We start from the raw sequence: 144,179 nt of genomic DNA, 5'->3' as shown, positions 1-144,179 counted from the left end.
TTAACTTGTTAGGAAAAATGTTAAGACTGAAAGATCTTTTTCTTTGGTCTACTTGAATGTTGATCACAGCTGTTTGCTGCAATTATGGAAAACAAAGTAATATTTAAATTTCAAAATTTCTTTTTAAAGGCTGCATAGGAATGTTGGACGTAATTTCCCCATAGTCACAGGAACCTCTGGGAGACATTTTGTCTGGCGAGTGGTCACAGAACACCCATTTTATATTTCACAGCCTGCAAAGCCTCTCCCTATATTCTCTATACTTATTTAAAGGCAACATCCACAAAATTGTAATGTGTCACAAAGGGAGATCAGGAGAGGAGAGGGATATCACCAGTACACCAGCCAGCTGTGAGTGCATTTCTTAAAATACACAGTTCTGGAAAAAGCTGTATCTTACTACCCGGAAAGCAAAATTCCTCCCAATTCTGCAACAATCTTACATAGGGAAAAAAATACTTCCTGTCTGAAGACCAAATTCAAATCCCAAGTTATGTAAAGAGTAAATTATGTAAATACAGGTTTCTATTTCCTTTGTCTTCTTGGTGTTACTGTCCTTCACCTTTGTTTTAACAAGAAGCAGAAAGGATTTGAAGCACACGGTATTTCAAAATGCTTCATTCCAGTACTGTCTGGATTGAGAACGGTGCTACCTGACCCTTGAATTTCATCAATAGCAAAGAGTAAAGTTTTGCTGTTAAGCATTCATCCTGAGGATGCCCTAAACTCTCAGGAGCTCAGAGGAGAATAAACAGAATATGAGAACAATCTGACCACAGCCCCCTCTGGATCTGGGGCTCTACAGGAATAGTGCATAAAAGGGAAAAAATCTGACAGCTCAATAGGGCCAAATAATTTGCCCTTTATTTTTAGTGGCAAAATTTATTTATTGGCTATGGCTCACTGGCTCTATAGTCCAGGATTAGAGGTTTATCTTCTGAAAGTGGAATGTTTAATTCTAGTTTTGATTTTACCCCAAAACAAAGTCTCTGTAATTCTGGTTTTATGATTTATTGGCTGCAGTTTTCCTGAGATGAAAGTAGGAGTTCAGCAATCTGTTCCTGGAAATCCAGCATTTTGCAAGGATTCTCTGTCAGCAAACATGTGATAAGCAAAGACATTTTCTTGAGTTTCAGGCCAGTGGCTTATTCACAAGATATTTTCCTCTTTGAAAACAGGTCTTCGCTCTTACTGTGTTGCTCTATTGATCAATCTGTTTTGAGAGAGAGTGAGAGCTCAGAGAAGGAAGTTTCTTTTTTACCACGTTAAATCCAGTGAATTTGCCTGAGCCAGACATGATTATGCTGCAAATGGAAAGGGTTTTACCCTAAGTATCTTGTAAGCTTTTCTGGATGCTCCTGCAACACACAGGGAAAGGAATCAGCTAAGCTACCAGAGACTAACAACTTTTCAGAACAACTCCCTGTGGCAGAGGGAATGAACACATTGCCTCCTGACACATCTTTACCCACATCAATGAATATTTTGTGTCTGTACTGGAAAGGGAAGTAGGGAAAATGATTGTATCTTGCCAAGCCTGAAGTGCAGAGTGTATGTGAAATAATGCAACCTTCAGAGCAATCCCAGTGCTATTGCAGCCTGTGCTGAGTATATACACAGGCACATTTATTCCCACAGCACTCAAGAGTAAGTGTTTACCCTTCAGTGGGGTAAGAAGGAGCCTGGATAGTTTTGTCTTTCTCTATTTTTTCAAAGGAAATGACTTTGTAAAGGATTTTCAAGTCCTTGAGGCCATCCATGGAAAATTGATCCAAATACAGAATTTTTCTTTAGAAATATGGTATATAGCAATGGTGAAAGAACATGGGTCTGTCCTCAGCTTCTTCTGGACTTCCACAAAGTGTCTTGCTTGCCCACACAGAATTAAAGCCACTAATTCATTTCTCATCCTGCTTGTGCTCATTGGCCTCTCTGAAACTGAGAACTTTCAATAAATCTTTTCTTTGTTCTAATCCTGTGAGTGAAAGCATAAGAGCTGTGGTTGGTGGCCTCTGACAGAGGTGCATGAGATTCTGGTTAAAAAAACCCGAAACATTCACAGTGACATTGCAAACTAAATCTGGTTTCCCACTGTACTGTTTAGTAACTCTGATGTTTAGTACTAGCAAAAATCTAGCTAGCCATAGAGAAAAGTCAGAAGATTTTGATGCTTACAGAAGCCAGAGGCGCATTATCAAAACCTACTTGGTCTTCAAAATGGTAACAGAAGTTTATCAAGAATGGGATGCTTTTATGAGATGGACAGTTCTTTTTGCCCTCTGGTCTGGAAACACTAAACCGACTTTCCACACTGGACAGCAATAGAAATTCCAGAGAATTGCTCAAAGAAAGCGGTGGAGGGATAATCTTTTCTTCCAATCACCCTTCACAACCCCTGGAATAACTAAAGCTAAAACTAGTTTTTCTCCATTGAAAATTAGGTGTTCCATTTTCCCACACCATATTTTATCAATGAAGGATTTTTAGAAAAGAATTGTTTCTCCAAATGCCCAGGATGGAAGAAGTAGGACACAATTAAATGCACTCCACTATGTGTTCTTCTGCTTCAGTTTGCAATCCTGAACAGAGTATTCCATTTGCTGTACTTCAACTTTCACTCTTGTGAAAATTGGAAAGAAGAGGTGTTTACAGCACTCATTTCCTTACCTTCCATTCATGTCTAAAACAGTGACAAAAACATAATGGATCACTTTGTTCATTGAATAAACAACCCACAAATGCAACTTTATAAGGTACATTCCCAGGAAACAGATCTATAAACCTGGTAAATGCACCAAGACCTCATCAGGGATGTTTGAACTAAATCTTAATTTGTCATTCATGAACACTTCACATGCCCCTCTAAATGAGTTATGCACTGCATCATCGATGGGAAATATAACAGACTGCACATTGGAGATACCAAAAAGGGCTTGTGGGAGTGTTTTATTGAGCATTGCACAGGTGTTAACAATAGAATGGGTAACACAGATCAAAGGATTGTGCACAACCCACTTGATAAGTTATAAACTTCTCTTCATCTGTCTTGTCTGGTAATAAATTTCATGTCCACTCTGGCTCCTCTGTCCACCCTGTGATGACACCTCATAGAATAGAGGTGAGTACTAGTGAAATCACTGCTAACTTGATGCTACATCTTCAGTCCCAGATGGTTTTTATGACAATTTAGAGCCAGTTTGAGTCTGACCTAAGTTACAATGGTGGCAGGTCTGGCAAAAGAACCTTGGAGCCTTCTCCAAACCAAATTCAATTTCTCACTTTTATCTGGCCTTCTGCATGGTGGAGGTGGCAGTGACAGAAGACAGCCCAAATGGACAACATCTCAATGTGATGATGAGACTGTCAAGTGTCTGAAGGACTTCTCAGCAATGCAAACCAGCTCAGATACAGGTGTAAGGAGGAAGTCCTTCAGTTCAACAGGATTGCTTCTAAGTCTCCAGAGAACATCCTGCAAAATAGCTGGACAGCAGTACATTTGTTTTCAGATATGGAATTTTCTTTGTAACAGGCACTGATCTATGCAGAGTTGGAGATTTGAGGTTATGAGGTGATTGATATGACACCATGGTGCCCTAACAGCTGTACATCCACCTTCTCAATGTTCCTCTTTTTTTTGTCCACACTGGAGCTCTATTATCTATCCTGGTCATCAAATGAGCATGTGAAAGACCAAAAGACTGGGGTTATAGTTTTCTGTATACTTGAGAGCATTGCTTCAGATCAATAGTCATGGTGGCAAGTGCTGGGCAGTGGGCTGAAACAATTTTATCTTGGTGTGTTAAATTAAAAGTGTACTACAAATGGCAGTGACAAGGTTTCAGTATTGGCAGTCTTTCTGAAAAAAAGGATGTGAAAAATGTCTGCCCACTGGGCCCAGAAGTTGTCACTGTACTGACTGTGCTACAGAGGCACTTGTGCTTTTCGAGACCCAGGAAACAGATGGAGGCAGAAACACTGATTTTCATGTCTACATTCTGTTAACATCTTCTCAGCTTAAAGTTCGCTTCACGTCCTTGAGCCTTCCAAATAGCACAGTAATGAATATGGAAGAAAAGTGCATGTTTTTGACTCAGCATCAACAGAGTACAACTCAGTACTCTGTGAAAAGAAAAGTACAGTGAGACAGCCCTCCTCCTGAAGGCTATTATTTCTGTCTGCAGAGCAGAGTCACATAGCAGGCACGTCATCTAGCAGGCTAGGCCTCGTGCTGACAAATATTAGGGGCAATTCTTACTCTGAAGACCTTAAAACCATTTGGATTTTTTTTTTTTTGTTTAATAAATGAGCAACAGAGGCAAGCAATGTTTGGGGGACTGCATCCCTTTCCAGTGCCCAACCATAGGAATTGTCTCATAGGTCCCCGTGGTAGGAAATAGTGTTTGATTGTTGACTTAAAGTATCTGAACAGGCAAGCAAGGTGCTTCAACCAGAAAAGTGCAACCTACTAACATACAGGGCAAGAAAATGAACACACTGCATCCAGGCACTTGCATTTTGAAGTTTTGAAGGTGGATTTTTTTTTTTCTAGTCTATTAATTTGTTCTTCCAATCAGCCAGCTCCACAAAGGCGCAGCTCCCCAGGCACACACCCTGCTAGCAAACCTGCATCTGCAGAAGGTCCCTCCGTATGCTGTATGCAAATCCTTCTGGAAGCTGGGAATCATTTGACTTATGAGGTTCCTGTCTCCTATACCCAAGCCATTCATCTAATTTACATGTATTCAGCTGCTTGTTTGTTTGCTTAGCATGCTAAATATCAGTTTTTAGAGAGATTCACCATCTATATATGCTCTTTACAGGATGTGCTCATGTGTTACACAAAGGCTGTTTTTCTCTTTACCTCCTGCTGAGTCCCTGGAGAGGAATGTGATGAGGTCTCCTATGCATCATGTGAAGACTTATTTCCATGCTGTACAGCATGTATGATATAATGTGCTTCTTTTCCACCCTTGCTGTTGGACTGACCTTCTTCTTGTATGGTTTTCTCTTCTCTTCCTGGCAAATGAGATGCTGACATTGTTTTGCATTCTTTATGTTCACCAAAAAATACACATTATGAGCAGTACACACACCATAAGGTGAGTGGGTCAGAGAATTGTGTTTCACATTGCTAGGAGTCACTGAAAGAACAGCTTCACAAATCCTTCCAGGGAAAACTGGTCTCCAGCCACAGCTGTGGAATAATATTTGATGACATATCAGTTTAAAACTCAGGTTTCAGTCAATCAGAATGATTAAAAACTTAAAAAAAAGTACCCACCAACTAGGAGGGAATTAAAGAAAAGATGGTTTCCTCTTTTTTTTTCCCCCTAAAGAATATATTTTAAATTTTCAAACATGGTGCTTGAAGAACACATATTTGTATTTTGTACCTTGAAAAAGGCGACAAGGTTTTCAGAGATGATGACTCAACTTTCCACTGATGATAACGGGGTTTGGATCAGGCCCTCTGTTTGTACATGCCTTGTAGGTAAACAGAAACTTTAACATCTATTGCTTGTAATCCTCTCATACACACAGAGAACAAAATTCGCCATGTGAAGTAAAGAAGGAATAAAATAAACATACAGGTCATGCTTGCCAACAAAAGCAAACAGCAGGCCCTCCAAAGCAGCCTAAAAACCTGCCTGTGAACAATTCCGGAGTCTCAGAGCTGTTTTAACATAACAAACCCCTTCTGGGACTACCATGGTAATTGCTGCAAGAAAAATAATTTTCATCTGGTAGCTAACTATGCTGTATTTCAAACCAGTGCCTAGATTATCCTTAAATACCTTTGACCCCAGGGAAATTTAAATTTAACCTTTCATAACATTGCATTTGCCTGTTCCAAATTACCACTGCCATTATTTTAAGTTATATGTTTGATAGACTATGTGACCTAGTGTAGATAAGATATAATTGAGACTGGTCAAAAGTAAACTATTGTTTCACAAGTGATTCTGGAAGCTGATCGGGGTGTCAATGTCATATTTTGCAGAGATGATTGACCAAATGAAACAAAAAGAAGAAGAACAAGGAAGGTTTTCATCTGTCTGCTTTAGTAGGACACCATTCCAGCCTGTACTCCGCACTTCTCCCTGTTTACAGCTGCAGATAACACCTGGCTGACTAGAGAGGTACAAAAGTCCTCCTGTAGAAAACTTACTCCACATATTGGACCATAGCACTTTCTTTCAGAAAGAAACTATCCATTCACACTCCCTTGAGATCCAGAGGACAGAAATGAATGGTTCATATGGGATCTCTCTAGCTACTGAGTAGCATCTCTGCTGTAATGTTTTCCACAGAGTAAATTCTATTTTTCATGATAATTGTAAAGTGTAAACACCAGGGTAAGTTCAGTAGCACTCATATTGAGGGCAGTGAGAACTAGGAGGAAAAAGGCCTACAGCTTATGAAAGCTTGCAGGAAAAGGCAAGAGTTGTGTAAAAACATTAGTATTAGAATTAGTAAGAATCTCCATTTGCCCTTCAATTGTCCTCCCTTTTCTATTAAAGCTTTGGGGAAAAAATGACAATAGTTCATCTATTTTATTAACATCTTTTCTTCCCAGGAGAATTAGATGGGTGCAGACAGCATGGATAGAGAGGATTATTTTAGGCTAGTACCTAGGGTATTAATTATGTACCTAGGGTATAATTAGGGTATAGTTTAGAATCGTGGGATAATTACAGGAAATGGAAAATCAAGGCTGAATATTTGAAAAAGTTCTTTCTGTCTGTACTAATCTCTAGAACTGTTGCCCAAGAGAAATGTTTATTGTTTTGCATATATAAAAAAGTGATGGACTATAAATTGGGAAATATACCTTATAAATTTCTTAGCCTCCAAAACATGCTTCTCATTTTAAATTCCAGATCAACTACATCTGTTGGTATCCTCTGGTTTTCACTTGTGTCTTGCTTAAATCAGAAATATGAGATAATGGGATTGAGGTTTAAGAGTTGTTCAGGTGCCTTAAATCCAGAATAATTTGCTTTTCCATGCATCCTTTCTGCAGTCATCCCTTAAAAGTATTCAGGAGCTTGTGGGCTCTGATCTGCCCCTGAGTGTGAACAGGTGAAGCACGGGCAAAGCCATTATGTGAAATGTCCTTTTAACCACCATGGGGCTTTGCTCTGTGTCACTACTATTGACTAAGACTGGATAATCTGTGTACCTTTTCCTCTGGTGGTGCCTGGTAGTGCACATTACTTCCTTTGAGTTTCTTGAGGACAGAGAAAAAGGAAGATTGAAAATCACAGCTAGTATTTTGAACTGCAGGAGAGTCCCTCTTTTTCTCTCCTTCTTTGCAGGAAGATAATTGCTGTCATCTTTCTAGGAGAAAGTGCCCTTACAATTGAATCTCAGGAGTTTTATAACATGTCTTAAAAATGGTGTGTTTATTATTTTGGGTTTTCCTGTTGTTCCTCTCCTCTCTCCACTGATTTGTTTTAGAGAAACTAAGTGTATTATACATAAACAGCTAGAGCAAAAACTATTTGCTTTTTTTATTCCATATTTTTACATACGTTTTTAATGACTTTCAATCAGACACAATCTGTAGTTATAATAAAACAGTGGATGTTTATTATTATTGCTATTACATTATTATTATTATACTCTACACTATTATTATTGAATTGTAAACTTGAACTCTGTGGTGCATTTTTACAATTTTCTGTGATTTGCAAGTGTTTAGGGGGTTCATTTACATAAAACAAAGAACTGATGGAGTTTTCATGCGTCCTACAGTGAATTTTACTTTGTAGATTTCTTTTACAAGAGTAATGTCACTCATTTTTGATTACCTTAGTAATTTGCTTTGCCTCTAGTTGGTCACAATTTTAATTTAAGGAAAGGATTCAGTGTCTCAGAGACACTGGCAGATCCTGCTAGTGAATCCCACTGCCTGTGGGAAGTGCTGATTGATATTCAGAGCTTTAACACTTCCCATTTTGCTGAAGGAGGAGCTTCATCACAGACATTCTAGCTCTTTGGGCCCTATTTTTCACTTTTTTACATCCCAACCACGTGTCTCGTGCGGTGCCACAGCTACAGCACTGAATTCCTCATCAGAGAGCTCTCTGAAAGCAAGATAATACTTCCGCAGTCTCAGCAGTTACTGTGTCCTCCAGGAGGTAAAAAAAAAATCAGTTAAGGGGATGGGCAGGACCTACATCCTCCTTGTTTTGTGCTGTTTAGTTTGGAGCAACAAAATCCCCCAACTTTTCTTGAAGAGAGGGCAGTTGTTTAAGGTTCTACATCTGGCCATGCTCTGAGACAAAAAGTAGTAAGTGAATAGACAGTTTTCAAAACTGTCTGGGCATCTGTGCAGGTTAATGTGTGAAGGACAGCAATCATTTCTGCTGTGGTCCCAGGTCAGGGAAGGCTTTGAAGGGCTTCCAGGCACACCCACATGTCTGAATAAGACAGCGAGTCACAAGGCACATAGGTATAACCCGTAGCTGAGCAAAGGCAAAATTCTTCTAGGTGTGAAGTAGATGGGTCTGTTCTTTTACTTCTGGGTGATAACCCAGTTTAGAGGTAGGCATTAGGTTAAGGGGATGTTTGAATGCCTGAGATGGTTTGACCTATGATTTTGCCCCCCACTTGATAAAGGTTGTCATTTCTAATTTGTCTCCCCTTCCTTTAACTACCAGCTCTTTCTCTCCATGTCCTTTCTAGATGGGTGAAGTTTATATGCTTCAATCACAAACAATCAACCAATCCTTGCTTCACCTAAAGCCTTGATGCTGATCTGAGAATAAAGCCCAGAAAGCATTTCTGCTTTTCCCTCCAGCACTACAGAGAGAGACATTAGAAATGTCTCCTTCATGCTCAGGTTTTCAGCAACATCTTCCAGCCAGCTAAAGACTTAACCTCATGTCTCCTTCTGAATATGGCTGACATGAGCCATGGTGAATTTCTGATAATCTCCTTGCTTTTTTCACCTCAAGAAAGAAATTGATGTGTGTTTTATTTGCTTTTGACAAAAGCAAACAAGCAAACAGCTACAGTGGAAAGGTGGGGCCCGAGGCCACAGCACAGCAGCAGTTCCTGGCGAAGAGCTTCAGAAAAAGCCACAAGGCCCCAGGGGTGGGAGAGGTCTTTCACTCTTTCTTGGAGACTTGAAAAGGAAAGGAAAATGGGTTTCATCTCCAGCAGGTTATTTCTATTAAAGCTCACAGTAGAGGCAAGGTGGGTTGGGGGGTGTCTCTGAAGAGTTTGGACACCTGCACTCCCCCTGAGACTTCTAGAGGAGTCTCATCACCACAGCCTGATTCCACATGTTGGAAGCCTCAGGGAGCAGGGAAGCAAAGGAAGCCCTCAAGTCTGGCTAGAGGGAGTTAAAGCAGCTTTGTGAAGAATCATTTCAGCAGGATGAAGGCCTGGTGGAAGACATGCTGGCAGCGCAGGGCTCCCAGAGAGTTGTGTAGCAGACCTGGCAGTAACAGGTAGCAAGGAAGGTGAGCAGCAGTAGTGGAGGGGAGCACTGGGATTGGGAGTGGTGGTGCTAGACAGACCTTGGCTAAGGTGGTGCAGCCTGATGCCCAGAGAGGCAATAGCTGTGAAAATGCTGCACCTCCATGAGGGTAGTGGCTGGAAGAGGAAAGCAGCAATTGTCAGCAATGCTGTCACTCATCCTCACCGAGGGAAGGCTTGGACTCTGTCCAGCATGCTCTGGAGGCTGGTAGCTAGCCATCACTAATATGTTTATATTTTTCTTCTTTTTCTTTTCTTTTTTTTTTTTTGTTCCTTTCTCCCTTTTCCAGTGGATACTCTTCCATTTAAATCCATGCACTTAGCTCATGTCATGTGAGGGGGGATATAAAGAGTGCTTCATGTGCACCCAAAGCCATGGGTTTTCTGAGATTTCTGAGCTTGGAGTTTATGCCAGGGTTTAAACATTTCAGGAAGAAATCCCTAGAGGCCCCTCACGGCTGCCAAAAAGCATCCTGGCAGATGGGTTGCTACTCCGCGACTTGATGCAAGGAGTGGGAGGAGAAGGCTGCACGGTGTGTCACGGCCCCAGCACTCACACTGCCCTTCAGCAGCAGCCACTGTGCTGCTGGCTCACCCTGCCCGGCAAGGGAAGCACTCCCAGAGAAACTCTCCTGGTGTGTGGCTATTGATCTCACCAAGTGTTGCTGTAAACGATCACTTAGAACGTGGTCTGTAATCAGGAGGAAGCTGAGATTTATTGAAGTTCCCCTCCTCAAGAGCCAAGGGTATTTATCTGAATTCAGTGGGTCCCCATTTGCCTGGTGACAGGACTGTGCAGATACTCAATCACTGCCTTTCTTATTTTTGCAGCAGCAGACACTTTTCTTCTTGAAGAGTAGAAGGGTAAAGCCCTCTGAAACAGAAACCTATGTCAGAGGTTAAAAAAGCCCAAAACACTAATTAAAATAAATAACTAGTGGCACAGTGAGACTGTCTTCCCACAAGGCAGGTTCTTGCAAGCTGTATTTTTCAACATTCCAGAAAATAACCACCGAAAATTTTGCCTTTTTTTTTTTTTTGCAAGCATCTACTTGCAAAGTCCTTCCAGCAGCATGATAGTTTCTCTTAAACATTTAACACGTCACTGTTTGCAAAAAGGCAATGTGAATATTTTCTTAGCATGTTCTAAATTATTTGAAGCTTTTTGCTAAAATAACAAATTAGTGCTCACCTTAGCCAAACCCACAAATATTTGTACAATTAAACAGCAGGCTTTGTAGTCAGAGTAGGAAAAGCATTCCCTTGTGTTTTGTGGCGCCAGGAAGGTATTTTTTGTCCCACTAGATTAAGTTAGATTAACCAATCAGATAAAATGAGCAACACCAAAATGTATAAAACAATAAATTAAAGCCCACTTTTTTAAGAATGCCTAATTCATTAGCTTTGACATTTGGAAAGACTGAAATGCTATGATGGAGATAAGGTCTTATCTGGGAATTATACCTATGGTATGGAGGATTATTTATTTAGAGGATTAGAGGGCAACTCTAGTATGCAGGTGGGTGAAAACCAAGTGAACAGAAAGCAAACAAGGTGGAATGCTACTTTCAACTATTTCTGGGGGAAATGTCTCTTTTTTAGGCATTATGTAAGTTATTGTTATATAAGTGACCTGCAGTCAGTCTTCCTGCCTCCTGTCCATTGCAGGCAGCTGGGAAGAAGGTAGAGGTGAGAATAAAACAGTGTGAAAAAGGAAAGAGGTGAGATGAACTATTTCCTTGGCCCAGAGCAGACTCAAGAAGAGCTCCAAAGTTGAGAGCACTGTATCAGCAGAAAGATTTCAGGAGAAAATTGACGTGCCAAGAAGTGCCTGGCTGGGAGACGGTTTTCTGTGTGAGGAAGTGTCGTATGTGAGGAGCCTCTGCTGCAGGTACAGGGCAGGGTGTGTGTCGATGCTGCCTACCCAGGCCTGCAGGACACACCTTCGGCAAAGCCCCTGCTGTCTGGAGCAGGACAGTGGTGGGATTTAGGTTGTGTGTCAGTGCCCACCTCATTTACTATTTCCTGTGGTGACTGAGAGGTAGTAAAGGGGGTCACTGACCATCAAAAATGAATGTGCTATTTTATGTAGGTTACGTCATCTTTTCATTCATAGGTATAACTCGTTCAGTATCTCTGTAATTCACTAGGGACAAGTGAAGGCTAAATATTTCAAAAGTAGTTTTAAAGTGATGCACATAGCTGATAGGAAGGGCATAACCCCTCCCCTCCAATGCTATTCCCCCCTTAAAAGAAAGTGCTATTTTGTGGAGACTGTTGACATACTAGAAACTGTTCCATTGCTTTAATATAGAATTTCAGCCTTTCTGTTTCCAGGGATATTTTCATAAAGACATGGTCTTTATTGCTTGAGAGATCATCTGCTCCTGCTGCTTATTCATCACTTGCAGCCATATAACACACAGTCCTCTGTGACATCATAATCATCTCCAGAGCAACTAATTATGATGCCACAATCACAGGAGTGACTTCAAGTGAGGAATAAGCAGCAGGAGCAAATGAACTTGCTAAGTAACAAATAGTCTGTTTTCAGGCAAATGTCCCTAGTAATAAAATAGGAGGAGGGGGGAAACCTACAGAAAACATGACACATGGCCAGAAATGTTCATAAATAGACCATTTAACAAAGTTTTTCACAAACGCCTCTTTGATGTCACATGCTGTAACTAGCTTCTCTGGGCCAAAATCTGAAAAGCTGGAACATCTCCAAGGATTTGAGTCACTTGTACTGGTAAAGAAACAAAATGCACTGGATTACTCCAGATTTGCCCCAGTGCAACTGAACCAACTATGGAAATAGAATTAAAGTGACATGGCAAAAGGCTTTTACATTCAGATCAGACAAAAGGAATTGATAATTCTCAAATAACAGTGGAATTAAACTGATTTAGTTGGAATTTGGCTTTGTAGAGTCAATGGTTATGCATACACAAGCATGAAAAGGAAATCATCTTTTTACTTGTGCTACAAAGCTACCATAGTCTTAAATGATGGCCCTGCAACTCTAGGAGAAAAATAACATGGCAAACCTCAGTTTTTCTAGTGAAACTGCATGGTTTCAAATAAAGCAGAAAAAAGAGATACTTTGGAAACTGAAGAGTGGGTGAAGAAGTAGTGCAGTTGTTGCTGTTTGTTGTTTGTTTTTTGTTTTTTTTTTTTAATTTACAGAAAGTATACTCTATATTGAACAACAACAGATGTCCTAGGAGTGAATGCAGGGTCGTAATTCATTCTCAAGGCTCTGCGGCTGTTCATAAACTGCTCAGGCGCTGTCTGACATCAGCAGAGTCCTGCAAGTGAATTACGGTCCCCTATCCACACTGGGGCCATACATTACTGCATGCAACGGGCAGCCAAGACACAGTTGGCTTATGTCACCAACTGGTTTGCAGGCTGACGGGTCGTGAAGGAAAGTATTTTATCTATCAGAAGTATTTTTCCTAAAAACCTTTTGTTGGGACATGTTCTGAAACAAAGGCTGGTATTGCAGCGTTGGCTGCATTAACTTGACGATTTGCTGCTAGAGTAGAAGGAACTTTGAGGACCATGTGAACCTCCAGGAGAACATGATATCTGAATTTCATTCATTTCTGCCCGTGCAACACCATGAGAATAGGAAAAGACATTAGTGCCCACAAAATGGTCTGGGGAACAGGTGTTACAGCCGATGGCAGGTTAAAACAGACCTGGAGGCTCCAAGAAATAGCCATTTCCCAACTACTAGAGAATAGCCCAGATGGTAGATATTCTGATATCAGTGAATCTTTAATACTATCTCATAAAGATTTAAAATGCAGTTCAATTTCAGCACAGTTATAAACCCTCATCTTACAGTCCTACCAAAAGCTCCCTTAACACAATATGGCTGCTTGCACTAAAAGCAACTTAAACTAAGGATCACTAGTAAATAATTTGTTTTATGTTCAGTTCCTCTGAAAAAGTCTTTCCCAGATGTAGACACTTCATTCCCAGCATTTTTCTTTTGGGATTTAAGTAACCCACAATCCCTTCTCATCTTAGTATATACCTAAAATGCTACATAGTGCAAGAAAATTTGACCAGAATTCTTTGCTTAAAAGAAATATTCTAGTTATTTTAGAATCCTTAATAACTAGAGTAAACCTCCCCCACCACTCAAAAAAAGCCTTTACTACCTATCCTGTCCTTAAGTCCCATTGCCAGTCTCCCATAATTACCAACCCCCAGAGGCTGATTTTTAAGCCATCTATCTGTAACAGACACAGCTGAAAGGAGTGGGAGGAGAGCAGTGACTCAGCACTATAGACTTTACTTCAATTTGCTTTCTTTTTATTTCTACTTCACCATTAAGAATTTAGCCAGAAAGGTGAAAATGAGGAACATGGCATGAATCAGGGCAAAGTGAATACTATAAAGATATGTAATGATTTTTTGTTGTTGTTGTTTTACTCATTTTGCTGGAGTTCTTAGTCTTATAACCATTGAGGAACGACTGGGTTAGAAAAGCCTTCCTTTTAGGTGAATCTATTAAGATAGACCAGGTAGTTGCTGGGAATAAATTAGGGAAATCCTGTGACAGCTTTTATCAACACATTGGAGAGTTATATTTTAACTACTTCTTTGTTTTCAACACAAAGGAGCTGGTTGTTAGGCATCAAATTTGGAAGAGGAAAGAAATAGTTATGCTAATGTAATTCATGGTCAGATGATACAAAGTCAAAAGAAGTTGCAAATCTGAGTGAAGATAGAAAAATTACAATAGGCTATAGAGAAGCTAGAATCATCGGCAAAAACAGCATAAAGGGATTCAGTGTGGGGAAAAACAGTAGCTCAGATAGAACAATAGAGGCAAGTGATCCAGAACACTGAAATTCAATGGAAAGCCAAAATATGGAAAGCAATTGCTCTGTAAAAAAGGAAATGTTGTTACTGGGCAGTAATTAGATATGGGTTTGAATTGCAAATAAATCAGCCAAACAAATAAACAAATGAAAAAAGGACAAGGGCAAGATCAGGCTGTATATGTCAAAGTACAGCATGAGCAGAGACAGTGGTTCTTAAAACACTGTGTTGACTCTTCCTCTCTGAATGTCACACTAGCAAAGTAAAAAAAAACAAAAACAAAACAAACATAGAAAGTAATTAACTTCTTTCATTCTTTAGTGGGGAACTTCAGATTTGTTTTATCTGTTGTCTTCCAATGCCTCATAATCAATGAGAGGCAATTCACTCTGATTTGAAAAGTGGTCTTGCCCAAATTAAGTCAAATAGAGCCAAATTCATTGGACCAACACAAGGCCTGGCTGACCCCATTCTTGTGCAAGAGTTGAGTATACTTCCAGGTATCTGTTAAATATGTTATTAAATAGTCTCTTTGCTGATATCCCCATATCCAGCCATTACTGTGGGTTTTTTTCTGACTTGAAGAAATACACTAGTCTCAAACCAGTCATCTGCATGTTAAGCTGTATTTAGAACAAATCATTTTAAAGCAAAACAACAACAGAAACAACAAAAGAGCAGTGCTGGTTTTTTTCTAGATTTTTAACAAAATGTTTGATGTTGTAGAGATTTCCAAACAATTAATGTGAAATTGGGGATTGTTGTTCCCATGATTTATTTACCATGTATAGAGAACTCAGCTGTGGTGCTGCTGCTATTGCTACTTTTCCCTCTGCATTTAGAGTTGAAAACTGGTAAGCTCTTTGTTGGGGCACATTTCCATGAATTAAAGTGCGCTGGAGCTGCAAGGTTCAAGCTGCAGCAGTGTGAAACAGTTGTTTGAACAAACACATGCAGCAGAGGTTGGCTTGGGGGCTTTTTGATTCTTCCTCTCCTTAATACATTGTAAAGCCTTGGGAAGGCATGAGAGTCATGTTTTTAGCTGTGACTTGCTTTTGTGGTAAGGAAGGTACTGCTTTATCACGTCAGGAGCAGGCAGATCACCTGTATCGAAGGGCTGGTGCTTGTGGCCACTGCTCTCCCTGCCTGCTCAACACTTTCCCACTTTCATTTGAACAGCTCATCCTCAAAGCTTGTTTCCTCTTGCAAGGCTTCAAGCTCTGCTCTAGAAAACTGAAGCAGTGAACTTGTGACGTGTTCCATTTGTGTCTAAAAAGTGTAAAGCAAACAAAGCCAGGCAAGTAGCCAATTTTATTGGAGCACTATGGGCTTGCTGTCAAAAAAGGTGATTTTCCACGGAAGCAAAAAATGGCCAGGTTGAAACAGATGAAGGAATAACTTGCAGGATGCCCTGAATTCTGTGTAGCTTAATAGAAAGAGAGTTATGCCAGGAATGATACATTTAAGAGGAGCTTTAGTAAGTGGGGAATATTTTCACGTCACATCTTTGCTGAACTACCATAATTTTGCACCAGTGCACCTGTTTCAGTGATGGAGGGAGGAAGGAAGGAAGGCAGAGAGGGAGGGTGGTTATAGGTCCATGGCAGACCATTGCTGACTCTTCAACCTCACCTGCAGCAGATCCTCTTGGGCCACTTAGGGCAGTAAATCTTTGTCCTGGCTTAAGAGACCTCTTTGGTTACTGGTTTCCTTGCAACACGATTCGTATGGAGCTGCAAATGTTGAGCTGTTTTCACTGGGTTTTCCTTTGGAAAAGGCAAATCTCAGAGGGCAGGGGTAGCCACTGGGCACCAGCTGCTTTGTGCTTGCTCCAGCCAGAGTCAGGTCTTCCCTGGCCACGTGCTTGATAAGCACCTAAATTACCAGATTTAGCCCACCACACACTTTCCTGGTCCCCCAAGGGGAACCAGTTGATTGGCTGGTTTCTGTCTAAATAATAGAGGGAAGCAATGCAGAGATTTGTGGCAGAACTCAGGGAGAAGGAGGATATTTTGTTTGTCTCTGCTTTCCTCAGCTAGAAAACCATTTTATTTTTTTTTTCTACCACTGCTTCTAAGAATCCTATTTCCCTTGTCTCTTGTTTTAATACCGTAGGGCTGCTTTTAATGGTGACAATGTAGCCAGAATTAGATCTAATAACAGTGTTCGTATAGAGACTCCAAGATGCAGCATCACATAAATAAACTAGACTGGGTATTCTACAAAATTGTAAAAATGAAATAAGGAAGGTGTGAAGTTAGGGGGGTGATTTATATGTGGAAAACTAGTGCCAAGAATATTGTTATGGGCCTGGCTCCTAGAGGCAAGATTTGTTAGCAGAATCTGTCTCTAAATATTTATGTTCAGCTAAATAATTGCTAAATAATTCCAGTTCTCAGCTGGAAATTCAGGATCAGGCCTAGCTCAAACGGGTGGCTGAGTAGGATGGTATATTGGTGTTTTATACAGCAGTCCTCTTACTCTGTGACACTTGGAACTTTCAGGATATAATTAATCTTTTATAAAGTGCTCTTCATGGCCTGTCATTGGAACACTTCTTTTAGAAGTATTTCTTTAAAATAAATGAAGCACTTAAAAGCAACGTATTTGGTATTATTTATTTGGGAATTAGTGAAGAAAGTTGTGTTTTTCCGCTCTGCTTGTGTACTCTGCTTTGCATGAACTCTATTTTTGTCAGTTAACAACTTTCTGTGTGAGAGTGAGATTATGCTATTACTGTCATTATTTAGGCTTCCACAGCTTAGGGACAAGATTTTTTTTTAATGTTCTTTTTACCATGTTGGCTAATACTTACTGTGCTCAAGATTAATGGTGGGCTCCCTGTAAGGAGTTTTTTATGGAGAGACTCTAGAAGAAATTACCTCTTATGAACATACAGGGAAGAGAGAGCCTCATCACTCAATGCAGCTGGGAGACAGACATCTACAGTACAATATTCTTCTATTTTTCTCATCTCAGAGCAGTGTTATAGTGATGTGGCAAAGGGGACTATTTTGAGTTTATGATCATGAAACAAAGAAACATTTTAAAGGGACCTTGTCAAGATTGGGAATTTTGATATTGGTGCAGGCCCTCCGGTGGACTGGCTTTTGGTTACCTCTCTCCTCCCTCCTAGACCATCCCTTCAGGCCCACAAGACCAATTTGATAAACCTGTTGAAGCAATTCAGTGTTGGGATTTATAAAAAAACCTGATCTTAGCAAAAGGAAGAAGAATTGCTTCTGGGCCATTAGCAGAGGACTGCCAGGACCTGGGCAGGAGCAGTGGACATTGCAGGCTCTACTGAACTTGTGTGATCTGAGAGCTGGGGACACCAGATTGGGTGCTCTTGATATCCATGGGTCGATGGTTTAGTGCTTTCAAAAACTGAGCCCTTATCTTCAGAGGTGAAATGGTGTTGATCTTGGAAATCAGATGCTAGGGAGTAGATACAGTTTTCCAAATAGCAACTGGGGGTTTGTCCAGGCTTTCACATGCTTTGGTCTGTAACTCACTGACACCACCAGACTTCTGGACAACCTAGCATGGGTTGTCACAGTAGAACTAAAATCTTTCCTTCTCTTCCTGTCTCTAAAATCCCTTTTCTAAAGTTCTGGAACTCCCTCCCCACCAAGAGGGAGAAAGAGTTCTGAGATATGAACAAATGACTGGGGGGAAAATGCACCCTAAATATGTAAGACTCTTAATCTTCTGGACTCTAAGACATTATTGGATTTATGGAAGATAGATATCTTGTATCGCTTGCTTGTATAAAGCATCACCTATCTTCTGAACCAGATATATTTTGAATATTTATGCAGAAACAGCTCCTTTATGCATTTTCAAATGCTCCTGATTTAGTTTAATCAATTAAAACAACATTAAATGCATTTGAATATCTCAGCTCTTTCTCTTATCAATATAATTCTCAAATGTTTTCTTTTCAGAGCCCAAGGTGATGAAAAATAGATTCATTTACTCTATTACTTCTTATAATTGTGGCTCCAATAATTTTTTTCCCTAATTTTGAAGCCACAAGAAGACTTTATGTGGCTCTAAAACTGCTGTTGGTTTTCATACCACAATACTCAAGGGCATATCTCTCCTTCAGGCTGCTATTGTTTGCAATCTGGAGATAAAGGCACACTTGATAAAACTCTTTCAATGATGTTAATATTAATACTTCGGTGGAATACTTTATCCTCTAGTAATAGCTTTAAAGAGTTTGTTGAGATTTTGTCATCTCATACATTTTAATAGAAAATTAGGTTTGTGATTAACGAGAAAAATATATGTACCTGTTACTTTATTTTACTTACAGTGTCATATAACTGCTGCCAGTGGAATAATGTATACCTTGTACCATATGTAGCTTGGCACTCACGGTGAATACCTGATGCTTCCGAAAGAAAGCAAGGTGCAAACTAGATACAAGCATTACCATAGGCCATGCTGCTCGGTGTCTGCCCCCTGGGGATCTCTGGATGGACTTAAGGACAGGCTGTGAATCTCCTTTTTCTGAAGGAGGGAAAGTTCCCAGTCTCATAGGGAACACAGCTGCCCCCGTTCTCCCTTTGCAGAGGGAAGGTCATTCTGTGATCTCTGAGCCAGCAGCTCTACTAGGCTCTGGAGCTAAGCCAGGGACTTGTAGTTTGTTCCTCTCTGTTCCTTTGGGAGGTTTTTATGCTTGAGGATGTAGGAACAGTGGCTTGAGAGCACTTAATTGCAAGGCCATGGTGAGGAGGAAAGAGGAGTCTCCATCTGTAGAGGGCTTTGTCAGCTGGAAACACTACCAGGAACTGTGCGTGATTGCTGCTGCTAAAGTTGTGACGTCTCCTTGGAAGGAAAGTCAGATTAGTCCCAGGGTAGGGAAATCTTGCACCGGCTTCATCTCCTGAAGACCTTAGACTGCAGTGCAGAGCACAGAGCAGCATCTGGATCATTGCAGTGGGTCCTCTCTCATAAAAGCCAGGATAAAGAAACAATTTGGAGCTGCTCAGTACTTAGGGACAGGCCTTTACTGCTTCATATTCTTTACTAAGAGCCACAAGGTGCACTTTGCTGGCTCCTTTGGCTTCCATTTCTAACCTATTTCAGTGGTGTTTGTCATGTATCTCCTGAGCCTAAGCCAAATGAGCCATCCTCTGGGCTTAAGGTTCAGGTAGTCATGGTCACATTTCACCACACTGCTGGCTTTAGAGGTAGGAATCCCTTTAGTTATTGAATCTCCATCCAGCTCTCCAGCAAGTATATAGGCAGACCAAAGTGAAGGCTTCATTGAAGGTACCTAGGTCCCTACTTGAGAAGTTCTCCTACGGGTTATAGCATTGCTCACTAATGGGGTTCTTAAAAAAGATGGAAGCAGTCCTGCTTAAGTCCTGCCTATCTTTTCTTGTCAGTGTTATCCAGTGCTACTGCTACCTAACAGGAAGGAGGCAGCATTGGCTGAATGGGCCAGATTTACTTGCATGCAAGAGAGCAGGGGCTCCACCCCTGGCTCCCTTGCAGAGGACAGTGCTGCTCTGCCCAGCATGGGGCTGCAGCAAAGCCATGTGAGAGAGATCCCTATCCTTGCACAGGTCAATTGCTTCACATGCTATTGCATTCCCAGCTGCATAATTTATTGTGGCTGCCACGTGAGGGATAGTGAAGACAGCCAGAATGAAGTGCTGTGCCAGTAACAGCCTTGGTAAATTAAGTAGTGATGGGCCTGAGCAGCAAGATTTTGATATGGATCTGAATTTTGAACAGCTCGAGTTCAAGGGAGCTGGGATCCTGGTTTTGGGCTCTGTCCCATTTAGAATTACAGCAAATGAACCCATCACCATTTTGAACCCAATGTTTCACACTGTGATAGTGGCTGTGGGAACACTTGATCAGCTGCTGTCAGTCAGAGCAATAAATTGGCCAGCTTTGTGTCAGCTGATGAAAACGCTACAGAAAAAAAGTGTAGGCTTTAAATGTCCTTTGGTCTATTTTATTTTTTTTTTCAGGCCAAAAAAGCAAAAGATATTTGCAATAATATAAATAAGAATGAATTCCCCAGATTCCATTCTCTTTCAAACTGGTAAAACAATCCTCTTCTTGCAATGCTCATCAGAGCTCAATTCTCTCTGTCAAGGCCAAGTATGGCAAAGCCACTGCAAAAGAGGGAAAATAAACATTCTCTTCTTGCTTGTCATTTGAGGTTATCTTAATCTGATTTCAGCTGAATGACACTTTGCAGGGCCTCCTTACATGGCTCAACAATTTCTTCACCTGAAGGAACTTGCTTACTCCAGAAAAAACTTCTCAGAAAGGAGGACATTTTCATCCTTCACGTATGGAAGGATTTAATCTTCATACTAGACAGCATGCAGGATTCATGTTTCATAATGAGCTTCCACTGTGAATCAGGATGAGACTTTACTAACTAAACCTGTTAGGGGCGGTGTAATATAGTGATGGAAGATAATCTTGCTTGGAATTCCCTAGAAAGACTTAATCACTGCTGGGCAAACCAGCAGGATTGACTGTGCTGACTGTTCAGCCAGCTCAGCCTGCACCAGTCTGTGTTTGGGCTGTTTTGAATGTATCTGTTTATCTTCCAGGTACACTGTCCAGTGCCCAGTGTTTTTGGGGAATGCTAAAGTAGTGAGTTTAGCCTGTGAATAAATCTTCAATGCAAAATTCCATTTATATTAGTTACCTTGAAGGAGCTGCAGAGAAACTCTGTCAGGGAATGTAGCATGACAGGAACTCTTCAACTTGCATTAAGAAAATTCAATATAGGCCACATGGTAACCTTCTTCTATTTACTGAGAAGCTGCACTATTATTTGCACTGAGCTTGACAATCTCAAATATTATCAATGTCCTTGACCTGTGTTAGAAGTCCTACAGTTATGTACATGAGTAGTACTAATACAGAGCTAGAAAAAAAGAGTGATTTATTGCTGAAAGCCCAGCTTTCATGACAGTTACTGTTTCCTTTCTCCTTCTGCTGCCACAGGACTAATTAACAGTATTTTCTAGACAACTAAGGAAACTATAGATCAATTCATTTATTGTTTGATTTTGCTATTTTAAATGTAATTGTTATTCCCAGGGTTTCACCCTTCTTTTCAAATTTTTTTTCTTTCTTTTCAATTTTCTTCCATCATAATTTCTCTTCCAGAGAGTTCACATTGCCCAGCGTAACCTTGCTATCAAAGATAATGGACTTTCTGAAAGACTCCTTAAGTCCCTTCTTCTATGAGTAATCCTAATTGCCTAAACAGCCCATATGGCTTCAATGAGATTACTTGTTTAACTAATAGTTTCTCTCTCTTGCCTTACTGTCTCTTTCAATCCATCTGGTAATCCAAGGTTATAACTTGTCACAAATACTAGGTTAATTTGCTTTTTCAATTCAAAAAGAAAAAACAAACATTGCATAAATGCTTCTTCCTTGTGTGCTTTGTAAGGCTGTCACTCTTTGACTTCAAAGTCTGATGAAAATTCTAATTGAAAGCTCTAGCAAAATTTTGAAATATTTTCATCTTCTTGGCTCTTCTGACTAGTATCTTTAAATTCCAGTTTTCCCATTACAAATCTACCGGACTTACCTCATGCATATGCATGACAGTAAGTCTGACAGTATCAGGCCACAAATATGATTTAGTAAACATTGTTATTCTGAGGAAAGCATTTCTGTTTTGACAATCATGTATTGTGGTCCTTCACTGTCCTACAGTGCCTTTTAAGCAGTCCCCTTTTTCTAGTCTCAGGAGAAGTTTTCAAGTGTGACGAGGTGATAATCTGTAATAGGATTTCTGCCTACAGAGTACCACAGGGTTTTGAAGCTAAGAACTTTAACTAAAGGTATTAAGCATTCTTGAAGGAAGCATGCCCAAAGAAAGAGTAATCTCTGTTCCAATGTACAACAATAGATGACCAACTTAAAGGCTAACTGATGAGTGCAGATGTTCAGAGATCATGGCTAATTACATCACAAGCTGGCAACCACTGGATTCTGAGTACCATATGTTGTTTCTCAAAATAAGTGATGCTTCTCCTATCCAAGAGACTGCCACGACTGTCAAGAAGCTAATAAAAGAGTTTGGGGTCTCATTGGAACTGCATTGGAGCCAATGAAGTAACTTTGAAGATGTCACTTTGCAGATGCAGTCCAGTATTTGTGTGTGTGAGACCTAGACAATGCTCCAGGCACAAGTGTGAGAGTTGCTGTCTGCTCCTCTTGAGAACAATCTTGCTTGCTAGTATTAGATGGGAAATTTGGTGCCTATGGTGATGGTAAAATGCTGAAACTTTATTACAGGCATTCTGCAAATACTTTACCAGTCTGCTGTTTGTTCTGTGAACCATATCAAACCTTGGAAGAGTTTTATCTCTTTGTTCCCTTATACACAAATGTTCATATATGTCTTCCTCCTGCAGTAGCATGGATTGGATCAGTTCTGCTGAGCTCTGTACTGTTATCTGTGCCTGTCTGCATGCAGGAGTTGCTTCTGTGTGGTCTAAAAGAGCTGTACCTGTCCCACTGCATGACCATGGCTCGTGTTGCAGCTAAGGCCAGTATTTTGTCCTCTCCAGGGGTGGGGTTTTCCCAGGTACAAGCGTGGATTATCTCGGCCACAGATTTAAGCAGGCTGGGCCGGTGCAGAATCTGAGCTGGAGCACTGAGCTGGCAGGACAGCCTAGGTATGTCCATGTTTACTGAGTTTTCCTTTAGGGAATCTTGGAATGAACTCCTAGAGACCTATGCAAACAGAGGCTTGTGGGTATTAACTGTGAAGGAAAGAAAACATTCCACAGTAGTTTTACATTAAACTTCTCAAGTAGCCCAGCTGTAATGATCTGTATTCTGAGAGGATATTTGTGCAAGAAAAACTGCATATTTAGTGTAAAACAGTGATAATTTTTACTGTTGTCTGGAGGTTCTGCTTATCCACACTCACCTATTTTGCCTCATATAAAGAGCTGATCCCAGAAATTTAACACCTAGGAACTGAAGTGAAAAACAGGGAAAAAAAAAAGAGTGAATGCTCGGGGCTCTGGAATTTCAGTTCCTAAATACAAGAGCTCATCTTCTGTTTCATTACAGTAAATGGCAACTTGACCAGCAACTTAGGGAATACAGTCATTATGAAAGGCAATGTCGAGCATCCATTTCCAAAATGTCCATTCTGTGTAGGTTTTATGATACATTATTTTCTCTGGATTTCAAACGTATCATCTGTCCTATAAAGGAAACACTTCCTTTGAAATATATCTACATGGAGAATAAAAAAATGGGGGTTTGGCCAAGACCAGATATTGCAGAAATAATTATAATTAAGGTAGGAGAAGCTCTAAAAGGGTAACACAGAAGATTGCCATGATAAATACATTAATGAAGCAACATGGAATTTAGTACTTAAAAAGGCAACCCTTTAGCTGTTATAACTTAGGATAGTGGTTTCTAGCACATAGCACCTCACACAGTGATTGATATCAAAGAAATCTTCATTTGGAGTGAGAGATGACTTGTCAGGTGTGCTTGAGCACTTGCTACACTTGCACCTTTCTGAAATTGCCAATAACCATGACACTTACTATCCTGCTGTTTACTCACATTTAAGATTAAGAAATTATTCATTGTTTAATACAGCATGTAATGCCTCCCCTAGAAAACACCTCCTCTGTGCAAACATACCATGTATTTATTATGAATGAAACTCATTAATAAGTAGTGCAATCAATATTTGAGCTCCTGCAAGTATCAAATGCTGGGGTTGCCTTTTGGCTGCTATTCGTCTTAATGTCAGGATTTGGAGAACAGGTTGTACTTCAGCAGAGGTATCAATTTCCATAAGTCAGAATCAGAAGTCATGTCACCTGTTTTGCCATTTATCTACTAAATCATTCATCTGTCTCTAACACATGTGAGCACCCACTGCAGTCGCTACTTATGGCTGCAATACTCACTTTTGCAGTTTTCCCCACCATGCCAAAGGGATGCTTATGCCAGAGTCAGGAAGATCTTTTTCATCTTAGCTCCCATTCAACCACTTTCTAGTCAAATTGTTTACCTCATTCTTAACCAGGCTCTCCTTACCTTCCATACTTTATCACATGGGAGGCACTTCAGTCTAGTCCAACTCTGAAAACCTTAGAAAAAGTTGAAAATATAAGTAGAACTGATTGAAATTTTCAACATAAACCTTTGTGTATTCTTCTGTTGACTGTTCTTCTTGCTTTACTTTTCTATTATGAACTCAGCGTATGGGAAAGGGTTTGTACATCCAGACAAATTCAGACCTGGTGAAAAGCAGGGCTGTAATGTGAGAGGTGGGTGAAATAAATATGACTACATGTGTAGGAACTGAGAAATTATCCTGGCTCAGCTATCTGGAAGGTGTGAGATTTAGCAGAGCCAGAGAAGGACTGCCTTTAGACCAGCTCAAGCCCATCTGAGTGTGGTTGGAGGTCTCATAGAGAAGCAGCTCTGGGGTACCTGGTCTTTGAAGGTCACTGCAGGGATTTTGTTGCTGGACAGATGCCCTGGACTGGAGGACAAGCAGCTCCTCTGTGGGTCGCCTCCTACCTTCCCCATCCTCTGTTGCTGCCTCACCCCAGCAGAGAGGCTCATTGCCCTGCTCTGCCACTGCCCCCTGCATGAGCCCACTCCAATGGAATCATCACAAAGACCTCAAGTGCCCCCTCCAAAGGCTTTTGCTGCACTCTTTTTTTCCTAGTGTAGCCTTTCATGAAGAAACACTTGTCGAAATAAATAAGCTGTACACTTTGCAGAATGTTTCCCAAGTATAGTTCTCTTTATTATGGTCAGGATAAAAATGACTGAATTCATTGCAAAATTAATTCAGCTGTTCTTCTTGCATTTCTCCTGACAGGCCTTTGGATTTTGAGTGATGTCCTTTTGGGACACTAGAAGATTTCTTTTTGTAACACCTTCTTAATTTTTTTTAACTCAGCTTTCTTTTCTTGAGCATGAAATTACACATAGTCATTCCTTTTTTGTTCTTTACCCTTACACAGATCCTTTTAAAATGCCTATTCTACATGTCTTATCTTTGTCTTTTTTTCCTGAGACAAGAAAACCCACTGCAGCAACCTTATTCTGCATAAAGCTGGGCTGAAGTCATCCTACTATTTATTAGGGCTGATCTGTTCAGTATATTTATTTTATTCAGTACATGAGCAATATAATACCTGACCTATTCACATACAGACATCCAAGCTCAGGCTTCACAGGCTCACTACAAGTAAACATTTAATACAGTAAAAACTGAGAATGTAGCAAAATCAAGGGTGTAAGCTGAGATCATAATGTCCAACTGAACTCACTGGTTCCACAAAGACAGATATGCCAAACTGTCACAGCAATATACATTCATGCAATTTAATTCTGTTACACAAATATTTTAAATTGTCATTGTGATATCTTCTAAATTGAAACTTTTATTATGGGGCTGTTAAACAGTAAAATACCTGTGTGCATATAGCAAACATTGGTACAGATTTCCTGGCTCATTTTCTGCTGTAGATTTAAAAACCTTCCCCCCCTCCTTGTTTTTCAAAATTTTTTTCTTCCTTTAGGTATGTAAGAAGCAGCCCAATACAGCCAGTGTAAATCAGTGTCATTCCCTCCAAACAAGAAGAGCTACACTGATTTACACCAGCTGAGGCACCAGCTGAAGACGATCATAAATTTTATGGTGGATTTTGACTTCGGACTTCCTCCTTTTTCAAGGATATGTGTGATGAGTGCTACTCCTTTTCATAAGCTGTGTGAGTTTGTGCTATGCATTACTCCTAAAGGTGTTTTTAAATGTCCTTGATTGTTCTTCTACTAAGTCAGCAGTTAAGCATAGCTCTGAAGAGACAGTTTTCTTACTCTGACTAGTTTTCTATGCTTCCCTTTTTCTGACTATTGACATCCTTAATGCATGACATGTTAATCGAATAAGTACTACTTCAAGCAGTACACAGCTGAACTTAATTTTTAAGGAAAAATATTTTCCTCTCTTAAACATCACTGAAAGCTTATACACAGGAAAAAAAAAAAGAGCAGTTATCTGCTGAACTGTATCAGCGTCCTCTGATATAGCCATCTTTAAAGCACTCCTTTGGGTAATAGTACTAATTAAATCCTGCAATGCTTATTCAGTCTTCTGTCCATAAAAACTCCCACTGATGGGATCTGAGAGTCCTCTGAAAAGCAGGCCTAACTTTATTTACGTGTATAGATATGGATTCAAATGCCTAACATTACACAGTCTGTTGGAAAATGTGGTCCTTGAGCCTTCATGCTCAAGGACCACAGAAGAAGAGACTTTAGAGATGGAATGACAACTAAATAGAGTTTTTCTTAGCCTCCCACCAATATAAAGATGCACAGTAAGCTACAGTAAATTTCTTTCCTTCAAGGGAAAAAGGAACCATTGAAAAGGAAATCAATACACTGGTTGCACTGAGTTTGTGTGACATGAGTTCAAGGTAATGCACAGTTACAAGAATTTGAGTTACAACTATTTGAACTATTCATACATACTCATTTGCTACAGAACATTTGTAACTGTTCTAAGAAAAAAAAAAGCTCTACACAAAGCCATCAATACCAGAGTGGTTTTTTGAGAAATTGTTTTAATGAAAAAAAAACTACATAAAATATTAACTGCACAGTAATGTGAACTGGTCTTATATTTCCTTAAAACTTTGTTGTGGCTGAATGGCACATGACACAATGATGACTCTTCTGTTAGCTGAGTTTGACATCTGATGCTCTGGGTAGATTTCTGTGGTATAAGCTGTAGAGATCTTTTCCTTACTGAATTAGATCTTATTAGGAAGGGTTTTGTGATCTACCTGAATCTTAGCAGGTTTTGGGGGTGAGTCCTATATTCTACATTGCTGTCCACATGCCAGGCCGTAGTGAATGTAAACATCCTCAAAACGTCTTGGCAATTACCCTTACCCTTGCCAGACCTCAGCACATCTGTTTTTGAAAGTCTAATGGAAAATCAGTGGTTCTGTCATCTAAGACAGGTTTACAAAGCTGCATGTTTACATTTTGATGGTTTGGGTTTCTAAGTCCTGAATGTTAAGCATCTAAGTCCCTTTGGCTTTGCAAAGTCAAGAAGACTGAAGAGAAATAGGGATGGTGTCTGTATAGCACTTGGAAGAATATCAGGTAGTTTATTTTTGCCTGCTCATCCAGCTGCTCAGCCACTTCCCATCCTAATAAGTCTAAGTAGGGAACCTTCTGTTCCCCCAAGGAGTCTAGATTGCCTGTAGCATGTGGATTGGTCTCTAAAAGACAAAATATCTTATATGCACAGGAAGTTGTGCTGGTTCATTGACATTTCCTCGGGAAGGGGAATTTGCCATTGCTGTCCATCTCCTCAGCTGTTTTACAAATAATTGCTTTCCCTTCTGCAAAGGCTGTGGATCCTGTGTGTCAGACCCCCACCATTCACAGTGGTAATGTGAATTACCTCTCTGTGGGTGTGTGGACACTGTCCTGCTCTGAGATGCAGGAACTCTGCACCCAGGCATAGGACTGGGGTCATGCAGCTCAGGTGTTGCCCTGGAAAGCTGCTTGGCATGCAGTGTGCCTGCTGTGCTTGGCAGCCTGGTGTTTCATGGCTAATCAGCATGTGCTGGAGCACAGACAGCACAGTTTAGAGAGGAATTGACCCCCAAATGTCCCTTTCTGGAAAAAAGCAAGGGTCAGATTTAAGTAAATCTCACAACTAAAGCAGGTCTCTTTAGTCTTCCTCCTGGCTCCAGGTGGCCCCTAGCATGGCAAAGGCCAGCTGCAAGATCAGGTGGGGATGTCCCTGTCATCCAGTCCCTATGGCCGTGTCACCCTTGTGCACAGCTCCTCTGGAACGGCCAGTGGGCTGGCAAGCCCACAGGATCAACCTTGCTCACCCCTTGGCTTGCCATATCATCTGTGGGGACAGACAATGATCATCTGATGTCAGCTATATCAGTTTGATGTTAATATTTCCAGCAATTGATGCTTTTACAAATCAGTCATGAAGTACAATTTTAAACTGATTTTAACAACCAGAGCACACTGCCACTAGGAAATGACAGCAAATTTTTTGACAGCAATATTTAAATGAACAGGGAAGAGAAAGAGACCTGCTGCTGACTATTGTGTTTTAAAGAAATTGAGAGGGGGTTTGCACTTTCTTTTTTCTTTTTTCTTTTTGTTTTCCTTAGAAGTTGAAGATTAATTTTTCTGGCTGGACACAATGCAGGCAAGAAACTCTTGTGATTCCCTTGAACAGGCAGTGAGCTTGCAAAGCAATTATGGGCTTCTGTGGATTAGGATAAATAACCTCTCTGAACTACAGGGTTGTTATATACCTAATCAAAGTACATCCTACAGCAATATCTGCTGTGCTTTGGTCCAGCTTGAACCTGCCAAAGTCTAACACAGTATATGACTTCCTCATCAGCTTAGCGACAAGTAGATATATTTACAAAATTTCCAAACAACCAAAGCACTTCTTGCTCTTCCTCACTCCTAAGGCACAAGGAAGCTCAGTGGTGATGTTTTTTCCTGGGGTGGTCCACAGAGATGCTGTTTTAATATGATATTATGTTCTGCTAAGCACACAGAAGGAGCTGGTCTTGTGTGTCTGGGAATGGTGGGAGACCAGCCATAGCAAAGCAAGGCTGTATAAAAGAATTCCTTCTCCCAGTGTGATTTTGAAGGAAGTTTAGGATAAGAAAAACCTGTCTCAGTATTCCTGGGAAGATGCCATGATTGTAGGTGATTGATTAAAGGTCTGCTTGGATCTCGGTGACGGGTGGGTCTCCAGATGCCATATCCTTTACCTGTGCATCTATCATGACATTGTTTTTATTCCCTGGCACAGAAATAGACCTGTTATTATCCTCTTTCAGGCTTTTGGAGGATCTCAGCGGTAGAAGTAAGAGAAAGGATGAGTTCCTGTGTTTCAGTAGTCTTCAAGGGCTCCTGGCCTCCAAAGAGTAAGAAAAAGGAAACAGAAGTGTTAAAGAAAGTAGAAATAGGGAACAACAGAGTTCTCCTTTATGAGCAGCTTTTTTCCCAGGCTAAGTTTCCAGCTGGGGCTGCTGGGGTATGTGGGAATCCTGCTGCCACACCAGGGTACTTCATCTGAGCCCTTATCCACTTACCATCATTAAAGAAACCACAATCTTTTAAATGAGACATGACTTTGCCATTACTTTCTGGTTATGTTCCAAATTAGCAATCATATTTCACACAGGTTGCACACTCTTCAGGGAGAGTTTCTGATCTATACTTAGGATAGTCACTATTAATAATGGGGACCTTTGCTGAGATAGGTGGCAGCTCATTAACATTCTTCCCAGGACCTTCTATGCTTAGATGTTATGTTGATAATGCTGTCTTCTGGTACAAGTGCTCAGAAATAAAACTCTAACATAATCGGCAAATTAGCTGCAGAATAATAAGCTTCATTACAGCTAGCCAGCTACTCCAGCCTTCTGCTTTTATCAATGAATTAAAAGCTCTTCATCTGCAGTTATTACTGTAACATGACACGGCAGCAATGCTGAACACCGAGAAGGCGATTTTGCTGCGATAAGCATGGTCCCCCACAGACTTTGGTTCTGTAGCTTGCTTCCCTAGCCATGGGTTTTTTCTCCATAATCAAAGATTTCATTTAAAAATAAGCTTGCATTACATCCAGCATGCCTGTAAAGGCAGCTTTTAAAATAGTCCTCCAGTGTAGGACAGCGTCAGGATGTCAGCCTGAGTCTGCAGGCAGACAGGAAATTATTAAGTCTAATTCAGTCGCTGCAATTCTCCATGTATTTTGTGCATGGAACGATGAGAAAGTGCACAGGACCCTGCACAAAGAGTAACCATAGTGGTTAATGTTTAGAAAATCCCTAATTTACCTCTGAACTTCTGGATTTCCCAGTTGCTCTTCATGGAATGTGGGGTCTTCATTGTTGCTGGTGTTCTTTTCTGAGTTATTTGTACCTGCTCTAGGTAAGGATTTTAAGTTTCAGTCCTGCTCCTTTCTGAGATTTAGAGATCTGTGTGTCAAAACTTTCTGGGATATGTTTGCCATGGTGTTGGCTAGAATCATACACCTTGAAAAAATTTATTTTAAAAATAATTTAAAAATAGTTGTCAGCTCAAATTTTGATTAGAAATCCCTTCTGATTTCAGTATAAGCTACCCCAGATTTATATCTGCCAACTGCCTAACTACAGCTTTGCTAATTTTGAAAGGAATGTTCTTACTCCCTGGCTTTTTTAATAGCCAAAACCTGTCTTTTGCAGGTGGGAAGTCCTTTGAATGGTGGTCACCAAAAACGAAGACATGAGGGAGTACTGGCAGAGTCTTGGCTGCTTGGTGTCAAGCCTGAGAAACCCTGTGAGAAATAAGAAGTCTGCAAAAACTTCTACTCCATTTCTCCTATATGTTGTCTTCCTGCATTTCTCCTGAGAATGCAATGGAAGGAATGATACGACATTGTGCTGGCTCTTAAGGCTGGAAACTGCTGTGAGAAGTGGGAAGAGAAAGTAAGCCCAGAAGAAGACAAGAGATTTAATGTAAAGGCTGGACTACAGTCACCCTCTACCCACTGAAATATTTCTCAGGTGTAAAGAAAAATTGCTAAGCAGTGTATTAGCACATTAAGGAAGTAAGCATACAACATATTTTTCTGAGGAGGAATTTAACTTAAAAATCTCCATCTCCCATACTATCTCCAATAAATCTAATAACAATTTTCTATTCTATTTTCCCTTCTCCCTTAAACTCTTCTGAAAGTGTTCTTGCATGTAGTACTGTAGCTGGGACACTGGAAGCAGACTGTATTAGTCAAGCACAATTTAATACTCCCTGCTGGCACAAATGAAGGGTTAACACAAGGTGCAAATGAATGCAGACGTTCTTTAGGCTGTGTTGCAGTTCCAGTTCCAGAAGAGTTATATGTACTCGTACATCATGAATTTAAAACTGTGAAAAAGCCATCCCTCCAATATCTAGAAAGTCCTCCTTCCTTTTGGGAAGTTTCTAGCCCTTAAGCTTCTTTCTGCAAGGATAATCATATGTATTGAGTACACCCTATGCAGTCAAGAACTTGGAATATTTTTACAAAGACCCTAAATCTTTTTTAAAATGAAAAACCTAGAAAAAAATCTCAGTCCGAGTATCAGTGGCTTTTGAATGCTTTAGACACGACTACACAGCTCACTATCTGGAAAATAATAGCTGCCTTTTCATTTTTTTTAACTGAAAATTGTATTTCTTAAAGATATGCTTTTGCTGAGTTTTATTTTATGTGTATGAGTAAAGCATCATCTTCCAATGAAAATTTTCAGGTGCTGTGCAAGAATGCTCAAAGAAAATAAATTTTTTGAGTTAGTATGACTTTTTTTTGTGCACGTATTTGGAAATACTGGTACAAAAACAAATGCAATTTTTAATTTCTCCCATACTTTCCGTGAGAAAGCATATTTTTCTAATAAAACAATAATTTTTCCACTGGCTTTGTTTGTTGTTTTTTTATTCAGAAGAAAACATATGGGGGTTTTGTTGTGGTTTGTTTTGTTTTAATCAGATTTAATAATGATTAATACTTGACATTATTTTTACTGGGCCTTTATTGGCACGTGCCACAGTTATCACATATATTACACATTGGCTCCAGAAATAACCAGTCCAATCCAGGTAACATTAGCCTTTGCAGGTGCCGATGGAAGATCGAACAGGAAACGCTTTGCTCCTCAGACAGCTCAGCTGCTCATTGCCAAGGAGCTGTTGCAGAGGGGGCCTGGCATTGCCAAGTACCCAAACTTCTCCTCAGCTGAATCGGTAATGCTGCAGAAATGCCAGCATTTGTGGGCTCCCAGGTTTTTGGTGGCCTTCCTGGTCACTGATACCCATGCTGGGTGGATGCCAGCTATTTTCATCTGGGCCAGGGCAATAGTTTTCCAAGGGCTGGCCCATCCAAGAGGCAGTGGATGTCTACTGTGTTAACTCCTTCAAGGAATTTTTATTCAACTCCACATAGGAGCTGAGTGTTGGTTTGATTTCTGCTGTATGCTCGTCTCTGTGTAAAGATGAGGCAGGACTATTTCTGCGCCAAGGAGAGGCCCATCATTGCAGGAGACAAGAGAACAAACATTCTCGCAGTATAATCAATCTTATAGACCAGATGGATACAGTAATTAGAGCAAAAACAATTTTGCCAAGAATATTAACATTTCAACAGTTTATCAGAAAGGGGGTGTTGACACCGGTCAATAATTTTCTGATTATTGCAAAAACATCTTAAGTTGTTGACTATTTTGTGCAAAATAGGACAGACTAATTTTGGCCTCCTGACCTTGTTTACAGCGATGGGAGGTAGCATTGCCACCAAAATCTTTTTTTAAAACAAACAAACAAATAAACATGTGTTTTTCCATGATTTGAAGGTATTGTAGGCCATAAAGATATATGGGGTTTCCAAAGACCATATTTATTTATATTTTACTCAGTCTCATGATACTTGGGTGCCTGTTGCAAAAAATTAAACAACTGTTGTCAACAGTTAGCACAAGTCAAGCCTACCCATTCCTCCCCCTCTTCCCATACGTGGATGAGATAAACATCATGTGTATGAACCCAAAAGAAAGAATAATAATAAAAGAAGAATTTAGAAGAATCCAAGTCCATCAAAGTTTAAAACACTACCTTCACTGGGGAAGAAATAGGTTCTGTTTGTTTCTTTTTTTCTGTCTGAGTGTAAAACTGGCAAATCTATGCAAGACATGAGAGGAAATACTGGAATAACATTACTACAGATGAGAGGTAAGACATTTTACTGATATTTGTGTCTATTTCTGTTGTCAATTTATCTTTTATTCTTTTTTTCCCCTCCTCTTTTTATTGTTTCTTCCACCATTTCAGTATCAAGGAAATCCTTCCCACTCACATGTTTTCTCCCCTGTGTTTTTCCTCACTTGCCTCTGATGGAAAGGTGCTGATGCCTCTGTTCTCTTAGGGCCCTTTCAGTGGTGGGCCATTAACACACTGTTACACAGACCCAGCAGACCCATTGCCCTGTGCTGAAGGACCCTCTCATCTGCCTGCTGGAAGGGACACCTCTGTGGGGTATCAAGGTGCCTTGATGCAGCAGCTGATTACACAGCTGGATAGGACATCTGAAAAAAGTCATCACAAATCCTCTGAAACAATTTCCCGACCCTACAGCCAGCCCTGTAACTCACTTTGAGGTACTGTGAAAGGACTGGGCATGTGGACATGAATGCATTTGTGTCTTGCTTTCCCTTAATGAATCACATGAATCAGGCTTTGGAAGAACCCAGGAAGGAGAAATCAGCAGAAGGTGGGAATCTCCTTGAAGTCAGGAATGCCCTCCTGCCTACCCTGCCAGACGCCAGTGCTGAAGGAGTGGATAAAAGACCACATGTCTAGGCAGAAAACTGCAGTTATAGCTGCTTGACTTGCGTGTGGCACATAGCTTCTTACTATCAGCAGTAACACTTTGCAGCTATAGCTTTATATCCCCCAACTCTGGCAGTACAGATGGTTTGATACTGATGACCAGTGCTTACAGCAAAACCAAGGAGGTGTGGGGTAATATGGCCTTAAATTAAATATTTTTATCCCCAGTCTCAGTGCTCTGTGACTATAATGCCAGGAAAAGCTTTCCTGTTGTGTCTCGTGCCTCTCACTCTCTTGCTGGCTGGGTAAAAGGTAGAAAGAACTACCCCAGACACCCTAATCTGCATCATGACCATGCTGGGTGGGAGCTGACCATGGCATTTTAACTCCTTTGTTACAGCAGCAATGAACTAAGCTTTAATACTATGATGCCTAGAAAACAAAGTAGTTTTCCCCTTGCCCTAGCAAAGTAGCCAGAGACCATCAGGAGAGCAGCTCAGCAGCTGCAGTAGAAAAGGGGCAGCTGCTACTCAGAGCTCTTGCAGCTGCTCAGTGTTAGACCCTGTGGGTTAAAAGTCTGGACTTGAAAGTCCTTGTGAGAATAATTGTCCCATCTACTGGCTGGCTGGCAGAGGTTGTGATCAACAGCTGTCATATTGATTAAAGAGGAGAGACAAAGGGTAAGCAGATAGACTTTTATTTCCAAAAATAATAGCAAGTGAATTTGAAGCTAAATCACTGGAAATACGCCCCTTTGAATCTTTAAAGGTCAGGAGTGTGGATCAAAGATCAAGTAATCGAGGAAGTGGGAGGGTAATAAATGCCCTGAAGGGCCTGAAACAGTCTGAGTTTTGGCCTTCAAAGTTTGTGCAAAGCATCTCCCAGAAGGAGGTGGAAAGGAGGAGGGCGATCTGAAGCCAAGCCCTAGGGCAGATGGTGGCAGATGCTGCACACTGGAGCAGTGCTCCATGGGACTCGATGCCAGCCCAAGGGTCTGCCTGCACAGAAATGATACATTGGATTAGGCAATTCACTCTGGCTTCAGGAATGAGCTGCATCAAATGTGAAATGCAATCGCATTGCTTTGATCTGCTTTCCCACGGCGCTCTTTTTGTCCAACAGTGTTTGCTTGGGCCGCATGGTGCCCTGGGGAGTTGCCCCCAGCAGTGACCATCCCATCACCCAGTGAGTGTGTTCCAGAAAGCCCAGTGAGAACTGGAGGAGACCTGGAACCAAACCAGTGCATTCTTGTGATTATTCTCCTGGCCATCCTGAAAAAGCTTGGGAGTGATGGCTTATGAGGTGATGATGTAAATATATAAATTTTTCTTTTTCTTTTTTATCTTTTTTTTTTTTTTTTTATTATTCTTTAATCCTGTGTAAAACTTTCTTCAGGGATTTTGAAGAAGAGAAAGGAAGAGGTCAGCTAAACCTGAATGGAAGTGGGATGTGCAGAAGGAAGGCTGAAAGAATGGCTGTAACAAGCAACAAAAAATGGCCCAGTTTTGTAGGCAAATGGGATCAAAGAAGCCCTACTTTACTCCTGCTGCAGTTGGAGCACAGTTGTGAACAGCAACGCTACTGGTACCATGGCAATGACCAAAATGATTTGGGTATAAATTTTCATGCTGGCATGTGTAGGAGGGAATGTTTTGTAAATATGAGGTGACCTACTCCTCAATGAAATAGTTCAAATCAGCTTTTTAAAAGTCTGGTTATGTAGAATATAGTGAATAAAGTACACAAACTGCATTTAGCATACCTGACCAAGAAGACAGCAAATTTCAGTCCACCCGAATTTGTCACACTTTTGACTATGGAGGACTCAAAGCAACTGACTGGATGCTGGACAGTGTCCATATGGATGCCATCGCTGAGTTGCCAGTTGTCCAGTACAAGAGTGGAAAACAGTCCTTGGCATCTTCAAAAGAAGGTCAGATCAACCCTTTGTTTTTACCACTTATTTGAATTTTTTAAAAGCCATTTGTGCTTTTTGGTAAGAAGGGGAGTGTATAGCAGTGAGTTCAGCAATTGAATGTGCAGAAAAATGCTCCCTTTTACAAATTTTTGATCCTGCTGGTTGATAATTTCAAACATTTCCTCTAGTTGTGTTACAAGAAGTTTTGAATTTTCTTTCTGTATTCGCCTTCCATGCATCACTTACAGTTGTGCAGCAAGCTGAGCAGCCTTTTTACAGGCCTTTTCTACTTAATCTTTCCTCTGAAAGAACTCTGTGTTCACTCTTTCCCCATTTTCACAGGGTGTCCAGTATGTGAACCACAAAGTGGTCCTCGCTTAGTTTTCCTTTGTGGCTAACTTAGATTTCCTTTAATTTAAACTACTCTTGTTCTCCAGCCACCTCTAGGCATGAATGCCTCCAATAAGACTTTATCTAGATATTTCTTCTCACTCCCTTTTCCTCCCTTTATGTCTCTACTCTTCCAGCTGATATTAAATCCTTATTAGATGGGGGTATAGCATTTTTCCTACTAAGGCAAGCCAACAACAACACCTCTACTTAATTCACAGTGCAAGCTGCTATGCTGTTAATGATAAAGAATCACTTTTCCTTCCCTTGTGAAAAGACAGCCTAGTTTACCTTTCCCTGCCCTGGTTTGTTCTGAGGTAAGTTGTTTGTTAAATTGCTTTCGCCAGGTGAAAATATTGACTGCAGATGAAAGGCCGTGGTTGATGATGGGAGAGTGAAGAAGAATTAAGCTGTTTTGGGGCATGCCATGTTCAGGGGAACCCCCTGGACATGGGGCATATATGAGGGACAAATAGCTGAGGCAGTGCTGCTTGTTACCAGGACAGGGTCCTGCTTTAGTGTACATATGGAAGAGCAACAAGGTTTGTACTGCAAAGAATGTTTATTTTGTAATGCAAATAACAAAAGAGAGTGCCCTTTGTTTCAAATTCTGTTCTGGCAGAAGGTCCTCTGCAAATATAGTAGGATTGTATATGAACTTTTCTGGCCCCAACAATTTCTAATCATTGCAACTGATGATTTAAGACACCTATAGCAGTATGAAATCTCTCTCTGAAGCCTCTTGGCAGAGTTTACTTGCTCTAAAACCTCTGAACAGTGTGTGCTTTATATATCTCTGCACCCACAAAAGTCATGTTTTTTCTGTTCTCTTGCACCATGAGAAACATCTGAGCTATACAACACATTTGCTGTGGCACATCTGGTCCAATGAGAAGGAGCACTGTAGCTCCAAAAAGTAGGTTTGAGGCTGCAAGCACACTGCTTGTGTTTGGGTGTGATCCTGGAAGAAAATGAGAGGGTTTATAGCCTGGATACTGCTTTAGCACATTGTATGGGTAAGCAAGTAACCTAGAAAGAGTCCCGGCTGCATCTGCCATGGTAACATGTCAGCAGCTGGCAAAAAGAATCCTGCATGTCTGACACACAAGGATGGAACCAGAGGACAAAGTGATAGGGGACCTCTTTAGCCATGGACAACTGAAGGAAGTTTTTGTGTTAAACTAGATATTGCCTGACAGGGAAAATCCCACAACTGGAGAAAATTGTGCATTTTCCATAGAGTCCTGGCAGTACTCTCTAGTATTTTGAGTACTGCCACAGCACACTGTGCAAGAAAAGCTCGATCCCCCATGCAAGGGTAGATATTGTGACTTTTCTGATTCTTTCATCTTTTGCTGGCACCTTCCTTCTTTTTCCCCTCTGGAATGCACCCCTTGCGCCCTTGACTCCATCAGCTCAGAAGCAATCCTGGTGGGTTTGCTCCAGGCATCACACTCTTTCCAATGCAAGTGGTTTATTCAAGCAACTCTGCAGGGCTCCCAGCATGAACGGCGATGACAAAGGGTAGGTGACATCAGTCACACACAGGCCTTGCTGCCTCATATTAATCTGTGGCACCTGAGAAATGGCATATAACCAGGAGAGATGACATTTGGCCAAGGTGACCTGGAGCAGGAAGAGTGCCCAGGTCAGGCCAAAATGAAACAATACAGCGTGAGATAGTGGGAGGGCTGCCAGCAGCAGAGCCGGCGGGAAGGCTCCCGTATGAACCTGAAAGCAAACAAACTCACTGCCAAGTAGCACTACTCCTGCTCCAAGGAGGATCACTTATTGCAGTTTGAATTATTAGCTCATTTGTTGTAGTAAAAGAGTGTGTGGACGCAAGGCACTGTGAGGAGACCAACCTAAATTACCTCTGTGTGCAAAAAAAAGGCCTGGGAGTATATTTATATCCCTGCTTTGCTATGGGACTGTTATTCAAAGCACAATATAAATCATTATGTAAAAATCAAAATACCTTTGGTCTCTGCAATGTACCTGACTTCAAAGCACAAGTTCAATAAGTTAAGCAGAATTGGTAATACTTGATGTTCTAGTAGAGCCTCTATAATATCTAATTTATACTGCTCTTAGCATATGGAGCATTTGCTTTGGCAAATGAACTTAGTAATATTGGTGCTTTCCCAGCACACAATCAAAGCACTGACTTTGTAAATCATTGCAACAAAATCACTGGTTTGGAGGAACCTTCTCCTTTCTCCATTTGCTGCACCTTCCCAACTAAAAGAAAAAAGTAAGTGCAATAATTTACTTTTATACATGGGCAGTTTTTGCTGGGTCATCTTACCAATTATAAAACCCACAAATCTAAACCCCTGCATCTTAGGGCAGTGAGTCTCTATAAGTAACTTGTGGATGTGACTGGGGCTGGAGACTGTCCCGAGGCCATGGACCTCTTGGAATTTGGGGCCTATTTGGGTTTCTTTGAGGATGGAAAAACACACACAAGGGATTCTAGCATATACACATAAATCTTGTCAGTTGAATGTAGAATAATGGGAATCATCAGGGAGTAAAAATACTCCACTTTTTATGGTAAACACCATAAAACACGGTAAATACTTCAGTTTTAGAGTAAAAATTAAGCCCTGCCATCCCCTCCCAGCACTCAGTTCCCTCCTTTTTAGGCATTTGGCTTTCTTTGCAGCTTAAATTCTATTCCTAGTAATATTCCTTCCCCATTCTTCCTTAAGTATATATGAGATACTCATTTCATACACTCAGAGAAGTGCTACTCAGTGAATTTTACTAACAACTTCCAAACTAATAGTGGTTTTATGTCCCAATTTTCTTTCATTATAAAATTCCAGTCTGATTTCTTAATCCTTGCTGAAGTGGAAAGGTGTGTTTGTTCGTTTGGGTATATATATGTATTTTTTTGTATGTTTCCACCAGATGGTGAGAAAAAGGAACTTAAGGAACAGAAAAGGACATAAGGTAATTTTCTAGGTAGTCTAACTGGTCCATGAATCAAGGTGGCATATGCTTGTTGTAGATGAACTCCTAGCAGTACAAATCTCTTGCATTCACAGAAAGCTGAAATCCTTAATACCCATATCACCTTTGAAAATACTGCCAAAGATTTAACAAAAATGCTTTTGGTCACGTAGGTCAAGTTAAAAGACTGTACTTGCAGCCCACCCACTGGGACACAAAAAGGCAATGATTCGAACTCCTGTGCAGGTAATGTGTGACTACAGAGGCTGAACTATTTGGAAGATAACCTCAGCTACAGTAGGAGAAAGAACAATGAAGATAATGGAAAAGAAACAGCTATAATAACCATCTGCAAGCACACATGGCCTCTACTTCAGCACCCATAAAACTTAAAATGATAAAAGAAAAGGAAATTGCTTGCGAAATACCAAAGACTGCTTTATAAACATTTCTTCTTATGCTTTTGTAGGGTTGCCCTCTTTCTGGTATTCGGAGTGTTGTGTGTATTAATGCTTAGTGTGGAGAGAGGTATATTGCAGGAAAATCTTTCCTTCACTTCCCCTTCTGCCTTGCATATGCACACATTGTTAGTTATGGAGTGTACCCAAGGGTGCCAGCAGTGCTGTCCTGCACACCAAATCAGCTTGCATTGCCTGAGCTACACGCCCTGACCCTCGGCTGTGTACGGGGGTCAGTCCTAGCTCCATCTGCATGGCTGTATAAAGCAACAATGGCATTTGAAAGAAGGGAAGAATTCCAATCATGATCACAGTGACTTCCCTGGACTAGGCTTAATTTTGCCTTTCAGTGACCAGCATAGCTTTGGGCTATCAATAGTTTTATAGCTACTACAAGTCCCTTAAGTGAGAGCATAGTTTTACTGCCTTTTTATTGGAATGCAATGCCAAATTACATATATGTGTCCCTCCTAAGGCTTATTTCCCTCCTAGAGTGGTACTAGCTAGACTAGAGTAGTCAAGCTGGACTGGATCCCAAACCCAAACCATGGTGCAGCTCCAACACAGTCCTGGGAGAAACCAAGAGGTGCTGCAGCTGAGAGCTGCTCAATGGACCCACAAGTACATTGAGACAAAGGACAACCTGCAGCAGTTTCAAATTTCCTTGTGAACATAATGGAACTAAACCAAGAGTCATTTGTGCCTTTGAAATTCATGTTGAGTGTTGCAAACTTTTAGTCATTTTGGGAAGAACTGAGCTGAATCCCCATCCCAAGTCACACCGTGTGTGAGCTATTTCTCTCCTAGGAGAACAACAGTGTGTACTCCATAACTTTTAGCTTCAGACTGCTCTTTAACCTAGACATGAGCCTTGCATAAATTCAGAGGTCACCAATTGTTATGGCTTTATCAAGAACCTTATTAGTGATCATTAAAAATAATCTTGCTTAGAAGGAGACTGCTATGGGCAAAGCCCATCTTTCCTATTTATTTTATGACTATTAATGTTTTTTTTAATGTTTATACATTAGTGCAAGGAACAGTGTTAGCATAATTCTAGTGTAAAATAAAACCAGCTGTATCCATTATAAGTGCATTACTGCCAGGAACTGTAAATATGTTTATGCCTGATAGCCTTCTGACTCAATAATATCCTGCTATCTCTGTTGGGCAGGCAAGTTTTTAAACCAAGAAAAGACAGGTTATGATTTTCATAACCAAACTGTGTTTCTTTTTGAAGTATGTTATCTAAATTCAAATTTTAAGAAGGTCATTAAAAAAATCTGCCTGTGATTTTAAAGGAGAACAAAGTGGTGGCAAGAAGGTATGATGCGCACTAAGAACAAGTTATTCCTCACAGATGTACACATACACAGACGAACCCTGCCATATCATACCATACAAACAATTTTAATTGTGTAGTTACAGTCAATAACCACTCCTAGTCAGAACATTTCTGCATAAAGAAAATTGTGATACACTTATAAAAACAGCCAGCTGTAACAAAATAACTGGTGTTTTCATAGCAATAAACTCATAAAAAAGAAATACACCTTTATACAGAAAATTTATACAGCTGTAGCTTTAAAATTGATTGTAAACCAAAGGAAGACACATTGCAAACATCAATTATTTTCACATTAATTGCATAAGTTTCTAAGGTGATCTATTAGTTTTATTTACCTAAGCTTATTTGCATGATAGTAAAAATTGCATACAACAATAAGAGTGAAGCTTATAGTATGAATTGCTTGGATAACATAGAGCACTTTTTATAGGCAACTGTGTAAAGCACATTTTCTCTATTTAAAACTTTTAAGACACTTTGTTTTACTGCCCATCAAAATACATTTATAAATAGAAAAAAAAAATCAGTATGGTAACAAGAGAAGCAATATTACATTTAACGGAAACTTCCAAAAAAATTAATTACAACATGATGCTGCAGGATCTACAAATAAATAATGAGGACTAAATTGTGTTTCACATTTTCTTTTTCATTTTCTCTAAAACCATGTAACAATGAGAATGGAAAAAAAAAAAAATACAGTGACCTTTATTTCCAAAAGAAAACAAATCTGAATTACGGCAGTGCCATATAATACAAGGCATTTGTTGGCATATGTTATCTTTAAACTGCATTCCACAGTCTATAGTTCTTTTGTAACATACAATAGAACAAGAGTAACAAACTCTTTTTATTTTATTTTTTTAAATAAATGTGATTTTTCAAAGATCAAGTGTGGAGTGCTACAGTAATAATTAAAAAACAAGAACAAAACAGAAACGAAAAAACAGTAAATCACAAAAGTTGTAATGCTTGTCTGAAGGCTCCAGAATCAAAATCACTGGTATCATGCTTATTGGGTACACTCACAGTGTATCCAGTGAACACAAATTAATATCAAACAATCCTCAACGCTTCATCTGTTGCTGCGAAGCAGTTTGTAAAACAGAGTAAAACATCTAGTGCAGTCTGCATTATCCTTTTTTTCAACTTTTGTGCAAGTTTTGGAAGATTCATTGGCCAAACAATGAATAATAAGGGTTTTTGACAGAACGCAAGATGGAATTTTCATTTCATTAGTAAATACCAGCGGCACTGTTGAAAGAAAATAATACTTTTAGATCAGTCTTTCAATTCAGCATTAATCTCTGTGTTCCCTTCTACTGATAACTCTTCTTCTAGTTTAACTGAAAAAAGCGTATTTGCATTTTTGTCTTGGATGCTGTCTTCTAAATCCTTGAGGAGCTCTTCTTCCTTGTATTCTGCAACATCCACCTCCAAACCAGAATTGTCCTTCAGTTTCCCATGGTGCTTGAGATAATATCGCTGGTTCTGAAAGAACTTGATAATGGTGTACTTGGGCAGGTCAAGCTGAGCGGAGAGAGTCTGGATTGCTTCTTCATCTGGATACAGGCCTACATCTTGTATGAAACTCTGTAGGATCCCTAGGGCCTCAACAGAAATCTTTGTTCGTGGTCGGGGTTTCTGACGATTTTCATCCTCAGATTCAGCTGGTGATGCTACTGTCGGTTGCCTTGGGGGTAGTCTGGGACCTGGTTGTTGTTGCTGTTGCTGCTGTTGTTGTTGCTGTTGCTGCTGTTGCTGCTGCAAGACAAAGAACAGCATTTTTTTTGTACATGTATTCTTGCTCATATTTTGTTACTGAGAAAATCCTGGGGAGGGAGCAGGGGGAAGAAATTGCGGAGCTACAAACAAAGGCTTAGTAAGTTAAAAGAACAAAAAAGGAAGGAAAAAAAGAAAGAACAAAAAGAACACCGTAGGTTTGCTGGACCAAAGGCAGCGATGATACAACATCGGTGCAGTTTACCTGACAAATTTTAATGAACATGTTCAGTGAGTCAAGTGCAGACAAGACAAAATGCTAAATAGGTGACATAGTATAGGATTAACTTGACCAGATTAGCCAGAACTGTAGCAAGGGCAAAGTGAGAAAAGTGCCAGATGAGGGCAAACGTGCCGGAGCTCTGCCAGCAACGGCAGCTGCTGCCCGAAAAACAAGGGCTGCAAATCTCTAGCAATAGCTAGATGAAGGGAGTGGGGAGTCAGAGGGAAGGAGAGCATTTTATCTCTTTCAGTACAGAAATATCTCACTGCTGATCTGACCTCAGCATGCACTGAAGTCTCGTCAAACTTGCAAACATTACGACAATGTGCTGGCTGGAAGCGCCTAACGTGACGCTGTCAAACCCAGCCTCGGCAAGGACAAAGAGCTCTGGAGGTAGGAAATCTGTATTTCCCCTTCTGGATCTGACCTCTCTTACCTATGGTTTCTGCGCTGCCTGTAACCCAAGAAATAAAAAGGGAACAGACCTATTTACCTGCCTCTGTGTTTGTGCTGGAGATTATTTAGTTAATATTTATAAGGCACTAAGATGCAAAGCTCTAAATAAGTTGCACTATTATTATTAGAAGGGAACATGCTGCATTTCAAAAACTCAGGCAATAAAAATGAGCCAGTATGCACATCAGAAGAATAAGATAAAGCAAATCATGATGTAAATAATTAACAAGAGCTTAAAATGAAGTTTTGCAAGCATGGATTCAGAAACATTCTTAAAAGGTGAGGCACTGAGCCCTAGGGACAGAAATGTTTTTCTCATCTACCACCAGAGTACAGTACACTATAAGATCATGTTTAAAATCAAAAGTAAATTTATCAGCTACTGTTTGTGTTGACAATTCTTTTGCTGCACAGCACAGGAAGCACTGGTTAGTAAGATATTTTGGATCAGCAAATTTCTTGTCATATGGTACAAACCACCAGTTATTAAAAAACAACCACAGCAAAACAAGCAGTTACTATCACTGCATTTTATTTCCCTTTGAGAGTCTCCCCTCAACAATTTTTTTGTGTTTTGGTAGTGGTTACCAGGCTTCTAGTAGCAGCTCTTTGAGACCCTAAGAAGCACAAAATGCTGTACAAATGGTATAAATATTGGAGGGATTAGAATTCTGTCTGCTTCATAGGGACTCTTGCGGTTGTGGAGATCTCCACAACCGGTTTAGAAGCCACTGCTCTAAGTGATCTTCATATTTTAAGATCTGACACAAATGCCCTGGAATTAGGTCTCCTTCCTCATTCCTTCTGGGGTCCTTTCATGGTTTATAGCCTGTGAGCAGTCCCATTCAAGGCTTCAATCCTGAAAAGATTCAAGACTACTCCCAGCACATTAAATTCTTACAAGACTGGAGGCTTTTTATATACAGTTTGAAAACTTGTGTCTGAGCGACATATTTATGTATCTACAATGATTACCATGTAGAAGAGCAGAGACAAAACTCAGGCCCAATCTCCCAATCCTTACTCTTACAAGTCATATTAAGATATTACAATGCAACTGCTTATGTGAATAATATTTATGAGATCAAACACACAACTTTTATCAACAAGGCAAGAAAATCTAAGTAAGTAGCATAGTGGTTGAATGTTTATAGTGTGCATAAGCTTCTCCTTTTATCCCCTTAAGAAGCGATTTTATTAAAAACAATGTACATTTTCAAACAAGTGCTGTTTTATTACTTAATATAGATCTTTCTCTCTCTTTGTGCTAAATCAAACAGCAAGTTTCCAGGCTTTCACAATTATTTTAGTACTTGATATCCTAAGGGATTGTCTTATTCAGTTTGCTTTATCTTTAATATACACTCGTGTTGTTTCTGGCTGCGAGATAACTCTATCCTTCCTAGCTTTGTAAATATTTTTCTGTATAGGTAATATAAGTGATACACAGGGTCTCAGCTGAGGTTGGGAAAGCATGGGGTAATATCTGCCCTTTAAGAAGGAGCAGTTACAAGGCTGACCTCAGGCCTTTTGTGAGAAGCGATTAAAGAGTCCCAGCTCAGAAGAGACAGCAGTCCCCACTGACAACCTGGGCTGCACAGCTTAGCACAGCAGCCAGCTCCACTCCCGGCTGGCAGCGCCTGTGCCAGCAAAAAGGGTGCGTGCAGCTCCTGGAGGAGGCCCCGCTGGGGCTGCCCTGAAGTAGAGGGCAGCTTTTCCAAGCCTCATGGTGTGGGTCCTGCATCCCCTCCTTTCTCTTCCTGACATGGTGCCCTTGTGCCGGCTCACCTGCGGAGCAGCACCCAGCCAAGGTCCAGCGGTCAGCAGGCCTGGTAGGAAAGCGCCTCTATGCTCTCCTTTCCCAAGGGTGGTGGGAGAGGGGCTCTGAAGGAAAAACAAACAAATATTGACTCACCCCAGTCTCAACTGGGGTTAAAGTGGGATGAGGAGTCCCCTTCCCTTCACTCCTACCCAGGATGAGCTGCCACTGCTGAGGGCTCTTGCTTAGTTTTGGAACAGCAGCACAACAAGGTCCTCCTGCTCTGTTGGGAAGACCTGTGACACCGGTGCCACACGCTCCTGCCTTTTGGCCCTGGTGCCTGTCCAGCCAGGCACAGCCAGCACGGAGCTCGCCCTGCCCCGCACACAGCTGCCCTGCGCTACCACCACACACGTTTGCAAACAACCAGCGAACTGAAACAAGAACTGTGGGTGGTCACACGGCCTCCTTTGAACTGTGGTGGTGGACGGCAGAGCACTCTTATCTTGCACCGGGAGACCTGCATTTAGCCTGGCCGGGAGGGAAGAAACACTAATTTCCTTTGCTCCGTTTAAAGCTTTATTTACTTAGCGCTCTGCGGGATTGGCCAAGGTAAACTAACCTGAATCTGTTCTGCTGGCACATGGATAATGTGGGAAGGCCTGTCACCATGGTGATGAACTGCATTGCTTTCTTGTTCATAAATGGCATCGCGTTCAGGCTGAGGAAGACTGAGGAACCTTCGGATCATGGAGAGATTCTCCCAGAGGGTCCTGTTCTCTGGTGATGGATCTTCTTTCCAACGTAACAGCTCACAGAGCCACCCCTTGAAGATAAAACCAGCAAAACATTAGTGTTTTTTTTTTATCACACTGTAAGGGGAAAAATGAAGGGGACACGTATACTTTAGAGGTGCTGCATTCTCTCATGCTCTCACCTGATCCAAAGGGCATTCAGTGCACAAGCTGGGCTTAAAGGAAACACCAATACACTGAGAGGCTGCCCAGCCATTTTACAGACCCTTACCAACCACAGGCATTTTAGAAAGCACCTTCCCCTTGGTCTCACACCACAGTGCAGCTGTTTGTTTGCTTGACTGTAGAGCTGCCTAAAGTAATTCAGAGCAGCAGAGGAGCTCCCTAATATCCTTCCAAAAGACAGGAATCCTAAGACTAGAAACAATTAAGCAATGACTTCTCATTTCTACAAGAAAGAGGTTGCTACAAGAAGAGGTTTCTCTGCAGGTGAACTTCTTTCAAGTGATACATAACTGTTTCCAGATTGTCCTTACAGATGCAAAAACCCCCAGTCCCTCAGTTTTATCTACAGGATTATTACAGGTTGGGGGGTAGGAAGATGTGCTCTAGTTTCTGATACACCCTTTATACATTTTTACATCAAGGACAGCAAGGTGCCTTAGTCTTTGGGACACTTAATAAGAAGTTGGCTACAGAATCTTCTGCAAAAACAGAAACAGTTGCTAATTTGTTTCAAAAAGAGACATGAGTTCATCACAAAAATGGAATGTTTCCTTACATCTTCTTAAAATTGAATTGAGGATTTTTTCTTAACTGTGCACTGGTAGTTCTAAATGAGGAATGTAAACCCTCTAGCTGGGACACTGTGCATCAGCAGAAATTTTCTAATATATTAAAATTTAGGAACAAAATATTACATGTATAAAACATGCATATTTCCTTTATTTTAGCTTCAAGGATCTGTTTTCAAAAATAGGTTCATGTAGTTTTATCTCTTAATGCTGTAAAGATAATGTGACATTTTATTGAATCAACAAATAATATAAATGTACAGAAGCTTTTAGATCCTTTTTATATGTACCGGTAGTGGATTAATGGTTTATCCAGACTGGTTTACTAACAGATACAATAGACATGTAGATATGATATAGGTATGTATTTTCCTGAAGATACTCATATCTTCAGCTAAGAATTAATAAATGCAGTGTAAAAACATTGCCATAACAGGAAGAGTAAAAGTAAACAAATAATGCCTTCATATTGTATATGAAAATATTTAGTGAGGTGCGTATAAAAATTTGAAGTATATTTGCTTGGATATAAGTGAAAAACTGAACAAATGACACAGAAGAAAATGCCCCCAAGAAACTATCAAAATGACAAATGTTATAGAGATGGTGGTAGCAGAGCTGAAAAAGCAAAAATTTAAATGGGGCCAAAATCTACCTGGTGCTCATGAGGTGTGCTAGGGAGGGAGCAGAGACAGGGGAGAGCAGAGGCAGCAGAATGACTCCCCATACCCTAGGGATGGAGCACACTCCATTCCTTGACCATGCACTAAGGGGGGATGCTGGTATTGCCCCAGGGTTTAGCAAGATGACTTGGAAATGCAGCCAAATGCCTTCACACAGAGCACACAACACTCAGCCTGTCCTGGCTGGAATTGTATGGCATGTTTTCAAAACAGTAGCAAGGGTCTCTGGAATCTCACTGGAATGTATTAGCAGAGTGGGGTCTCCCTGCCCCTAACAAAAACAGCATGTTGCTCATGGCTCTCTGCTCACCTTGCATCTGTGGGGAAACTGAACGCTGGATTACATTTAACAGCACTATTTGTTTATTGCAGTAAGCTTAAAGTGGTGCACTCAGAAAGCAGAAGTAGCTTGTTGGAGATGGAGGAGAGAAGATGAAGAGACACCAATCTAGATATTTTAACTGAAAAGCAGTTACAAAATTCTTAATGAAAATACCCTAAAGCCACAAACCATCCCATGTCAAAGTGTAAAAATTGCTGTTTGGTTGTCTAGAATCTACACTGCTTCACACTGAAACTGTTGGCTCTCTTTCTAATTGTGGTGAAACAAAGAACAGAGCTGCCCATCATGACAGTTTGGTGAAAGCAAAAAAAAGACAAGACAACCTGTCTCCACCCATGACACTTCTCCAAGGCATACACACAGGCTGGAAAAGAAGTTACACCGTGCATTTAGAAGCTGCACATGTTTTGTCTGCTGACTACAGGAACCACAGGGTTTGTTTTTCCTTAAAAATCCAGTAGAAACTCTTCATAATTAAAAAAATATCCAGAAAAAAAAAAGAAGTCCTAGGCAATAATACTTTCTGTTGATTAAACATACATCACAACAGTTTTTGTTAACTAAGAAATACCTTCTGCCCTTACTGTCTTCTTTTCTGTTTCTGTATTTACTAGGTCAGACCTTATTTTTATCCACTACTGATAGCTAACATTGTATTTCCAATATTTTTCTTTCAATTTTTGTACTGAAATACTACTTCTAATTCCATATCTAAAATTATTTGATGAATTGCAACCTGAAACATGTCTCTGCTAGCCTTTCAGGGATTTTGAGATAATGAAGACATACTTCTGACAGGGTAACACAGAAAAGATTACTTTTCTACCAAAATGTCTCTATTCCACTTGGCATATTTTTAAAGAAGTAGACACAGTCTGATGAAATATTTGATGGAAAACATAGGAACAAACAATTGAATTATTTTACAAGGATAGAAACAATTTTTTTCATCTTCATGGTTTATTTCTGTACATATTTATGAAAGTTGATCTCACCAATGTTCTCAGAAGAGACAGTGGATGGACAGCAAGAGAGGCTGTAGGGGATTACTTTGTTGAGACAAAGAACTTTATACCAATATGCTTTCTTTTGGTTCAAGACAAACAAACAAAAATAAAAGTATTTCATTTAGTTTCCGGTTCAGAATTCTGTACAGGAAATAAAGCACATTCATAAAATTTCATACTACATGAGAAAGTGTGAAAGGTTTTTACGAAATTTAGGAAAAGTAATCTTCCAGACTTTTCTAATGGTTAATTTTAAGTTCTGTAAAATTTATAAGTTTTGTTTCCATTTGATCTAAAAAAAGTATGAAGTGCTGCAGATAATGCAATTGAATTTACAAGGCTAAATTAACAGGGCTATTATTAACAGGGCCGGTTTTTCTCCTTTCATGCTTTTTTAAGTCTAGAGCAATTTCTGCCTAGTTTCCTTTTTTTCTTGTCTTTATATTTTTACAGGAAGTGGAAATGATCACAAAATAATAAGGAAATATTTATAAGTCAGATTAGATCACAACCGGTTTATACAGCATATAGAGTACATTGTTAAAAAAACCAAAAAAAAATCAGCATTAAAATAATGAAGTTGATACATTTATGCAGAAAGGCAAACCCCCCAAAAACTCTGCAATGACATTGGGAACAACCTTGATTTTAAAACAGAGTAAATTTGCCAGGCAACATTACACTGAATATAAAGAGAGTACAAAGCAAAATATAAACATTAGCCACATGTAAATATGTTTGGAGAACTTTCAGGATGTTACTACTTTTCAAACTGACAAAGTTTAATTTGACACCTTCTGTTCTAAAACCTTTGTTTCTATTCAAAATCACGCCTTTAGCTGCTATCAATCACTATGCTCTCCCTATTACTTAAAATACTGGCATGGGCCCTGGATAAGCTGAAAATGCCATGCAGATGAATTCTGAGATAATATGTTCAAACCTGTTATATACAACACAAATCCTGTAAAGTTATGTATTGTAAACCTACATTTATTGGGAACTAAAAGTCTTAAATCCATCTGCTACAAAGAAAATACTGTTATGCACTTTCAAGTAACCAAGTACCATCTGCAAAGGTCTTGCTACAGTAAGCAAGAAAATGGTGAAAAAAAAAAGATGCTAAACCTAAGATATTTAAAATAAATAAGAGTCTTCTGTCTGGTTTTCTGATAGGGATTTAGTAAAGAAACACAAGACATTAGAGGAAAAAAACCTGTGAAAGCCGAACTGCCAAACTATTGCAGGAAAAGCGCAAAGAGGATAACTGCCAAAACTTAGGCTCTGCAATACCCATGATCATGCTTATTTTAAAGAAAACATCTATGCATTTTATCTATATATCCAAATTATATTCTTTTCAGTTAGACCTCTGCTGTGCTTAAATAAAATTTTGTGCTCTTTCACATAGAGTTTCTAATAAAATACTCTTCCATTTTTTATTATTGAAAGGGAAAAAAAAAATAAAATCTACACCTAATGTTTGAAAACCTACCCTAATTACATCAAAGAGAATAACATTACAATAATGAAAAATGTTCTCTGCCCAAAGCTTTCCAAATCAGCAAGAAACACATCTAGTCTGAGAAAGGAAGGCTACAAGGTGAAGCAATTGAACTTGTTTGGTCAATTTGTTACAGTGATAATAATTTGCCAAATGATGAATATTTCTTGCAGAATAACAACTACTTCAGCATTTTTTAGAAAGGCTGAAACTTAAATCTAAGAAGGGAAAACATTTTAGAGTATCAAAGCTAAGACATGCTCAGGTTTTTTTGGTTATAGTATATTTAAGATTATTTTGTATCATTCTCTGGGGCATATACTATAATAAAAATCCATGGTGTTAAAAAAAAAAATCAATCTAAATAGGGAGGTATTTGATACAAACATTTTAGCAGAAAGTGTGAATTGCATTTCAGCATCTACCATGAACAAAGACTAAGTACATAATCCATTAAACAGTACTTCTAACTAAAAAAAATTGAGTATTGTAGACTAAACTAAAGTAGGCATTTTGAATGAGCACATTTTCAGCAACTAACTAGAAAGCTCGCAATTTATCATTCAACAAATAATTTTCTACTTTTAAAAGAATCTGTAAGTGTTACTTATGCTAATGAAGACTGTTTTTAATCTGCCCACAAACATGCTAATAGAGGGCAATTTTTTTTTATTTACAATGCTGAAGGCACTCCAGTTTACAGAACGCAGATATGAAATTACACTTGGTAAAATGGGCTCTTAATTGTCTGAGCAATCCAAATCCTTCACCTTTAACAGGAAAGCTTATAGACAAAACAAAGGAAAAGAACTCACGGACTAAACTTTAAATATTGACTTTTTCCCTTCAAAAGCCATCCAACCTGCTTTACAATCTCATTATTGTTCCAAATGGCTGCACTCAGATACTTCTATTTCTTTACACAACACATACCACATATACAAGGGAAAAAAAGGGCCAACACAACCACTGCCATATATGCATATAGTATTAGTCTTTAGTATTAAATCTGTAAGCTGCACACTGCACAGAAAGGTTGCTTTTGGAAAAGTCATAATACTTTGAGAGAGATACATAATGGTAGCAAAGGAGTACTGAAAGCATTTTAAATTATTTACTAGGTTAAAAGGGTGAAATGGTACTTTAAATACATCAAATTTCATCATCTGGGCCATTTTTTGGTGGCAAAGTGGTATTGATCTTTCCAAATGCTTAAAATTAACTATTTCCAGAAGGTCATTATTTGATTAAAGGCATTAAAGTTGAGGGCAAGAAATGATGCACTTTGTCTTCTTTCCCATTCAAATAATCGTGTAATTTAATCAGAACTATCCCTTCATGTCCTGTAATAAAAATGTTTGTCTTAAGATATTGTTCTTTACCTAACATATTAACCTTTAAATGTTATGAAGTTCTTAAGAATAATCTCTGCTTAGAGAAGATTCTTCCATAATGCAATGAAAGGATCTCCAGCATTTAAATTGATAAGGCCAAATTTCCCCTACACATTGATTGGAAAATGCATTAAACCCTTCATCTGAGATTTCTCACGGTGTTCAACAGGATCAAAAATTCAGGGAGTTCTGAATCAGTAAGCTCATGCATATGTCACTGAGAAGCAAAAATAAGCAAATGTCACTTCAGCACAAACAAATATGACCAATAAGTAACAATGGACACTGCTTTAATTTCTCTGGGAAACATTGCTTGTGTTACATTTACACTATCTAAAAAATAGAACAGGGAAAACAGGGAACAGCCACTGCAGGGTAAGAACAGAGCATTTAATTAAAAATTAATTTTCATGTGAAATACCTTAAATCTGACTTCTTTCTGTGTGAAATACCTGTGGCTTCAGATGTGGGAACAAGCCTAAATGACAAGAGAAGTCCTTTTCACCCTTAGATGTTATTCTGGAATTTCCTGCTGCAGGAAAATTTGTTCTGACTGCAGGTTTATCTTTCCTAAAATACATAAAGTATCCTGGCTAGCTCCTATGCAAAGCTGAATAGACCTATGTGCTTCACAGAAGAACTGAAGTCTATTAAAAGAAAGGCCACTGGGTATTTTTATAAAAATCTGGGAAAACAAATAATCTACCAGGTTTAGCAATTTTTGATACTGACCAAAACATTTATAAGAGTATATTTTCGCTTATTTTTCAGGAAATTGTAAGAACTGACTTCCTTTTGTGAGGCAATACAGTTTTGATTAATTTTAAAAACTGCAGTGAATATTCAATACTTTGGGATGTCCTTATTTTTCTAAGAAAATTGTGCACCTTGAACTTAGGAAGCAAAAGCTCATTTTTGGCTGGTTCCAGAAGATGAGTAGAAATATCAGAATATGAATTATCTTCTTGATATGTCACCTAAAGTGATAATAAATGTCCCCAGAACAATGGTTGCATTGGTATTTTATTTTCACTAATCAGCCTTAAGTTTCAGGCTTTGCCTTTGAGCATTGTCCTAAATCAGGGAAAGTTTGAAACCGGAATCTGTCCTTTATCTCCAGATTTTCCTGGTTCATCTATTTTACTGGCTTTCATTACTAGAACGTTGAAAAGGGAAGCCAGATGTGGATTTTAAGTAAATCTGTATCTACCATCATCATAGATGAGATTTGAAACTGAAAACCCCACAACCTCACAGGGCTTTTCAGAAAGGTAAACTTCACTGGCAGAAAAAAACTTCCTTTGAAGAATACTGAGACAGATGATGCCATTCCTTAACTTTCTTATCCAACCTATTATTCAGCTACACCATCTGTCTGCATAGTACCTCCACCTTTCGTCTGTGTGGTGAAAAACAAATGACCAAATACATAGCAGTGATATACAAATTTTCAGTGATATTTTAGGGGGAAATGATTCCTAATGTCTCTTCATCCCTCTGCCTTTTCTGCTCCTCAGCTGCAGCGTTTCAAAGTTAAATACATATTTCTATTCTTGTAGACATCCAAACAAATAAATAGGGAGGGGAAACTTGCTAAAGCAACCTCTAAAATTCAGTGACAAGCACCCGAGTACAGAAGCAAAATGATGTGGGGAGCAGCTGCGGTGCTCCCACAGCCTTGTCTGTCGTAGCATACCTCTGTTTCTACACAGAGCCATGGTGAGTGACCAAAAGCCAGTGCTTGCATAAAAACTAGCTAGATTAAGGTCTGAGGCTGTATCAAAACTGGTCTGCGTGTCCCCTGTGTATGAGCACTGCAGACACAACCAGCTCATGGGCAAAAAAACCTAACCTGTAACTCTAAACCTGACTGAAAACACAAGTATCATTACTTTTTAGTTGAGTACAGAGGAAATTCAATAATCTAAATGAAGGGCTTCTCCCTAGCTTGGCTTCTCTGCTCTCAGCTTCCTTCACCTTTTCTTACCCCTGTTCAAATGTATCTTTTTTACGGCATTGCCTTCAATTACCTAGCAATGATAGATAGGCACAAGCCCTCATCAAAACCACAATGTATATACCTTCAAAAATCTTACATAAAATGCAACTACATTCATATGCAAAAAGACAAAAAAGTAATAGATGCAAAAAATAAGGGGTGAAGCTTTACCCTGCCTTCCTCTACTCCAGATTCTTCCTCTTTCACACACACTTGATTCAATTAGCATTGTAACCCTGAGAGAACATCTGAAATAAAGAGGACTTAACAATAATTTAAAAACCTAAAAAGAAAGGTTGTTAAGGTTTTAAGGTTGTTGGTTTTTTTTCTAAAAAGAAAGAAAAAACACCTGCTAATTATTAAATAAGCCAGTCTTAGTCTGGTACATTACTTTTTATAGTACAATCATATAAAATGGGTCAGTGGGTTTCACAGAGGGTGACTGATAATATATAGCCCTTTATCTTTTATTTAAGCAGAAAGAAGTACTGATTTCACTGCAATATCAATGTGTCCCTTGAAAGTAAATACAACCCTAAATTCAACCACGACCCTTAACAGCCCACACTTATTTATTCTTAAACATGCAATCAATTTTGTATGGCAGCTATATCTGCAGTTTAGTTAGAAAAGAGTCTTTAATAGAAAGAGCCTGGCAATTTCAAAAATCTTTTTTACTACTATCAATTTACAGTGAACAGCAAATGTTTATTATTACATTGCTTAAAGAGATTTAACATTTGCTTTGGGGGAAAAGACCTCCAGTAAAAGAGCCACCGGGCCAAAGTTTCACTTTTGTAATTACTTATATGTTTACTCATCATGTCGCATATATATTTTAAAAAATATTATAATTTCCCAGATGGAGCAATTTAATTTCATGGCTTTTTGTCACATGTTTTCTTCTTTCCAGAATTCATTTTGGATCAGGGGAAGATCTACCACACATTGAGGAATCTCAGGCTCAGAGGAATTTGGACTTCATTGTAGCTGCAGTTCAGGTGACAAGATATTCCAACAAGTGACATCATTCCAAAACATACACAGCTCAAATCCATTCTCAGATATCCCTTTGAATTTTCACAGCCTAACTAAAAGCTTTCATAAAGATTTGAATTAGACATTTAAATATTCTGAGAAAATGTCTTGTCTCTTGCAGTTAAGCTGGATTCTGTGGCTTTCAGTTTCAGTGAAGAACACTTAATGCCCTGATAAAGCCAAGGGTGAGGGGAGTCTTAAGGAAATTGAAAAGAAACTTTTGTCTGACTTTTCTCCAGATTTCGTTAACCACAGAAACAGTCAGAAAATTAATAATGTTCATTATCACCAAGCAGTCAAAAAAAAAAAAAAAAAATCTTTAAAATCCACACCTGTGAGAGTTCGATGCCTCCCAGCAAATGAGAAGGGAGCAGCCAGAAGCATGTATCTCACCCATGGAAAAAGAAAAGCAGTGAGATCCTCAGAAAGCTAAAATACCCTTGCTTGGAAGACAATTGCTTGCGGCAGAAACTTAAAACAATAGGAAAGCTGGATCAAAAGGGAAGCTGGAGAGATCAGGTTTCTCTCTCCTGGGTGGGAATCAACACAAGAGTGCTTCCAGGTAGTTTGCCATCAGGATGAGGTCAAGAACAGCCACAAGGGAGAAGTTCCTAGAGAGAGCAGTTCTAAGTGTTACAGTTTTCCTCACTGGCCAAGAAGAGTGCCAGCCCAGCTGAGTCCTGGCCCCAGCTGTATTTCCAGACAGCAGTTTCTGCAGTACCTTCTGTCCTTAAGTCAGGGACTGCATGGTGCAGCACGTGTCTTCCCACCCTGATCCCGCCCATCCTGCTCCTCAGGTGAAAAAGATAAATCCTTTTAGACTCTCTCCTTATACCAAACAGGAGTAGCAAAAGATTTATTGGAGGTGAAGCAAACTAGCTCCCTTAAAGCAAAAAATATAAATAAACTAATTTAAGCCCTTCATATTTTTTTTTTATTTTTTATTTAATAACTGGTCTTACATAAGGAGTGGAAATTTCCTGTATGAGTAGAGTTTTCTCTTGCATGCTTTAGGTACTAAAGATGCTAAGCACCAGGTTCAGTCATCTGATAATAACCTGATAAATAACCAGTCACCTGTGCATACTCACAGACGTTAACTGATATGTGTGCAAATCCCACTAAGGTGAGGTCCAAAACTTCAGGGAATTCTGCTAAGGAATTCATAGTCCAAATATCTTTGCTTTACAAAGATTCTGAAAACTATATTTATATGCTTCTAAAATTCCATCCTGAAGTAAGAGAACATAACACTGCACAGGAATAAAAATGAGATGCCCCCCAAAAAACAATGTGCTTTCAGATAGAATCTGGCAGATTTGAAATTAGATAAATATTTGCAAATTGGAATTTTCCCCACTTAGCTAGCTGCATGCCTGCTCTAGCTTGTTCAATAGATGCCAACAGATTGGGCTAATGCATAACCAAAAATCTGCTTAGAGGTTAAATTTGAAGAAAATAAAAAAATGGATGCAATGAGAAATTATTAGGAACAGCAAAACACAAATTTATCTGGAACAAAATATTATCTCCTTTCTCACCTTGCACCTAGAAATCCTGCAACCTTCTTTCAGGTGTAATGCATTTTGAATTATGCAGTTTAACATTAAGGGAGAAAACACACATCTGTTATTTCTTACTCCTTCCTTTGCCCAGCAGCCCTTCACCCGATTTGTAATCGGTCACTCCTTTAACAAATAGCTTCTCGGACCGTTACTGTATATTTGTGTTTGCACAAGATGCCTTTATTCTTTGCAGTTACACATTTAGCAGCTCTCAGTTTTTCAGCAGGAATTCTACCCTGTCATTTCCTGTTTAGTTACGGGTTGAGCTCGCTTTTGTTTTCTGTGCTGTTTACTTGGTACCCTGCTTCCCCCACAGCCGGGAACCACAGGCTGCTTGCTAACTCCTCAGCCTCCTCCTCGCCTCTGCCACCACAGCTTTGTTTTCTTTTATGTCCCTAGTTAACTCTCATGCAACTCACTCAAACTTTTCCTCTTTTTTATTAATAGTTAAAAAAATTATATACTCAATCTTCAAAAGACTCCTGAATCAATGATCTGCTCACAGAAGGCACAAGCAACCTGAGAAATCAAGAGTATGGATCTTTTCCTAACTAAATCCAGGCCACCACACAGAGGAAAGGAAGGATGCTTCTTCCTCAAAGCCAGCAGTGTTGGTGACCAGTCCAGCAAAGGCCAAGGGCATGGAGTGTCCACACTGTGTCCCACACACAAAGGAATATGTGGGCAAAATCATGGTGTGTGCAGGGATGTGCCAGGGGTGGGATTCCAGCAGCAACAGGGGTAGGACAGGATAAAGCGGGAGATGGAGCAAGACTGGTGTTTAAGGGACAGGAAGGAGTGGGAAAAGTCCAAGGAGAACTAAGAGAAGAGCCATACTGAGAGGAATAAGAGAGGGTGGTGAGATAAAAACAAAACAGAAGGTGAGGGTATAGAAAGCAGGAAGAGAGATTAAGAAAATCCATCCTGCCAGAAACAGCACCTCTTGTCAGGCAGACAGGAGGTGCTGCCTGGGGAAGAGCTGATTCACACATCTGGAGTGTAGGAACCAGAACACCTCTACCTAAGAAAGAAAAACTAAAAATAAAAGACTCAGAGGAGGTGGGAGAGGGTGCCATACTTTCTTCTTTTGGCAATCCAGTGCTTCCCAACTGCATGACATTTTTTGAATAGCTTTCTGGAGAAATGAGTGCTGTATTTCCAGATCTTTGCAAGAATCTTGACAGTTCATTTCAGCATTGCCTCATCCAATATGAGCCCTTCCTGTCCTCCTCTTCATCTTACTTCAGACTTATTTTTGCGATATTGGCAGCCACAGCACTTCCAGGGCTTTGGCTGCACCTCCAGAATAAGATTTTCACTTTTTTCGGGGCCTGCATGGATCCTGGGGGAGTCACTAACGGAGATGGCAGTGCCATGTAGTGAGGGACACTGATGGCACACCTGCACTGACTAACTCAGCTCTGGGGAACTAGTAATGCAGTCAGTAATGCAGTCAGTAGCTGCTGGCCAACTGGTATAAGTATGGGTCTTTAACCTTGTCTGCAGCAGCCTGGGGGGCCATCTACACAAATTTCCTGCTACCTTCAGTGGCTTTCAAAACCTGTCCTGTTCACTTTCTTGCGACTGACTTCGAACACTGAGTCTTAGCTCCCTGACTCTTGCACTTTCAGTACTGCCACTGCATCACAAATCGCTGCCAATGGATAAAACAACCTCTTGCTAAAGCTTCTTTTTTTTTTTAAACCTCCCCTGGAAGCCTTATTGCAGATTAGATTTGATGAATTTCTATCCAATGCACTGCACTACTCCTCCCGCCTGACAATACCTGGAACAGCTTTCGGAGACTCTGCTCAGTTCCATTCTGCACACTTACATTTTTTGCTTGCTGCAAAAAATTGTTTTAGAGTCTTATAAATAAAACTTTCTATCAAAATAGCATAAATTTTCTCTCTGTGTAGGAAAACTAGCCAACTGTGATCTACTGAAGAGTAGATTGTTTAAAAAAACACCTTACCAAGTACTGATGGCAGTTTAATTGGGGAAAGCAGAATAATTTACCTGAAAAAATGGATTTATGAAAAAAAAAACAAACAACAATTTACAGAGATTTCCACTTTCCTAAGAAGTGTTTTCATAAAAAAATATTTAATTTTTCATGATCTGTTTTCATATGTTCATATTTCATCTGAAATATGGGAATACTTAAATAAAAAAACTAGTTAATTTTCCATTTGCCAAAATTTCTAAACACTTGGAGGATTCTTTTTTAAAAACAATCTTTTCCCCAAAGGAAGAGGTACAGGGAAGGGTTAGCAAGGAGACAAAATCCATGGTGAAAAACTTTGGCATAAAATTTTATTTTTTCTAAATTTAGGTAGCAGTAAAGACTAGATTTTTTGGTTAGAAGCTCTTCTTAAAGCAAGGTATGTTATTTTGAAAACCAGCACAGTAGGATGACTTCTTTAATAAATGGGCATAAACCCCAGAGATTAGAAAGTCTCAGAGTGAGTGACAGACCCCTGTGTGGTATCTGATTTGTTTGCCAAAACAGGGTAGGTTTTTAATAAAGGTCAGGAAGAAATAATCTCCAAAGACAGCAGTGTCTCTTCCCCCTGTATATTTTTTATTTCCCCCTTTACAGTTAAAGGCAGACCTTAACACGCAAACACACACACAAAAGGAAACAACAACCAAAGAGGAGGGGAAAAAAAAAAAAAAAAAAAAAAAGCCTGAAATTTTAGTTACACCACATGTGGTTTTCATTTGTGAAAAATGAACAAGCTGTTTGTGGTTAAACTGTCTAATCTGCTGTTATCAATCTAGCACTGCATTCAAGATTTACAGGATACATCAGCTTCTGTGCCACATTAGCTGTAAAAGGGAGAGGGGGTGGGAGGAAAAAGGAGGAGGAGAGAGTTTATCCTGAGGAATAATATTTCCAATGCAGCCACACTCACACTACATCTGGTTGTGCTGGTAGCGGCAGTTAAATTGAAATATTTCACAGCGTGTGTCAGAAACATGCAGAATGGTAATTATGACAGATCTGATTAAGCCTGAGTGCCACTAGCTCCCTGGCCAGCTCCGGTTGTGCAGGTGTGACCTTGTGCGTGCCTGCGTGTGTAAATAAAATTAATTACAAGCGAGAGGGCGAAGGCTTCGGTGACATCACAAAGCGGAGAAACTCCCAAGGGGGAGACCTAATGGAATATTTTCCCTCAGTCTAATAATACAGTTCATATTGACTTGAGGTAATTAGTGGGATCATTAAAGCAGTTTTCCCGGCGTATTTGGCTGCCTGATCAGATTAGTGAAAATGTTCTTCAGAACAAGCCCTGTGTGGTCTGCCAGAGAAGGAGGAAATAAAAAGCAACAAAGCATATTTTGGAATGATAAGCAGCGCTGGACTTTTTGCACGGCATTTTGCGGGGCCGGTCCTGGGAGCCTGGGTGCCTGACTCTCCTGACCAGTTCAATCTTTCATCCCAGGTGCACATGCTGCTGCTGTATGTCACCTGAGACTTTTTAATTTTTGTTCCTCTATACTTCAAAACTATACCATCCCTACCCCTCAATGCTTAAAAAAAATCAGATAAAAGGCTTGTGGGAGTGCAAGCCCTAGAAGAAATACATTAAGATAACTGGGGGAAGGAAGAAGAATAAATACGTGATCAGCCCCTCCCTACCTCTCCCCAAAAGTCTAACAGAAGACTGAAGGACTGGTTTGAGAATCAATAATGTTTACATTTCGTAACAAGCTTACCCCAGCAGAAGAAAAAGGGGGGAAAAAAAAGAAAAAAGTTTAACTATGATATAAAGTCTTCCACAGTAACAGAACACAGAGCCCTAATCAAGAAATGGACCATTTGTTTAAAAACAGTCTATTGAGCATGCTCTACCTTGCAAATGGAATATGCCAAGCTCTGTCACAGATGGCAAGCTTTGACAGTTCCCATCCGTAGCGTCGATACTCGACAGTTCAGCACAAGATCAGTGACATTCTGTCTCATTAGAGCCACGCTAATTATCACAGCTAGTTTCAGGGGAAACCATGTGTTGCAATGGTCAATTTGAAGGAGTCTGTGCATCAACAAACTGGTAATAAGGATCAGACACCTTATTATATGACAGCATGCTGCCTATGATCTGATTTACTGAATCAGAGGTACTGAGGCAACACTGAAGCCTGATGGGTTATGGAATCGCGTGTACACAATGTGTAGCTGAAATATGCTTTAAAAATAAAAGGGAGCTATATAGAAACAATACAAATAAAAAAAAAATTAAAATGGTGAAGTTATAATACGGAGTTTTTTCATTTGACATTAAGACATACAGAGATGTTAGAGATCTTGTCAGCCAGTTTTATCTTTAATCAAATTATATAAGATAAATAATTCAAAATGAAAACTGTAAAATTATGGATTATGCTAAATTATAATTCATTCCATACTCTGATTTTTCAGTTTCAATAACATGTACCAAACATTCCTTATGTTGTGCCGTCTTGATGCTTTAACATAATTTCGTATTTTGTAAAGAGCTTTCTCTTCTTGGCTCTCTTTTTTCATTTGTACATTTAATGACTTAAACTTGTACTTCTCCTAGCTTCTCTCGCTCATTTATGCTCTTTCCAACAGACAAAAACCATCCGACCAAAACCCCCCACGCCGCTGTTTCTGGACACCTGCGGGCCGCATCCTGCCAGGCACTCAGTGCTCCCAGCGCCTCCCAGGCTGCGGCCGTGAGAGCGTTAAGCATTGACTCCCAACCAGAGCAGGGCAGGTGTGCACCGTATCCCTCCAGGGAAGCTCTCCTCAGGGCTCAAATACACTCAGTCTCCTGAAGCTGCTACCAGTCCTTTAAACGGCAGCATTTGAACAGCTCCTGCTGCCACCCGCCTGGCTGGGAACCTCCAGCCTCAGCCGATTTGACCCCACGTGTAAAGCATGCTCAGCAAGCACACTTTTTCATCAGCATGTCAACAAATCTAGCCTCTTCCTTAGGTGTTGAAAGTGCTACCTGGCTCCAAAGAGCTGTTTGAAGGGGTCAGTATAATCCCCATACCACTTAAGTATTTTCCATTCTGTAACCGTTTATTTTTTCTGTTTTCTTATTTCAGGTTTTAATGCCTTTTTCTCCCTCCTCTACATAGATTTATGTGGGAAATTGCATGCTGACATGAACCACCTTGAAGATTTTAAGGTGGCTTCTCTTCAGTGCATTTTTGTTGATTCATGAAGCTGCGGTATATTCTTTATTAGGCAGAACCCAAGGCTCACTGAAGTCAAGCCACCCCACCAAAGCCATACCAATAATGTGGGATATAGTCAGGATCAATGCCAGCCCTTTCTTGGGTCTACCATGATCAAGAGATAAGAGAGTCAACTAAACTCATTTTTTCTACCCTCTTTCTGAGAAGTATTTTTTTTTAAAGAGCTAAGGAAATTTCCTGAACTTTTAACCTTTATTTCTGAGAGGAGATGTAAAAAAGACTAGGACATGGGGCAAAGGAAGGACATGGCACATTCATTTTTTACCCCACTAGAAACCTGAAAATCTTTTTTCCTCCGACCTGGGCAAGACAGAACACATTATGACTCTGTAACTTGATATTTTGTGAAAGAAACAAATCAGTTCTATCTGCCAAGTGTCACAGTTTCACTGAATGACATGCTGCTTTATGGGGCAATTCTTGATCACATGCAAAAGCCCATCTTGCTTTCTCAGTTCACACTCTTCCTCTTGCATCCCTGCTGACACCCGATCCCACCCCGACTCCTGCTGCTCATGGCACCTCTTCAACTGCCAGAGCAATCACCCCCAGGCAATGAGGGGGGAGGAAAATAACATTAAAAAATAATAAAAAATAGATGATGTTGTGTGTTTTTGCAGCTAATGTTTTCTAACTACTGTGTCTCGCCTTTGCACCAGGGCGAGGGGTTTATTTCCAGGTGGACCGGTGAAACAGCAGACCTTAGAGTACATTGTGTTTCCACCTCGCGTCTCCCTGTGCAGCATCCCTCCCTGCTCCACAGAGAATCCATTGTACACTGAGGTTCGGGAGGGGGGTGAGGGGAAAGAAGGTTTTTAAGCCAAGATTTAAACCCAGGAAGTGACTCAGCTGCTCTGAGGGAGACAAAGGCAGGAGAGAACTTGACGGAGAGCAGGGTGATGGGCAAAGCCCCCTCCTGCCCTGCAGGTTGCATCCCTCTAGGCAGCCTGAGGTGCAGTGCCCTGAGGAAACAGCTTTGGAAAATAATTTCAAGATCCTGTCCTAAAGCCACATTGTTACCAGAGGGTTACTCTTGGTGATAAAAAGGTTTCTTTTCCTCCAGCTGGAAAATAGTTGAATAGATTGTTCTATATCTGCGGTAATGGCATGTTACATCTCTGTGCCAGATCCACAATACCGTGCTTGTTCAGTGTGGGAAGCTGTTTAAAAATGACTTTCCTATTAGAGTATATAGCTTAGTCTCTAGATGGAAAAAGCTAGATCAAAGATATAGCATTTATAAAACTGCTGGTTAAAAAGATAAAAGTGAGATAACAGACATCAATTTTTCACTATAAATCTCTAGGTTTACTACAACATTAAAATTTCCAGTAAAAGCAGGGTTTTATATACCTGAACTCTAATGGCCTATTCTGAAAATATTTATGTCAGGAAAAGCATGGTATTTGCATGCCAAAAGCATTTTTAGTGCCAATGTTTAGCATTCCCTTCCCATTTAACTCCTTCCCATCTACTCATGAGTGCTAGATGCTCTGCCTAGTGCCTACCCATCGGATCTCCTCACGCAGCCTCCTGGAGGAGAACACTCCGGGTGCCTACAAAGGCAAAAAGTCAAGTGCTTCTAATTAAATAGCACTGCATAAAATACTTGCCCAATGGCTCAGGATTGAGTCTCTAGCAGGGTCTGAAGCGTGATTTTACCTCCACACTTTGTACATGAAACTAGTACTAACCAAAGCGAAAGACAGGGACGGAAGGACAGGAAACTGGACAACACAGCAGCTCAGAAGTAACAGGTCAGAACTCCATGTCATTAGAGGAAGTTTCTGGAGGTATGAGTAGTACTCCATTAGATTTATTTTGAAATCAAAGAATGATTCTGTGAGAACTCACCTTACACATACAGGCATTTTCATTCGGTGAGAAGGGAGGGCATTTGGTACCTAAGGGGCCATAAAGAGCCATCGGCAGGATTGACACTGCAGAAGAGCATTGATTTCACCCATTTATTTTACTACAAATTAAACTTCTTTAGTTAGAAATTAAACTTAAATAATGCAGGCTAGTGGCCTTAAACTGTAATGCATGGGACTCTCAGAGGTACAGAGCTTGATATTACTTCAGTTTTTGCAAACTGTAATTTCCTAAATTTAAGACAGCTTTAGCAGTTTAACCTGATTTTCAGCAAAGTATTGCTTTTCTCTCTGCTTCATACTAGCATGTGCAAGTCACAGCTTTTCAGGACAAGCAATAACATAAATCTAACTTCTCAAAACATAGCAAACATCCAGAAATGCTGCAAGTCTCTACCTGCCTTATCTCTCAGGGCTCTTAGGTCTGAGGTTTTTGTTTGCTTGTTTATCTGTTTTTATGGAATAAAATTAGATTTCAGCATCTGTCACCATCAAGAAAAACTCATCCCTAGCTCCCACATGAGAACATCGTAACCACTGCACAGTTACTGAACCATGATACCTTAATGATCATTACACAAATCAACTTTTTTCTGTTTTCTTTTTTTTTTCTTTTAAATAACAAAATTAAGAATGTGCTTCCATAATTACTCGAATCAGACTTCCAGGTAATAAATTTAATAAAAAACACAATATGATGAAATTGTAAAGGTAATGAATGCCACACAATTTTATGTGTGGATTCTTTTAATTTAGAGTTATTCAGGTGTGCTGATTAAATTTTAGCAAATAATACTGTTGGCATTGTCACTCTACCATTAAGAACCAACAACCTGCAAGAAGAGACAAAACACTTGGTAAACCTTTCTGTCTTCCTTTTGTGTGCATTTTTGCAAAGCTCTCTTTTCAGCATAATCTAACAGAAAACCCATGCAGGCCTATTAGACAGACAACCTACAATAAAAACATAAGATTTTAAACATGGACATTAGGTGCTTTGCTAATTAAAGTTCTAAAACTCTCCAAAGATAAGATGTATTCCAGCAATTTGAATTATAATACCTTCCTTGGCTCCTTAGTATAATCATATTAACTTTTAAAGCATATATTTTGAATTTAACAGATTTTTAATTTATTCTGTAGATAATATATCGATCCTTAAAAACACAGAAACACAAAAAGTATACAGAAACGTATTCCTGTATGGGAAAAGAATTCAACATTTGAAGGAATGTCCTAGTTGTATCCCCAAACCCATTCAAACCCATGTACCAGAAAGGCTCTTTCCTTTGGGAAGCCAATGAGCTGCCAGCAAAGTGCACTGTGAAACTTCAAGCAGGCAAATCATCCCTCACCTGAGTCAGTACATGATCTCTGTAACAGCCCTGCAACCTCTGCCTGACCTCACCACCTCTGGCACACCAGACCCCAGCACCCAGCTGCTCTCTTGAGCATCAGGTCCACACCACTTGGTCCTTTAAATCCTCAGGAGGATTTAAAAAATAAAACCATTAATCAACACGTTGTTTCTAATGTTTCCTCCAGACTTTTCACTGTAATGAAGTGATTATCCCAGGATTTCCAGTTCCACTCTTGCCAAAGGCACTAACACAGCTCAAGGGAAGATGCTAGTTTTTTACCTTGGCACTACCCAAATATAAACTCCTGTAGTGCATCATTTAATAGCAATTCTGTGCAAAGTGCTCTAGTCAGCAGAACATTATCTGCAGTCTCCTGGCTCAGGCAAGCCCAGCCACCTTGCAGATGCTGGCTGCTTAGACATTCAATCTAATGTTGCCCCAAATCAGTTTATTAAGGGGAAAAAAAATAAAAATTACAAGGCCTTCCAGCAAACAACTGCCTTTGTCCCCTCACAGAGCTGGTTTAAGTCACATATGGTTTTACATCACAACTCCAGACTGAACTCAGAAATTAATCAAGTTTTTATATCCAAAATAAGACAAAACCAGCAATGTTCAATTTTAGCAATTTTTAAAAATGAAATTGTTAATCAATACATCATTTTCTAACATGTGTCCTCCAGACTTTTCACTATATTTTGGGTTATCTCAGGATTTCCAGTTCTGAGTATGGAACCGATGTCTCCAAATTTAAAAAAACATATCAGTAAGAGATCTCTCTCAAGAGAGGTCCTCTTAGAGAATATGTTTGAACAAGCCTCCTTTTTGTGCAAGGGAGACTTTTTACCAAAGTAAATGTTTACTTGTACTACTGAAGCTCCAATGAAGACTCTTTTACAATACGTGTACCTCATTTAATATATGTGGCAGTGCTACATATTTAAAGGTTATTAATTGGGTTACCAGCAGTCAGCTAGCTCGAGAAGACCAACACATTGTAGTACCTAAGAGGTTACCTCTGCAAAGCAGCTTTCTAGTGCAAATGGCACTTTATCTAACTACAGACCTGAAAGTTTGCTGGACACATAAATTAACATTGCATTGCTGAAATAGGGGAGAAAAATAACTCCTGAGAACACAGGTATAATCACCAGAGTAAAATGGAAAAGAACTATGTGTTTGGTGTTGTTTTCTCTACTTTGTAGCAAAGTTTGTTCAAGAATCTAAATTTTATACCAATACTCAAATAAACCTGCACTGCAACTTCTGGAAGCTTTCAGGTTTCATTTTGATTACATTTCCCTTTGAAAGTCAGCACTGGAAGAGCTGACCCACCTAAGAAGAAATTCTAAGGCTTTGCACTTAAATAAATATACTATGGCACAAATCAGATCAGACAAAAATTACGTGGGCTGATAGATTGGCTTCATACCTTAACTTTACAGGGAAAGGGGAAGTGCAGAAAAACGGACAGTTCTCTAACCCCAAGTTTTGACATGTAAATAAAGACATCTGAGGAGCACACAGGTTGGAAGCTGCTGTAACATTCTATCATAATTAGAAACATTTCAAGAGCTCTGTAATTTCCAATCAAAATTACAGTAATTTCCGATATACAAGCCATGATTCATGACAGAATTTTTACATTCCATGGGAGATTATAGTGGCCTGATGTATGACACACTGAGTACAGCACTAACATAAACAATTCAGTTTAATGTTTAAACAGCACTTGGTGTTTAGAATCCTACAATAAAAGAAACATATTATTGTTGAAATTATCACTTTGACAGTGATTGAAGGGTAGGCAGGCATGTGGCCTATAAAGCTATAATTTTTACAGTCCACAGCTTGAGTTTAATCATTTTGATACACCATTTCCAAAATATCCCTTTAAATGCTCCTTACACCATATAACTTAAGAGACAACATCCTTTCTGTACAATGAAGTGAATTCCGAAATGTGAACAGCACAGAAATCAAAAGTTAAAGCCTTATTAAAAAGAAAACCAGCACTAAAATGCTGACAGCCCAAGAAACATCGGTCTAAGCTAGCTTCACTAGCTTTCCCTGGAAGATGCTGAATTTTTCCATAAAGTAATTTTAGAAAAGTAAAGAAGTAGCGATTACATGGATTTAACACAATCTAATATGTAAATTCAACTTTGCAACCATTGGTGCCTTCGGATTTCTTTCAAGCATTTGTATAACCATAGTCTTTCCCATTTTTCTATATGTTTTTCCTTTACCTCTTGAGTACATTCTCACTTAAATCAATGCTTTTGCATACTCCAGTGATCTTTCTCAGAAGACATGTCATTTATGATAAACATACCCAACAAGTGCCTGCTGATTTCCCTCTTGCCACTAAACCTGACAGAAGATGCTCAGTTAAAGAAAGCAGAATAAGAAACCACAAAACAAAGGCTTAAAATTGAATATGCAACATATATGTATGCACACAAGCAGGTGGACACTGTGTTCCACAAAAGTACACATTTTTTTCTTAGCTATAACTTGCACAACTGTATTTTTTGAGGTCTTTTTTTTTTTTTTTGACAGTACACCTGTCATACACAGTCTCACCAGTGGGTCTGACAATAATTTTTTGCAAAAAACCAGCAACCCAGCATTCCTCATTCCAACACATGTAACTGCAAAACACCAAAGCCTCAAGATGAATTTGGCAGCAATACCCAAATCTTGACCACAGCTTTGGCCAGATCCACGCCAGCTAAGAACTGATGAACCTGATCCCCTTCTGAGCCATTCCAAGACCCATGGGCACACAGAGAAGGTGTCTGGCTGTTGGGGAAAAGGGAATGAGAGATCTCAGGAAGCTGCTTCTCTACCCTGCCTGGTCCAGGGAAAACAGAGGTTACTCAGCAACTAGCTCTGAGTTACTGTACTGGGCTGGTACACTGACCCAGCTACCCTTTTTAACTCACACAGAAACTGATCTGGGGGAATAATTGCACAGGACACAGAGCTCTTTGAGCCCTGGGAGTTTTACCTGGCTTTTGGTTGCCGCAACCTTCGCAAACAGTGCTTGGGACACCTTAGCTCTCTTCATTTCCTGCTGAATCTCATCATAAATGGAAGCATTAATGTTCATGGAATTGTTTTCTGGTTTTCCATTCCTCTCTGTAGCAATAGTAGCAGTTTTGACCTAGAAAATATGAGACATTTTTCATTATGAAAAAGTTATTTTCCTCTCTTTCCCTCCCTAAATAGTCCTTTGCATTTTATTTCTTCTATCCAATCTTTCTCTGATATTCTTTCAGCATTTTGCAGAATAAATATTATAAGTTATCTATGGTTGAAGCAACTGGGAAACAGGAAAATTCAGTGCATTGTAACAGGTGAGTGCATCTAAAATATGAGTTACAATTAACAGACCACTGCAAATTTCAATGTCATTAAATAGGTGGAAACCTGTCAAACAGTCTTGTAGAGACTTGTGAATCCTTACATGATTTCTTTGCCCCACACAAATCAAACAAAAATTGTAAGTGCAACATAAAAGAATCTCTAATGAAATAGAAATCCAACATATATACCTTGATTCATGTCTTATGCCCAGTACATTCAAATGCATGATAATGTTGAAAAGTTGTGGCTTTAGATTGAATTTATCTTATCAGTTTAGTTCTTAAGCTGTTTTTGAGAGAGTTTAGAATAATGCATTAACCACTCCTTCACGATACCAAGATAGGATTTTCTTAAAGCTACTGATTGTTGTTGTATTTCACTTACATACATCAAATATTTATTCTCCTTGCAGTCCAGATTAAATAAACACCAAACATGTACACAAGACAGAATGATTACAGTACCACCTTTATGCCGCATCTGCAGCATTAAGGAAAACAACAAAAAAAAAATACATCAGTAGCGACATGATGTGCAGGAGACTATCCTTTCCTTCATCCTCTGGAAATGATGGAAGTGATGTTTCAACACCAAGCATCATCCCACCAAGGTTAGACTGCAGTTTCTGCAACATCAGTTGAGAGGTACAAAAAATCAGCAGGTACTCAGCTTATCCTACAATATTCTCAGTAGTTAAGGATAATGTTTGTCTTTAGCAGTTACTCTTGCAAGGCTTGCTCAAGATTAGTGGACCAAATGGGCCACTAATCCTAAAGTGGATCTGAGGAAAGGAAAACTGGATTTCTGCCAAGAACCCACAAGGTGATGATGCAAACAAAATTCGACCTTAAGATTTCAATTCAAACCTACTGATTCATACTGAGGTTATTGAGAGTTGAATTAATTTAGTTATTCTGAAGTTACTAAAGAATCTACTTTAAGACAGTCATTCAGCCTAATTCTAAATCTAATGGACAGAGCCTGGCACTTCCAGAAGGTGATTCAGCCCACTCTTAAGTACGTGTCTAAACCCACACTTTCACTATCAGTTTGATCCTGTGCAAGTCAGCATCTTCCTGTGCTCTGAAGTCCCTTGAGGTTCAAAAGCAAATCATGACAACATGATAATTCATCTTCTAATCTCACTCTCTATGAGCTTTCATATATCACAGGTCTCACGATATGAGAGTCAAAGGCTTTGTGTGAGAGATGTACTTAGGCAAATCAGCAGCCCACTTTTTCCTAGAAGTGCCAAGCTCAGTTTGTGTTAGCTATCATCCATAGTGCTTTTAATATAAAATACTCTAGCCCAGAAACTGTGAGTGCATGCCACTTTTGCTGAGCCTGATTTGTCCATCAGGCTTTCCAGGAACTGTGCTAACACACATCCAAAGGGGCAAAACTCCAGCAAGAACAAGGTGTCCATAAGCACTTCCCCTTGCCCCCATTCTGACAGGCATAGGCAGTTACTGGTGTCTGAAAACAAGGGTCCTAAGCAAAAATGGAAATGAAGAGAAATCCCAGAATGTGGCATACAGTTAATCATGTGCTTTTTTTTTTTTTTTTTGCATCTGAAAACAATTAGTACTTTGCAGCCATGCCCTTTTCTGCAATGTGACATTTTATCAGTGACATTGCAGCAGGGGATGGCCAAGCCTGGACCAAAGGCTGCTCAGAAACAATTGACACACCTGGCAGCAGGCAGTGAGGAGCAGCACCACAAAATTCTCTCCTTCCCACTGCAGAGCAGGAAAAGGTATGCCTCACACCACACAAATCAGTACAGGGCTGCAAGAGGAGGTGCATCTCCTGAACATCATACAGTGAAATCATTTAAAAATACAAAATCAGTGGTAATTTTATAACCTTTAAATAAGAAGGACTTGGCAGAAGATAACTGAAAACTGGTGGTGATGTTAAACATACAACTGAAGACAGACTTATCTGTGTGCATGGAAAAATCAGCCTAAGCTAAATTAGAGAATGAAAAAGTGATGGCTTTGTCAACATGCATTCGTCAACCTTGGGTTTAAAATTTGGGGAACAAATTTCAGTCCTTCCCCCAAAAATAATTTTAACTTGTAACTACTTTTTGAAGGACCCAAGGGGAAGATGAAGGTACTCAGCTAGCATTCACAAGTCTTTCGGGAAGGAAACACTTTGCTCTTGCGGTCTTGATCAAAATGTGTCTCTTCTATAAGTACACTGCCTTTTTGATTGCTACTGAGCTTCAAAAGACAGCTTCATGTTGTAGCAGTACTTCATAGATCACTTAACTGAGCTGTGAACACCCAGATAATCAAAAACCATCACACACCATGCTGTAGACATAATTTAAACTATGCTACTCGATTCACACTTTTCAATGTCCAATTTAATATGGATATGCATTTAACCCACGGGAATTACTGAAAATCCTCATTCTGGTTTGCAGATCACATCTATCTTTATACAGGTACAATAAATTCAACAGCATCTAATATGTCACCAAAGTTAAAACAAACAAACACACTCCTATTGCCTTCTGTTGATATTTAATTAGAGAACACTAATTGAATTCAGAAAACACTAATATCTGCATGAAAAAACAGTATTAGCCCAAAGATCTTCAGGGTAATAAAATCTTAAAGTTATAAAATTATGGGTTTGGGGATTACCAAGAGTTGTGGTTTGCAGTCATACCCTCTCCCCCTCCAATTCACTTAACTAGCTAAGTACAAAAATTCTTCTCCTGTCTCTTATTAATTTCTCTTCAAAGATCAGATGTAGACTCTGGCTGGTCTTGATGGACTATTGGTCTGCTCTGGTCTGATGAATTCCATGCAGTAATGCCAATTAACCTCTTGGAGAATATCCATACATAAAACTGTTTCATAATTTATACATAAGCAAGCATCTAGGCTGTTGTGTTGAATTTAGAATTGAGTTCAAGACAGAGGCTGTTTGAAGCTGGGTTGAAAAAACACCCTCCTCCTCAAAAAAACCCAACAGAAAACAAAAAAGCTCTCAACGGTGCAACTTCAGGACTTGGTAGAGGAGGTGGAAAAAGTATTCATTTTGGAGAGAAAAACAAAACAAAACAAAACATAATCTCTCATCTCATCCACACTTAAGCACAACCTCCCACCCCACCCACACCTACAGCCATATTTTCTGTTTAGGAAAGAAAACATGTATCAGCTAATTTTTTTTTTTTTGACAGTAACCAAATTTTGCAAATACTAACTGAAGAGGGGAGCATTATTTTACAAATGTAACACACTGAAAATCAGGGATTCATTTGGCCATCTTCCTATTGTCAGTCAATCTAGTCTTCTAAGAATACTTGAAAAAAAAAAATAACACATCTATCTCCTCCTGGCCAACTCAGATATATCTTCTCATCAAATGAGACTGATTACAGCAGCAAGAAGTTCTGGATTAATTCAATATTCCTAAAAAAAGGGTAAGTTGTCATAGAAGGAATAACCAGTATGAAGAGGCTTTCACAAACATGGAAGCTCATTCCTTCCCCATCGAAACTGAAACAAAAAAATCTTATATAACACATTCTCATAAGTACTGTTTTAGCTTGGGAACAAAAATCTTCTTTAATCCTGGTTTAGCTTTTAATATTACATTGTACATTAAAATTCATAAAGTAGTTCATTCCAGGCAAAACAAACTACTTTTCAGTTCTGCTCTGCAAATAGCAGAGGAGGTACAATAAATGCTGTTGCTTTCAGAACAGCTTTTATCAGGACAAGGTTTACTACTCCATTATTACAGTGGCGCCTGGAAGTGCAGTTATACTTAAGTGTCAGGGTTTCCATTAACTCTCCTCCATGGTGGTTTTTGCGGGGGTGGGAGGAGAGGATTGCATTTATTATTTTGTTCATTTTTACTATCGTTAAAATGCAATTTGGCACAAAGATTATCAACCTAAATCTCAAATTTTGCCATCTTAAAAACATGAAATTTTCTGGTGGTGATATATGGAGCATGCATGTACTTAAACTCTAGGAACTCCACCATAAATTTCATGGAAGTGGTGTAATCCAGAACTCCTTGCAATGGAGATTCACTGGTCCTCAAACACCATCAAAGCAGTGCTCTCCAAAATACCAGTCTTTCAAGAGCAACATCCTATCTCTGAGACCCAATCCACAACTGCTTTAACATGAAGGAACTGTAATTTATCTGCAGTCAGAGGGAGGCCAGGATTGTATTTATGAGATGAAGGTTTTGGTCAATGAGTACTTAGAACCATGACTCATGCAAGATTTGTAGCTCTTTCTTAAAACATTGCCTGTTAAAATAATATTCTGCTTTGACATTACATGTACTCTGTTTTTACACAGGGTGATGATGGGCCCCAAGGGTTAGCACAAATTTTCTTTGGGGAATACAGGCGGCAAGAAAGATTTCTTCCCCAGCTCTGCTGAAATGGAGACTACTTGTCCTGAGAAAGAAGTGTTTATAACTGCAGGATGGCTAGAAACCTTCAAGCAGAATATTTTGGAAAAGAAAATCTATAACTTAGCTACCTGTCTCCATTTTTCCCCCTACAAATTGTACATAGGAGGCAGGAGTCATCTCCCCATATCCCAAAGTGCCCTAATGAGACATGAAGGCCATCCCTATCATGTCAGCATCCTCTAAAAGTATCCCCAGATTATCTCATTTCCACATAACATGCAGTAGACTCATTCTCTCAACTTGACCTAGGAATACCCCAAAAGGGCCTCTATGGGGTGATCTGCAAGATGAAGGCATTGAAGAGCGGGGGGAAATTATTAAAAGAAATAGAACATGAAAGGACCTTTTCTCTTCCTTCTAGATTGCAGAGGTTAAATGACGTCTCCATGCAGTACCTACCTGATGGAGATGCCAATACTTATAAACTCCAGTGCCCCAGGAAATAGCCTGACAGACAGGCTTCTGCCCCAGGGGTGGCAACTCGAACAATGTCCAAGGGAAAAATCCTTGTGTACGCCGTCTCCTTGTGCTCAGTCCACCAGTGTGCAAGATAGTAGCAGATTTTTACAACTTGACCAGCTTAGAGGGCTATACACGCATCCCAAAAGCTCATGCATTAGAGGCTAATGATTTCAATTAAAAAAAAAAAAAGTAAGATTTTGCATTTTGTTTAAGTCAGAGAGAAAGGGAGAAGTAAGGGGGACAAAGAGCTTCTTAAAGGATTTCAAAAGAGAGCTGGAAACAATCCAGATACATTAGCTCAAGTAGCAACTAGTAAGAATGCTGTAAAAATGAGATAAATTCAACACTGTTCCTTCTAACTCAGGCAGCGGGGTTTATGCTTGGTGAGTTCCTACTATCCAATCAGACCTCTAAGGTCACACTTTCTGTTTTTTGCATACAACAGAATGCAAAATTTACACAGAACAAGCTCAGCTGCTAAATGGTTAAGTCTGCTCTACTGTCTGGCCACCAGTTGGCAACACAAAAATGCAAAATAGATCCTTTTCAGGATGTTTATTTTCACATCCTTCCGAAACTGATAACTTGCAATTGCAAAATAAACCTTCATGTGTGGCATATTAGCTCCCATTTTTCATGGTTTCATAGTTTAATTGTTTCAAATGTTACACTGGTCTAAAGATTTAATATTAAATATGTTGGCTCTTGCGTAAATTCTGTTGTCAGGATAAATGGTCTGTTTTCTCTTTCAATGGTTATCCAAGAAGCTCACAGCCAAGCTAGAAAAATATTATACTGTATTCCTGTGAAGTGATCTTTAAATAATTGCTTATAAATTTAGTAGTAAGGATGATAGTAGTTTTATTTCCTTAGTATCAAATATTCAATAAACTGTGGACATTTTGGGGGAGGTATCACAGTAGCAGTTTGCATCAAAAATTTTGCAGTATCCTGACTGTAATTTATTTCTGCAGTGATTTGTGAAGTTACACTTGCCAGTGTTACAACTAGGATAATTTCACTATTATTTCAAGCATCAAATATTGTAGTTGTCTTACCAATACAGATATTTCAATTTTCAAACTTAGGACTCTGAACACTTAGCAGCAGGTGAAAAGTGCTTCAGATGTTTACAGTGGGTAATTCTGGAAACATGTAAGAAGGTCACAAAGAATCACAACTCAGAGGTTTCTACATTCTCAGTCTATTCACTAGAGAAAATGAGTGTGTTTTTCTGAATGACAGAGAACAGCACAACAACTGGAAAAATAAGTGCTTTGTTCTGCAGACCTCAAGTGTTAGTCTATAAGGTTTCCTTGTAAACTTGTGTTCCTTTTGAAAAGGATTAAAACAAAAACGTGTGCTGTTTCCACTTTGAACTGTCGCAATTAGGTTAACTATACTCCTGACTCACATTAAAAAAATGAAATGTAATTATGAACAAGAGCACAATAGAGACAGGTAGATTTAGCCCCACCTTTCCCACCGAATCTGGACTTACAGTATGTATTGTCAGTTAAGAAAACCCCTAAGTCTCACTTTCTTTCTGGCTGCAAGGGATTTATACAGTTTAAAGTGTGAATTAAAACCAGTACAAAGACTACCTCTGACTTGACATCCTTCAGGAAGGTCCTGTAATTAACTCTGTTCTTTAGCTGTGAAATTGCCCAAGACCACTTGAGACAGAGTGAGACATTACCTTGGCAGAAAGAGATAAGTTAAGAAGGATGGTTAGCCTTGGCTCTGAATTATCTGGGCTGTGGGAGCAGGTACAGATATTCAAACAAACTCAAATGTTGTTTTAAACACAATTATCTCTATTTAACTATTTCCCACTAAAGCATTTCTGTGTAAATAGATTCTTGTCCTTTATCTTGAAGAATATCTATAGTGGATTTTACAGACTAAACTCAGTTAATGATAACAAAACTACACCGTTAGTACAGTCTGTTTTTTTCTGCTAAAAATTTCTTCTCTTGTGAAAAGTACTTCAGCAGGTCAAGGTGATCTTCTGCCCTCCCTCCTAGAATTTTGTTATTCATTACTTTAGTGTGGTCCACAGTATCCATTAGCTGAAGGAAAATTAGAAGAATAATCTCGAGAGGAATTTATAGCATTCCAAATGGGTATAGCACATAGTCACAGTCACAAGCCTATGACTGGTTAACAAAAACCTGCTGTTTCTGTCAAAAACTCACCCGTCACAAAATTCCCACAATCCCAAAGCCCTGCTTTGTTTAGCAAAACTGAACTGTGTATACAGCATGATTTCCACATATCTGCAGATCAGTTTGCTTTTTCCTTGCATAGGTACAACCTTGAGCCACAGCAATGCAGAGTATTTCTGAAAATATACAGGTTTTGGAGTGAACCATGTTTCTTTGCGGGAATCCTGTGCATTCCTATGGCTCACATGCATTTCTCATGTACCTTAAAATAAGCATCAGAATTTCCTTGATCAACACAGGGACTGCACCATTGAATCTCTCAATCCCACTCTATCAAACTTTGTAATTTTTGAAAAATTAAATCAAATTAATTTTAGAGAAATCAATAGGAGTTTCATTTTAACAAATACTACATGAAACTTTAATGAACATATCCAAATCATTCAGAGCAATGGATTTAGTAAGCCTGTTACTTTACACAGCTGTCATTAGCTCAAGCTGGTGAAAGTATGCCCAGCATTTTGGGATGGGATCTTCTTTCCCTCATCACTTTAGTTTTACCTGTTTGCTTTCTGGAAAAATATTTTCTAAGGCACTACAAGGTACTCACACTTCTGCTTTCATTCCCTCTCAGTTTAATGGTCCAAATCCTCCAAAATGCCTATCTGAAGCTATAACATTAAGAACCTAAGAATTGTAAGAAAAGATGACAGCTAAAAGCCATCATCTTCCATGCCCAGTAAAGCTTGTACCTCAATAAAATGAGCAAAAAATTCTGTAGGAACCATAATGGATAGAATTTATCTTAAAATTATAAAATAGGTAGTAATAAACTGCTACTATCATCCATTATATTTCTTAAATTTAATTTGCGATATGCACTGCAAGTAATGATTCTATGAGTGTTTAAAAATAGTGAAAGGTTTCTTCTTTTTCAGAAAGGTCTCACCCAGCGGGACAGTGAGAGGACACAACAAGAAAATCCCAAAGGCAGAGAGAGCAGTTTACTTGTGGAGGCCGGCTGGGCGGTGTGCTTATGAGAGGCGCCGGGCCCATCGCAGAGGCTGCGTTCAAGCTCCTTTCCCTTTCGTCCTGGTAAATTCGATCTCGTTCTGCTTCTGGCAGCTGCAAGAAGTTCTGCATAGCCCGAAGGTTTACCAGCAAGGACTGCGAGGCAGTCTTGGGATCCTCTTCTTTTCGGAGGATTTCTGAGAGCAAGCCCTGTAGGGAAGGAAAAAAAAAAAATAGGCTCGAGAGTTAGCCTAGGTGAGTGTCTGCAAAACTGTGCTCTGCAAAGCCATTGTTTATCAGTCCTCATTCTTATTACCACTGGACTGGGAATGAGAACAGTAAATGCACTATTCACATAGGATTATATTAATGGCATTTTAGGTAGCAGAGAAGAGAGCCTCAGAGCCCTAAATTTTAATAATTAAAATTTTTAAATAGAACATAAACAAAATCTTCCTAACTGGTATTCCTCCTTTTACTGGCTTAACTTGCCATGATATCTTCCACAGTCCACAGACAGTCACGAGACACTAAGGATAAGTAAGATACACTAGGGGGTTCTCAGGCTTCACAGGCAAAATGCACACCCAACCTTAAAAAAAGGCTTTCCACATTTCTAGCAACTTAAATAGATCTTTGAAAGGAAATGATATTTCACAACTATTCTGAGACTATAAACTTGCAACGTTCCTAAAGTACTGCTTCACTGACTCAGGGCCATATTTTTTATAAGTCAATATTTCTTTCTAAGAGTTGCATATTGGAGTTTAACAAGTGAGGAAACTCTTTGGATGCCCTTGTTCCTCCTTCTTGCACCTTCCTCTCTCTTCATCAGGAAAACCCTAAACCTCAAATAGTCCATTGCCTGGGGTATTTATATTTAATGTCAACAGGTTCTTGACATCTCCTCTCCCTTCTAGTTTCTCCTTTTAAATATGTCGGGCATTCAAAATGATCTACTGTCTTGCAGTAATAAGATGGTGATAGGAAAGGTAACTTTTAGAAAAGCAGATGTGAACTACTATTTAGAATAAATGTTGTTGCCAAGCTGGGAAAGAGAGAGGATTGGCATACTTATAGTGTAACAAGGGAACATATACGTGAATTTCAAGAAATAACGTAACTCAATGTTTCTTTTCCTGAAGAACTGTTGTAAGATATGCAGGATAACAGAGGAGTAAATAGAGAGAGGGGAGCAGACAAGAAAAAAGCCAAAACTAAGATAAGTAATGCTGACTAAATGCATCTGTTCCTCAGGGGGTAAAAGAGAATGATATGGCCAAGGAAATCTTTTTTTGGAAGTCTGATGCTAACAGGTGGAAGTTGTCACCTCTCTCAAAGGTCTCATCCTACCAGAAAAAAGACCCTTAGGGAGGTACTGCTGCAAGCCACTGCTCTGGAGCAGCTGTGCTTAGGCAGGACCAGGGCCCACCCAGTGTGGGTGTGAGCTCTGCACATCCCTGTTGGGTGATGAGGACAGAGGTACCAAACACTACACCTCAGCCAGTGTGGTCCTCATGGCCCTGTCTGTGCCTGCTCACCTAACAGGGAAATGGGATGGAAAAAACCCAACAATCTTTCCAGCATTAAGCATGAAAAATATTTCAGAGGAGGATAAAAAAAAATAATCTTGGTGGATACTTCCTTACCACTTTTCTTGATCCCTCCTCTTTTCTGGAATCCAGGCAGAAATTACTCAGCTAGTAAATAAACAAGTTATTGACAAAAGTGGCATTTGGGCGATGTTTTAAATTTTTTTTTTAATGGTTAGTCTAATAATAAATTTACTTATAAGCAAACATGGAAAATAAATTTGTGTCTATAATTTTTTCTACTTTTAAGTACTCAAACCCACAGTTAGCAATGTTTGTTAGTGGTAGGGTTACACAATCCATCTCAAGAGGAGGTACAAAACGATTTTGTTCTACTGGAGACAGGCAAAGCTGTCTGCAGAGCACAAGATATAGAGAACAGAATAGAAACATTTAGGTTGGAAGGGACCTTTAAGATCACTGTGTCCATTCATTAACTGTGTACTGCCAAACCCACCGCTAAACCATGTCCCCAAGTGCCACATTTACATGTCTTTTAAATACTTCCAGGGATGGTCATTCCACCACTTCCCTGTCTGCCTGTTCCTGTGCTGGACAACATTTTTGAAGAATTTTTTTCCTCATATCCAATGTAAACATCCCCTGACATAACCTGAGAACATTTTCTCTCACCCTGTTGTTGCTACTTGGCAGAAGAGACCAACGCCTACATCGTTCATCTCCTTATAGGTAGTTGTAAACACGTGTGATTTCTGACTGTTTCTGTGCTGGAGACACCTCTCCATGGAAAAATGAGCAAGAAGAACTAAACTCAAGTGGACTGAACATTGTCAGGAGAGAAGACAGCCTCCTTACAAACAGCCACCACACACTGTCAGCCACAGGAAATGTCCTTAAAAAATACTTTAGCTTTAAAAAAAAAGCATTTGCTTGTAAAAGCCTAAGCCACAAAGTGGGCAGCTAAAAATGGTAGAAAGGCTGTTTTTATTGTATAATTTTTCCCTCTTCAGTGAAATAAGTAAATAAAGAAAATGCTGTTGTAGTTTTTGTAACTTTTGCCTGCATTTCCATTGCTATGGGACACCTCTTTGTGATTAGAATGTCACTAAATATTCATTCTCCTCTCTTCCCCAGTCACTGTCATGACCCTGAGGTGGGAGCAGAGCAGAGGACAGGGATGTAGAGAGAGGAGGGGAGATGACAGAGCATTGATTAGGCGAGGAGATGTTTGCTTCTAGACTTTAAACCTAACGGTGAGAATATGTAAGGAAAAACCATGAAAACAAAGATGTAGCACCAGGTGCAGGCAGTCTTTGAACAGTTTGCCAGCTTCATATATTACTTCATTGCTACTACTTCAAGTTTTGAGCACAAAATTCAGCTAGAAGCTTGTTGTTAGACAAGACATACAATGGGAAAAATCCTAGAAAGAAAAAACCGGCTCTTGCATGCTGGCCTGTGCTGATATGCATTAATTGTTCAATTTACCAAGCTTGAACTGCTTTTCCAGGACACTGGTCTTGGTGTGATCTCCTGATATTGTACCTCAAGTTACATGAAAACTAAGCATGTTTTGCAAAGAGATTATAAACAATGTTAGGCTCAGAGCTCTTCTCACTGTTCCTTCTTTGTATCCTTTTTGCACTGGAAATGTATTTTTTTAAAATATTCACAGGTTTCATTTGGAAAAAAAAAGAAGAAAGTTTACATGTCATCACAAGTATAATTCATTACTAATGGCACAAAAATGTTCAATAAATATTATCAAGGCTTTCAAAAGCTCATTACAAATTCTTAAAAAATGGAGATAAATGAAAGTGTCTGCCAATATGAACAAAAACACTGCTTGTCTAGCCCCCAGATTGTCTCCTCCTTGAACGTAATCACTGATTCAAATAGATTTTTATCAGTGTGATAGAACTTCAAAGCTTACAGAAGAAACATGCAATTTGCCCAAACCTTCCCAAAACATGCAGAACATCCCTAAACACTATCCCTCTTGGCTGAAGGGTGCTCCCATCCCATGTCCAGGTGGAAGATTATTCCCAAACTCCACCCCCAAGCCTGGATCCTAGCCAAGTAAGTTATAAGCAGACACATTTATCTATGCCGCTTAGTAGCAAGAGGAGAGCTGTCATGATAGTGTAATAGCACCTTTTTACCTTTTATTCAATAGTGATATGGATAGTGTACTTTTTCTTAAATTACACTATGAAGAATTATATGAATACAGTGGCAATTTCTGTTATACTTAAGCAGGCAAATTTCTCTCTACCACATAATTTACAGAACTCAAATTCAATAAAACATTACATGATGGTCCATTACTGTTATCAATTTTGAATAATCCATCTTCATTTTTCATTTTACTGGAAAATAAAGTGTGCCAAAGACAAAGTGGAAGGAAAAAAAAAAGGTAGTGCCTGAGAAGGTGGTTTGTGTAAACTTAGATTTTGTTTTACAATTACACAGAGCCATTTAGTGCATCCAAGCATTCTCCTTTGAAATAGCAATTGCACAGAATTAGCATGAGCACAGTCCTAAATACACAGAAGTTTTCACATATGAGAAAAGGCATTATACATGAGCGAAAGGCAGTATGCCCTGGCAACTAATATTTTAAACAAGCATGGAGCTCAACTAGAAATGAGGGAAAGGGAAAAGTGAGAAGCACTGAGAAATATTCAAAAACCTTCAGATCAAATGTTGTCACTTGTGGGAAAAAGAAAAGTACCGAAATTCAGCAAAAAGCACTCTTCCTATTTTCATGAAGAGCCACAAGGTGACCGCCACATAACAGCACCGGAGTCCCTGCAGCAAACCTTACAGCTGAAAGTGTACACAAACAGGCAGCTCTCAGTTCCAGTTCCAACCACAACCATGACTAACACAATTCCTTGCTCGCACAGTGCGGGCTCGTCACCCCGCCATGCACCGGGCTAAGCTACACCTTCGAGTCAAATGTCAGACTGGCTGTGGGAACTCAAGCCTTTTGATTCCTGACTCATGCTAACATTTAAAAACACACAACAGAAACGAGAGAGGAGTTTATATGTTTAGGGATCTGAGGGCAGTTCAGCCCAACAAATGTTGATGCTGCACTCCAGCTCTAAGAACAAAATAGGGTAGAGGAACTCCCAGTTTAACTTAACATTTGAAACAGCAGGCAGAGCCTCTCTGCTGATGGGGGGCTGTGGCACCACACTTTGGGGGGCTACCCCAATGCATCATCACTGTCACACCATGGCTGTTGGGGCTACCCAGGGCAGCAAACTGATCACAAATACCATTTTCTAGCCTGAAAAGCACAAGAAAATACTGAACTTGCTCTTTCAAGACAGTAGAGGTATCTGCACAGTGCACTGACATCAGCTAAAACAAAATATTAATGCTTATTAATTTGATGAACTGGCAACTGAAACATAAGTGTCTCAATTTACCAAAATTATCCTGGCAGACTGGTAGTCACCTTTGGACACCTTGCTTGAGGTGAAACTCAGATCTGCCAGCACAAGTACTAACTCAATAAAGTTTTCCACGGTGCATTGAAAGGAGGTGCTAACAGGATTCAACCTGTTTCTTTGCATCCAGTGAGTTGGAATCACAACCGCTGAAGGACAAGCAAAGCTTCAGATCCTACTGTACTCTGAACACTTCCTAGAAGGACCATAGAGAAATTCCTCCCACCAAAACAGCTTCTTCTCCCTGCAACAGTTGTCCTATTGTGCTTGTACAGATATGAAGTTTCATTCAAATTATAGGTATCCGAATATTTGATTAAAGTTTACAAAGCACATTCCTGAGAATTCAGTTTTGAAATTACCATTTGGAACTTAATGGCAGGGGGGAAATTAATCAAGAACACATTAAAGTCACACTCTCTCTTTCTTACGGATACACTTCTAAGATGTAGTTAAGGGTTTGTGGTTTTTTCTGCTGTATAGATAAATAGTAATAGTAAAAAAAGACACTCTAGTTTTCAGAAGTATTTTTGCCAAATCCTTGGATTGTAAAAAGACATATTTCAAGTCAACATTTCTGCAGCCAAATTTAAAAATCTTGAAAATTAGGATCAAGTGTTGAATTGCCACACTACACTGGTAGAAACTTCCCACCCAAAAACCACCACCAAATTCTGCGTTTATAATGTAGAGCATAAATTTGAAAAACAAAAGCATCTTCAGCCAATTTTGAAGTCCATTTTATTGCCTAAACATTAAGTTAAATCACTCTTAATTTATAGAACACTTCCTTCCTTAACTTCTACACTGAAAGCAAATCTCTCCCCACATCTGAGACTGTATCATGACATCATGGTTTTCTTGCACAGAACTCCTAACCAATTTCAGCAAGTTCTTATGCCTTTAGAAACTGATGGCATGATATGGTCCCTGGATACTGCTCAAATATGTTTATGACAGTTTCAAAAATGTCAGTGGTAAGCCTGAGTTAGCTTTCTATCTCAGAAAACAGAACATGAATTTAAACAAGCATTTTCATTTTTCTAACCAAAAAAAAAAAAAAAGGGGGTATTACATTAAGCTGTGAGGAATTCAGAAATACAGCAAGCAGAACAAATTTTGAAAGTTTTCATGTAAAAATTGCTGGTACCTGTGTTTACCCTTGGACATTAGCTGTCACTGTGGGTTAAATTAACGATTTCCAGGTTTGCAAAGGTGAAATGCACCCTTGACAAACTCCTCAAAAGCCTCACTGGGGCTTTGCTTCGTATGAAAAGTATGATGAGATATTTCTTGGCAAAACTGAGGCTGACACTCTCTAGGTTCCTAGTATTTTTCCTTTTTGCTCCTTATATTTGCCACAAAACATAACAAATATTGCAAAATCTTATGTAGCTAACTGCAAATACTAACTTGATTAGCAAAAACAATTTGCAGGATGTAGTGTTACTACTCTGTGTTCTTTGAAATAGATTTGGTTGAAAATTACCAAAATATATTGGTGTATTTCATAGCTCCTCAACGGAATTGTTTTCAATGTTCATTTTGGGGTTTCCTCCCAGTTCTGGATCACTCAGCACATTTTACCAAGCCATTTTACAAAGTCTGGGGAAGAATTGAACTTTAAACAAATATTTAATAACATTTGTAGTAAGAAAAATACATAGCAATACATATTTTGATATATATTTAGTATAATAATACTAATATTAAAGTAAATAATCAGTATTTGCACTAGAAATCTTGTTCTACAGTTGCATTCATCACTTTGAAAGAGCATTTTCTCCTACTCTGTCATATAAATTCAATGCCCAGTCAGAACCAATCATCCTTGTATTTCAGGTAAGAAATACTGCTTATGCACAAAGGATATGCCAAAAGCTGTATGCAAAACTTAGCTGTCAAAAATTGACCCCTTCAGAGGGGGAAAGTTTAGATAAAACAATGTGTTTTTAGGCAAACCTGAGAAAGAAGTAAATATAAAATAAACTTTATTTTCTGAATTACTTTGGCTTTTTGTCCAGGTAAGGTGACAGCTGCAAATTACTGTAACATGGAAGCTACTACTATTGCTTAATACTTCAGAGTATTAATAATAAAAATTTTAAACACTATATTAAACAACACTCACTTATTTGTAAATATAACAACTGACAGAGCCTGGACCTAACTTAATGTAAATAATCCCTGCATGAGTTCATGTAACCCATGAAATTTTGTATGAAAGGTCCAGATCTTGAAAACCTCCTCTGCTGTAAAGAGGAAAGACACATACACAGAGCCCTACAGAGAATTCACACAATGACTCTACTTTCCTTTAGCTAAAGGAGGACGTAAAATATTGTAAGGCAATAGTAATTCAGAACAATTATAAATGACATGCTGATTCAAACTTGCTACCAGAGCATTTGAAACAGAATTTTTATTCTCTAAGCTACGACGGGAGAAACAAAAATGTTTCAAGAGAAGCTCAAATTATGATCTTTTTTGTTGTACTATAATCTACAATGGGAAAATTGTTCTCTAAGTATGTGTTTTCATTTTAAAATGTGGAACCCAAAGCAAATTTACCTATGTCTTTTTTAAATATTTCCCATTTTACAAAGTCCTATTAAAAATATTTTATTTTGTGTTTTAACATACTTCTAAAATTTTGAGATCTTATTATTTGCATCCAATATACTGGCATTTCTTCCATAATTTCTGCTTGATTAAATTCCATGCAACATGGCATTAAGTTAAATTCATAGAGCAGAATAAATTATAACAGGGTTAGCTTCTAAAACAGGTGTAAAAAATAACACATTTTAGTGTTACTTATCAGCTTTGCTAGGGCTGGCTTTTTCTGCATTGAAGAGCTGAAGTATATGTTCTGATGTGGACACCGGCAAGCTCAGCAACTACTGTTTTTGCAACAAACCACAAAAATACATGAAGAGAATAGGTCATCTAGAGATAAAGCTTTCAATTTTTAATTTTTCAGAAGCCTGAAAAAATGTTATTAGGACTCTCACTGGAAAATGATAAAAATAAATGCAAGTATGAATAAAAGACCATCTCCAGTACACCTGTGAAAGAAGACAGGTTGTTCAGTGCGTGCAGGTGGTCAGAGCAAGTACAACTCTACAACACAAAAGGCAATCTGTTGGGTGACTTTGTGGATGGTTCTGCATAGAGCTGTTCATTTCCTTTACTGGGAAATTCAGCTATTCATAAACCATCACCACTGGAGAGGAGCCATGCTTCCTGTAAGGACAGTGGGTATTTCCACAAACCAGTCCGTGAGGATTTCAGTATGGTGTCAACATGGACAGTGATCCTGCAAGGAAGCATGGTTCCTTCAGATGAGATAAGTGACAAGGTAGAAATGAGAATACAGACCTAGAAGATGGCAATTACTAATTAGAGAGGGAAACACTCCTACACTTAAAAAATTAGAAAAAAGATGACTGACCTGAGTTCGGTTAAAAGCCACACGTGCAAATACTGCCTGTGAGATTCCTGCTCGTTTCAATTCATCACGGACCCACTGGTAGATTTCGGAAGACACCTCTGTGTTCGTTGAGACCTGCTGCTCCAACGGCTTGTTCATGGATCTACTGACAGGAGGAGGGTGGTTCAAGTACTGTTGGTTTAAGGACTGCTGGGCTAGAAGTCTGTTCACTGCATACTGCTGGTTCAGCAACTGGGCCATTACCAGCTGCTGATTTACCAGCTGAGGGCTAATGGGAGTAGATACAAGTCCAGGGTGCAGGTTTGGAAGCGGGGTCCGAACTGATGGTTGACTACCATGAGAAAGCTGAACAGGAGATGGAGGCTGTTCGGCTGTGTTCCCTGGGACTGGCTGCTGACCGAAGTTGACATGGTTGGCACCTTGCTGGGATAGTTCAGAAAGGCTATCCATCTCAACTACAGCAGAAAAGAAACATTGAAAAGGCCAACATCAGACTGAAAATCACAAACTTGACTGTCCTCACAAGACATGCTAATAAAAATAAACAAATGTAAAATGGTGCAATGCAACCCAAGCATGTGCAGGTTGCTGCATCCCACAGTGACAGACACAGGGGACTTCAGACAAAGCACTAACCAACTGGAGATGGGGCAAAGACAAGAGACAAAAATCCACTCTGTGCTGTGGATGATACAGGTGAAACAGCAAGTGCATGTGTGCAAAGGATAAGGAGGGCTGTTGTGGGAAAACATGTCCCAGCCAGAGAGAGAGAGGCCCTCAGTGACTGTTTTGTTCCTCCCATGAGGTCCCTGCCGTGACATCTGCAGTTCCCAGCCACTGGAAATCTGTAACAAGCAGGGTGAGGTGTAGACCTCCCCATGCTCTGCTAATTTCTAGATGCTGCATCAATTGTATGGGACTGCTAGGAACTAGTATAATTTATGTAAATTACACAGATGGGCTGCTTTATCTTGCAACCATGTATGCATGGTTTTTTTCAGTGACTTGCAACATGGTTGAATTTTTTTCTTATATTAACTCATCTGCCTTTGACACGCCCTCCTTTTTAAATAACAGCACAGTTTTTTAAGCTACAAGAGTTCTTCCAGTTCTCCTCTTGTGCATGATTAAACAATATCAAATAACTCTAGCTTGATATAAAGGAGTCTCCTTTTTATCAGCATTTGTAACTTTTTTTATTCTAGAGCTTTAGCAGCTCTGGTCTGGAAATAGCCTTAAGAAAATAAGCTTTATTTAAAAACCAAAAGTCCAGTATTTTCACAGAAGTGTTGTAGCAATTTTTTTTCTTATACTAGTAAGGTTTGTTTTTTTTTTTAAGGCAGTGTCTGAGCTTGTCACAGTAATTATGATCTTCAGTAACAGTCATCAGTGCAAGGCCACCCTTTCCTCCACAAGGATCAGAGCTGCATGAAGAAATTAGCACTTGGATTCCCACCTGCCTCCCCATCTTCCTCCCTTATCTTATTATGGGCAGAAAACTGACAAATAAAAAACAAGAGTTTTGTTCTGCAGAGACTTCTGGTGTCCATAGCCTGGATCAATACCCAAGCAGTATTGCTACTCCTCACACAGGTGACTTTGGGGGCAATGCTGCCTCTTCTGACAGCATTAGTTTACACAAGAATACACAAACACACATTTTCTATCCTCTGGCTTCACTGACTCAGAGTGAATGGAAGATGAACCTGTCTTAGCAGACCATATAAGTAAAATTTTGCAAGGGTTGCCCCATGCAGGAGCACTTCTGCAAGGGTTGAGGGAGAGGCTGCTGTGGAAAGGTCACTCTTCCCATATGGCCACTCTGCTGCCTCACACAAGGACCACCTGAAACCAAGTGAAGTCTTACCACTAAATTTGGTGGTCTCAGAAGAAGGGTTCCGTGTTGCACAGAAGGTACAAAGTAGATTAAGGAAAGAAGCTGCCTTTTTTCACTCAGGGAAAGTAGAGATCAACCCAAGTGGGCCATTCACTCGAAACAGTAATTCAAGCAATTATCACAAAAGTGATGCATTGTCTTCATTACAGCCTTAAGCTATAAAAGGCAAGGAACCCGTTTTGGTAGATGAATGATTTTGCTTCAAATACTGAAAGCTAAGTCAAGCTCAAAATTCAATCCAAACTGAAGTCCTATTTTTCCATTCTGTTGAAATCTGTGTAGAAATTTTTTGACATAAAGTGTTCAAAATTATGTGAACAGGTTAAAGAAAGATAAAAGGTATCACAGAATTGATAGATTTTTTTCCTCCAATAATTTACTTGTCCTTACTACAACAAGCAAACAATTGTCAAAACAATTATTTGTTAAAATTAATTGAAATTAGGGTCCCAAGGTTAAAGAAAGATATGAATTTATAAAATTACAACATCCTTGCTGGAAGGTAGTGATAGCTGTAGAAGCCTGTTTCTTTAAATATACATTAACCAGAACGAAAAAAAAATACATACATTAAAAAGTCAGTTCGTCACAGTTCCAGGAACAGGTTTTCTAAACAATTATTCTGGGTGGTAGAAGATCTCTAGATTTACAGAATGACAGCTTTACATCTCTGGCAACCCAAGTCAGCTTGGCTGTTTCAATAGCAAATATTTATTTAAATGAATTCTTTCACTATATATGTACTTTCTACATCTACTCATCAAAAGCATCCTAAACTTATCGTGAAGGGAACTGGCTTCTTATATGACTGTGACAGACCTCAATGTGACACATAATGGTATGTAACCACCATCAAGGCAATTTTTTTTTTTTGCTTACCCATCATATCTTTTGCCTTCTTGAAATGTTTATACCACCTTCCAAATTCCTGACATTTTGCTGCTGAGACATTTGCATAGTAAGTGCTGTTCACAATGGAAGAAATCATACTCTGTGTGAAAAGGGGAGAAGAAAAAAAAAAATCTGTAATACAGAGCAGTACAAGTCAAAGCACAAATTATTTCAATTGTTGAACCATTATATTTTTAAAGTTTGAGAACCATATTGCATTTTAAATCCTATCATCCAAAGCCTTTTAAAAAACTCATTAATTGAGCATGAAAACAAACCAAGGTATATTGTAAATGGGAGCAAAAAATAGCAGATGTACTAAGGGAAGAACAAAGTTATCGACCAAGAAACATCATGCAATGGGATGGGCTCTGGACAGAAGATGCTAATCTTGAAAGTGAATTTTGTTCATCCTATTTCTGCTTTTATATTTGATTGACCTTCACATACCCACATAGACATACAATTCCTACACCGCCTTTACAAATGCAAGCAGTGACCCAAGTTACCCATGTCCAGTTCCTCTGTGCCACTTATCACAGAGTAGACTCCAGAAAATCATAGGATAAAACTTTATCTGAATGACCTATGAATAGGATAAAATATGGGGTTTTTAGTAGAATAAAATATGTATCTAATAACCCAAAATGAACCCAGCCTTGTTTTTCCTCAACAGGGTATTTTAAGTGATTTGCAAAAACAGGCTTATGAAAAGCTTATTGTCATGTCTAATTCTGTAACTGAATATTATCTGTAAAATAGACCAAAGGAAGATTGAGATGATTTTTTTCTCAAAGGTTCTCGAGATATCAGATAGCTACAGTGAGAAATTTACCTTCTGCTCAGTTTTGACCAATTTTAAAATAGTGGAATTTACAATGCATAAAACTTTCAGTTCCAGTACATTCTTTTACAAATCAATTAAGACCAAGCCTTGAAAAATGAGATAATGCTCCAACTTGAAAATTATACTCACTATATGATGTATGAACAACAAAATTAGCAAATATAATTCTGACAGACTGAACTTCGCCATCTTTTAAATTTCTATGTGGAAAGTAGTTACTTTTGGCTTAACTACAAGAATTGTCCAGTTTATCAAAACAGCAATGACAGTCAAGAAGACAAAGCCTTGATTATTCTATTTCTTCACTATTCAGTATGTAACATTTAGATACATTTGTGCTATCTTACAAATCATTTAGAGCATCAACCCTTTGTTACACCAACTACAATAACCACTGGAAGAAGAGTCTGGAGTAAAAATGCAGTAAATGTTACTGTAAGTGTTCTTTAAAAGGCTAGTTCAGTTTCTGACTAAAAGTATCTTCATTATTGATCTTAGTGAAGTTCATTATAATAATTTTCTAAGGTATTAGTAGCAAGCTGTTCATGGAGGCTCAGAACTGCAAGAGTAAGGCAGCATTATTTATGCCAAACGTGGATATCCTCTACTCACCAGGCAGGTATTTTAATGTTTCTCCGAATCACCAAAATTCTTGCCACTTCTTAAAACTAACCTGGCATTTCTGAAACTAGCTAGAAGTCTTTTGTCAGTGGTATAAAAGGAGAGTGAAATTTTAATAGACTACCACAAGTCTAACCTGAATGACCAGAACCAAGCTCAGTTGAACCCAATTTCAACTTCCAGTATAACAGCAGTATACTTAATGTCTAATATATACAAAATTATCTTTTAAGCTCTTTTATAGATTAAACTATCTTAAACACGGGCACGTGATACATAAGGCGTGATTTAACAAGTCCTGTGGATCTGACCTGGCAAATTATATTAATGCACAGACTACTTGCAGGAACTGCAGATCTATATGTGCAAAATGGGGAACTGCACCTGTCAGAGGCTATCATCCCACACCAGCTCATGTATTTTGCAGATTTCATTTAGACTTCAAGGTGGGTTTCTCTTATTTTACTTTGTGTTTTTCAGATTTGTTCTCCCGCTCAACTAACCTTAAGTATGAAAACACGTATATTAATTTTAGTAAATTGCCCATTATTGAAGATGTTTGTCTAAGATTTCCTAGTGCTCCCTTCCATGTCATTTTATAAAAATGATACACAAATGACATGGCAGTTTGCAACACATCCCCTGCTTCTCCAGGAATAAATTTAATGCAGTTTACAACCAAATAGGGGACTGGTCTGTTTAAGAAACACTGCTGAGAATTTTAGTTTCTCTGACACAATGTGAATTTCAAGCTTTGATGGCTAGCACTCTGATGTTACTCCTGCTCTTCAAAGTAGAATTAAAAAAAAAAAAAAAGACAGACATTGTAAACACTTTTAAAATGAAAATTATCCTGCATTTTCTTTGAGAACACTTCATGCAAACATTCAAGTGATATTACCTACGCTAAGAATCCTCATCAGGAGGAATCAATGATTTATTTACTAATTCACTGAAGGCAAAATTTTACAAGCCAGATAAAATATTATTACCTTGTTAGCTCAGAAAATATCTTGACAACACTGAATTTCATTGTTTCTACGCTTTATTTATTGTCATCAAACGTGAAGTCACATCAGTGCAGAGAGATGCACTTGGCTGTAGAAATTCCCTATTGCTATAGAATTCCTGTACGTTTTAATGCCAATCTACTTACATAAAGGTCTTATGGCCTAAAACTCAAGATTAACCCCATGAGTTAGTGGTCTGCAGAGATTCATCATCTAGACTGAAGACATACTGATGCTTTTCATATTACCTGGGTCATTACACTTGAGGAGTTCCCCATATCTTGAATCATCAATAATCAAAATAAATATTATTGTATTTGAAGCACATCATATCCTGGTACTACTGCACATATCGCCCTTATCTGTGAGGCACAGAGGCAGATGCCCTCCACATACAAGGATGGCGAATATAAATATATCATACGAATATTCAAATGCATCACATGCATCACTCATAATCAAGTGTATTTTTCAGATGTTGCAAAGAAAATTGAGAGAACGCAAAAACGTCACAGATACGCAATCTTATCTCCTTGTAGTTTATCCATGAAGGTAAGTTGTGAGCCATCAAGATCTCAAATTTCCCTCTTTCCCCTCTCCCATATCTCCCTCCTCCCAACCACATCACTTGCAGTCATGTTCTGAGAATCGGGAGATCTCATCTGAAATGGTGCCACCTTCACAGAAATCCCACTATTCTGGAATGATACCATCTGCTGCAGCCCAAGTGCTCTTTTTTTAGCCAAATAAGTTAATTATAATTAGGCATCCAACAACTGTGTGAAGGTAGGGGTAGAATTTGTTCTGAGGTTCAGCTGAGGTTCACCCAGCGTAGATTGAACCAAATCCCATTTTCTCTGGAAGATTAAATACCAGAGATTAAATACCAGACACCATCTTTTTCTCAAAGAAGTTGGGGAACTCCCTGGGGAAATATCATAAATCTCAAGCAGGAATCGTTTCATATGCCCATCAAACAAAACCCAATAAAATGGTAGCATCAGACACCTTTTGTTTTGTGCCAGAATCTAACGCAAGGTGCATCCTGCAAGATACGGGAAGGACCCGAGCCTTTCATGCCGGCTCGTTGCTGCAGCCACCGCTGCAGGTGCTTCAAGGGAGGCATTTCTGAGTCATTGCCTCTAACACTGCTCTTCAACCAGGTGAACTGTTGCTCGATCATCGCTAAAAGTATACTGTTGTCCTTTTTGCAAAACAACAAAAACAATGTTAATCAGGTTAATTCAATCATCTAAACCAAAACTGTTCATGCTTTTCTGCCAAATCAACCAACCACAGCAAAATCTGTTATCAGTGATTGCTCAGCTTCCAGTCAAAAAAGCTTTTAACCCCCACAGTCCCAAAACTTCCCCTAAATAACCTTAAAATTATTTTTATATGGGCAGAATAAGGTTGTTTTCATGCCTCATGAAGGGGTACTTGGGCTGCAGTATTTACACAGAGCAAATACATGCTAACAGACTTAGCAGAGAGTAACAGACACAGCAGCTTCCTAGAACAACTCGTCTGAATTAGATATCAGGGATTCCTTTGCAAATTAAACATTTTTCTCAAAAGAAGCACTGTAACTAAAACTTATTTAGGCCTTCCAGGTTGTTTAAGTAGGAAAAAAAAATCTGATTTTTGCAACCCATTCATTGGTGTTTAAAGCTTCAAGCCTGCTCAGTGGAAGGGGCAAGGGCTGCAACAACTTATTTACACAATTATCTAAATACGATTAAACAGCTGATGGACAAATATTAAACTGGAAAATGTATAGTCATTTCAGCTTAATGTAATCCCCTTTCTGTAAACACCCAAGATGATTTTTTTTCAACCAGAACAGTCCTGACATCTCATAAGCCTAAGGGTGAATAGCAAGAGATTGTTTTTGATAGTTATAAATATTCAAAAGACATGCAGACCATCTGCTTTCATAATACAGGTAAAGCAAGACTGAAATGGTGACTGCTGTATAAAAATGGTTCTTTTAAAAAAGTCTTCCTCTCCTCGAAAACTATAAAGACAGATGTCAAAAACTGTTTACACAGGGTAATCAGGAGCGTGCAAAATGTAATATTCCTTTTACACACAGTGCTTGCTAAAGAGATTTTTTTTTCTTTTCTTCCCATCTGTGTGTTGCAACACATTTCTACAAGTTAAAAACATTTTTTCAAACAGAGATCTCATGAATACCCAAAAACATGCTATCTGGTTTCTGAATGCTAATTAATTTCAACTAAGAAATCTGATTTTTTTTTTTCTGTAGAAAGGAATGCATGCTTTTGAAATTGAGTACTTCAACAATGACAGACACTGAAAACAGAACACCCCACAAGTTTAATTTTGCACTAGTTTGACACTGGCTATTTTCACAACTGTTTTACATTCAAACCCGCATCTGCTAAATCTGGCTATAAGACAGGCAGCAACTATCCTCTCACTTTTCAAATGAGATTTTATTTACGTTTTACTATTTATCAAGTTTTTCAGTATAAAGCCTTGTAACAACATAATGGTTTTGTGAAGTGGTAAGTACAAGATACCTCATCTTGCAGGCAGAGTATGAACAGTGCTGCCCATAAACCCTACAGTCAATTTTCAGAACTGAAACACTAATCTTGACAGTACCCTTTTAATGTATTATATTAATGGTACAGAGGCGTTAAGCACCTTTTTTATAATTCTCTATAAAATGAACATTTACTGAACAATCTGTCAAACCACTGGCTCCATTTTTTAAAGCCAAACTTTTAGAGCTTTATTCTATTTTGTCTCCCATAAATCCTCTGCTTTACATCCCTAGACACCAGCAGGGAAGCATGTTCCAATGCTGCAAACTTAACATGGCTTTTTAAAAAAAAAATAAAAGAGAAAAGCTATGAGCCTTTGTCCCTAGACCAAGTTTGAATAGTGATAAAGTTGCAGAACAGAACTTAAAGATTTGGGGGCAGATGGAGGGGGGGATCTTTTCATAAAGGACAGAGGAACTTTGTTTCCCCTGTTCTAGCCACTATCAGTGGCTTTTGTTTGCGTGGAAATAGCAAGCTTCAGTTCTAACAGAAGCTGAACTCTTACGAGTGCTTATTTCTCAGGAGGCTCCATGTTAACATTTTTCAAACTAGAAGGGAACATTCAAGCCCCGACCAGATAACACAAGATTATCCCCAAATCAAAAGATTTCAGCCTGCCTGAGCCTATGCCAGCCCATGTACTGCAAATCCCCACCAGGTTAAAATGTCATTCCTAGTGTTCTGGGATGGCAGAGAAATATCATCTGCCATTTGGAATAGAAGCAGACCAAATATAACCAGCCACTAGCTTTTTTTTTGGGCAAGAAGTCATGGACAGTTGAACTGCGTATGAAGAATTATGTTAAATTTCTTGGTCCATTAGCTTGAACTATAGCAAATAATGCAATGGAATTTGTTGTCATATGCCCTATAAACATGTAGGATCAGGGAAAAACCCACAGATGGACAGAGAAGAAAAAAACTTTTGTTTGTGCCTTTGGCACTGCACTTGGATGGCTATCTGACCTCCATACTGTTGCCAGGGTCAGGAGAATAAGAATCTGCATGGCAAATGCTGGTCATATAAGTTAAAACTGAATAAAATGCAGATTTATACTGATAGCACAAGCTTTTTTCCAATACATTAGTATGCCTTTCCTCCTTTCTCCTATCCTTGAAAAACTGAAATTATCCCCTCCTCCTTTTCTGTCTTATGTTGTCTTTAAGTATTATAAATGTATATATTAATGTAAACATAGAGCTACATTGGGATAATGAGGGAAGATATAAAACTAAAAGAACCCAAATTATATATACATATATACACATATATTTATATATGGATAGAAATATACCCACACATGCAAAGATTTTGAAAATCAGAAATGAGGATTCAGCATCTGAAGGAACTGATCCTTGCACTATTTTTACCATTCTGTAATGTAAATTCCCAGTTGCTGCATGACAGAGCAGCATTCTCCCAATGTTTTCTGAGCATCTCCCACTGATGGATATAAATAAAGCTTAAATAAAAAGCTGCTTCCCAAGATACTACTCTTATATCTACAAAGGTTAAAAGCTTAAAAGAGAGAAAGATAGGTAGGTGGGAAATGTTAATTCAGATTTGAAGAACTTCATAACTGCTTTATAAGCTTCATGGCACAGTGCCTTAGACTAAAAAAAAAAAAAAAGTAAGAAAGAAAATGAAGTCACAACCTCAACCTATAAAAGATAAGGAGACATAACGCATTTTTGTCTCTATTGTCAGATGTCCAACACAAATCTTTTTAAGAATCCTGATTTTACTGCACACTATTTGTAAATTGCAGATACTTAGTACTAAAAGTCCTGGGTAAACCCTTCCTAAAAACAACCTGGATAAAATATAGGATGCAAAATAACCAGTATTTAGTAAGCTAATTCTTGGTTTACTTCACAGAATGAAAATGAAATTGAGGGGTGAGTTATTACACCCTAAGGTTTTGATTATGCAAGTGCCTTTGCCAGCAGAACTCTGAAATTTGAGAGTTCCATGGGTAAGAAATGTGCTATCCATTTCAGCCAGGAATCCATTTGAAAGAGCTGTTATGAAATTAATAGATTGTTTTAAACTTCTCTTTCAGCTTGAGCTGGGGATGCATGTTTTCAGGAGCTCTCCCCACAGGTACCTACCACAACACTATCTTGGGGTGTACAGGCAGAATTTCTGCTGGATGAAGGCAAACCCAGAAGCCATGCTCCAACCCGGGCTGGACTTTGGGTCCACAGAACCAGAATTAAGGTACTCCAGGGTGAGATCCATCCCTCCTTACTAGTTCTGTGTGGTGACAGCCTCAGCCTCTCTCCAGACAGCTGCTGTTCTTACACTAGGCTATGTACTGCATGAAGCCTGTGCACCTGCATCACCTCTTCTTCAGATCCAATGAATGGGACTAGGGGAAACTAGTCCCAAACCAAGAGGAGGCTCCAAGTAATCCAAGATACAATCCAGCATTTCTTATTTGGGAATAAAGAGGTAGCTGGGGTCTTGGAGATCTCACAGACTGGTTTGGTGAAAAGATGAGACACCTTCAGCATTCCTCTCTGGTGGACTGCTCTCTAACCACTCTGTTCCAGTCAGGTCAGAGTGCTTCTGTCTTGTTTCCTATCTGGGACGCTTGTCCTAATGAACGTGCTTTCAAATACTTACCTAATGCAAGTGCTTTGTGTAATACAAGACATTTTAGACCTATTAATGCCTCAAAGTCAACCTTGTATATGCTAAAATTTTCTACATAACTGCAGTATATACATTCTCCTCACAGAGATGTTGATAATTGTTCTATCTTCACCTAGCCAGAGCGTTTGTTTTCATTTGAGCTTTTGCTTAATATTACCCACCACGTTAAGGAAGATTTCCTTGCTGGGAAATAGGACATGATTTTCAGTGAGTCTCTTCTCGGATTCCACTGTTCTGCTAAGCAAAGCATCAGATGTCTGGCATGAAGTTGAGCCCTAAGGCACAATGTCCAGACAAGAAGTCATCAGACTCAGTAGCACTAACAGTTGTCTTGCTGAATTTCTTTTGGTGTTAAGGATAAGCCTTTACTTTGATCTCTTTTCCATTTGCTACATAAGTTTTTGCAGTTTTTTAAGTCAAAAGAGGCCATTTTGAACATTCATTTAGGAATCTATATAAAATGAGACCCTAGAACTTCATCTAGCAATTTCCAAGTTCAGCTAAATTTCCAGTGGCCAAGCTAGAGAAATCATCAAGTATTTATTTATCTGAAGACTTCTTGTGCTGGATCTTTCACCACATCCATTGTAATATCTTTCTGTAACCTCTAAATTTACCTTTTATGTACCTTTTTTCTTTCTTTTTTTTAAATGTATGACTAGCTTTTTGAATTTCATTGATTTGTGCACCTAATGAGTGCATTTCTCATGCCTCCGACTGCTTGCTTAAATACCCCTCTAGTGCCAAATGTAACATCCCTTATCTATCCTTTGTTTAAATGGTTAAGTCTCAATTTTACTGTTTCGGGTCACATGCCTCTTTATGAACCACATGCACATCTGATTATTCTTAATCATATAGACCCAAATTCTATGAGGGATGTGCTGCTAAAAGCACATGAACACACTTCTTTCTGTACTGAGAAAAACATAAAAAATTATCAGGTGAAATATAGTAATTTATGGCATGAAATTCAGTATGGGTTCTTAACTTTTGTTACATAAAATATAAACCATAAAATAGCAAATTGTAAGTAGCTGTGTTATCCAGGGCACTGGTTTTGCCTCTGTGTTGCTACCTTTGACTAGCAAGAGTTTGTGAAAAGTATAAATGCTCTGAAGAATTCATAAAAAGATACAAGATACAATGAAGGTATCTCAAAAGAGAAATGTTCCAGCTAGCTTTCCATGAGGAATATGTATGTACACTTTAGGGTTCTATTTACTGAATTTTTCTTGAGTAGTCATTGCATTAAAATATATAAATTTAAAAAAAAAAATTAGTTGAATTAGACTTTGCACACAAGAAGTGCAGAGTAAGAAACACACCTTTAGGAGCTCAGGGATGTGCAAGCTGGTACATATATGTTGGTGGAATTTTATTGTGACATATAAAATATAAATATATTAGTACACACAATCCTTAAAATTCTAAGTCCCAATATACTGATTCAAACACAAACACCCTAGGTAAACTCATGGAGCTGAAATTTTTTCTATGGCTCTACAAAGGACATTGATATCAATGTCTTCTGCATGTGTCTCAGTTTTTCATCATCACAAAACATTCCTTCTCCCTGACAGTTTACTGTAAATTATCAAATCCCTTGGAACAGTGGCAAAGCCAGGCACACTTTCCCCTCTTGTGGTGCAAGCTGATAGAAGAACTGCAGTTCTGAGTGTAGGAAATATTAGTACTTAAAAAACAAAATAAAAATAAAAGAGACAGGTGTATATGAGGAGAATGTTTCATCCTTTCCCACCTCTGGGGAACAGAACTTTTCCCTTTGGAGCTCTGAGTGAGGCACACCTGAGGTTGCTACTGTCCTGAAAAACCTGTACTCTGATCACTGCTTCAAGGCACCAGCGGAATCTGATACCATTTGTGCTGCTCTTAAGGAAGCGTCCAAGGAGAGAGCAACAAAACTCACCCTTGCCTTAGGATTCTCCTACCATAGTTCTTGGATATAAAAAGGAAGAACTTAATTACTAATTAGAAAAAAGTGGTGAGGTTGGGGGAACAAGCTTTCAGAGTTTTTCTCAGTCTGAGAAACTCATCTCCTAAGTTATGATTATAGTGAAGGCATGCAATGAGTCTGGTCTGACAAGGTGAGAGTTGCGTGTGTCTGAGCACTGCCTCTCAACAAGTGGGTCCTGTTTGCTTTTGCTCCTGCCAGGCAAAAAATTATTACCAATTGAAGTAATTTTCCCCTGGCGCATCTTTATGCCCACACTCCTGCGTCCCCTAACACAGATGTACCTCAGCTTCAAATCTGCTGACAGTGACGCTACAGCACCTACAGAATTTGCTCAGCTTTTGGGTAGGTTTTATAACCACGCTGATCCCTGTGCCTCCCACCACTGCTAGTAATAACTGAACCAGTCAGAGAAGGTCTCTGCAAACCAGTCACAGCAGTGATTAAGATGTAGACATACGTATCTCCTCGCCCCTTAAATAGAAGGCTTAATTGGAGATGTGGATAGCAGCTTTCTAATGGACAGAAATTAAACTCCATTTAATTCCTGAGGAGACACTTCCAATGCACAAGGTTTACCACACATTTGGAGTGGGGAGGGAAGGGGGAAGGAAGGAGCCGCATGCACAACTCTCTCTACCTCTGACAATCACTGAGGAAAAGCAACATGAGGACCAGAATGGCATAAGTGTGGCAGGTGTGAATTGACCTGCACTGGCAAAGCTGCGAGCTGGGAAACTTGCAAATCACATGATTGTGCAATACTTGGCTCCAGTCAGTGCTATCGTGTTCTTTATTAAAAAAAATAAAAAAATAAAAAAAAAAATCTTAAAGACATGTACATCAAGTTAAGGGATTAACTGTCAAGTGACATAACTGAAAATAGAGACAATATATTTCTTTATTGTTAATGAAATTCAGTTAAAAGTGAAGGAAGTGATAAAGAATGTACTGTTTTGTAATGTATTTTACATAAGAACGTAATATAGAAAGGGAAGTGCAATTAAATCTTAATGTGGACTTTTTTATTTTTAGTTTATCATCTGGTTTACATTTTGAGCCCCTTTGCAGCAGTAAATTATGCTGGCATTTCTTAGGGAATAACTGCCATGTTAATTTAGTTTAATAAAATAACTGACAGAAAAGGGGGAAAAGAAGCAAGAAAAGACAGTACCCCCCCACACACACTCCTTATCTTTAGCTAAGTATTCAAATGCTTTCTATATGAATTGTCCGTGGTCCAACTCCAGTACCATGTAATAATACAATACATTACAACACAGTACAATACAATCTTGGGTTTCTGTAGCGCCCTTCATGCAAGCATCCCAGGGTGCTTTACAATCATTATGAGTTAAAATTAAAACTGAAGCACATACAATTCCTAATAGAATCATTTTAAAAATGCTAAACAGAACAAATAACTTTTAAGTCTAGATTTAAAAGTCCCAACAGCCAAGCTTTCCTTACTTCAATTGGCAATGAGTTCCAAAGCTAGGGAGCAAAGCGACTAAAGGCTCTCTCATGTTATGTTAAAGGATCTCTCATGTTGTTTATACTTTTGCAGTACTCTACAGCCAAAAATTTGCCAAGAAGAAGAAAAAAAAATAAATATTTATTTGCAATCTTGCTTTAAAGAACACTGGAGAAGTGGTTTGTTAATTCTCTAATAAAGTTACGTAAAAAATAAATTAATTAGGGTTTGTACTTGGCTGTGACTGTGTTAAGAGGTATGCAAGAAACATGAACAAATACGAATGAATGCAAAATTCTGTAGAAGTGCATTGCTTGACTGCCTTTTAACCCACTAAATGTACCCAGAAGAAAAAAAGAAAGTGTGGTTGTGTGTATATATGTACCTACAAAAAGAAGAACATCACTACAAATATTTAAAATGCAAGTTATTCTATATACTATTCTTAGGAACACTGAGTGAAAATAGAAGTCAAGTAAGGCTCAGTTCTAAAACACATGCATGATTTAGGTGGAAAATGTATCAGAAGAAAATGTGCTGTGTTCCTTTTTCATTCTGTAACTTCCCTAAAACTTGAAGCCCATATGAAATAGATAATCACTCACATGACACAGTTCTCGAAATTGCTGAGATACAATCAAAAATGGTTAGTGCTCAAAGTGGGATGCACAGTCCCAAAAATGCATTAATTTTGTACTTTTCACAAGAGATCCTGGTGGAGGACAGGTGCTTATATCTCCTGACTCTAGAAGTGTAAAAAAAAAATAAAAAAATCCAGCAACAACAAGAACCAAAAAAAAAAACCAAAAAACCCAAAACCAAAAAAATCCCACAACAACAAACCCCACAAAACAAAAACAAAACAAAACCCAAAAAAAACCCCAAACCCCAAAACCTCAACAGTAGCACCATTCCTCTCTTGGACTCCTCCAATTTTCAGAAGCAGAAACAGAAGACCTTATTACAGCACAGATACCAAGGGACATGCTGACACCTTACAGACACCCCTGAAGTCAGATACTGCCTTTATCTGAAGAAGAAAGCATGTTTTCCCCCTCCTCCCACTATAATTTCAAGCCTCATAATGGTTTTGGAAAGTGACTTTACACCCTTCTTGTATTTAATTCTAATGAAGAGGCAGAAAAAAATCTCTATATATTTTCACTTTTAATAGGATGCTATACAGATGAAACAGTTGCAGATAGACTGGTGTAGCTTTAACACTGAGAGTGTTTACATGCATCTAAAAAACATAAATCAATGATCAAACGATCAATCGATTGGAAGGTTGGATACACTGTGAATGTCCTCACACAGCTCTTCCCAAACACCTAGTACATACATCTTGCTCATCCCATTAGCAATAGGCTCGTCACTGCCCATTCTATCTGGATGACTAAAAATTATAGGCACAAATTTTAATAGTTAATTGCAAATGTTTTAAAAATCCAGATACCATGTCAGCTTGAAGAGACATCACAGTGAATGCTCTTGAGCAACTGGGGGGTGGGTTGAAAAGCCCTGCCTGCCAAAAGCTGAGCCCAGGCCCTCAAGGATTTACTTCCCCGAAATAATTAATGACATCTTTAAAATCTAAAGTACAGTAACTTCTAAGGCAGAAAAAAGAGCTGCATTCCTTACTCAGGTTATTAATTACTGGGGGAGGGGAAAAAGACAGAAGAGACTTACAAGCAACAAAGAAATCCAAGGACTTGATCTCAGGTCTAGGCAGGTAAAATTGAAAGGGGAGGGGGCAAAAAACACCTTTTGGTTACGTAAAGCACAAATCAAAAACTACTCATAAAAAGTATGTATTTTGGCAACTCTTAATAGCTCATTCCTTGATTATCTATAGGTACAGAAATTTTAATTTTAGCAAACAACTTTTTTTGGTTAGGATTTTGGATCAGTACAGTGGTGTGGAAATGTGCGAGGATTTCTATTGAGCTGCCTATTTGCTGTCATGGCCAAGTGCCTTCACATCAGGTGAACTGAGAAACACTGATGTTCCAAGAAAGCTTTCTGTCTGCTGTCTCTACCAGATCATATAAAGTCTGAACAAAACAGAATGCAAATCCAGGGCAGGGTATCTGAACAGAAAGAAAAGTATATGATCTATACCGTGCCCATGTCATATTAAAAGAATCATTCACTACAGCTTGCTAAAAATGCAGTCAGAATAGTTATATTTGTCACAAGTGCAAAACTATGCAGACTTGGGTATCGTACCAGCACTTGTACTGTGTATGCATACGTTTCATGGAATGCAAGCACATATCCATCCCTCTGACTTAAATAATTCTATTCCTTCATCACCAAGAGCAAAATTATGTAAATGACATTATAGGCGGGGGAAGGGGGGAACACACAAATGTCCTCCAAAAATTTTAAAATAGTCTGTAAATTACTATGTCCCCAAGTATCACAGCCTCTGGATATATTTTTTTGAAATACTGCATGTCCCCTACAAAATATTGAACAAAACACCATTGAGAGTTGAGACTCTGCTATGTATCAGACCTGGAATTTCTCATATATAATGCACTGACTCGTGGTTGCCCTGAGAACCAGACTAGATACAAACAGTCCTAAAGGATGAGCAAAAGGGAGGGAAAATAAAACCCAACCAAATAACTAAACATTTCAGGATACATGGGGCAAATACAATAATAATAATATAATAATAATATAACAAATATAATAATAATATGGCAAAAAAAAAAAGAATACCTTGTTTTGGAAGTATTTTTGCAGTGCTTAGATAGTGCCTGTTTGTGGATACTAATATCAATAATTTGAAATATTTTTTTGTAGAAAACAAATCAGGCAAGATAATACCAGTAGAAAAGTCAATGTCATTTGATCACTGCCATATTTTTAAAGCAGGGTCCAGATACTAATTAATCTCTACAATCTCTTCATTTGGTAGGTGACTTGTTATCGTCTTTTCATGGAAAAGGTTACAGGAACTCAAGATAAGGGATATATCTAAATGTTCAAAAGCACACGGTGAGTTTGTTCCAGAATTATCAAAAGGATTTCCTGTCCTTTTCTTACACCAATACCCCATGTTGCTCTCCTCTTCCTCATAAAAGTTGATAGAACTACGTATATCATAAATAGATATATATATATAATACAGAGAGAAACAGAGCAAGATGCTGTAAATCAATAGGCGCAAAAGAGGAAAAAACCTCTTATTAATATCAGAATAAATACAGCCTGTAGTATTTCAGTTATTAACTGTGAAGTAATAAGAAACTTCTGCACTAAAAATCAAAACAGAGCAAAACTGTGAAAGTGAAGTATGAAAATGCTAAGACTAAGGCGAGACACTGAAGGACTAACATTAAATAAGTAAATGCAACAGAGCTGCCTGCCTGCCTGATCACTTTAGAGCACCTCCCAGAAGACTGAAGTACAGTAGAGCTTCTGTGCAAGGGTTTGGAAATAAGAATTGATGGTAGAACAATTTCTTTACAACCCTTTGGAGACTGAAGAGCCAAAACAGGAGGGAAATGAGATCTAGGCCACTCGCGAGATAGACCAATTTAATGGAATGCACAAGACGGCCCAAAATTGAGCCCTAGATTAAATTCCAAGTTACCTTCCCCATCAAAAGAGGTCTGGAGAGGAAACAGAAATGAAGCAAGCTGTGCGTATCAAATGCAAAGTCTTTCAGTCAGCATCTGCACATGCTGCCAGTCTCTAGCAATAAAATCTGCAAACCTGATGTAAAGCATAAAAAAATGCACTTTAGCACATAATTCAGAACAGGCTTGGGTTTTCCATGAAAAATTAGAAGTGTCCTTTTACCTTGACTGCTTGATACCAAAATTTTGAGGCTAGCTGTCTGAACGGCTGTTTTCATTTCACAGCAGTTCAGAGGTGTGTGTTTGCTCCAGTCCATCCTAAGCACTCCAAGTCATGTTGACAGGGATTCCCCATGATATACTGAGCAATAAAACTGACCTTCAGGGGTGGCCACACAGTCACAGAGTCAGAATCACAGCAGCTTCAAAAAGCACAATGTAATCAACTCTCCTAATGAGAACACAAGTCACAGTGGTATTTTATCAAGAAAGGTGTGAAGAGTTCATACCTCTACACCCCAAAGTTTTAGTGGGACAAGAAAATAAATGGCTAAATGAATTTAAAAAAAAGAAAAAAGAAAAAAAAAAAACCACTCTAGCAAATAATGCTGATAAGTTTTCAAGACTCTATAATTGAAACAGACTGGTTCTCAAAGTTTTGTTCACATATTTTCAAGTTATCTGCCCTATGAACAAATATGAGCAATCTTTAAATATATAAAACGCAAGATTTCTTCAGAAAACACAGTAAACTCTAAGTGAAAACGGGGCTTCAGAAATGCCATGCATTGAGCACAGAGGCTTAATTACATTAAAGCAAGTCTCTATACCTACACAAAACAGAGTATTGCTAATGACAGTGACAGAAAATGATAACTACTCTCGTTTCCACTTTGAGTCATTTTGCTGTGGTTAATAAATTATATCCATAACAGTGTTAATAAGTTATGGTACGGTGTCACTGCATCAGTTTGCGTTTATGATGAAGCACTTCATATGGCACTACCTATACCTGTGGAAGGAGAGAGCCCTTTTCTGCTCTCAGAAGAATCTCCTATGCTGGAACTTTGATGGATCCCCTAAGGAAGCGCTGTCTCCTGACCTCTTCCTTGCTCTTACTTCTCATCTCTGCTGCAGGTGCACGCCATGGCAGGGCAATTCAAAAACTTTAATACCTTTAATAAAACACTGGCAATCTTAAATCATTGCCCTTTCCATAGGAATGATATACAAGGAGTTAGAGGTAAGGCAAATACGGGAAGTATTGAGATCAATTTACTCATGTGAAAAGGACACTGATCAACTCATCTTCCCTCAAGCTCCCAGAGGGAAACAGGAAGACTTAGACTGACTGATGGACTCTTGATCAACTACTTTAAAAGCTTGTTTTCCTAAAAGTTAAGAATAAATAAATGCACTTTAAGCTTAATACGGTTTGGTTTTTAAAGAAAAAAGAAAAGCAGAAGCTATTTAAATTCTTGCAACCCAACTATGGCAGCACTGGTGAACATAAGAGATGGCGAAAGTAATAAGCACACTTTTAGCAACGGAAAGAAGCTCGTGGCTTTAAGTATTTTCTTTTACAAATAAAGAAATACAAACCAGTAAACAAACAGTCCCAAATCAGAGTTCTGTAGTGTGGAGTTTTAGGCATCTCAAGCATTAACTTGAAGAGATGCTATTAAGCAAGATGGTTTTTTGTCCATTAAAGTTATTACATAAAAATTCAGTATAGTTTGAAAGAAATTTTTTTAGAAGAATGTAGTTAATGAATTGTCTCCAGTACCATGATACTTTCTATAGTAAAGCATTTCTTTTAAAGCTTTTTTTATGCTTTATATATACATATATACAGAAACTCCTTTGTGAAACACAATGTCCAAACAGAAATGAGATATTCCAGCTCTAAATAGAAATTATTTGCTTTCCATCACTATCAAGTAAAAAGTAGCACTATTAGATTAAAATGAAGAAAAATCCCAAATTTTCTGCAGCCTCCATAAGCCAGCAGTGGAAAAGCCCAAATGCTTTTACAGTAGGTACATAAAAGATAACTTTGCAGACATATTACTGGAATGGTTTGCAACCAGTGAAGATAATTTTGATTATTTCCACTTCAAAACTTCCTATATTGGAGCCACATCACTGAAAGCAATCTAACCGTAGGGGGAAAAAAAGTGATGTGAAACAAGTCTGCTAATCTCTTCACAAAAATTAGACAGAGGAGGAGAGTAGTCTCCTGTAGATTGACTAAAGTCTTTCAGAGACAAAGACTTCAGTATTCTAAACAAGAGAAATAAAATCCCCATAAAAATACCTTCCCTTCCTTATTTTCTCTTTTTCCCTCCCTGCCACAACTAGCATTATTTATTTGTATACTGAATTCGTCTCCGCTGCGCCATAATGAAATACATTTTAAAATTTAAAAGGTAAAAAAAAATATCATGTTTCCACCACAGCATCATTGGACACCATACTGCATAGAAAAATGAATCGTGCCTTTGCAGTAATTTGACAAGAGAAGAACAAAAAGAATGGCAAAAATAGAACAATACAACTAAGGCTTGAGGAACACATCGGTTCAATATTTAGCAATGCATAAATTGAGGTTTCATTTTTGTTTAGGTATATTTTGATTAGAACTAATAAATGACTGATTTTCCTTTGGTTCTTTGCAACAACAACATATCACCCAAAGAGCTTTATTCTTTATTCCCTTCTCATATAGCATGCCAAAGACTGTCTCAGTTTATGAATTAGCATTTAAAACTACTGTAGGTTATCTAACAAGCATTCAGATTCAATAGTACTTTTGACAGCAGTAAGTAAAGAGCCTTTTAACATCTTGAACACATGTGCTTGAAAAAAGTAGTTGCATCAAAGCAGTTCAAAGACTGCAGACAAAAACCAGTTAAAATCCAGTTTGCTGTGAGATGATTTTAGTGTGGTGTAAACAACCTTTCACGACTCCCCATGGGAAACGTAAGACTATGTTCAAAATGAATCAGGCATATTTATAAAGATCATGAAGTGGTCAAATGCATTTGCATTTTTGGCAGATCCACTCCACGGGTACTACTTGCTACAGTCTGTAGAAATCTCAAATCTCACATCAGCGTTGCCTATAGTGCTTTATTATTTATTACATGTTATGCTAAGTACCTGCGAAAGGGGACATTCCTTGGCCAATGAACTCTGGTTCATATCCTTCAGTAAGTCCTTCAGAGCATTTCTTACTGTTGTGTGAGACCATTGTTCAGGAGGCAAGTCTTCTAGTTTAGGGCAACTATTTGAAACACAGATTAGAAAAGGGATTATTACAAGATTGCATCCTGCTGCAGAACATTCCTTTAAGACAGACAGATTTCATTTTGCGCATCAAGCAGATGCATCTGGAGATTGCTCTCGGTCTCCTGATTGTTCCGATTAGTTAATTACTTTATACAACACATCTGCTGTATTGATGCATGAATTATACATCAGCTGCATGTGGCGACTATTTTTTCATGTTACTTCTACCTTCCTGCTCTGATGCGCTTGGTAAAACAATTTAAGGTGTAATGCTTTCTCACGACTGATCATGAAAAGCATTAATATATTAACCATTTTTTCTTTTTTGTTGCCGTGAAATTTAAGAACCTAGACAGCAACAATAAGTGTGAGCAAGTCATTCTTTTACAAAATGCACACAGATGGTACTGTTCATGATATGCAAAAATATTTTTCTCTTAAGTAAACTTTATGTAAAATGCCTTCTTGTAATGCATCATTTAATTGACTAAAATGCAATATAGTTTTAATGAGATATCCAAAGAAAATCTATGTATCAGAGCTATAAAAGTTTTCTGCAATAGTATACTGTAAGTTAAAGAAGAATTAGAATAACTAAAAAGGAATTTAGGCAAGCCTTTGTACTTTGAGCACAAAGCAGGGTGGGAATTAAATACAAGCAATATTAACAGTTAAGAGCAGACAAGTAACAGTTCATGTCCCAGAACTGGTATATGACTTACCTGTGTAACTGGATTTTCAGTGTGACCACATGATACACGTCTTGCAGCATGTCTGCTACTGTAGCATCGGGGGCATCTGTCACATAGGAGAGTGGAACTGGATTCCACTTCCCAACCTGGATAAGCCCTGCAGGATTGTAATTTTCAGAGGGGAGGGGGAGTGGGCAAGAAGGGCAGGGAAAATGGAAAGAAAGTGATTTACCTAATTCCAAGGGGCAAAAGAAATGCCTGATTTTAACAAGATCACCACCTTTGTTTCTAACCTCTTAAATCTGGCAAAACAAAAGAATACCCCCTCCTCCAAAAACCCCCACCCACACACCACCAAGGAGAGGCCTTATCTGTATTATGAAATTATACAAATACATTACAGTAGAGATTTGTTAAAATATGTATAGAAGTATATTTTCCTAAGTTCCTATGAATTCAATAGGACATGATATAATAGTTAACATTCCTCTTAATAAATAAATGCAAGAATTGAGCACAAAAAAAATTACTTTGCAGTCTATAAAACCATCAGGAACAAAATAAAAGAAACAGAGCTGGATATTCAGTCATAAATGCAAGTTGACTCTCAACAGTCCATCTGCTCAAATATGCTTTACACTTCCTTGTGGATCCTCAGTGGAGCAGATTATTAAGGTCAATAAGCATACTAATGATTCAGTTGAAGTCTTTTTTCTTCTTTAAAAAAAAAAGGAAAAAAAAAGGAATTTACCTCCACATTCCCCATGAACAAAATGTGCACTAACTAAATAAAAACACATCAAGGAAAAAAAAGTACAGACTCTGCAAGAAGTTTAAGAAGTAAAACCTGTATTGCATTCCTGAAAGAAGTCCTGCCCCTCCCCCAAGACCCCACAAACAAACACAATTCATTGTACAATTTCATAATCTTATTTACCTTTTGCTTGGGCAGCAGAGCTGTGAGAATATCCAAGAGATAGCAATGCCATTTCAATCAGCTGGTTGAAAAGCATATCCTTCCTCACCAACACAAATTCTGCATGCTCCTCCTTAGAATCATACTCAATGGCATTTTCATAATGTTCCACTACACAGAAAACTGGAAGCATACTTCCTATTAAAAAAATAAAATTTAACATATTAAACTTTAGTTATAGTAGAGTAGGTGGGTCTATACAAAGTTATGTAAATAAAACCTGTACAAACAGGCAGAGAAGGCATCAAGAATCATCACAAATATTTGATCAACATATTCCCCGAGTCCTTTCCCCTCACCCTCCCCAGAAAAGAGAAAGTTCTACAAAACATACATCTCCCTGAAAGGCAGAAATGCAAATATATCTCCCTTGATCAGATACAGGTTTAAAGAATTACCTTCTATAGAAATAGCAAGGTTGACTGAAGAGAAGTTGATTCTCTCTGTCCTGCCTGATTTGTTGTGAGTAGCAGGCAGCATGAGAACCTAAATACATACTGCAGATGTCTTCACTGTAAGCCATTTTAGTACCAGCCACATAATTTTGTTTGTTAACATTAAAACTTTCTTAGTCCTGCCAAAAATATTTAATTGCTTTCAATAACAGCAACAAATCACCTTGTGTGTTACATATTCACTCTGAAAAGAGTACACAAGGAAACAAGGCAAAAGTTAACACTAATTCGTGCTTCATTCACTGAGTGCACTTGAGCACTACTTTCACTTGCATCTTTAAGGAACAAATCATAATTTCAGTGCCGCTTTAAGAAGTGTACCTGCAGTTCAGGCTTATTTTTGTTGTTCTTGTTGTTTTTGTTGTCTCCTGCACTTTACATCCCACAACGCTATTTTGGCATGCCTGAAAGTTAATTACTAATTTCCAGTTTTATAGCATCATATGGCAAACCCTTCCATACACTGCACAGATTATTAAGCAAATAACCTTTTTCCTTTCCTTTGGCCTTTTCTTAAAATTTATTTTATTTTTTTCATCCCTTTTGATTATTGAGAGAGAAGTAACAAACGACCCAAGCTGTTTTAGGGACAAAGTCTCTCTCAGCAATCAGATCCCTGGACTTTATGAAAATCCCTCCCAGATGGACATGGATGACACAATGACCCGTGGTTTTAAGCTCCAGTCCTGTTCTGCTGCCTCCAGCAGCACAGGTTGGGATCTCTTAATGACAAAAAGCAGAAGGGTTAAAAGGAGATGTACAGAACTGTCTTATGGCAGCCTGCCAGAGGGGTATCATCTTTAGCATAAATGATGACAAGGGTTATTTTAACAGGGCACCCAGGAACTCCAATTAGTCCTACAATGTTAATGCCTCTATAACCACTGCCCTCTAGACTTACGGAAACCTCCTAACCTGCTAAGGTGCACCTGACATGCTGCAGTCTAAAAGGAAGCTTTACTCTTGACAGCAGAGGAAGACATCTGCTGATTTGTGCTCTAACATATAGTAAGAAATCATGATAAAAAAGATATCTCTTAAGCACATATATTTAAACTACATCTGCTCACCAGAGAGCCAATCTCTGGCAAACAAACCCCTTTAGGCTTGAAGGGAAAAGCCCAGAAACTCACTCCAGTTTGCCCAATAGACTCAGCATGAAAGACTGAAAGACAAGAGCAAAAGCCTGCCAATATTTATGTAGTGCAGAAAGGAGGATTTTTTTTTTTTGTTCAGGGGTTTCTTTGGCTTTTTTTTTTTTTTTTTTTTTTTTTGTAATCTGAGTGAGACTGGCCAGAAAGGGAAAGAAGACCAAAGTAAAAGCAGTACATGCAAAGCGGTGTTTACTTCACTGCTTTTAAATAAGCTGTGGACACACACAATTCATCTGCAAAAAGGTGGTGGTTTGTTTTGGGGGTTTTTTCCCCCTTCCAGGCTCTCATAATTGATGTTTCACCTACTGCTATCTGACTCAGAATAAGGGCTCAAAATTCTTAAGCAGTTTCACCAGTAATTCCTGAAGATAAAGTGTAAGCAAAGCTTCATTCTAGCAAACAGTGCAGATACATTCAAAACTAGCTAAAGCATATTTGTTTTTTCCCTTATCAGCTCCTACAAATTAAGCTACAATCAGACACAACACACAGGTACTTTGCTGCTTATCAGCACCCTTTTTGCCAAGTATATGGTTTCCTCGGTTGCAGTATTTTGGGAAATGTCGTACTTTAAGCAACACAGGAGAGCCTCCTGGCCAAATTTTGAGGCACAGCATAGATTAACAGAGGTGAATCCCGGTAGTGCGACACAGGTATCATCTGACTACAAATCAAGCTACTAAATCTTTTAACAAACTGTCACTAGTGTCCTTCTGTTAATGTGAAAAATGTTATACAGGAGAGCACAATCTCAGCTGGCTGATCACTCCTGCTAGTACTTGGCAACACCTCCAAGTGCAGCAACTTCATAACCTTCTAGTGTTAAAGGGGAGAGCATTGGTCAGTGCTCCCTGCTAAAAATACAGCATGATTTAAACCTGAAGGCAGTGTTAGAGCTTTTGCTGAAGGTTTACGAGTCTATGTAAACAGCACGTCTGCCATAAGGAGCAGTGAAGTCTGTAGAATCCTTGTCTAAAACTGTCCTGGCATTAAAGTTTGCTGTGCAAATATCACATAATACCAGAGACAGCTGAAATCTCCTATTTAGGAATTTATGGAACTTATATGTTTGCAGGCGTCAGAAAGTCCTTTTTATACAGCCCCACTGCTTCACTGTACAATGTTAATGCACTCTGCTTGAAAAGCCGTAATAAATTATATTTTTAATGCTCTTACCCTGGCTTTCTTAAGATGCATACATTCTTGGCAAACAATCAATAAATAGGGTAATCATGAGCAGAGGCCAAAGAATTTGCTGAAGTGCTGTTTTTCCATTTTTAATAGATAAAGATCTAACAATACGGACTGCTGTGTCTGTTCATTTCAGGATCAATATATTCTTTGTTTTCGCCAAACCGAGGAAAAAATAAATGATTGTACGATAAATGTTATGCATCAGACACAATGAAATTCCTCTGCCTTCTAACTTTGTGCGTTTAAGAGTCTTGGTTGCATTTTGCACTTTGCTTAGCAAATACAAGAAAAATCTGGATTATAAACATAACTGATTATAATAGGAAAAGTAGAGGCTGTTTTAAGACATATGCCAAATTACATGCAGCATATTTTGATTTAAATTAGCAAGCCTGCAGGACATGGTCAAAAAGACTTAGAAATTTTGATAAGTAAAATTTGTATATTATTGTCCTTTAAAAGTATTTTCAATGCAAACAAAGCCATCCATATACAAACATCAATGATTCTAAATGTGCCTTTTCCTTGTGTAAATGTCTAATTACAGCAAACCAGCCACTGAAAAATATGACACCCAAGTTGTTCATTGTTCAATAATGAATTGTACTTAAGAAAATAAACTGCGAAGATTGACATCATAAATGACTTTTCCAATGTGATACCTAAAGATTTACACTCTCTCCTTTAAACCAACTTGCAACTGCTACTGCTGCCCTTCCAATCTTAGGACCATCATTAGGAGGAAAGGAGAGAGTTTTTTTTGGGGGTTCAGTATTTACTCTTATATATTTTTGCGTTTCTTAGCCTAGCGCTTACTCAAAGAAATAATGCACCAAATTACTTAAATTTTGATGTAAGAATTTGCTTTAATCAGAGCAGCTAGCCTTTACCTTAACAAAAATCAGACTCCACCCTGAAAAGCAAGATGCTCCACCCAAGAATGAACCTTACATTTCCCAAATGTGATTTATATCAGAATTGGGAATATATAGTATTTTAGAATGGAAATTTTAATCCTGAAATATAAATGAAGTAGAGTCTGCAGAAGTATGCTTCCCCCCCAAATATTATAAATCATATTTCTCTAATGCAGAATTATCAAAAGTGTTACCTTTTCTAATATTAGTTTTCATCAGGTGTCCAGAGTGTTTTAAAGGCACTCCTTGCATTTTAGTTCCTGTACTTCCAAGTCTTCCTCTTCCTAATGGGCTCCCATTCTGTTCCAAGCGCGCAATTTTGGCTGGTGGACCCTTCGGATCGCTTACATTGTTAGACATTTCTGAATGTTCTTTCCCCTGAGTTGCCTCGTTCAAATGATCCATACTCAGTCCCGCCTCTAAAGATCACCTGCCATGATTAAAAAAAAAAAAATATATATATGTTGCACACGTGTGCGCATATGTATACGTACACAGCCTGCACATGTACAGAGACAGATATATATGTATCATAAGCTCATAAAGAATAGATAACTATTTTAACTAGAAAGAAATGCCTTTTTTAAAAGAAATAAACTTATTCTTCAAAAATTACCTCATAACCCAGTTTACAGAGAGATTGTATCATAATCTAGTTGAATGGTTTCTTAAAAGCCAACCAGAGTACCTCTTAAAAAAAATTTTGAAAAAAAGAATATCTTTGGAGATATTCTACTAAAACTGAGAGAATCTAAAACTCATATAAGTGATGATGATTGTCAAGGTGTGTGCTCCAAGACAGCTATTGTTACAAATCTCACAGAAAGGTTTGTTATTAATCGCGGATGTTTTTATTGTGGAGAGAGAGAGAAAGATTCTTATGAAAAATTTCTTGATCTATTTGATTTTAAAATGGATGAACAACAAGAGAGAGATTGTTAAAACTTTAGTTGAAGGAGCAACAGATTTATTAGAGATGTAGACTGTTGTCCATTTAAAATTCCTCTCCCCCTCAGAAATAGAAGTTAGAAAGAATTTGACATTTAACTTCAGAAAGCAGTGGCGGGAGATGGTTGCTTTTGAGTTTCCTAACCAATATTATACAGAGTTTATCAACTTTTGCAAGGTTCAAAATATTCAGTTTTTCAGATATTAAGCTTCAGGTGTTAAAGAGAGTAGTTTATTCAATTAAGACAAATAACCGAATAGTTTCTCACTAGACATAAAACTGAGGAAAAATCCCCCACAATTTCTACAGTACTTTTGATGCCCTTAAATATAAAAAAACCTAAAACCTGGGTGATGCTGACACAGCTATTTGAAACCAAAAAAACAGAATTTCAATAGCAAATTAAGAAAAGGTATATATGAGCATGCTTGTACTTCCCTTTTTATAAACTTTCGAAACCTCTGTCCATGACTAACAATTACAGTTAAATCACTAAAAATCTACCAAGCCTACAACATAACAGAGTAAGTTTTAAGGATTTTTTGCCACTCATCAAAACCTGTTCTGCCAACTATATTAAAAAAATCTTGCTGAGAGCAAAGGCATCTCTCTGGTTATGATTTCACTAATCAATACTGTTGTGATTGTTAGGTATTTTACCTACCTTTCCCTGACAGGGAAAGGTATAAGTACACAGACAATTATGTCACATATATATAAAAATAATATAATCACTAAGGACAGGTCAACAGACATTAATATTTGAACTAGTATTTACATTAGCAAGTACAAATACTAATACTGGGTAAGTCATATTTAGAAAGACTGGTGTGAATCGGATAATTGCTACTTTCTTTCAGTTGCCTAGTAATTCAATACATTTTCTGCACATTTCATAGCGAAGTTATTAGAGCCTAAATATCTTGGAATCTCTATATATATACACTTCTATGTCACTAGTATACATGCCAATGATAATTTTGCAGACTATTTTTTTCTTGTACGAACATCACGCTGCTTTTCCCGATACGGTGAAGAAAGAGGCAATGTATTAATTCAAACCTTTACAAGCAACTTCAAGAATGCAACCAAATAGAGGAAGCTTAGACAATCGTTATTTTTCCTAATGCTGTTAGGTGACAGGCTAAGGTTCACCATTCATCTTTATCCCATCTGTTTTAGGTCATGCGTCTCATTAACAGTAAACATGCCTATTTTAGCCACTTTTCCAAAAGAATTTTTTAAACTGTGCTAAGTGTAACCTAAGCAAAGAATTACAGACTCAAACTGTGAACATCTTCCGATGTTTCTAACAATGCTAACATACCATAGAGCTGGTATTCTGAGACTGGTCTATCTCAAGAAAAAGAGGATTAACAAAAAAAAAGAAAGAAAGAGGGGTGTGGGGGGGAGAAAGAGTAAAAGAAAACACACACAAAAAAGCTTCGAACAAGAAATTCCTCATCACTTTTGGCAACTTCGGAAGTACTCTAAGCACGAAGGTTCTTTGCTACGAAAAGTATCTAGTCATCATGAGTCAGAATCGCACTACATCATGTACAGTGAATAAAAGTGATAGATCGCCACTTAGTTAATACACTGACTGCAACCAAAACACCAAATGGGTCATTTTCGATTGGCCTGAGAATACCCACCCATCGGCATCCTTTCACCGCTTAGTCATCTTGTAAAAAGCTTTATGTTACAAAGCAAAATTACATGCACATAAAACACCTAATTTACTCATTTAAACTCCATGCCCAAGGCTAAAGTTCACTGAAACCTCAGTTTGGAATAGTGATGAGCAACAACCAGCATGGCCTGCCCAGGGAGAGGGTGGCAGGAAAGACCTATCATCTCTGCCGGTTCCAGGCCAGGAGTTTCCCCGGGTTTCACATTTAGGCATCTTTCAAAACTACAAGTTTTCATCACAGATCAGTGAGAGAAGAGCACAATTTCAAGGCACAGTTTCCCGGAGCCAGCGTACACGTACAGGCACACCGCGCAATTTCTGAATGAGAGTCGGTGCCGTATCTCCTTTTGTCGCGATGTAACGCTGCCGGTATTATATTATTTCTTTCTCTCCTCCTGAATCAGCCCCCTCCCCATGCCTTTCCCCTCCTCTTCCCTCCCTCCCCCATAAAAACCCATAATCACATTTGAGAGAGGCTCCGCACTTATCCGTTCCATATGGCTCTCACAATCCAGGCCAAGCTTTCCCTGTGACCTTTTAAAGAGACAAAGAAGCAAAGTACTTATCTAGAAACAGAAACACTGCAGTTTTCTGAGTGAAATTAGCAAAACCGACCCGAAACTCACCACTTCAAAACTTGACAGCATATAAATAACAAAAACAAAGGAGGTTTCCTTTGCAGCCCGAGCTCTTGAAGAGGAAGAAGTTCAAGACTGATGTTTTTAGGTCCCCCCCTTTCTGAAGGGGGGCGGGGGGGGGGGCCAGCAGACCTGAGGACTACTTCCCCTAATATTCTCTTATTTTTTTCTTTTCTTTCTTTTTTTTTTTTTTTCTTGTTGCTATTTTCCTCTAGGCGGGGAGGGGCAAAAACAGATAGCGAGAAACAGAGTAGCCATGAGCAAAAATGGCAATGGACAAAAAAAATAGAGATTAAATATCTTTTAAGAGAGCCAGTTTTCGAGGTTGAGCAACGGAAGACAGAGCTGCAGATCAAATTGATCAGACAAGTGTAACGCTCAAAAACGAGGAATTAATACTACTACTAATAATTAAAAAATAAGTAGCAGGTTTAAATTAAGGTGGAGGGTGATTTAAGTCTATCTATCTTTTCAAAAATAAAACCAATGCATAAAGGATCAAGTGAGAAAGGGGGTTATTAAAAAAAAAAAAAAAAAAAGGCAAAGAAAAAAAAAAAGGCAGCTTTTCTATCCAGTGTGAAGAGCAGAAAGTCTACTTCTAGGTTGTCACTTACACTATTATTCTCCAATAGGCACCCAGAGGAGCAGCACACACAGAAGGAGCCCGCTCCCCTCCCCCTCCGCAAAAATATACACCGTAACAGCCCCCAAACTTTCTGCGGAAACCTCAGCCCCAGAGATCGCTACTGGAGATAAAAAGGGGGGGGAAAAAAAAAAAAAGAAAGAAAAGAAAAAAAAAGTGGAGAGAAAATTGCAGGAAAAGGCACTAAAATGCCACTTTTAATCTCGCCTTTGCGGTCCGGGGAGGGAAAAAAAAAAGCAAAAGCAAAAAAAAAAAAAAAAAAAAAAAAAAGCAGAGAGGACCTGTCTCCTCTCATTTACCGGGGGCTGTTGTGCGAGTGAGGGGGGGAGAGAGGGAGCGAGAGAGGAGGGGAGAGAGAAAAAGAACAGAGGGGAGGAAGGAAACACACAACAAGGCACACCACCACCACTACAAAAAAGTGACGAGGTTTCACTCCCTCCGAGTCCAACACCGGGAGAAATTAGAATTTAAAAAAAAAAAACCCGATCCTATTAGGAAAAAAAAAAAGGAAAGAAAATAGGAAAAAAAAAACCAACAACAAAAAACTGGTTCTGCTTCTGCAAAGAAAAAAAAAAAGAAAATCTAGGAACTCCGAGAAGAGTTACTCGCAAGAAGGGGTAAAAAATATAAAATAGAAAGGTTGCAAAAAACCAACAACAACAAAAACCAAGCCAGCAAAAAAAACCCCAGTAATAATTGAAAAAGAATAATAATGGTAGGCTTTGTATTTTGTCTTTTTTTTTTTTTTAATTCTCGTTTCCCCTGGCTGGCTGGGTATGGTTGTTATTTAGGCCGGTTTGGTGGTTGTTGCTGGATGTTACATGGATATGTGTGTGTGTATGTGTGTGTGTCCCCGGACGGAGCTGCCTCGCTCTTCTCTGCTCTCCCCCCCCCTTCCTCTCTCTCTCCCTCTCTCTGTTTCTGTCCCCATTAAATTATTAGTTGACTCATCACTACTCCTCCTCCTCCTGCTGCTGCCGCCGCCGTCCCCTGCTCACAGCCTCCTCTCCTCCTCTCCGCTACCGCTCGCTGCCGCTGCTGCCGCTGCTTCTTCTTCCTCCTCCTCATTTTAATACAAAATAACACCGAGGCCACCGGCTTTTTTTTTTTTTTTTTTTTTTTTTTTTTTTTCACAGCCAGAGACGGGAGGAGGACGCAGCCTCCGTACCCGGAGCCCTTCCCCAGCGGCCCCGGATCATCCGACGCGTCCTGGGAGAGAGAGAGAAAGTGGCAGAGGAGGAGGAGGAGGATGAGGAGGAGGAGGTGGTGGTGGTGAAGGAGAGAGGCGTGGGGGAGGGGAGGCCGGGGAAGGGGGAGGGGGGTCGGCAGAAGTGCGGTGGCAGAGGGGACCGCAGCGACGAGCGGGGAGGGGGCGCCGGGCCGGGCTAGGCCGGGCCGGGCCGGGCCGGGCGGGGGGGGCGGCCGCCGGCGGCGGTAGGTGAGCGGGGGGGCCGGGGGAAGAGGGCGTGCGGCTTCCGGGCGCGCACGAATTTGCAGCTCGCTGGGTGCGGGTGAGGCGGCCCTGCCTGCGCCGCGCACAATGCCCGCTCCGCGCCGCCCCGCTCCGCGCCACAGCGCGCCCCCCCGGCAGATGGGGCCTGCGGCGGAGGGGGCGAGCCGGGGGGGACGGGCACGGGGGCACAGCAGCAGCACCAGCAGCGGGAGGAGAAGGAGGAGGAAGAGGGGCGGGGGTGAAGCCTGAACAATATCCTGCCGGCGCTGCCGGGCGCGCCGCGCTAGCGCAGCCCCCGCCCCTCCGCGCGGAGCCTGCGCGGGCCGCGCCGGGCAGGTGCACGGCGGCGGCGGCCTTGCAGGTGGGGGCGCGCCGCGGGGGCCGCCCCGGGGAACCAGCGGCCCACGTGGGGGAAAGAAGTTTCTCCTTCCCTCCCCTTGCCGTCGATACCGACAGGGGTGAAAGAAAAGCACCACCACGGTTCTGAAAGGCGGCCGAGGCTGGGTGAAACCGGCCCGGTTCCGCGGAGGGCATCATCCACCGCGGCTCTGGTGGCTCCGGTGGGGGCCGCGGCCAACCAGAGCAAGCTGCAACACATCGTGGGTGAGAGCGATACATCGCTCCGGCCTCGGGACGGCGACGTGCCACATCCCCACGCCACAAACCTGTCCCTGTGTCGAGTCCGCAGCGCGGGACCGAAAGCCACCCCTGAAAGGTGAAAGCTAAAAGGTGGTAAAGTATTGACAAAATAAGTAAGTGCGAGACAGACATAGCTTTTTCCCATCATGCACTTGGAAGAAAGTAACCCAACTAGCCAAACTTGAAAGCAACAAGTTTGTACAAGCTGCGAGATAAGCGAAAAATTAAACTTCTTTATTGATAAAATGCATGGTGTTTGAATAGACTGTGTCTGAAGGGAAAGTTGCATCATCGACCAAAGAAAACGTGAATTACTGCATGGACAAGTATATAACCAAAATGTTTAGGGCAGTAACTTTAAAACAACCGACAGCGAAACAACAACAAAAGCAATACAAACATGAGGCAGCAGCAAAAGTAGGTGAGTGAGAAGGCTAATACCAGTCCTGTGATACACAAAATAATATGGCCTCTGAACACAGAAGGGGCAAATCATTAAATCTATAAAGAGAATTTTTTTCACTATGCATATATTACTTATTATTAAAGAAGTGGAATACATCGAGACAAGGTAAAGAATCACATTGATGTTTACTAAAATAAACGCAAATAGCATATAGGACATGCAGGAAAAAGAAAATGGTAATAGGGCGAAATGCATGAAATATTTATATTCTGCAGTGCATAAAATAGATTATAATCTCAGAAGCAAAGAAATGCAAGGCTGGAAAATGAATACACTGTTACATAATACTATTATTCAAAGCAGAGCAAGTGGAGGTGGCATATGTATGAAACATGAAAAGTTGTACCTATGTTGTGTGTCTTGAAAAGGGTTACTAAGATCATTACCGAGACTGCTGAGAAGGAAAAATAAAACCCCAAACCAAAGAAACATGTTTCACAAAGAAAAACAAGGGAAAATGTAGATGACATCTTCCATAACATATGATCAAGGGGGTAACTGTCTAGCGGGTTGTTTGTTTAGAAACCAATCTTTTCTCAACAAGATAGAGTATCAATCAGTCCCTCTTAAATACATATATATATATATTTCCCAATACATTTGAATACTTGGAAGAAAACTGTGTTAACTAGTTGAATTCAAACTTTGTGGGCACAATGGAAAATGTCAGTGCTTTATTTTTTCAGTCTTTTCAGAAGAAGCTTGATAAGGTATTAAACTTCAGCAGTAAGCAAGACTGGCCACTAAAGAAAATTATGCAGGATGTGAGTTTCAGCTGGCAGTATGCAGCATAATGGAGGAAAAGGACGTTTAAGATAATTTAAGAGATGCAGAGCTGATCAGAATAGAGCAAATATGATCTGGAACAAGATTTGGGACTAAAATACCACCTTATAAAAATGATTAGCAGATATGACAATAAGAAAAACAAATAAAAGCAACAAAAGATTAAAATCTCCTAAAATAACTTTTGCTTTGGTGTTCACAAATCATTCTGTTCATGGTAAAAAAAAAAAAAAACAACAAAATGTTTGGATTAAAATAAAGTGATTAATCTAAAAAGCAGAGATGGTGAATTAAAGAAGCAGGGAGATAACAATCTGATAATACAGGAGCACAGAAGGCCTAATAATGATATTATTACGCACACTAACCAAACACTGACAAACAAATATTCTGTTAATTATATAATAATGCATATGCTTCCTATGCTTGAGATAAATGATTATGGAAGAGAACTCTCTTCTTGAAATTGCATATATGCACTAAACCTTATAAACTCCCTACAACATGGATTAATCTAATTCCCATACACCACTTATGTCTGGTAAAGTATTTACTACAGACTTGGAAGGCAGAGCGTGGAACCCTTGCTTTGACTAGAAAACACGAATTACTGAAGGCTGCTACGTCTTGACAGATAGACAACAATCAGATATCTCTTATCAATACCGAACTACTTGGAAATAATTCAAGATACAGATATCTGATTTTCATTTGACCTATTCCAATTTGCACTTCACTGTGTCAACTTTGATATTAAAATGTTCAGCTGGAATAAAGATATTTATAATAAAAACATATATAAAGAACAGAAGATGAATAGATATTGTCATGGATACATATGCAGGCAATCGTTTAAACATGCGGCAATAGTAACATCACATTTTTCATAGCTTCTCGTCAACATACAGCAGGCAAATATATGCTTAATAAAGGTTATTAATCCTTAATAAAGTTGTTGCACTGTTTTTATTATATATAAATGCATTTTGCCCTAGCTTATGTTGAAATAAAACAAATATTTAAAAAGTTGGGCTGCATATTTTCAACCCCATGGTGAATTAACTCTCGAGCAGCAGTCTCAGTAGCTGCAAAGCAAAACAAATTCTCCAGTGTGGCATGCTGCCTCAGTGCCTCCTAAGGTCTCTATTCCAATATTTTCTTGTTCAAAATAAATTAGGAAATACGGGCCCAAATCTTGAGGCTTGGCTCTTGTGCAATGCAAACAGAAATGACCTGGCAGCAGAGCAAAACCAGCATGGCTGTGTATTCTCTTTTATCAGATTTCTTTGGGGAGATCAGGCTGATTGGCTTTTACACATATGTACTTCTGACAGTGCTGCAGGCCCTTTGGGCAACCCGTAAGCACCATCCCATGCTGGAGGGGATGGAGGGCTGTGCAGCAGCAGTGGGACTGCTGGGAAATCCTCTTCAATGGGGATTTGAATGCATTTCCCCCTCTGCCAAGTGTGATGGGTGTATATCTATGGGTAATGGTAACTGCTGGACAGCAAGGCAATGGCAGTACCGTTCCGTGGCTTTCTGAAGGTAAACATCCGTGGCCGGAAAGGTGGGCTTGTGCCTACTTGCCATGTGGGTTAGACAGAAGTGTGGGTAAAGGGGAAGGATGCACCCACAGTCCTTTCCCATGTCTACCTGTGCACACCTCAGCACACCACCACTGTTGTGCCAGTGCAGTCCCACAGCCCTACAAGTTTTGCACCTCAGGCTGAAAATGGTTTTCAGCCTCCTCAGACTAACTTCACCTCTGCTTTGCCCTGAACAACAATAGTTGCCTGACACCGCTCAAATGCTTCAACCAACCTGACTGCGGCAATCTCAATTTACATACGACCCAAGAATCCAGTGCACACCAATGTGAATCACAGCATTCTGCGACATCCCCCACGCTGAACTCGAAAGTTACATACCAACCTAGATTTTTTTGACTGCAACCTGCCCCAGCCTGGATAGGATGCCTGTCAAAAAGCAAAAGTGCTATGAAATGAAATTCATAGCACTGAAAGGCATCGCACACAAGCTGTCGTCCCCTCTCACATTTTGCATGAGCAATTTCTGCTCGTTTGTGTTCTCTCACACACCATGTCCTGAAACAGTTACGTAAAATGAATATTTAACTTACGATAGTCAGCTGTATTGAACTGCACTTAATTGGTTATTAAGTGAAGTAAATTATCCTTACCATATCCGTCAGAGGTGAAAAACCTACATATATGGCTACATGTAGTGCATTCATTAGTTTACAGACCCCAAAGCCCCTGGGAAGTATCAGATATCTACACAGTGTCCCATGGTGCAGCATTTTTTAGCTGGATGTCTCAGCTAGCTTGCAGATATGTAAAATCATATACAAACAGACATCTCCCTATTGATTGCCTCTGTGACGAGGCTCGTTTACTCCTGCAAATATTATCTGCAATGTACTTCAATCACGGAATCTTTTTTTAAAATGTAGTTGGATAAGAATATGCAAAATGTGATTTTGGATAAAACAAGTTACTTTTAGCCAAACTACTGCACCATTTTGTGCAAGTCATTTAATATCTATATGTCTATTTTGACTAAGATGCTTGTGCAACTGAAGTAAATACATACTTCTGCAGATGTGGCCCCAGCAGTTATTTCAGTTCACCCCTTGGTGAGTCATGGAGAGGCAAAATGCTGGGAGAAAATTGTGGAGTAAAATCCAGCAAATGTCTGGCCTGATGTTGGGGAGGGTGAACAAGCGGAATAGTGAGTCTTTCACCCCTGGTTGCCACAAGAAATCTTAGCTGCTTAAAATTGTAATAGAGAGATGCCCACTTTCCCATAAAAGATCACAGCAATCAGTATTAATGGTTAATCACAAAAATCTTGCTCTGTAGTTGCACAGTCTCTTGTCTGCTTTGTGGACAAACTGAGTTCACTTTTTGCTATCTATAGTAGGACATCAACTCCCACAAAAACTATCTATATGTTATTTAATATTAACCAGTATGTTTTATGACCGTGGACTTCAGAATCACTTCAAATAATAAGCTTCAACTTAAAAAAAAAAAACACATTTTAAAGACCATATTCTCTTCCATCCTTAACACTAGACTAGGACCTTGATGAGTCATGCTCTTAATTTCCATGTGGCAACCACAGCCAACTACTTCCACAAAAAAGAACAAATAAAAAAAAATGCAATAGAGCTTTATATAATAATATTTTATGCAATTAGGCAGCTGGAAGAAAGTAGGAAAGTTGGCATCTTAAGATCAGCCAAGTTTCCCGTGTCATAAATGTATGTTCAGCAGGTCACTAATTTCACAGCTTTCTCTCCAGAGGTATAATTTTTAGGTCTTTCATGTGAAGATGCTTAATGTGGGACACTGAGAGATGAAAAAAGAGTGGTTCCTGTTAAAGCCCTCGTCATCACAGCACTAGATAACTCCTAGGCATGAGATGGGCATATAATTGTTACCTAAAAGAGTCAGTGGATAAGTGGTTATTTTAGGGATGTGTCTGAATAGAAGCTCTATTAATTTAACAGGATGTAAATCATGATCCCTGGACATAGAGATCCATAGTTCCTTTTATTTTTACTTGTTAAAAGGAAAGTTATACCAAGTTATCTCCAAAGTGTTTTTCAATGTTGTTTGCAATTTTTTGACCGGTTCTGCACTTTTTTTTTTCCATTTTGTGACTCATTTTCCCTCACTTCCAACCACTTTGGTGCTTCTATCCCAGTTAGTATGCTTTTATGAGTACAGATATTTGCTCCAACAGTTCTGGGTAAGGATGAATTTCACACAGCCCAAGCAAAGCTGTGCATTACAGTAGAAAACATCTGAACCATTGCACTTAGCCATACAGAGGATTATTCTAGTATTACTATCTACAGCTTAGATGTTCGTGTTGTTGAGCTCAAACCGCAGTGAGTTCTTACATAAGAATTCTTCATCAACAGGAGTATCATCTCTGTCATTGACCTGATAGTACAAATAAAAATCTATGACACAAACTGAAAACATGGAAGAGTTTTAAGTCGAATGAAATGGTTAGAACTGATTGATGAATTGAACTATGTCAAACTTTCATTATGAAACACAAAACCACATGAAATGTCGTGTTTCCAGTTTCATTATTAACTCATAACTCTGCACAGGTTCTGCTACGCTTTTTTTAAGGCTCAAAACCTTTTAAGTGAAATTGTACATCTAATTATGGCCAAACTTGACAGGAGTCAATATTCATTGTACATAAAATTCATGCAAAATACGTGGTTTCGGTGTAAAACAAATTGAAAGTTGGTGGTTTTGGCCAAACTAGCATTTTCTTCTAGGGCTCCCTCCAAACTCAAGCTCAAACGATTCCACTGTAACAGTGATGAAATGAGTGAGTTTTTCAGTTCTTTTCAGGAGCAATTAGCTGTGAATATTGACAGCTCTTTTAAGGAACAAGATACCTGTTAATATTACCAGGTGCTAACTAAAAAATATTTAGCCTGTGCAGTGTCACTAAGATAAAGGTCATTTATACATGTGTCAGAGTATGCCTAATTTAATGCAAATAGCATAAAGCAAACCCAAATAACTTCAAAATGTTACTTCAAGCACCCCATAAATGTTAAAAATACTTTTTCTTATTTCGGGGAAAAATAAAAAAAGACAAATCAACAAAAATGTATTCCAGTATTTGATGTATTTATTTGCTTAAAGCAACCATGTTTCTAGTTTTCCTGCTAAGCGACTTCAATGGAAACAAACTGAAATGGAGAGCAGCAGTTGGAAACCCACTAGAATACAGTATATTTAGGGCAAAATTAGGTTCATATTTATGATAGTAATTTATACTCATGAAAGCACTTGAAGGAAATGCCTTAACAGGTGTGTAAAAGTTAGTTCCTGCATTAAACAGAAAAATTTGTGGGGAAAGGTCTCTTCTCTGTGATTTGCTTCTGGCAGGTTATACTATAAACTCCTTCCTGCATTAGATTTTTCCTTCACGAATGTTGGTAGAATGCTCATGAGAAGTTTTGGAATGCACTGCTCACGAACGACGCAGTGCATTCTCTCAACTCATTTTTACTTTATAGGTATACAGATGGAAAACCTCTCCGCACCACATCTGCAAATGTGCCACTTCCAAAGCTGGGGGAGAGCAGGTGAAGAAATGCTCCAAATTATTGCAGCCATAGAAAAATAATGTTCAAATCAACTTACCCCTATATTTTTCAAACACGGGACACCTTCAAATCCAAGAATCGCCCAATACGCTGCCATGAATGAACTACACAGAAACACATCTCACACCTAAGCCCGTGCTTAGAACTCTTTTAGATACTTTTGTATAAAAAGAAAAAGAAAACATGTTCAATCTTCATTTACTTAATACCAAGTGGTCATTGCTGTGGGTGTATCACAAAGAGTTATTGTCTTTTTCACTTGATTTAGTTCTGTAAAAATCTTTCCATGACCAAAAGAAGTATTGCACTCAGTCCACACTGAACTTTTTAATAAAAAGCAATAAAGCAATCTACTCCATTGTCAAATGATTGAAAGAAATTTAATTAATGCCTTTGGAGGGAACGCCTATATAAGTATCACAATCACAAGAATGTGCGTATATGCATATATGAATACATATGCCCAGCCGCAGTCTACCCTGTTGCTTTAATGTCGTAACACTGTAGTCCATGAGCAGCTGAAGGCAAAAAAGAACTCTTATAATTTAAAATATCGTGCTGACACAATTTTAAGGTCAAATTACATTGTGTAGTTTATTAGCATTATTAAACGCTTGCTTCATCACAAGACACTTCAGCCCTAGAAAAGGCTGGCAGTATAGAAATGCCCACAGAAAAACAAATTAAAAATAGTAAGTTATAAACAGGGGAAAATAAGTTTATGCCACACCAACGAAACCAAAAAGAAAAAAAAAAAAACAACCCAAACCCGAAAAGCAAAAAACACAAAGACGCATGAAAAGCAGTATGCTATGTTAGATGTTTATCTATACATAAGAGACAGGTGTCACAAAAACAAAACAAAAAAATCACGAAGCTAAAGAGAAACTTTAACTCACCAGTTTCCATCTGTTATATCTGAATTCATGCATAATTGATTATCCATGACTGGTAAGTTCTTTTTTTTCACTAGCCTAACACAGTTTTCTAAACATTATGTGTTAAATCACCACCAAAGTAAAGGGTGTTTGAGAAACCGTAAGGGCAGAATAAAAATTTTTTAATGAAAAATAACATGTCAGTTAATAATAGAGCTGACCTATGTTTAAGAGAGAAATTTTAATCATGTGCATATTAAATATTAATAACCTATTCTGTTATTGTTATAATAAGGTTAAGTAAGCTTCTCCATGCTTAAGGAAAGAGAAAAAGTAGGAATATATAACAGTGAAAAAAAGCGCTGAGAAGCAGAGACATAAGGAAAATGTGTCAACAATAAACAAGAGGAAATGAGAAAGAAGGAAAAGATGAAGGTGGAAACTAATCTCTATGTGTCATTATGACTGCCAGAGTACTGGCAAAGCAGCAGCATCCTTTTATTTCAATTTTAATCATTTCTGAATTTTAATACCCTGCTCCTTTTGTAATTCTCCTGGCATTCCCTATATGCATCCATCCCAGCCAAAACACCAGTGTAAATTAAATGGCACACAACCACACCACTGATGTAGTTCTCCCAGTAGAACCAATTGAGTGACCAAAAAGCAGAGAAGGTATGACTACTTTGTATCCCCATAGACTACTGGCCAATTAAGTGACTTAATGTTCTTCAATTCCTTTAATTTTGAAAAGAAGGGCAGTGGTTAGGTAACCCAGCAATATAGAGCCATTAAAAAAAAATAAAGCAAGCCAGTAGTAATACAATAATCAGTGACCATCAGGGCCTGGAAAAATGAGTTTGCTCTCACTGGCACTAAGGAGCATCACATGATTATTTAATTACAGCTCTAATTTTTGTCTCGTGGATGGCAACATATCAACAATTAATAGGGCAAATAGAGGAGACTGCATTTTTAAAGAGACAGAACCTATATGAAATAGTGCTTGGTAATGCAATTTATCAGACAGTAAAACGCTTCTTACGGCATATCTGTCATCCTGCCAAACATATAAAGAAATTCTACTGGTTCAATTCTCTTGCATAGTATTCATAAAATTCTTCTGGAATGCTTAGAAAACAATAACTACACCTATGAGTATCCTAATTGTCATTTTAGGCAGCAATGCAGAAGTCGGTTACTTGTAGGGCTCGCAGCCCATATAAAGTAGTGGAATCACAAGTTTCAAATGCAAACATGCTATAAAATTGTCTTGTAAAGGTTATAACGAAATTCATCAGGAATGGCAAAAATGATTATGGTATTCAGTGAGTCAAGTGAAGAAAAAAAGAAAAACAAAGTCAATGAAATACAGTCAATGGGACAGAGATTGATTTTGACCGATTGTCTTTACTGTGAGATTTTCTTAAAAAGCATACCGAAACTAGGGAATCAAATCCTATATAGTACGGTTCCTGCACAGGACTTCTAGATAAGAAATGAAAACAAGACCTGAAAGAGATGTGTGATACATATTATCAACTGAAAAGCTCTGCTTTAAAACAGCTGGATGCGGTTTCCCTTGTGCCTCATCCTGCAATGATGGCAGTGTGGAACCTAGGAACTGTGGGAAGTTCACTATATGGAGAAGCACTTTTCACAATTTAGGGAATCTGGAAACATATCAAAAGGAAAACTAATTTTATGCATATTTTTGCAAATGTACTCACTTTTCCACAGCAATGGGTGGACCAAGCTACAGACCCCATGAATTTATATTATCCAGTATATGTTTCAGACAGCAGTCAATATCTGACATAGCAAAAGCAAGTTCCAAATTTCCTCTCAGCAATAAACTGTACCTGTGAAAAACTTCCCATATTATGCTTGGAATTTTTTTTAATCCTACTTCTCTATATAAAAATTAAAAGTGCTTTTTCATTTGATATTCTAAAATCTACCCTTTGAACAAGCAAAGAAGCGCTGACTTTGGGCCCTTACAGAGAAAAAAAAACAAAAAAAACACTGCTAAACAGCAGTTCAAGTATTATTGCAAAGAGTGTGACTAGAGAAGAAGTACTATTACAATAAATGCTTCATTCTTCCCCAAAATTGTGTTAAATTAAGTTGTTTGCATTGAAGTCATGAACATTCTGGATTGGAGATCTTAATCTATAATCTTAAAAAGAAAGCTGGCAAGCAAGAGCTTGTATGTAAAAGTAAATATCATTCTTTTTATGCACTGGTTACTATACAGATAACATGTCTCACAAAGACTGTAATTAAATGTCTAGTGCAGAAGTAACACTAAAAAGCATACAGTATTATTACATTACAATGAATCCTTAGAAGCTAAAACTGTCATTTTTAAGTTTTAAGATGCCTTTAATTATTCTTGAGACTTCTTACATTTATCAAGGAAGCCCACCTATGATGAAAAGCACTAATGATTTAAAATCTTTCTAATACTGCTCTCCACAAAAATATTAATTTAATCTTTGATTATAAACATTTTAAAACTCAGTCTGGAATTCCTCTCCATTCTTTGCCTTTGGTCCTTCTGAGAGCCTGCATGCATGCACGCTCTCTCCCACTCTCTTTCCCCTCCTCTCTTTTCTGTCTTTTATTTAATGTAGTAGAAGTAGAAATATAGGGTGTGTATGATATTTAGAACTTTCCCCCTTTTCATTGAAAATGTTGTTTAATTACCTGGCTATTATGACCAGACATGTATTCTAAGTGCAGTTACTGAAAAGGAAATACCTTTCCATACCTTTGCATGTGGGTTTGAGTTCAGATCAGCAATTCTTGGCACTTCTGCTGAAATTGTTTTCCATTCTAAGACTGATTTACAAATACAAAGAATTACTTAATCCTTCAGTGTTCTATGAAACATGTATATTACTAATTTTATAGCTGGGTAAATAAACCAGGAGCATATTAAGGCCGCATTTATAAAAGGATAGTGTGCTGCAGCTTCCTTTTCCTTCATATGAAGTTATGTGCTGAGCATTTTCAAAATCAGGATTAAAGCATCAAGGATGGCAAACATGGCGTGGACAGTTACTAACCCAAAATTACACATTTTTTTCAGGACTGAAACCAGAAACAGGAGTCCAGACACTAGAAGAGATTACGAGACAGTCCTCCAAGCATAGGTGGTCTGAGTGCATCACCACTTTGTCTAGTGAGCAGCAAGTGTAACGACCCACAAATGATTGCTGCTGGCCAAATAAATCCTGTCAGAGCAGGATCCTGGGAAGACAAGATGCACTTGAGGTTTAAAGCACCTCCCTCATCTCCTCAGGTCATATCATGTCATAATGTGCCAAGGGAAGGAGATGGAGCAGATAGTCGCTGGAAGTTATGTAAGGCCAACGCAGCTGACAGACGTGGCCCATCCTGATGCTCTGCACCCAGGTGCAGCTGGGGTGACTGAGGCCCATCCACAGGCCAGCAGGCTGTCTAACCCACAGCTCACAACAGCAAAGCACAAGGTAGTGAGAGCTAACACTTGTGAACCTACCGCTGTGCAGAGCTGTCACCAGCGATGCTTTATAACAGCTCAGACAGCAGCTAGCCTACACTCCGATGAAAGCAAGTCCTACAGTCCCAATCCCAGCAAACACAAATGCACAGTGTTTCACAGGGAAATCCATCTCCAAAGGGATTGCTGTGCGTTGGTGTTCTAAATAAATAGCTAAAAGGTGGACTTGGGCACAAATACTGTTAGTGTATCCCTGAGCCCATCTGAACACCTAATGCTGATCAGAGGATCACAGGGACAGAGAAAACTAAACTCTGCAGTGACACACCAGTGTGCATGGGAGCAAAGTCAGGCTTAGCAAGTTTAAAAGGAAATATTTAGAATTCAGACGGTGCCTGAGGTATGTTACTACACTCTACTACTGTACTCTACTATTACTATGCCATTCCTAGTACACTGCACCAGATAAAACAGATTAAGAGTAGATTACAACTGGTAGAGAGCACAAGGACCAGATGAGGACATATGTACAAGATCAGTGCCGGCAAGTCTCCTTAAAATTAATCTCTACCAAGACTTAAACCTGCTGAGAGCAATGCTATGCAGAAACCATTAGAAAGTTGACATTTGCAAAGCAATAGAATGGATACCCATTATGTAATGAAGCATTGGTGATAACTGTGGCAAACTTAGATGCCACAGGATGGCAAACATTGGAAACCACCAGCATTTCTGAAGGGAACATCATAGTATATCCTCTTGGAAGTAACAGTTACGAGTTGTGGTCAGGGCTCTTGAGAGTTCATGATACCACAGCCAAGGGAACTGACCAACAAGCCAACTTAGTATTAAGTATAATACTTTCAGAATCTGAGGAAGAAATGAACCTCTCAGGTAAAAGTTATTAATGGTATCCTTCAACAGAGAATTTAGAGAAGCTTTTTGCAAACTGTGGGTTATTCTGACTGCAGTTATCTTCAGTTCAAATGCTGGCTACTTGGACTCATTACTCCAAGATTAAAAGTAACATCAACAGGGCTTTCTGACACTGACTTTATAAAGTTGCAAAATTTCCCTATAACAGGCAGTAAGAACTGTAAGTTACTCTTTAACCGTCAAACTGTTTTACTTCTTTCTTTTTTTTCTTTTTTTTTTTTTTTTAGAATCAGTAGCAACTTTGTGACAACTAAAGTTTAAAAAATGCACTTGATTGCATAGTGACAGATTTGCAGAACATTTTTCATCACACACACATATGTGCTTTCAGTTATTAATAAAATGCTTCTGCCCTTAATCTGCCATTGCCTGAATATACAATTTCAGTGTCTTGGATAGACAAATACTGTTAAGGAATTCTGTTTTCCCTGTTTGAGATGCAATTCAATTACACCAAGTAAAACTGAATACTATGTCTTTAAAACTGGCTTTGGCTTGCCACAGAAAGGAATACCGAATCGCTTTTCTATTAAGTTCCTCTTAGAGTGGAATGATAACAAAACTTTCTTCTCTTCCTCACCCCCCCACTCCCCCACCCTGCTTCCTTTTTCCCTTGTTTTAAACAAGGAAGAACCAGCTGCCCTGGGTAACACCACAGGTAGATATTAAAATGGAGACAGCCATTATTTAGTGGCGACAGGAATATAAATACAGGCACTAACCTATAAACTGGTGTTTACTTCAGGAAAGTAAGTAATATTTTTTCCTCTGATTGCCGTGCTGTCAGTTTAATGCAGCGTAAATAAACAGTAGGTGCATGATAGCTTTAAGTAGAAAGTGTTCATTCCACAAGAGGAGCAGATTACTGAAGCCTGATGCCTGTAACGGCAAAAACAGAACTTCCATTTTACCTGGCTAAGAGACTTGTGGCTTTTCTATTAAATAAATTTGTCAGAATTCTATGAAAAATATTATGCACTCAAAGAACTTTACCAAAAACATTCATTTCTGCAGCCCTCAACTTGAACCATTTGAAAAAACAAAAGCCAATCACTCCTCTGTAATTTCATCATCCCATCGCTCTAAATGAAAGCTTTATATAATCAACCTAATATAACAGAAAATAAAATGATATATAGAATTGCCTATACTTTGAGTTATTTTGTTCTTATAAATATATTCCCTGACTGAAAGTAAAAAAATTCCCCTTTGGAAAAAGCAATGATGTCTGAGAAGATTGTATATACACTCTACATCTATTAACATAAATTATAAGAAAGTAAAATGTTCCAGATGTGTTTAAACTGTTGTAGAAGGAAAGTTTGTGGCTTCGCTGGATATATATTTAATATATCTAGAGAGAGCAATGGCAGTTATATACAAGAAGGCAATAAAATGCTTCACTAGAGTCTATGTTAAAATACCATAGTTCCTAGAAATATGACTAAAACATTTCAGAAGTCGTATTTCCTCCAGTTTTAATTCAGAAATCTACTTTAATGTATTTTTCTATATATTATAAACTATATTATTAATAAAGTAATCTCCTTAATTTTTTTTTTTTCAAATGCAGCTGGAAACCTAAGGAATTACTTCAAATTCCTCTGGCAATACTTAGATGAAAAGTAAATAGGTGACATTAAAAAGGCGACAATACTTTGAAAAATCAAGCAGTTGATACATTTAAAAGATTTGGTGGGGTTTTTTGTTGGTCTTTTTTTAAAGAAGAACACCAGACTTCAGCTGATTATCTTCTAAATGGCAGTTGCACACATGCAAACCCCTCTCTATCCCAAACCTGTAATGTGGGAGAAACCTCTCTAAAGAGGTTTTAGTGCTGCAGGAGTGGATGTGCCCACGTCCCCAGCAGCGCTGAGCGTGGTGGCTGGTGCCTGTGGGATGCTGGCAGGGCTGCAGGCAGGGCTGGCACTGCCTTGGGAAGCACAGCCACAGAGGGCAGGTGCTCATCCGCTGACCTGCTGGGCCTACGCTGCAAACCAAAGAGGTGCCCTGCTCGTGTTCAAGCTGGGGCTGGCGTGGCAGCCTCTCTCTGCTTCTGATACTGCCAAAGCACTGTGTCCCATCAGAGAGTTACAGATCGACTCTGCTCCACACTGCTTTCTCGGGAGCACAGCAGCATGTTAGGATTCACACGAGTCGCTAAAATAGCATGAGAGGGGAAACTGCGAGAGTTACTTTGCTATTTAAAGTATCAAGAACAAAGACTATAAAAAGGAAATGGCCAGTTTTTTAAAATTCATGCACAAAAAGCATTTCATTTAAATATTTTTTTTTCCAGTAAACTATTTTGCATACAAAGGACTTATTTATTACATATTTGAACTTGTGGGAAAAAGGGAAGGAATGCACTGATTCCTGAAATAACTCTACAGCCTTTTTGGAGGCTTCGCTCTTCTGTGCTCTTGTTCTACTCTGAACAGTTTTATTACAGGGACAGAGGAATTCCTTGGAGTCAGTTGTTTCTTTTCCACTAGCTGTACTGAAGAGTGGGCATACATAGCATACCAGCCAAGGATTTTAATTTCTCTTCTATTGCCTTATTATGTGTGTGCACTATCTGTTCTAATGCATGCTTATATGTGAACACATTGCATTTTCTGCCTGCTCGTTTTTTTACCTACTCTATGTTATTTCACATTTCCTTGCAAAACCATTGCTTCGACTTGAAAAGCAAGGTAATACCAATAACAATCTCAAATAGAAAGTGAATTAGAAAATGAGTGTGCGTATGTATAAACATATAAAAGAGCATATAGGAGTACGGGACTGGAAAGAGCATTCTCAAATTCTACAAATAGTGCTGAAGAGTAATTAGAAGATAGAAATTGCGGAGAACACGCTATATTCATGCCTATACACTCTACGCTTACAGTTTCAAGTTGTTTTTGAATAGTGCGCCTGATTTGACACATTTCTATCTGGTGATTGTGTTAAATGCTTGAAGAGATAGTGAAATATCCAAGCATTCCTTGTGCTAAGTACAGCTGAAATTTTACACTTATTGTAACCTTTCCTAACAATGTGAGAAAAACAGAGTAAATATATTAAATTTGTTTCACAACAGATGCTTAGGTTGTTAATATTTAAGATGCCTATTCATGCTATTCCTGTCTGCACATTTGTCAAAAATGTAAGCTTGAATGCTAATGTTTGCCAGCAGACTACAGCAGACAAATATATGAATGCACTGTACCAAAATAATATAAAGTAGAAATAAGGGGCCGCTGCTAACTCCCACCCAAGCTGCACGGACCGGAATGAAAGGGCACGTCCAGATCACACGCCCTGGAGTCTCTGCATCTGAATTTGTGAATTATTTTCGCAGAAGCGCTGCGCTCATTTGCACGGACTAAAACCAGCGGAGAGCTTTCCTCAGTTTAAACTCATTTCAGCTTAGGAGCCGGTGCAAAGTGTTTTCAGAAAACTTAGATTGTAGCGAAGTTTTTCCCGCAGTCGGAAAAAGCTGGAGACCGGCAGAGGGAAACTCCGGGTCGGGCAGGTGCCTGCCAGGAGCGCTCCCCCCGGCAGCCGGCGGAGACGGCGACAAAGGGGCGAGGATTTAGCAAAACCTCGGCCGGCGGGTTCGGAGACGGAGCGGAAAAAATCAAAAATAAAATCCTGGAGCGCGGGGACGAGCTCCCGGCGCTGCTCCCCGTGACAGCGGCAGCGCCGGGTCGTGCCGCGGGCGGGCGGGGGGGACGTGCCACCCACCGCCACGGGCGCGCCCCCGGCGGGGCCGGCCGCCGCCGCTCGGCCGCCCGCGCAAGCCCCGCGCCCCGCGGAAGCGCCACCCCGCGACCCCCGCCCCCCCCGCCCGCGACCCCCCGGCCCCTCCGCTTCGCCCCGCGCCGTCGGGGGCGCCGCCGCCCCGCGCCCGCCGCTGCCGGGAGGCGCGCGGGGCTGGGGAAGAACTTTGCCAAACTTCTGGGGTTTTTTCCCTCTGCCCCCACCCCCACCTCCCTCCGCTCCCCCCGTGCCGCCGGCGGGTGAGGCGGCAGCGGGCAAGGGAGCGGAGCGGAGCGGGGCCGGCGACCGGCAGCGGCGCGGCGGCAGGTGTGAGCCCGTGCCGGCCGGGAGGCTCCGGCAGCGGCAGCGCCAAGCGCAGCCACCCGCCCCGCGCCTCCCTCCCTCCCGCCCGCCCTCCCGGGCCGGCACAGCCGGCCTCGGTAAATCGCCGCTGTGGGTGCCCCCGGCACGACTCCGTCCCGTCCTCCCCCCTCCCGTGCCCCACGTCCCCGAGGAGAGACGCCGAAGGAGCGGGACCGACTCACTCATGGGAGCGCGGCGGGCGAGGCCGGCGACACCTCCGGCTTCCGAGGCGCCGGCGAAGTTAATTGCACTGAAGTTCAAGTTGTCTTTTCACCCATCAGGAGTGGGCGTTTAAAGGAAGGAGAGCGAGGAGGAGGAGGGGGAGGGGGGAGAGTCTCTCTCGCTCGCTGGCTCTCACACACACACACACCACACACACACACACAGGCACACGCATGCACGCACGCACACACACACACACGCACACGCACCCGCCCGCTCGGCTCCGCTCCCGAGCTGCCTCAGCAAGGAGGAGCCCGGACGGAAAACACCAGGGCAGCAAGGTACCGGCGTGGGGCAGCCCTGCCTCTGCCTGCGTGTGTCTGTGCGGGTGTGCCGGCGTGTGTGTGTGTATATGTGTGTGTGTGTGTGTGTGTGTGTGTGTGTGTGTGTGTGCCCGCGCTCCCCCCGCCCGCTGCCTCGCACGGCCCCTCCAGGCGGGGAGGTGCGCGCTGCCCCCGGGGAGGGGGCGGCGGTGCCGTCGGGGCAGCGCGGCCGCTGGAGGCCGGTCCGACTGGGGCCGAGGGACTCAGAGCCCTGAGCCGCCCGCTCGGCTCCGAGCCCGCTGCCTCCTGCCTGCGCGGCGGCGGTGGGAGGGGGGGAGAACCGAGCGGCGGCTGGAGCGCAGCGGCGGCGTGTGCCTGTGTGTGTGCGCCGCGGATCCTTCCCTCCGGCGGCTCCCGGCCCCGCGGGGCGGTGGGGCTGACTTGGTGGAAGTGCCGGAGAATGGTGGTGTGCGTATGTCCATGCCTGCCCCCCTTCCCCCGCAACTCGGGTCGAAACCCTCCACCGTCCCCGCATTGCCTTCCCCGGGCACCGCGCCCCCGCCCCCCTCTTCCTCCTTCTCTCCATCCTTCCTCCTCTCCTTTATTTCCACAGCGGTCCCCGCGCCCTCTGGGCGCCCCCCGCCGCTACCCCCAGAGCCCCGGCGGCGGCCCCTTTCGGGCAGGCAGCTCCCCACGGCCACCCGCCATCGGAGGTGGCTGAAGGAGAGAAGCTCCCTTGCCGAGCCAGAGGCATACGCGGGTTGGGGATGCCCGGGTGCGGGCAGGCATCCCCCGGAGGCCTCTGCCCGCCGGCATCTCCGCTGCCCCGTCGGGCCAGGAGCGGGGCCGAGTCCCGCCGCGCATCACTCTGGTGATCCTGCCTGGTGTTTCTTTCACCTGCCACCACGTGCTCCTCCGTAACGCTATTTGAGAATTGCCTTTATTCGTGAAACTTCTCCTAGGGGAAGTACTTTTTTCTCTTTTTTTTTTTTTTTTTTTATTTTTTTTTTTTTTTTTATTTTTAAGACCTTCTTTCCCCTTTTCACTGATGCAGGATTTGGAAGTGGAGTTCCTGGAGAATGGCCCTGGCAATGAGCAGAGGTTTCCCTGAAAGCTGAAGCTGTTTCTTATTCCCTAGGACACTGACAAGAGAGGGGACCCCGGATGTCAGCCCAATCTCCATTTTTTATTTGTCTCAACTTTGAGGCAGATTTTCTCTTTCAGCTCTGGGAACTGACAGGTACAATTCCCGTAGTCACCTTTGCATGAAACGAGACCAAGGCCAAGAAGTTGATATGCCATTGCTTTTCCTGGTTAGCCAGCAGTACGTCCTTCTATTAATTGCTATTAGTAAGTTAACCTTGTAGCTCAGTTATTGAATAATCATTAATCCATGGAGGATACACAAGCCCAAAGGTTAATAATTGGAATAGCAATTAATAATACTGACCTTGCCAGTGGGGAGAGTATTTTTGTCACAGTTATTAAAAGGCGCTACTATTTATACTAGGTACAGTGGTGCAAATTTGGACTCAATATGTTGAGCACCAAATTACTGCAACAACACCAGAAATTAATTCACCCCTTTATCTCCATGTTATCAGTCCTCTGACTTTTTCCCCATTTAAAATGTATCATCCCCTACTCTCTCATTTTAAATAGAAATGCTAGGTCTTTAATCAATTCTGACATTTCCACTAGAAAATAACATTGAGCTCAGTTACACAGATAAAAATTTATTTGCCTGCAGCTGATTTTTTGTAGTGCTTTGGACCTATTCATTTCTCAGAGAGGACTTAGGTTTTTATGGTCTTTGGATACCATGGGGTAATAAATAGGAAATCAGTACAAAGGGGACATTCTTACTTTTATAGGTCCAACTCTCCACTCCCTAGAGTTGCCTCTTTGCAGAGCTGTTCTGACTGACTGACTAACCTACATCCTTCTCTATTGTCAAAGACAATATCCTTTATTTCTGTCACATTTCTGACTGGCTGGTCAGTAAGCCCTAATAATAATCATGTTTCATGTCTCAGAAATCTAATAATCAAGTTACTCATTGGTACAAATTGCAGCTAAGCTATTTGGGTTAGTCACGTTATCCCCACTTTAAAGGCAGGGAAACTGAAACACGAAAATTAACACATTTGCCTGAGGCTACACATGGATTTAAGACCAGATCCAGAACTGGAACTGAATTTAGACCAAGCTCCCTCTTAAAGATCCTCAAGTGCACTATGGAAAATCCTTCCTTAAAATAGATATGTAACATAGATGTTACTTTTCATCAACTTTGTATATTAGTCAAAATACACACACTCTTTTTTAAGGTCACATTTTGTTTTTAAAAGATAAGGTTTATCCAGCTTTAAAAAAAAATTAGTGTGGTAATACTTTTCAACTACATCAGGCAGTTTACTTTGGGAACAAATATTTAATATCAGACTGTGAGCAGTAATGGGAGTAGAATTGCTTGTTATTAGGCTACTGTAAACAATATTAGCTGAATGTTATGGTATTGTTACAAACCAACAAAATATGATGGGAAGTCCAGCATTAGTATAGATAAGGTGCTCTTGCTTACCTATAGTGCACTGGTTTTCACCATAACACTCCTTCAGTGCTTTCAGTATCAAAATACCTAGTATGTGTCTAAGCACTGAAAAACATACGGTACAGTCATATACTGTGTTTGAGAGTTATATCATTAAGCAGTGAGTTTTACCCAAGTTGTGTCATTCATGTCACTGAAGCAAGACATACATTGCCTGCCCTTTAGCTGTGGCATGTCATCAAAGCTATATGGTATGACTGAGCACAGGTGGCATGCCTAAAAACCAGGTGTACAATATAACTTTCCTGTTACTGACACATATATATTTCCTCTTCCTCAGTGTCCCACCCTAGATGTTTGCTTGCCCAGCCTTCTACAGGAACTATAGAAAGTCCTGTTAATCCTGCTCATCTCTGATGCCTAGAATTGTGCTGTTGAAATCCTATACAGAACAAGTGTTTGCCTTCTTTTTTAATTTATTTTTTTTTTATTTATGCTGACAGCTCCTTTCTGAGCATTTTTAGAGTCCTGATTTGAGGGAAGTGGGTGCAGATCTCATTCAAATAGTCATTCTCCAATACCATTAGCATTACCTGCCAAAAATGAAAGTGGCATATGAATCACAATAAGCCACTCATGAATTTGTGGATTTAGAACCTGCCAAGGAACAACAGATACACACATGATTTCAAAGGCCCCTCATTTTTAGGTACTTCCAACACTGCATAAAAGTACATTTATCCAAAGACCGTCTTATTGATAGCAAGTTCTATAAGGCCTACAGACATAACTGATTCCAGGGAAGGATAATACTAACTGAAAATATTTCTGTTCCAGTCTTTCTTTTACAAGTGAAGTAGTGAAAGTGATAAATCTGCTAATCATAACCATGTCAGAGGCCCTTCCTGAGGTGCCCCTTTTTGAAGTGCTACTGTGACATAATGATGTGTTGCTTTTGTGTGAGAAGAGCTTTAAAATCCTCTGGGAAATATCACAGTTGCTTTCCAGTTCCTTTCAGACATGTAAATACCTTTATGTTTAGACATGAGTACAGAGGGGTGGAAAGTGAAGTTCAGCGAGGAGTAGAGTGGGGTTAAAAGCATCCACATGGATCCAGGAACCAAATACATACTTATGTGGGGGTTTTTTTTCTGTATCTGATATTACCTGGGGCTTGAAATGAAATGTTCATTATCAAGAAGGAACGCTGCAGGAACATGTGCCTACTTGAGAGTTACGCTGACCCATGGTTGACAGAGAAGGCCATATTCTGCTTAAAACTCTCAGCAGTGCTCAGATACTTATGTCATTCTCAAGTAATATGTACATAATCAAGTATGGTTTATTTCCAGCTTTTAGTGTGTGGATAATGCTCTATCAGTGAAAACCACTACATGCCACCTAGCATTCTTTATGATTGCTTGCTTTCATCACGGTTTGCTTAAGCTGAGCACATCAGAAACTGAAAATAACATTTGGGTCTTTTTTTCCATCTTAACATACAAGAACTCCAGCCTACATTTTGAAAACTATTTATATATTATTATTTGTGGAACATAGCAAAGAAACCTGCATATTGGTCATGGTCCACACGTGGATGTCTCAGCAGCTTGATGAAATGTTAAGACTGGGCTTCAGTAACTGTGTTTGAACCAGTTATAAATGTTATCTCTTTTAGATGAAAATGTTAGTCAACAGATACAACCATGCTGAAGTAGCCTTCTGTGCATATTTTAAATGCAAGTGGCCATTATCAACTGTGCCACAACCTTTTCTGATGTTTCATCTTGCTAGTAGCTCAGTGGAAGACAGTCAGATGTCTTTTTCTGAATGTATCTATCTTCAGTGCATTTCTGCAGTCTCTTGGTTATTCTACTCTTTGTTGGTGAGACACCAATCTCTTGAGCTCAGGCCTATATCATCTTGCTACTTGAATGTCTGTTCTGAAAATTTGCTTACTGAGGTGGGCATAATGTCAATAGTAATGTATTCATCTGTCTGTCTCCAGACTGGCTTAAGGTCTCTCCAATCATACAGTGAAGGCCCACGTTTCCAGGCCCTTTTGCTGTACAGTACCTCTGTCCATTCGGCCTCTCTCCTAGATGGTAACTACTTTCTGCTCCACATCTCTGTTACAGGAGACTTCTGGATTACCTAAAAAAGTAAAGTGCATCCTGTAGATTTCCTCATAAAACTTTGCATTTTGGAAAAGAAGATCAACTTTTTGCAGGTGCATCAGTGATGTCAAACTCACTTCTGTTTTGCCTGGCTTCCATCTCCTTCTTCCATCAGTCTAAAAGTATCATTTTTTTAAAGGGTTGAAAGAGATATATTAATATTTGTGTGAACCACTTTTCCTTCACATTGTTTGTTCTTTTTTCCTTCCACTTGGTGTCTGGTTTGTCTTGGCTGCTTTTAAAAACTCTGTTGCCTCTAGTGAGGGACGGCCAGATTAAACCAGGGAAGAGAAACCAGGTGACTGTCTACTTTTATGAATATAGGTTGTGTATAATAAATTCCGGTTTTACATCTATGCAAATTAAGTCATCATATGATTCTGACTACATGCATTTTTTATCAAATATGGCATATATTTCACAAATTATATTTAACTTGTAGTCATGTTGCAATTTTGAATACCTAACTAGGAGTTACAAGGTGTGCCACTAGATCTTAGTAAATAGGTTTACAAACCCAGAGGAAACCAGAGGAAGAAATTTAGCTTTTTTTCTTGTATTCTTGGTAAGGCCAGTGAAAAAGCTTTTCCTGTTATAGCTGATAGTATAAGCACCTCACTGCTGTGCTGTTTAGAGACAAGAGTACACTTGGTTTCTAGAAATGTTGAAATTTTGTAAGGGCCTAAACAGAATGTGCCCAGAATAAGGAAGTTTCAGAGAAACACACCTTTGGTCTGGAGTTTACAGCATCTAGTTAGTGAGGCCTTTTGTTAATGTTTCTTGTCACAGAATAGGAGACATCAGTCACAATGTCAAAATAAACATTTTACTTCTTCAAAATTCTATTTTCACCTCAGGAATATTGCGAAGCAAAAAAAGGGATTTAGCATAATTCTTCCTGTGGACAGACAGGGCAGTTTTAGTGTCAAGCCCTAAGCCTTGCAATATGATTCCCCACCATAGATGCACCAGACTTTGAATAATCAGTCTGTCAGATGAGCTATGACAGGCATTATGCTGTGAAGGTAACCACTCAATGCTTTCAATGTTAATGATCTTCAGTAACTGCTGCTGGGTTTTTTTCCTAAATAAAAAGATATTTTGGTAAGCACAACGTTGTCTCTGTCAATACTTGTGTTTCGGTCAATAAGAGGATCTGGATGGGTTGAAATGTGGGAATCAGGTGGAATTTAAACCAGCTGTGATTCACAAAACCTCTTCTTAGAAGTTGCCTGAACCTCAAAACACTAGGTTTGCCTTAGAGTTAGTTCATTTTCCACCTGGGACTCCTAAGTGGCCATTCAGGACTGTTCATGCCAGCTCAAGTACTCAAAACATGCAATATTTTTCTGCTCAAGTGTTTTGGTCATCTTGGCCTCCTGGTTACTCCTGGAGTGTGCCCAGACTCCAACACGACTGCATTCTTGACAAAATGCAGAAGGGTCACTGTGGTAATAATGGGACTTATTCCCAGGACTATTTTTATTTTTACTCTTATTTTTGTTTTTGTTTTTAATTTTTTTTAGGGCCATGTTGTATGTCACAACAATTTAACATAGTGAAGACAAAAATAATCCCGAGAAAACTCAGTCTGTGCCCCCACCCTGGGAATAAACTAAACATAAGATTATGATCTAAGGAATCTTGAATTCGTTTGTGCTCAAGGGCACTGTTTCAGCAGAAGGGTCGAGACTGCCTCTTCAAAAATAACCATCAGCCTGGTGGTCAGAGTCCTCCCTGGGGTGAGAGGAGTTGTAAATTGGGGCCTTTCAGGGCAGCAGAGATGAATCCCATGATTGCATTAGTGCTCTAATCACAGAGTTGTTATATAGAGGGAGATGGGAAGCCAGCTTCTCCTCCAGCTATGTTTTAATAAAACATAAGTTTTGAAGGAAAGATCACAGGAACCTATTTTCATAAAAAGAACGAGGGTGTAGATATTGAGTGGATGGAGGCATCTCTCAGACAGCCCTGGCTAGAGCCCTGTCTTTAGAGGCAACCCTCAGGTCGAGCCTCGGCTTTAGAAGGAGGCGGGACTGTAGATTTGGGACAAGCCTCATTTTCCCCTGGTTAACTCCAGTTGTCTTATGTTGAGGTCAAGACACGCTGCTCTGGCTCTTTTCCAGGCCACCCAGGTGTCTCTCCTGGTATGCCACAGGAAAGTCATGCTTTCAGAACTGGTTCCCTGGTAGGGAACCACGGGACAAAAATGTCAGTGTTGGAGCACCGGGATCCTTTATAGGACTAGGCCATAAACTATATAAATCAGTATCTAATTATTCATAACAGTTTATTTTATATTAACAGCAATTCTTGGTATCTGCTGGGAACTGTTCTCTCGGTACAGTTTCTGGTCCATTTTTATTTTGCATCACAAAGGACAGCGCAGGAAACTGTTGGATTGCATATTACTTATAATGAAAATTCTCACTGTAAGTGTTTCCCATTAGAAGCTCTAATGGCTAACATGGCTAGACACTGATATTTGTTTTGAGTCCTGTGGGATGCAAGGTTAGAATTATATTTTTATGGAATTTATCTAAATTAAAATGGAAATACACAGTAAAATTTTGGCCTTTTCTAGGAAAAATATAATAATATTTAAAGATGCTTATTTCTTCTGTAAAAATAATTTCATTTTGCCTGTTTGAAAATTTCTAAAATCAAGGAAAAGTATACTCCTCCAAAAAATGGTAGCTACTTGACAGTAGTCCATTGCATGGATTTCCTGCTGTCTGCTTTAGCTACATACAGGATGTATGGGCACAGTTCAGACAGTCTGCCCCATCTGTGTTTCCTTCCCCAAACCTGCTTGATACAAGTGAAGAGTAGGTTACAAAGCTGTCCTGGAACCCTTCCACTTGTGATCTACATCCTACAATATGGAATATTCTAAATATCTTGGGCTTTCCCTAGCTAACAAGCTGGTTATTCTGGCTATACATGAAGATACAGATTTGGGTCTTAATTAACATCTGCAGTTTAATCAAACCATTTATGATCCTGAGAAATCTGAACTGTAGACTTTCTGGTTTTTCTGATGACAGACAAATACCGTGAACTAAAATAATAGTTTAGTATATAAAGCATTTGCACCAGTTCTATGGCCGTGGTAACTTTTGTGGAAGCGTGAGAAGTCTGAAGATCATACTTTTCAGTGTCTGATGAAGAATTCAAAGATAGTAGGTATGAGATCAAATACACTAGGGACTTGACAAAAGTTTTTGGTGTTTAAATTTAAACAGTATTCTATGCCATTTTACAGGGGCTAACTCTCCTGTGGTGACAGTCCTGTAAATCTCCAGCTAGGCCCAGTTTTATTATAAAAGAAGTTGACCCAAAAGAGAAAATATGGAATAAATTGCCGTGAAAGTGGATTGGCCTGTTTTGTCTGGTGACCCAGTGAAACAGTGGAGGACTTTATAATCTGCAGTGCAGACAGGTCTTCATTGTTGAAGGAAGCAGGAAGTGCTAAGAGGGCTGTAATTGCATATTCTTTAATAAGAAATATAATTGTTGCTTTCGCCAAACAGATCTCAGACAGATTTTAATAGTGTGCACACATTCAGAAGCCTCTGGAACACACCTTTTTACCCTAATTTGTTCATATACATTGATATATTCTAATATATTTACACCCTCTAAAAATGTAGTCCATGTAGAGCATTTCTGAATAGCAGTGTTCCTTACTTTTTTCTTTTTTAGATTGACTATGATGATTCAGTAAGACTAAAGAAGATCCAGTAGATGTGTTTCTTTTAATACTTTGAAGTTTCTGTCCTAGAATAAAGGCATATGTTTGCCATGCTTATAGTGGTAGTCTTCACCGTACTGTCAGGCCCCTGCCATCTTTCTTGTGCAGCATTTTTAAAAATCCCTTAGTATTGTATTTTTTTTCAGAAACTTAAAATTAGAAAGCTACATTTGTGATGCAGTATAGTTTTCTTTTTTGAATCTGAAGGGATTCTTGTATTACATCAACATAAGTCATGGTTGATACGAGGGAACGCAGTGTTGTGCAAAGCCTATCATAACTACTGAATGTGAAATCAGCAAAAGGAGACATGATCTTCTAACACTGCTTCAGGTGGCTGAAATTCAGTTTTTCTTATTTCATGTTCTATAATCTTGTTTTAGTCATTGCTAAACAGTTTTCTTAACTGGCATTAGGTGTATGGCTTCTTATGAACCATGGTAACCGAGGCTTGAGATTTATGAACGATTGTTTCGTTTTCATCAAACTCCCTCAATCTGTAGATCTAAGCAAAAATCACACCATATGTTAAAAATGAGTTCAGTAGTGACTGTCTTTCAGCAGCTGTGCTAAATTTGTATTGTTCTGCAGTGTTATGGACAGCTTTTTTCAAAACAATTGAGATCACACATATATATTTAATTTTTTTATTACTGTTGAGTATCACATTTTAAAAGGCTTGAAATCTTCTTTCTTTGAAAGGTGAAGCTAGGAAAACATTTGGTTTTGGTCCCAGGATATTCATGCTTTCAGTTTATTTGAAGAAAGGTAAACCATGGATAGATATATATTCCACGATCACAAAATTCTAGAATAATTAGCTAAAAATTATTTAAAAGGTTTTCAAGCTCTGCACCATAAATGTTATTTATATGTTTTCTTTCTTAGGAAAAAAAAAAAAAAAAGGGGAAAAAAAAGAAGAGAAAACAAAACAAAAAGATGTGCTGCATTCTCTTGTAGATTGGATGTTGGCTTTAGAATATAAATGCTTGACTGATAGTAACTGTGAGAGTTCATCAATTCCTTTTATATGGTCTGCTAATCAATCACACCCTGTTAAAGGCTTCCATTGCCCAGGTGGCTTTCATGTGAAGTATCCCACTTTAGTCCCAGGTGGTATTCAATATCATTTATCAGATCAAGGAAAGGGTAGGACAGTCTAAAATACCTGCTGATGATATTCAAACTGAGGTTTAGGAAGAGATTTTATTGAAAAGAGCAGCTACAGAAAGAAGAAAAGTACCACTATGGTTGGTCATGGTTCACATGATTTGTCTCTTTTAAAACTTCATGTCAAGGTAAGTTGCATCTGTGCAAGCAGGAAAATGAGATCGTGGTTTGCTACTGCTTGGCAATATTCATGCAATGAGTCAAGTCAACAATACTGAGGTTGAGCAGAACACAAACCAAGGAGGCTGCCCATGCAAATGATACATCCTGGTTGCTTCCTCATGAACTCTTCCATGAAATCTTGCTGCACCCATCTTGATTGCATATGCTAATCCCAGCTTCTTAATTGACTCATAACAGATTTATCTGGATTTCCAACTTCCTCTTCTCTTTAGAATGTTAATTAAAAGAAAAAAGATTACATTTAAGATATTCATGACAGTAGCAGAGTTTTCTGCTAGAGGTGTTCAGAGGCAAATTTTGCTTTTCTTTAGATGGGGCTATTTAAAATCAATGAGCTTAAGTCTATTTTGCACTAGGGACCTTTTGATACCCACATAGTAAAAAATGGCCTTAGCAGCAAGTGAAGAATTTATAAATTCTTATAATAGGATATATTTTCTACATTTTACCTCATACAGCAAAATTGAGAAAAAGCCTCCAGCTTTTAATATAAAATATATGTAATAGTCCAAAGCCAGTTTGTTTGGATGAAAGTGAGCTCAGAACTGCTCTTGTAGAATCTTGTGGATTCTCCCTGTCTTCCCCAATATCACTCACTGTGACTATTAGTACCTGCAGAAGTAGGAAGAAGAGGGCTTTGATATCCCCTGTGTGGAATACAGAGATTTCAAGTCATGTTCCTACCCTAAACAGATAGTTTTCCTTTAGTATTTTCTAAGCCAGATGCAGAGCTTGTTTATTTTTAGTCAATATTTAGGAACACTTTAAATAGTAGTTATGTTTTTTGTCATATGGACAAAATAAGGCTTAATTAAAGAAGAAGTAGAATGAAAATTGTCTCTTTTCCTTTAAAAAGAAAAAAATTAAACAAGCAAACATTGTTCCTACTGTGAAGTTGCACAGGACTTTTTCCCCCCCCATTTTTGTTGTTGTTATTGTTTTTGTTTCTTCTTAGTAAGGTATTTTGTAGTCATACCCTTGTTTGGTAACCCACCATATTGTTGTTGGTAATTTGGGGTTTTTTATATTCAGTAGATTAAATCACACTATCCTATTTGGGATCTTCCCACCATTACAGCTTTTGCCACCCATAACCTTATTTTATGATCAAAGGGGAAATAAAGGGAAAGCAGTAATGTTAATAGGCTTTCCCATGCAGTCTCTCTGGGAATGGTCTTTTTATAAGTGTCTTGAACTTGACCTCTTCGGAAGGCCCAAAGGTCCAACACACATTTTTAAAGTTGCATTTAAATTTTAAT

The 144,179-nt window shown here is 39.3% G+C and overlaps 1 protein-coding gene across 8 annotated transcripts; it reads right to left on the bottom strand.

The window, feature by feature from the left end:
• Positions 1–40,860: 40,860 nt before the first annotated feature.
• Positions 40,861–133,236, bottom strand: SATB1 (SATB homeobox 1). 8 transcript variants are annotated; one of them, XM_023919217.2, is made up of 13 exons: positions 114,018–115,746; positions 113,856–113,925; positions 110,944–111,179; positions 106,991–107,167; positions 106,084–106,210; positions 105,233–105,356; positions 87,307–87,418; positions 84,531–84,985; positions 76,060–76,272; positions 67,605–67,760; positions 45,662–45,865; positions 45,069–45,164; positions 40,861–42,583 (listed from the first exon to the last, which is right to left on the bottom strand). In XM_023919217.2, the coding sequence occupies exons 3-13, from the start codon at positions 111,152–111,154 to the stop codon at positions 42,101–42,103; spliced, it is 2,358 nt and encodes a 785-aa protein (XP_023774985.1). In that variant the 5' UTR covers positions 111,155–111,179; positions 113,856–113,925; positions 114,018–115,746; the 3' UTR covers positions 40,861–42,100. The 8 variants fall into 8 exon arrangements, with proteins under 8 accessions (XP_023774985.1, XP_086708168.1, XP_023774986.1 ...); XM_086852042.1 differs by lacking the exons at positions 113,856–113,925; positions 114,018–115,746 and adding an exon at positions 132,780–133,212; XM_023919218.2 differs by lacking the exon at positions 113,856–113,925 and having other exon boundaries at positions 114,018–115,756.
• Between the last annotated feature and the right edge of the window lie 10,943 nt (positions 133,237–144,179).

The sequence above is a fragment of the Cyanistes caeruleus genome, chromosome 1 (assembly GCF_971803275.1).
Source record: "Cyanistes caeruleus chromosome 1, bCyaCae1.hap1.1, whole genome shotgun sequence".
Classification (NCBI taxonomy): Eukaryota; Metazoa; Chordata; class Aves; order Passeriformes; family Paridae; genus Cyanistes; species Cyanistes caeruleus.
Note: the sequence above shows the minus strand (reverse complement) of the source record. Positions and strands in the feature narration are given on the sequence as shown.

Bases quoted from the DNA above. Each gene is read 5' to 3' on its own strand.
- SATB1 (XM_086852042.1), bottom strand. From the start codon at position 111,154: ATGGATCATTTGAACGAGGCAACTCAGGGGAAAGAACATTCAGAAATG. The intron at 105,357-106,083 runs GTAAGTCATATA...TGTTTCAAATAG, and splicing joins CTGAAAATCCAGTTACACAG to TTGCCCTAAACTAGAAGACT. The intron at 45,165-45,661 runs GTTAGTTTACCT...TTTTTCCTTCAG, and splicing joins TGCCAGCAGAACAGATTCAG to AGCCCCTCTCCCACCACCCT.